A 144179-nucleotide genomic window follows, 5' to 3' on the forward strand; every position below is an offset into this window, starting at 1 on the left:
CAGTCATTGTGCAGTGGCAAATGGCGTCGGATTCATTCTACTTACAACATTTACTAGACATCCAAGAAGATCACATATCTGACACATTTCTTTAGACAATCTGAAGACAACTATAATTAGTTCCTGGAAACCACCACTAATAAATAGCTGATAGGCACACTAAATTACCCAAGTCGTAAGATGATCACGTTGACTGCGTTGATGAGGATAACGTTATTAAGTTAACACAGCTGTCTCACGTCGTAAGTTAAGCAATGACATAACATCACAACTTTGACATACGGTCCTCATGAATCAGCATACAGAGTTTACTCAAATGAGATCGTATGCAAATTGCTATCATTTCAGTAAATTTCCACTTAATTTAATAGTGAAACCACGCGTTTAGCATACTCATAACAAGTTTCTGTGTACATTTGCATGATATTCTTGCCAGTGAAATCCAGCGATTCACACTCGCAGTGCTTGTGCCACACACACAAGGTACTAGGCGCCGTATCAGCCCACCAAGGCATGGCCTGCAGCACTTATAACAGAAAGGCTATAACGAAACGAGAAACTAGCTGAGCTAGGACAGGAATAATACCTTCTACTAATACAGTCAATTCATTGACTCAGTTACAAGTGTTCGAAGGTGAGGATCTTCAAAGAGAAATAATTTGTCGGCTACTAGTATGCAACGTCGCTTGAGCAACATTGAACACAGCAGAAGTATAGGGCGGAGGAACACTCAAGTTGCCACATCGTCTCATTCCTTTACTAGAAATGGGTCTGTCAACATATTACTGCCGTAAGACGTCCAACAATCTCCGCCTTACGCAATGCTCACAAGATATCTCCACATGCAAATTATGCAGTGTATTCGGGTAAGCACTGACGCGTCACAAAACCAAGTCAGTACCGTTCGCCAATCAAACTGCCAGCGCTACATGTACAGAGAGGACACCAGCATTCTTCCGCGCCTACAGCCGCCAACAGACTTGCCCTCCACGGACCTCCTATTTCGATCAGCTATGGCGCCACCGCCGAAGATCAAAGAGACACTAAGGGTCCCTCCAGACGTAGCCAATTAGCAGCGCTGCCAATGGCGGTTTCACTCGCAGCCCCAGCCACTGTACGGAGGCGCTGCTGGCCGTCCGGTGGTCGTCTTCGCCACGAGCGACAATCACAAAATGTTGCCCCGCTCGTGTCTGTGCAGGAAACGTAATGGTAGCGTTCAGACTGCGCCACAGCCACACCACTGTTTCGAACGCTCGACGGCAGCGCAGCAAACGCACGAGTCGGATGTTTTGTACCTAGCGCAATAGCTGCTGAGCCGAGGAAGTGGCTGGTTAGCACTGTCGCACATAATGACGTATGATACGAGAAAACTACGACCAAAAATCAATACAGAAGAGTTTGTCATTGAGATGTCTGCAAAAGAGAAAAACTTGGCCGGTAAGCAACGTAATGTGTATTTCCACCAAATATCAGTAATTCGGGGAATACTGTAGTAGCTAAAATATTTTACACATTCAGTGCATGAAAAGTTGTATTTCAAGCAAGCATTTCAGCTGCTCGTTAATCCTGATTCCCAATTTAAATCTTTTCCAAGCCCGATAATTCATGAAGTAATCATCACATGCTGGCCGGTCGCTGTGGCCGAGCTGTTCTAGGCGCTTCAGTCCGGAACCGCGCTGCTGCTACGGTCTCAGGTTCGAATCCTGCCTCGGGTATGGATGTGAGTGATATCCGTAGGTTAGTTAGGTTTAAGTATTTCTAAGTCTAGGGGACTGATGATCTCATATGTTAAGTCCCATAGTGCTTACAAGGGAACCTCCCCATCGCACCCCCCTCAGATTTAGTTATAAGTTGGCACAGTGGACAGGCCTTGAAGAACTGAACACAGATCAATCGAGAAAACAGGAAGAAGTTGTGTGGAACTACGAGAAAATAAGGAAAATATGCAAACTGAGTAGTCCATGCGCAAGATAGGCAACATCACAGCAGATTGTAAGCTCAAAACCGCCTTGGTCCACTGGATAGCGTGAGCAACTGCGGTACGAGAGGTCTTTGGTTCAAGTCTTCCCTTGAGTGAAACATTTTTGTTTATTTTCGCAAAGTTATGATCTGTCCGTTCGTTCATTGACGTCTCTGTTCACTGTAATAAGTTTAATGTCTGTGTTTTGCGACCGCACCGCAAAACCGTGTGATTAGTAGACGATAGGACGTGCCTCTCCAATGGGAACCTAAAACATTTGATCGGAAGGTCATAGGTCAACCGATTCCTCTGATATATTCTATACGACACTGGTGACGGCATGTGGGTCACATGACAGGTATATGTTGTCGACCCACCTAACTTGCACACTTGGCGAATGGTTAAAAAGATTCTTCTGCCTTGTCCGATTTAGGTTTTCTTGTCGATGTGATAATCACTTCCAAAAAAGTGATGAAAACATAAGAGTGTGTCACATAAACTGCAACAAATGAATGCAACAGTTTCACAGTCGCACAGTTTTCTCTGTGCTCTGTCAAAACATGTTTTTAAAGTTTTCAAATTTTTCCGTGTGTAGACCGTCAAATCCTGCATACGTCCGAGCAAATCTGAACATGTCCTGGAATTTTGGAGAGCGAAGTTGATTATGTTTGAGTGCCTGTTCGTCGACAATTGTCTGAAAATAAAAAATTAAACTTCTCACTCGAGGGAAGATTCGAACCCAGGACCTCTCGCTCCGCAGTTGCTCACACTAACCACAGGACCACGGCGCTCCTACGCTTGCGCTATCCTTGATGTTGCATATCTTGCACATAAACTACTCAGTTTGTATATTTTGCTTATTTTTTTCATAGTTCCACATAACTTGCATGTAGAGAGCTGTTTACTGGCATCTCATTCTCTAGCCCAGCAAAGTAAAGTGAGTCCTCGAAAATTATAACCATCTCTTTCGCTAGCGAAGTTGTGCAGAAGTAACAAGTCTCTATTGTAATTTCTGCCAAATCTTGTTGAACATTTAATGAAATATCCTCCACTTACTGCTCCGTATCTTACGCAAAGCGAGCAGAGCTTGCAGCGGCACTGACGTGCGTTTGGAACGCCACTCATTCTCTGTAGCAGCGCCAAAAGCGTCAGCGGTAACACTGCTTCCGAACCGCTGAGCAGCGCTGCAAAGTGGCGCCGCGTGAAGCCGGTCTTTCAGATGTCCAACTAATCGACGCACTACAGATACTGCATAGTGAGCATCCTTGGTCTAGGTTAGGTTATCCGTGGCCTGGCCTCCAAGCACGTCCCCTGCCCTCTCTGCCCCTGATCTATACCTTAAAAAAAATGACTAGCGTCGCTGCATCTAAAAAGAGTAAACAGGAAACTATTAAAGAAAAAGAGGGGGCAGCGTCTTTAGTACTCAAAACGTCGTCGATCTCGGGTTCTAACGCCGCCACCGCTGAAACTTTGAATAAAAAATATCAGTAGTTGCTACTGAAGACTTCCGTCATATGAAGTCATCCTCATTCTGTAAAAGCCTTCTACAGAGGGCAGAGAAGAGAACAGAGATCCATGGCACTTCCTCGCCTTGGGGCGGGAAACTGCCCCTAAAGGCGGGGGAATCGCAATGATCAGCGGCATGAGGATGCAGAAGGCAATGGAAACCACTAGCTTAAAGATACATAATGTGTATCCACAGAACACGTGGGCTGTAGTTGAAAAATTGTCATGAAGATCTCTATACTGGCCAAAGATTTTGGAATAGTCCCCCATTCGGGTCTCGGGGAGAGCGCTGGCGAGGGGGAGGTGACCACGAGAAAAAGGATCTAATAACGTTCAATGAATCGGGGCGTGGAATATCAGAAGTTTGAACTTGGTAGGGAAACTAGAAAATCTGCGCCGGCCAGAGTGGCCGTGCAGTTCTAGGCGCTGTAGTCTGGAGCCGAGCGATCGCTACGTTCGCAGGTTCGAATCCTGCCTCGGGCATGGATGTGTGTGATGTCCTTTGGTTAGTTAGGTTTAACTAGTTCTAAGTTCTAGGCGACTGATGACCTCAGAAGTTAAGTCGCTTAGTGCTCAGAGCCATTTTTAGAACATCTGCAAACGAAAATGCAAAGACTCGGGTCAGATACAGTGGGGACCAATGAAGTGAAACGGAAAGAAAACAAGGATTTCTGGTCGAATGAATACATCTACATCTACATCTACATTTATACACCGCAAGCCACCCAACAGTGTAAAGCGGAGGGCACTTTACGTGCCACTGTCATTACCTCCCTTTCCTGTTCCAGTCACGTATGGTTCGCGGGAAGAATGACTGCCGGAAAGCCTCCATGCGCGCTCGAATCTCTCTAATTTTATATTCGTGATCTCCTCGGGAGATATAAGTAGGGGGAAGCAACACATTCGATACCTCATCCAGAAACGCACCCTCTCGAAACCTGGACAGCAAGCTACACCGCGATGCAGAGCGCCTCTCTTGCAGAGTCTGCCCCTTGAGTTTGCTAAACATCTCCGTAACGCTATCACGCTTACAAATAACCCTGTGACGAAACGCGCCGCTCTTCTTTGGATCTTCTCTAACTCCTCTGTCAACGCGACCTGGTACGGATCCCACACTGATGAGCAATACTCAAGTATAGGTCGAACGAGTGTTTTGTAAGCCACCTCATTTTTTGATGGACTACATTTTCTAAGGACTCTCAATGCATCTCAACTTGGCACCTGCTTTACCAACAATTAATTTTATAGTATCATTCCACTCCAAATCGTTCCGTACGAATACTCCCAGATATTTTACAGAAGTAACTGCTACCAGTGTTTGTTCCTCTATCATATCATCATACAATAAAGGATCCTTCTTTCTACGTATTTGCAATACATTACATTTGTCTATGTTAAGGGTCAGTTGCCACTCCCTGCACCAAGTGCCAATCCGTTGCAGATCTTCCTGCATTTCTCTGCAATTTTCTTATGCTGCAACTTCTCTGTGTACTACAGCATCATCTGCTATCTACTAGGTCATTTATACATATTGTGAAAAGCAATGGTCCCATAACACTCCCCTGTGGCACGCCAGAAGTTACTTTAACGTTTGTAGACATCTCTCCATTGGGAGCAACATGCTGTGTTCTGTTTGCTAAAAACTCTACAATCCAGCCACACAGCTGGTCTGATATTCCGTACGCTCTTACTTCGTTTATCAGACGAAAGTGCGGAACTGTATCGAACGCCTTCCAGAAGTCAAGGAAAATGGCATCTACCTGGGAGCCTGTATCTAATATTTTCTGGGTCTCATGAACGAATAAAGCAAGTTGGGTCTCACACGATCGCTGTTTCCGGAATCCGTGTTGATTCCTACAGAGTGGATTCTGGGTTTCCGGAAATGACATGATATGCGAGCAAAAACATGTTCTAAAATTATACAACAGATCGATGTCAGAGATATAGGCCTATAGTTTTGCGCATCGCTCGACGACCCTTCTTGCAAATTGGAACTACCTATGCTCTTTTCCAATCATTTGGAACCTTCCGTTCCTCTAGAGACTTGCGGTACACGGCTGTTAGAAGGAGGGCAAGTTATTCCGCGTACTCTGAGTAGAATACAGGGTAATATCAACAGCAGCAGAAAATAATGGCATAACGGAGGTAGGATTCGTCATGAATAGGAAGGTAGGGCAGAGAGAATCTTAGTCTCAACAGACTTACTCTGACTGGGTTCTTCTCATCAGAATCGACAGCAAATCAACACCGACAACAACAGTTCAGATATACATGCCAATATCGCAAGCTGACGTTGAGGAGATAGAGTAGGTATATGGGGATACTGAAGGGTAATTCAGAACAGAAAGGGAGATAAAAATGTAATAATGTTGGGGGAATGCAAAGCGATTGTAGGGGAAGGAGCAGAACAAAGAGTAACGGGAGAATATGGGCTAGGTTCTATGGATGAGAGACGCGGAATATTATGGAGTTCTGCAATACTTTTCTGCATCTACATCTACGTGATTACTCTTCTATTCACAATAAAGTGACTGGCAGAAGATTCAATGAACCACCTTCAAGCTGTCTCTCTACAGTTCCACTCTCGAACGGCGAGCGAGAAAAACGAGCACTAAAATTTTTCTTAGCGAGTCCTGATTTCTCTTATTTTATCGTGATGATAATTTCTCCCTATCTAGGTGAGTGCCAACATGATGGTTTCGCAATCAGTGGAGAAACCTGGTGACTGAAATTTCGTGAACGAAAAACGCCTTTGTTTTAATGATTGCCACTCCAGTTCACTTATCATGTTTGTGGCACTATCTCCCCCATTTCGCGATAATACAAAACTAGCTGCCCTTCTTTGAACTTATTGTCCACAGACTTACGGCCTCTTGTGTCCTCACGCCCCGGGTTTTTGGGCCCATCCAGACTTAGCATAGAGGGACCGAGCGTCCCGCTGTAGAACGGTCGTCCAGGGCCAAACACTCGTCTCAGCTGACTCCTCCGCACTGGATACGGCACACAGCGCCTCGTCCCAGCTCTCTAGGAAAGCGCGGAAACTCCAAACAGGAGTAAACCAAGAGAAAAAAACAGGAACCGTGGCAAACGACACGATTCAACAGGATACTACTCTTAGAGTGACTCCAACACTCGTGGAGTCATCCGATGGGGGTTGAAACAAGGACAGTAGATCGATCAATGTGGCCGATTGCTCGGAACTGCTCTCTGTAGGAGAAGAGATAGTCACGACTCTGATTCTGCGTCAAAGGGATCCGACTGTTCGTTGATAGGTTCGTGGAGGTATGTGGTATTAGATGTACAGATCACGTAACTTGCGTAAATAGAGGGCCGCTGATTTGTGTATGCGGTGATGGCACCCGACAGCGACCCAGACGGGTTCCATAGGATTTACGTCCGGCGAATTTGGTCTCCAAGACATCAATGTGAGTTCACTATAATGCCCCTCAAAACATTGTAGCACATTACTGGCTCAGAGACACGCCGCCCAACTGCTGAAAGATGACATCGCCATCGGGGAAGACATCAAGCATGAAAGGATGTAGGTGGTCCACAGCTGTCAGCGTGTCTTCCGTTACTACCACAGGTCCCATGCTGGCGCAAGAGAATTTTTACTATAGCATAAACTACTCCCACCAGCCTTGCGCGTTTCAAGCCGCCGTTTACCTCAGTGACGGCGTTTGTGGAGACAACCATCGACGCAGTGTAGTAAAAATGTGATCCACCCGAGGAGCCGACACGTGTCCCTTTATCGACGGTCGAATCCCAGGGGTCCCATGCCCACTATAACCGCAAATGACGATATCGTTGGGTCATCATGTGAACACGTCGAGGTTCTATCCCACTTTACAGAGCAGACAAGCCTCCGAAGCCCACGTTCTGTGAAGAGTCATGAGCAACCAACCATCTAGCACCTAATGGTGGTTTTACTGCCGCCGTTCCTCTTTCCGTAGATGCTCACGACAGTAGCACTTGAACATTCGACCAGTTTCCACCTTTTCGAGATACTCATTCACAGACTCTGCGTAATAATAATCCCTTTGTCAAAGTCACTTGTCTCGATCTATTTCCCCATTAACAGCTCATATCTTCACTAGGGTGATCCCCCATATGTGTTTGCTCCGCTTACATACTTTTGTTACAACGTCAAGTGGCACAACGCCACCACACGGCATCCATCGTCGCGTTGGGCAGTGGTCACAATGTTTTGGCTCATCAGTACATATTACTGACACATCAATAGATGTTCCCGCGGCGTACAGTGTTCGTTATGTTTAAGCTTTGGCGCTATAGCCATAACAACGAGTACAGAGGTTCAAATGGCTCTGAGCACTATGGGACTCAACTGCTGTGGTCATCAGTCCCCTGGAACCTAAAACTACTTGAACCTAATTAACCTAAGGACATCACACACATCCATGCCCGAGGCAGGATTCGAACCTGCGACCGTAGCAGTCGCACGGTTCCGGACTGCGCGCCTAGAACCGCGAGACCACCGCGGCCGGCAACGAGTACAGAGGAAATGCTGTACCACACTCACTTATGTAAGCTACGAACAGTGGATGGTAAAGCCCAAAGATGGCCATCTCATCACCAGTCTTACCTACAGTGGACCACTATCACATTCAGGGACTCAACAAACGCACTTACAGTATCAAATGTAGCGTCGGAAACAGGAGGATACAGGGATACAACATGGGCAAGAAATAGAAATAAGAGAAATTGGTTTAATGGAGCTTGGAAAGTTTCCACCTGGAACGGTAAGGGAATTGCTCTTACGGAAGTCGAATTAGCTAAACATCTGTATGAAAAGGAAATAGATTTGCAGCAATTGTAGAAACAATAATAAAACATCTGGAACCAGATATGTAGACGATTACAATATGATTAGAGCAGAGTAAAGCAGGAACTAAGAGCAAGTAAATATGTTACCCTCTACATTCATAGAAAACTGGAAGATAAAATACTGAACTGTGAACATGTAAATGAACGCATTGTACTAGTAAGAATTAAAGGTCTAAGAGAAATCCTGAGAATAATGGCAAAAAAAATGGTTCAAAAGGCTCTAAGCACTATGGGAATTAACATCTCAGGTATTCAGTCCCCTAGACATAAAACTACTTAAACCTAACTAACCTAAGGACATCACACACATCCATGCCCGAGGCAGGATTCGAACCTGCGACTGTAGCAGCAGCGTGGTTCCGGACTGAAGCGCCTAGAATAATGGCAACTTATGTCGCAGAAGAAGGAAAAGCTGACGATTTCAGGGCCTTTTACAAACAATTACAGGTGATCTTAAAAAGGTACGGTAAAAATCAGATTTTACTTATGGAAATTTCAGTACTAGGATCAGAAACATCCCCACACCAAAATTAGTAGGCGTATTTGGAGAATGCAAGTATAATGAAAAGAGAAAAATGCTCAGAGATTTTGCTACCTTCAGTCATTTAAAAATTACCAATAACTTCTTTAGGTGAAAGCCATTCATAAATTCACCTTGTCAGCAAGAGGATGTAGGTCTATTATAGATTATATAATAATAAATGAGAGATTTTCTGGACAGGTTACACATACCAGAGTTTATCGAGGAGTGGACATTGTATCAGATCACTTCTTATTTGTGTCAATAATTGACATCTACTTAAATGTAGAAAACCAAAGAAACCAATGAAGGGTCAAAAGGAAGAACAAGTAGTTAAAGTCTACCTTTTAGACGATAGTAGCATAAGAGATCTCAACCATAAGCAAATAACAAGAACGTTAGCAAATTTAGAAACGGTAGAAGAATTGGGAGAAGAATGGAATAACTTAAAAACAGTCGTATCAAAGATAGCTAATGAGGCTCTGGGGAAGAAAAGGAAATACAGAAAGCGTAGACGAGTAAGGATTTGGACGCTGGAGATGGAAACAGTAATTAAAGAAATACATGATGCTTTCAAGTCCTACATAAATAGCCCCAGCAATGAGAAGCATAATCAATATAAGAAGTTATAGAGATGGGAATTTAACAACAAAGTCAATGAGACAAACAGAGAGGTTGCGACAAGGATGCTGTATTTCTCCAACTATATGTATATAGTTCTTTTAGGAAGTGGCACTAGACCTATGTCTTATTGCAGAGGAACTGATGATCTCGCTGGTTGGTCCCTTCCCAAAAATCAACCAACCTTCTTATAACAGAGAATGAAGATGGTCATCAGGTGGGAGTCTATAATTTGCAGCACACTGCCTCAGATCACAACCTCACATTGTCGGTAGACAAAAAGAAGGTGATGGCATTTCAGGAAAGTCAACCAGTACGATCTAAAATAGCCTTGAATAACAAAATCTTGGGGCAAATAAAACATTTTAAATATCTAGGATGCGACGTCACTTACAAATATAACCGTGACGTGGACTAAAAGTTAAATGCATTTACTTCCGTATGTGAAATTACAGCATAAAGTTTGTAGAATAAGGCTAGCAAAGAAACCCAGCTTTTTCCTTTATCAAACAATAGCAGTGCCAACCCTTACTTATGGAAGTGAAGCATGCTTAACAATGAGACACCAGGCAAGTGGAATATAGGCTCAAGAAATGAGATTTCTAAGAAGAGTGGAAGGATGTACAAGGGAAGATAGAAAGAAATTAGGACTTAAGGAAAGATTAAGGAATATATAACTAAAAATAAAAATAAAGAAAACTAGGACAAACTGGAAAGAACGTGTAATCCTTATGGGTGAACAAAGATTTCCAGTAAAGGCTCTCAATTATAAACATACCGAAAGAGGAGATTTGGGAAGACTATACAAGAGTGGAGTACAGGCAAATCGTAGCTTGAAATTCAGGGTAGTTTCCAGTTTTTGGCCCTCTGGAGTATTTCCTTGATGAAAATACAGTTTGCAAGTTCTTCTGCAATACAGTGAAACGCCGCATATTAGATTCTTGCAAACGACACGTTTTCCTGTGTTCTCCATTACATATTCCCTTCACAAAACGAATAACTGCGAGTTTGAAATTTGTATCAAAACTTTGTTTATGAGAGTCCTCTGATGTTATCATTCATCTTTGAAGACTACATGTTACTCTTAAGTTAGAGAAAATCTGTGCATGCCCTGTCGTGTAAAATAACGGAACTATGAACACTGTAACAGCCACTACCTGAAAAAAAAGTTATCAGTCGAAGGCTGTTAGACTGTCGCCTCAAATAAATTAATTCATATCCAAAGATTAGCCATACTTTTACTTCATTTGGATTACGGAACGAACATACCTAGTGAAGAGAAAATACAGGGTGTATCAAAAAGAAGCATCCGATTTGGCACGTCTATATTTCTGAAACAGATAAATGGATTGAATGAACTTCGTTTTTTATGAACGGGAAATTCAGAAAGTTTTTTTTTTGTTTGTTTTTCATACCTTTCCATAGGCGTTCAATATGCCCCCTGAGATACACGGCATAAGTCAATGCGAATTCAAATTGTTCTCACAACGTTGCGAGCATGTCACGAGTTACAGGTTCTGCAGCTTCTGTTATGCGATGTCTCAGTTCATTCATTGTTGATGGTAATGGAGGCACATAAACAGAGTCTTTTATAAACCCCCACAAGAAATAATCGCATACAGTCAGGTCCGGTGAACCTCGAGGCCAGTAATGTACGGCTCAGTCATTTGGTCCAGTGCGACCGATCCATCTTTCAGTAATTTTTTGATTTAAAAATTATATATGCCAGTGTGGCGGTGCCCCATCCTGTTGATAAATGAAGTCGTTTGGATCCGTCTCGAGCTGTGGGAAAAGGAAGTTCTCAAGCATATCGGCAGTCGGAGTGGCCGAGCGGTTCTAAGTGCTACTGTCTGGGACCGCGCGACCGCTACGGTCGCAGGTCCGAATCCTGTCTGGGGCATAGATGTGTGTGATGTCCTTAGGTTAATTAGCTTTAAGTAGTTCTAAGTTCTAGGGGACTGACAACCTCAGAAGTTAAGTCACATAGTGCTCAGAGCCATTTGAACCAACCAAGCATATCGAGATATGTGCTTCTTGTAACAGTGTACTCAGCAAAGAAAATGGACCACACACTTTTTCCTGTGAAACTGCACAAAACACATCAAATTTTGGCGAGTCCCTCTCATTTTGTGCAATTCTATATGGTTGATCAATACCCCATAGACTCACGATATGACGGTTCACCTTTCGATTTAAATGGAACGTTGCCTCATCACTAAACACAGAGTGTGGAAGAAAACTATCATCCTCCATCTTGCCACGAACGAAATTACGGAACTCCACACGCTGTTATTTTCTCACCTTCATAAAGAGTTTGCAGTAGCTGAATTTTGTATGGTTTCAAATGTAAACGTCGACGCAGCATACGCCAGACGGAGATCGGGAGGATGTTGAGCTGTCGAGCTGCAAGGCGAACGGTTTTCTGTGGACTCCTTGTGAAAGTATGGCGGATGCGTTCGATGTCTGTGTCAGACACTCGGGGACTACCCGGCGTTTTGCCATTACACAAAAAACCTGATTCTCAGAATTGTTAATGCTCTGTGCTGTAGGAGGATCGACACCATACCAAGCACGCAAGTCACGCTGAACAGTTATTACTGACCCGCAGTGCGTAAAACGTAGAACACAAAACGCTTTCTTTTGTCCCGACACAATTTTTACTAGAACTGAAGCGGGCGCACACTGCCGCCATCTAGCGCGAACCACGTAAAACTCGAGAGTTTGCTCTTTCCTACAGTACGTTCCTCACGCACATACCTCAAATAACATAATACGAGTTCCCAGAATGAGATTTTCACTCTCCAGCGGAGTGTGCGCTGATATGAAACTTCCTGGCAGATTAAAACTGTGTGCCGGACCGAGACTCGAACTCGGGACCTTAGCATTTAGCGGGCAAGTGCTCTACCAACTGAGCTACCCAAGCACGACTCACTCCCCGTCCTCACAGCTTTACTTCTGCCAGTACCTCGTCTCCTACCTTCCAAACTTAACAGAAGCTCTCCTGCGAACCTTGCAGAACTAGCACTCCTGAAAGAAAGGATATTGCGGACACATGGCTTAGCCACAGCCTGGGGGTTGTTTCCGGAATGAGATTTTCACTCTGTAGCGGTGTGTGCGCTGATATGAAACTTCCTGGCAGATTAAAACTGTGTGCCGGACCGAGACTCGAACTCGGTACCTTTGCCTTTCACGGGCAAGTGCTCTACCAACTGATCTACCCAAGCACGACCCACGCCCCGTCCTCTCTGCAAGGTCCGCAGGAGAGCTTCTGTTAAGTTTGGAAGGTAGAAGGTGAGGTTCTGGCAGAAGTAAAGCTATGAGGACGGGGCGTGAGTCGTGCTTGGGTAGCTCAGTTGGTAGAGCACTTGCTCGCGAAAGGCAAAGGTCCCGAGTTTGAGTCTCGGTCCGGCACACAGTTTTAATCTGCCAGGAAGTTTCATAATACGAGTTATTTATGTTTTTTTTAATCGGATGATTCTTTTTGATACACCGTGTAAATGTGTATTAGTAGAGTGGCGCAGATAAGCTGCACTCTGATTTTTCGTGGCCATATTTTGGGAAAAAGTGTAGCTGATATTCGAGTCAGTACGAAGTATGCAGCTTTTCTGACAGTGCCGCGTTAGTTCATATATGAAACATAAAAAGTGTTGGACAGTTCCTGTTCAGTTTATATTTGTTCTGCAGATAACAAATAACGCAACCAGTACTTCACATGAATAAGTCATAATTTATATAAACAGTATTGTGGTTTTAAAAGTTCGTGGTGTCGTTTTCATGTGCACCCTGCCGTGTTAACTCGCAAACCGTTTGAGCCGACCCGCCTCTCCTGGGGGCCAGTAGCCCAGTCCCCCTTTGCCCCCTCCGCAGGGAGGCCCGCTTGAGGTATGCCAGCTATGCTTTGATGTCCACCACTCACGTCCCGCTAGCTGAAAGGTCCCGCAGATTCCTCGCACGTCTCACAAAGACCTCTATATCACTCTCACGCTCAAGGGCGTTAGGCGTATTCAGTCAGTTCAAGTCCGTCATTCCTTTGTGAGAGTGTCGCCACTGGAAGACTTCAAGCTGCCGTATGAGCAAAATCTACCTTAATGGTGCTATAAGTGCTTAATGTAAGGAGGGAAAGTCAGTCATCGCATGAGATGCGGAATTACTCCGGAAACTTCACGTACGAGGTCTGACATTAAAGGAACGAGATCGATACTGCAGACGTCTGCACTTACCAGATATCTTCCTTTTGTGGTACTCGCCATCAAAGCAGGTCTCATATAAGTACACACATTTTTGCTTTCCTTCTTCCCAAAGCTGCATGTCCTTTCCACGAGTCCGGCAGAACACGAGAACCGATATGCAGACACATGCACATCCACCGCTACGGTGCTGATCTATTTTGACAAAACTTGTTACGGCATAACTACACAGTTCAATGTTGGAGAACAGTCATACACAAATTCGTCAGTAAGAATGATTCCTTAATAATGTGAACAGTGTTTTTTTCATTTCGCCGCAACACGTATTTCTTCGTAAAAGACACCGTGTTCTTCCATTGCCTTTCATTAGTAAGGTTACAGATCGAATCGGCAAAATTTTGCTGAAACATAAAGTGAAACCGGTATTCAAACCTACCAGAAACATAGGACAAGTACTTCGTTCTGATAAAGATAGAAGGCCACCATTATCATCTAGCGGTGTGTATAAAATTCCGTGTACTTGTGGCAAGGTCTATATTGGTACTACGAAAAGAAGTGTGAATACGAGAGTAAAGGAGCATAAAAGTCTTTGCCGACTGGGAAAAACTGATAAATCGGCCGTTGCGAAACATGCACTTCATTCAGGTGACCATGTAGTTAAGTTTTCTGGAACTACAGTTTTAAGTGCTACCACGAACTATTATCCACGACTGTGTAGGGAGGCTATTGAAATTTATAAACATGAAGATAATTTTAATAGAAAAGAAGAGGCCTTGAAATTAAGCGAGATATGGGCAGTGGCGTTACAGAATCGATAAGTGGTTTTTATCTATGACGGACTATTATCGATAGTCACATTTTATCTGTGACTAGTTTTCTCTCTGCTACTACGTGCAAGCTAGACCACGCCCACTTTCCTCGCTATTTAGGCCGCTCTCCGACGCCCGACTCGTCAGTCGGCAGGACTTAACAGGACCAGCCATACCTCTGAGGATGTCCAACGTAGTATTGGACGAAACGTTAGGAATAGAAGAATTCCATGGACCACGGCCATATAACCCGGAAGAATGATCAACAACAGTACCATCCGGTCGTGAAAGCCTTCATTGTATGATTAGAAAGAGTTTCACAAATTGGACAAGTCAGTAACGCGTTGGTACACCTTTGGTCCGTATGCAAGCAGTAACTCGGCTTGATGTTGATTGGTACACTTGTTGAATGTGCTTCTGAGGGATATCGTGCCAAATTCTGTCCAATTGCACCATTAGATCTTGAAAATTCGAGCTAGTAAGAGGGCCCTGCCCGTGACGCTCCAAACGATCTGAGTTGGAGGGATATATGAGGACGTTGATGGCCACTATCTTGCTGAACTGTAAGTCCAGAATGGCGTGACATGAAGGGCAACATAATGGGGCACAGAATTTAGCTCCTGGTTGTCGGGCCGTATGACGGACAACAATCGGGTTGGTAGCCCTCCACTGTCCAGGGTGTCCCCAGGCAAATCTTCAGCCTGAATCTCACTGACTGTTGTAGAATTATCTTCGGTGATGAGTCCCTTTTCGAACTGAGCTCCGATGACCAGTGAAGACGTGTCTCGAGACGCCCCAGGAAGCTGTGGGCTACCAACTTGACTGTCGCCCACCATACGACCCGACAACAGGAGTGATGGTGTGGGGCGCCATTTCACACCATAGCAGGACCCCTTGGTTGTCATCCCCGGCACCCTAACAGCACAGTGGCAGGTCGATGATATTTTGCGCCTCGTTTGCACACTCGTCTCCTTACGTGACTAACGTATTAGCAGTTCTGCTACTGTCAACATTTGTAGCACCTTTCAAAAGCGTGTCAAATTTTTATGTAACCTGTTGTATTTCTTACTTTTAGACGAATCATTTCAGGAAACATTTGACTGTTTTTTTTTTTTTAATTTTTTAGTGTTTGTATCTGCCGCATTATGACACACTTTCTTTTAATGAAATTATGTGCTGACATTATCTTATCTTTGTTGAGACTTTGCGAAAGGTATCTAGACGCTATATTCCTAGGGGCTGCAGACAACACTATATCCCAGGGCTCTCAAATGCCTCAAAGGACATCCTGGAGAAGTATCAAGTATTGTTCGCGCAAGACCCATTCAGCGACGAAACCATCACCTGCGGCACAGCTTTAATGTCAGCCCTCAGCGAGGCACGCGAGAAGAAGTGGATAGCAACCCTAGAAAGAATGGATATGTCCCACAGCAGCAAAATAGCCTGGAACCTGGTTAAGAAACTGGATGGTGACCCAAGGCTAAGCAAGGCCCCGGCCAACGTAACTCCAAACCAGGTGGCCAACCAACTCCTTCTAAATGGCAAGTTCAACTCCAAACGTCAGAAAACTAAAATCACACGCCTAGTGCCAACGGAAAACACCAACTTCCAGAAACCATTCACCATGAGAGAGTTGAACAATGGCATAAATACCATGAAAATGGGAAATCCGCTGGGTTTCATGATATATGCGTGGAACAGATTAAATACTTCGGCCTTGGCGCCAGGGACTGGATACTTGGACTTTTTAACGTGTGCCGTGAAACCTTTCCAATCCCGAAACTGTGGAGGAAGTCAAAAGTGGTGGCTCTTCTTAGACCCGGGAAGGACCCAGAGTCTCCGAAGAGCTACCGACCCATAACCCTTCTCTGACACCTGTTTAAACTGTATGAAAGATCGATCCTCAACAGAATAGAGAATATCGTTGACTCGAAGCTAATTCCACACCAAGCAGGTTTTAGACCTGGAAAGTCCTGTACCAGTCAAATTCCGGCATTGACGGAACATATCGAGGAAGGGTTTGAGAATAAACTAATCACCGGGCTGGCACTAGTCGACCTAAGTTCCGCCTATGATACAGTAGATCACCGGACACTACTGCATAAAACCTGCGAGACCCTGAAAGACTACCACCTAGTCAAGATAATCGAGTCCCTGCTCCAAAATAGACAGTTGTTCGTAATGCTTGAGAGGAAAAAGAGTCGATGGCGGAATCCGAAAAATGGGCTCGCCCAAGGGAGCGTGTTGGCGCCAATCCTATTCAACATATATACAAATGACTAACCAACTCCAGACAAAACCAAAACTTTTGTATATGCAGACGACCTGGCAATAACAGTTCAAGGCAACAGGTTTGAAGCCATCGAGGAGAAACTAGAAACCGTCCTTTCTACAATGTCAACCTACTACAAAAAGAATTCTCTAAAACCCAATCCCTCCAAAACTCAAGTGAGTGCATTCGATCTGAACTCGAGACAGGCAAATAACAGGCTCAATGTTACCTGGGATGGGACATTACTAGAACACACAGATACTCCCACCTACCTCGGCGTCGTGCTGAACAGAACATTGACATACAAATATCATTGCGAAAAAATACGCAAAAAAGTAGAAGCACGAAATTCCCTAATAAGAAAGCTGTCCAATAGCCAATGGGGTGCCAAACCAACCGTGGTCAGAACTTCAGCCCAAGCTTTGTGCCTCTCAACTGCTGAATATGCCTGCCCGGTATGGTGCAGATCCGCCCACGCAAAAAATGTAGATATTAGCTTGAATGAAACATGCAGGATAGTGACAGGCTGCATGAAACAAACCCCCATAGAAAATCTTCACAGGGCCGCAGGTTTCACAAACCCTGACTCACGTAGGAAAGCCCATGAACATACCGAGAAGCTAAAACAAACCTTTGGTGCCCGTCAATCAATATTTGGCCTAGAGTGTGGCCCCAGCAGACTCAAATCCAGACGCCGTTTCCTAAGTTGCGCCTTAGATGAGCCCCCCATCTAGTATCCACTAAGAGAAGACCCACCAAGCGGCGTTTCTGGTGATTGGAAAACCTGGAGAATGCTTAGCCGCATCAGAACTGGGGTGGCTCCTGTGAAATCTAATCTGATACAAACGGGGTTTGTTGGACGAAAATGACGGCAAACGCGACTGCGGCACTCGACAGGACACGGAACATCTTCCACAATGCCCTGCCTGCCCCCACAGATGCACCCTCGACGATCTATGGCTGGCTAAAGAAGAAGCATTGGACATTGCCCAATACTAGACAAACAAATTGTAGTTTCCGGACACAAAAAAGTAAAAGTAAGTATGTGCTGTACGTTTTGTGAATTTACGAAAAGAGCTTTTTAAGAGGACTTTAACGACGTAACATGTGTGGAACTTATCAAACAATAACAAGGTAACATCGCCACAGTAACTGTCTCACCGTCAGGAGAAGAGGTATGATAAGCCTCTGCCTCATTGTACCAAGTATAAGCAGAAACGTGACTCATCTGCATGTTTGCCTGTATACTTGAAGATTAGCAGTCTGTGATGTGGCGTTGCACCAGTCTAACAACTTGCTCGTGAAACTGTTCAGACGGTCTTCACAATATATATGACAGCTGGAGAAGCACATATGTTTTATTATCTGTATCGCCAATCTGTTAGACCAATGGAAATGTATTCACGAAGGTATTCCGATCTTGCCAACCCCTCATGAACTACATATCCGGACAACATGAACCAAAAATTTCAGAAAACTATACACATCTTCGTCTTGCAAATTTGTGTTAAAAATTCCATGAATGGTCCGTGACCTACTCGTACATCTGATCCAACCCCCCTGATTTATTCTTCGTATGTCACATGAGAGGTTTTCTGCGTAAAATGGACTTTCTGGGTCGGTCTTTTGAAACTTTAAGGTAGATTAAAACAGACGGCTACGACAGTACTACTGTTGTGAACATCATCGTATGAAAGTTATGCAGGTAAAAAGTGCTACAAATTCGTCGACTTGGGCAATTTAAAATTGTCTCGTTCTCCCTTAGCCCTAACAATTTAGTCATCTTTGGCCTAAGGTTTCTTACGTTAAATTAATGCATTTACTGTTCTCTATCCAACCTTGATGTTTATATCCATGGAGTCACCCTAGATAAATGAAGCAGACAAGGTGCAACTTTCACACAAAAGATGAACCGTATGTTACGAAGGGTGCTCCTCAAACCACTACAAAGACCAGAACGTATTTTTAGGTTCCACTGTTTATTAAGATCTCTTATTGCTGTCGGCAATATAAAATAGTGCAAGATGTTTCATATTCTATGAAAAATAGGAATAAGCTATAGGGAAAGACAGGTAATATACGATACGTACAAGTGACAAGAGGAAATAATGAGAGTAGAACACCAAGATCGAATTGCTCGGATTACAAAGGGTATAAGACAGGGATGTGGTCTTTCACCCCTACTGTTTAATTTGTACGTCGAAGAAGCAATGAAGGAAATAAGAGAAATGTTGAAGAGTAAAATTGAAATTCAAGGTGAAAGGATATCAATGATAAGACTGGCTGATGATATCGCTATCGTCAGTGAAAGTGAAGATGAATTACAGGATTTGTTGAATGGAATGAACAGTCTAACGAGTGTAGAACACAGAGTGAGAGTAAGTCGAAGAAAGACGAAAGTAATGAGAAGTAGCAGAAACGAGAACAGCGAGAAAATTGACAACGGAATCGGTGATCACGAAGTAGATGAAGTTAAGGAATTCTACTACCTAGGCAGTAAAATAACCCAAGACGGACGGAGCAAGGAGGACATCAAAAGCAGACTAACACTTGCGAAATGGGCATACCTAACCAAGACAAGTATCAAAAAGAGGCCTTACTTTGAGGAAGAAATTTCTGAAAATGTACGTTCGGAACACAGCATTGTACGGTAGTGAATCATGGACATGGGAAAAACAGAACAGAGGAGAATCGAAGCATTTGAGATATGGTGCTACAGACGAATGTTGAAAATTAAGTGGACCGATAAGGTAAGGAATGAAGACGTTCTCTGCAATATCAGCGTGGAAAGGAATTTATGGGAGATACTGACAAGAAGAAGGGACAGAATGGCAGAACATCTGTTAAGGCATCAGGAAATAACTTCCGTGTTACCAGAGAGAGCTGTAGAGCGTAAAAGCTGTAGGGGAAGAGAGAGATTGAAGTACATCCAGAGGGAGACAGGACGCAGGTAGCAAGTGCTATCTGAGCTGAAGAGGTTAGCACAGGAGAGGAATTAGTGGCGGACTGCATCAAACCTGTCAGAAGACTGATGACTCAAAGGAACAAAATTGTTAGAATCGCGAGCAGAAGTGGAATACTTATTTTCTACATGCAGTCGTCATTAAGGTAAACTTAACGTCATTATCTGTGCCCTAGAAGTGCGTAGGAAGTGGGTGCAGGAAAGTTTCGGATGCATGGCGCTCAGCAGCTTTCATAAAATAAAAAATAATTTCTGTGCAGTATTCAAGGGGTACCGTATTTGACGTAACCAAAACGTCGAGGCGGACAGAGGTTCAGGGCACTCTGTTGCATTTTATATGTCCGAAAGAACAGATACCGGTACCCTAGATACCCTACCGTGTTCAAACTTCTGACATTCCACACACCGACTCGTAGAATTTTTTAGGTTTAAAAAACTACGTGACCAGTAGATGAAATGGATTTAGTACAGGATCAAGCCGTCTATCATTGCTGATTTTTCCGCCTTATAATGGCGTGTGCTCATCGATATGTACCGTCGAGGATGAAGCAGTACGACACTCCAGAATGTATTGGCAGCAGTGTGTTGATACGTTTCCGCCAGCACCAGGACGTTTCTTGAACGTTCGTAAAAGAAGCCAGAGAGGCAATCATTTTGTGATGACATTATAAGGTGAAATAATAGTAAAAGAAATGCCTAAAAGTCTAGTACCATAATAAATGATTCTAGACATGGAAAAACGTGGCATAAGGATCATACAATGAAATGAATACCCCTGGCAGTTGAAAATGTGTGCCCTGACCGGGACTCGAACCCGGGATCTCCCGGTGACATGGCAGACGCTCTATCCATCTGAGCCACCGAACACGCAGAGGATACTGCGACTGCACTATCTCTGGCACGCCTCCTGTGAGACCCACATTCGCAACTTACTGTCCCGCACTATATTCATAGTGCCCCTGCCCATTATACTCATTACTCGCGGCTTTACTGCCGGTTCCCGTAAGCGTTCGGGCACTCTTTGTGAGGGGTGAGCCTTAATTATATATATACCGGCCATGACCTGTGGATAAAATCGGTTTATTACAGGATCAAGCCGTTTATCACTGCATCAGTAAGTTGCGAATGTGGGTCTCACAGGAGGCGTGCCAGAGATAGTGCAGTCGCAGTATGCTCTGTGACTTCGGTGGCTCAGATGGATAGAGCGTCTGCCATGTCAGCAGGAAATACCGGGTTCGAGTCCCGGCCAGGGCACACATTTTCAGCTGTCCCCGTTGACTTACAAAACGCCAGTATGGAGCCAGGGGTACTCATTTCATTGTAAGATCCTTATGCTTCAGATATCCACGTTTTTCAGTAATCCCATGTCTAGAATCATTTATTATGGTACTACACTTTTAGGCATTTCTTTTACTATTATTTCACCTTATAATGTCATCACAATAATGATTGATTTCCTGGCTTCTTTTACGAACGTTCAAGAAACGTCCTGGTGCTGGCGAAAACGTATCAACACACTGCTGCCAATACATTCTGGATTGCGATACTGCTTCATGCTCGACGGTACATATCGATGAGCACACGCCATTATCATAGCAACGTACGGCGTCCTCCTGTTACATCTTTGGTTACCTGCGGTCTTTTTGACGACGACGTCTCTGTGAAAACAGTGTCCCAGAAGGTACCATACAACATATCACATTGAGTATTTTACAATAATTTGAAATCTTCTTTGCTTACATTATTATTATCAACGAACTGATTTACTTATCTGTAAGCTACTTTTCATATAATGTTATACAAATACTTTTACATTCCACTTACAGTTTTGTTCGTTTATTTGAACGCACCTTAAGTACCTCATTACTTATTGACTGAGGGCAGATGTCATGCAACAAAAGCGCGCGTTGTCGAATCTATTTAAACTGTGGTAGGTTAGCCATCAGCATCAGTAAACGATCGTGACTTGACACAGCTGTTTCGTACAACGCCTGCTGCAGCCATATGAGTAGATGATATATTATTTTAGCTCTTGTTGGTCTGTATTATCACGCATACTATTTTCCCTATTTAGTTTGGCACTCTTTACAATTTTACAATGTCTTAGATCTGAAGATAGCCAGCGTAAAGGCCGAAACCAGTCATCATTTTAAGTAAATGCTTATTGCGATCTCGACTGTTTCATTAATTGCTAATGGCCGACAAACTTCATTTCCAGACGCCACAAAACAGGTTTCGTGTAACTCAGAAAGGTTAAATCATTATCAGCTGTTTCACGTGCACTGCCGAACTAAGGTCTCCTCTTCATTTTTCTATTCATTACCTACTGTCATCAATTATACGCATCCATTTCACTACTGAATGTTCTTTAATGTCGCCTACACATCTTCTTCGTCGTATCCGTGTCTTCTAATATTTCTTGGAATCCCACACCGAACTTCCTTGACCCATCTTCAGCCTGTTCCCTTCGCTAAATATCTGACCAACTTACACTTAATTTTCATTGCGGTCGTAATTGCTTCCACTGCCGTCTGTTTCATGATCGATTTTTTTAAAATTTCCATGTTGTTGTTGTGGTCTTCAGTCCTGAGACTGGTTTGATGCAGCTCTCCATGCTACCCTATCCTGTGCAAGCTTCTTCATCTCCCAGTACTTACTGCAACCTACATCCTTCCTAATCTGCTTAGTGTATTCACGCCTTGGTCTCCCTATACGATTTTTACCCTCCACGCTGCCCTCCAATGCTAAATTTGTGATCCCTTGATGCCTCAGAACATGTCCTACTAACCGGTCCCTTCTTTTTGTCAAGTTGTGCCACAAACTCCTCTTCTCCCCAATTCTATTCAATACTTCATCATTAGTTATGTGATCTATGCATCTAATCTTCAGCATTCTTCTGTAGCACCATTCTCTTCTTGTCCAAACTATTTATCGTCCATGTTTCACTTCCATACATGGCTACACTCCATACAAATACTTTCAGAAACGACTTCTGACACTTAAATCTATACTCAATGTTAACAAATTTCTCTTCATAAACGCTTTCCTTGCCATCGCCAGTCTACATTTTATATCTTCTCTACTTCGACCATACCTTTCCTAATAATTCTCAACATGCATCTCTCCACTGTTCACCGAGAAAGCGTCAAATTTTCATTGTTTTACTCTTAAAAATTTCGGTAGTCAGAACTGGTAATACAAATTTATTCTACTTTCTAATCAGCCACATCGGAAACTTGGTTGAAACAAGGTATTTTACCAAAAGCACTGTAGGCATTTTTTTTTACTCTTCGGTTTAAAAACAATTTTCCAACTGGATCATAAAGTATGCTCATTAGAGGCCATTTTCATCTTCAGCGTCCGAGGTAGATACGCTCGTACATGGTCATCGACGACGAAATAACGCACAAAATCGTAACGGTGTGCTGTTTGGAGGGCCTTCGCTCGTGCAAAATGTATCGGAGTAGAGATGGAGCATCTCGCCGGACTCTCGACCATTGGCCATCTCTCGGGCAGGCGAACATGTTGCGCTGTTTCTGCAGATAAGAGCCCTTTACGTTCCAGTTATTGAGAGCGGTGTAGCTCTGCGGTCGCAGTGGAACGGGTAGAGCTGTTAATTCCGCAACGGCCGACCGCACCCTGCTCTCCCATCCCTCTCCAGCCTCCACCTGCCCTACGTACACACACACACACAAACACACACACACACACACACACACACTCATTGCACATACCGCCGCGAGAACTTCTCGCAGACGCGCTCACGCCACAAACGTTCCACCCTTTTACTCGCCCCCTTTCCCTCGGGCTGCATACCGCAGCCGCAACGCCCCTCCTCTTTAAAACGTACCGCCGGACGCGTCGTGCGGAGTAAGGGGTGGGCAGAGGGAGGGGGAATCCTGACCGCTATAAAATATAACGGCCGCTTCGCTAAATCTCCGACGACGCAGAGCGGTTTCAATTACTTAGCGCGTCTCTCGCGGAGGAAATTGGGTATCGAGAAGGCTCTCTGGAGCGGCGGACTCCTACATTGTTCCTACCGCAGCTGAGCAGAGGAGATTCCCAACGGGTTTTTACTACTCATGCAGACCGCCCGGAGACGGTCGTGACGTCATATTCGCGCCTGAATAATGGAGGCGGCAGCTGAGCGCAACCCGATCTTATCGCCCCACATTTGCAGGAACGAGGCGTTATCGCCATCGTTCGGAAAGTTATAAAATTGACTTCTCTCTCTTTCTCTAGAAAACGGGCGGGAGGCAAATAATATAACTGGAGCGAAGGCTCATCCATTCTATGTCTCAAGAACTCCGTTTGTCATTCTTCGTTACATTTTTCCACGGAGATACTTTCGTGAAAGAAAATTGTGGTCGGTGTTACATCGCAGATCCCCCAGAACCATGTCGCAAAAAGTTGAGGGAGAAGCCCCTGCAACTACTCTGCGGGATACCAGGCTACATGGGCGATGGATGCAGTTACGACGTGTCAGTTGCAACTATGTGGTTTCTGTGACGATGACATCACGACAGAACATGGTAGAACAGGCGCACAGGATCAGACATTCGGACAGAGTGATTTCATGAGAACGTAATATTTCGAGGCGCCAGCTTTGAATAAATACTTCGCGCAATTATTGCCGCGTCAGATTTGTCACTCACGAGCTTTCTTCGACTTTCTCCGTACTCACCATCAGGAGACTAGATTCAGTATACCGTTAGGATATTTTGTTGGCCAGTTATATCAAGCAGACGTCACGAAGTCACGGAATTCCATATGTTATCAGACAGTTTTTCAATATCTATGACTGAAGAATATTGTTAGCGACGTTGATTGCGTCAAAATGTGTATGACTAAATTGCTTTCTCTGTTGCCTTTCAGCATCAAGCGACCGTTTCCAGGCACCGCTAGGGGTTTAGCCACCATCACGGTTAAAGTTGTTACACATTCTTATCTCAACAACTTCTTTAATGCCTGAATCCCAGTTGGTAGATGCTTGGGATAATGTTTCCGTTTAATAAAACAGAATGTGCTGTTGAAGAACGCAGACTCTTTAACAAATATACGATTATGTTTGATTGAACGGGAACGTCATGCCATGCACCTACCTTCTAGGATTCTGCCATCGAAGAAGCCATTGAGATCGGTATGTGTAACAACAGCTTTAACCGTGATTGTGGTTCAGTCTTAGTAGTGTATGGAAACAGGAAGTCCCCCACCCACCGCTTCAATTGAAGTTAAGTTATTAAGACTGAATAATATCTAGTTACTTGGATGGGAACTTTTAGGCGAGAGAAGCCGCTTACCCAATATTTTAACGCAAACGTCTCCCTCATTCCCAGGTATACATTTAATTCCTAATTGAATTCATAAATCTATAAAACAATATGATTAGACATTTACAGTTCATAATCTTACAACGCCTGCCTCTCGATGTCGAAGTCAGCACCTGGTAAAATTTCTGTGTCTCTGTAGATTTCCGGCGATCTTGGACTTTGAAAATCCTTTAAATAGTCAATCGTACGCCGTGTGGAAGCCGTCCTGGATGCTATGATGTACTCACTCTGCAGCGTGGGAATAGTGTCCAAGTTGTGCATTAATTTCAATAAAAGTCCAAAAATTAGTCTCTCAAAGTAAAACATAAACAACCGTGGTGCAGGCATTACTGATTTCCCAGGATACGAGGTTCTCTATGAGTTACGACCCACCAAATAATGTTCCGAGTCCCAGAAAAGACAGAAGTTAAAATAACCAAATAATTAAATGTACTTTTTCCATTCATGAAACTATATATTTCCATAAATGATTTTCATAGCTAAATTTCAGGATACATCATCATACGAGATGAAATGTTATGATAATTAATCAAATTCCACTCCATATTCAAAATATCAGCTTACAACTATGCTGCTAATTGCAGTTCCTCTGCAATCATATTCTCCGCAATTCTAAAAGAAAAGTAAGTCCATAGATTGTACGAGTAATGTTCCACATTATATCCGCTGAGCCGTATGCGGCTCGCGTTGGTGCCGTTGGTAGGTTGGCATCGTGAAAAAGGGAAGGTGGCAACTCGTTTCCTTCGTGTGTATACTGGCGCCACTACGTTTGCTACCATTGTCTGTCCGCGAGTGGCAGCAACAGCGTTTATCGATATCTAGTACCGTGGTACTATCTTTGGAAGGACGTCAAATGTTTTCTGGATCAGGTGTGTCGGAAGTTCGGTTGGGATGGAGCAGCAGTGAGGTTCGGCAGCGCGAGAACATGCCAGGACCGCTGGCGGCATGCAGTTATTGCCGAATTGAGGGACTGTAGTTGCATGGGCCACAACCTCGTTGTCCACCGGACCCAGGACGTTTTAGTTGAGTGAACATTAACCCAGTAGTGAAACCTCCACTATTTTCAGATCACGCGGATTTTGTTCATGAATTGCTGCTCGCAGGGTCGCTGAGACGAAGAGCAATGAGTGGAGTCTTTGGAGTTGTCGAAATTAATTAGCCATCCTCCACTTCTTATTATTATTCGTTGAATTCCTTGTGTTTATTCATGAAGTTCAGACAGCGGTATCTTTCTGCCTAGTGGCCGCTAACGCCCCAGTTACGTGCCCTGGAGGTTAGCGTATTTTCGTGGCAGTGTACTTTCATCGCCTGTTTGAACATTACAGGTTACAAATGTAATTTGGAAATTTGTGGTAAGTTCCTATGGGACCAAACCTCTGAGGTCATCGGTCCCTAGGATTACACACTACTTAATCTAACTTCAACTGTCTTACGCTAAGGACAATACATACTCCCATTCTTGAGGAATGACTCGAATCTCTCACAGGGGGAACTGTGCGAATTATAGGAAGGCGCCTCATACGTAATTTGACTCTTTTGATGAACCTGTTTACCATAAAGTGTATGGATGACGCAGACTATAACAATTTTAAAGTTTAGTGTAATGAACATCACTTTACACATATGCATACTCGGCTTTTTTAATTGACATAAATTCTCATACGTGCTGAATTAATAAGTGTTTCTATGCGGGCACATACACAGCTGCTTGTAATGCTTAATTACTTCATGGGAGGTGAAAATAATGACTCACTACAATTATCCAGGATGACTCAATGACTTAAGTCTTTTCGTATCTTTCTTTTTTTTGGGGGGGGGGGGGGGGGGGTCATCAGCCTTTTGACTAGTTTGATGCGGCTTGCCACGAATACCTCTCTTGCGCCAACCTCTTCATCTCAGAGTAGCACTTGCAACCTACGTGCTGTACCTATTCTAATCTCTGGCTTCTACAGCTTTTGCCCTCTACAGTTCCCTCTAGTGGCATGGAAGTCATTCCCTGATGTCTTAGCACATGTCTTATCATTGTGTCCCTTCTCCTTGTCAGTGTTTTCCACATATTCCTTTCCTCTCCAGCTCTGCGCAGAACTTCCTCATTCCTTACCTTATTACTCCACCTAATTTTCATCATTCGCCTGTAGCACCACATTTCATATTCTTCAATTCTCTTCTTTTCCGGTTTTCTCACACTCCATGTTTCACTACCACTATGCTCCAGACGTATATTCTCAGAAATTTCTTCCTCATATTAAGGTCTACGTTTGATACTAGTAGACTTCTCTTCGCCAGAAATGCTCTTTTCGCCAAATCTTTGATGTCCTCCATGCTCCGTCCATCATTAGTCATTTTGACTCCCAGGAAGCAGAATTGCTTTAACTCATCTACTTCGTGACCATCAATCCTGATGCTAAGTTTCTCGCAGTTCTCATTTCTGCTACTTTTCATTACTTTTGCGTTTCTTCTATTTATTCTCAATCCGTATTCTGTATTAATTAGATTGTTCATTCCATTGCATATCATGTAATTCTTCTTCGCTTTCATTCGGAATAGCAATGTTATCAGCAAATCGTATCACTGATGTCCTTTCACCTTCAATTTTAATTCCACTCCTGAAGCTTTCTTTTATTTCCATCACTACTTGTTCGATGTACAGATCGAATAGTAGGGGAGGAAGACTACATCCCCGTCTTACACCCTTTTTAATCCGAGCACTTCGTTTTTGATTTTCCACTCTTATTATTCCTTCTTGGCTCTTGTACATATTGTATATTACCCGTCTCTCCCTACAGCTTACTCGTATTTTTCTCAGAACTTGGAATATCTTGCATCATTTTACATTGTCGAACGCTTTCTCCATGTCGATAAATCCTATGAAGGTTCTTGAATTTTCTTTAGTCTTGCTTCCACTATCAACCGCAACGTCAGAATTTCCTCTCTCGTGCCTGTACCTTTTCTAAAGCCAAACTGATCGTCATCTAGCGTATCCTCAATTTTCTTTTCCATTCTTCTGTATATTATTCTTGTCAGCAACTTTGATGCATGAGCTGTTAACGTGATTGTGCGATAATTCTCGCACCTGTCAGCTCTTGCAGTCTTCCGAATTGTGTTCAAAAACGTTCAAATGTGTGTGAAATCTTATGGGACTTAACCGCTAAGGTCATCAGTCCCTAAGCTTACACACTACTTAACCTAAATTATCCTAAGGACAAACACATACACCCATGCCCGAGGGAGGACTCGAACCTCCGCCGGGAACAGCCGCACAGTCCATGACTGCAGCGCCGAAGCCCGCGCGGCTAATCCCGCGTGGCGGAATTGTGTGGATGATATTTTCCGAAAGTCAGATGGCATATCGCCAGACTCACACAACGTGAATAGTCGTTTAGTTTCCACTTCTACCAATGATTTTAGGAATTCTGATGGAATGTTATCTATCCCTTCTGCCTTATTAGATTTTAAGTCCTCCAAAGCTCTCATAATACTCGATTACCTGTCTCTTCTATATTGACTCTTGTTTCTTCTTCTATCACATTCGACAAATCTTCCCCCTCATACCGGCCTTCAATATACTGTTTCCACCTACCCACTCTCTTCCCTGCATTCAACAGTGGACTTCCCGTTGCACTCTTAATGTTGCTACCCCTGCTTTTGGTGTCACCGAAGGTTGTTTTGACTTTCCTCTATGCTCAATCTGTTCTTCCGCGTCTGTTCTTCCGACAATCATTTCTTTTCCGATTTCTTCACATTTTTCCTGCAGCCCTTTCATCTTAGCTTCCCTGCACTTCCCATTTATTTCACCGATCAACTGAAGTATTTCTTCTGTTACCCGTGGTTTCTTCGCAGTTAACTTCCTTGTAACTGTGTTTTTCTTTCTAACTTTCGTGATTGCCCTTTCTATAGATGTCCAACTGTACTGCCTACTGAGCTATTTCTTACTGCCGTATATGTAGCCTTAGTGAACTTCAAGGGTGTCACCTCATCCCATAGTACTTCCGTAGCCAACTTCTTTGCGTATTGATTCTTCTTGACTAATCTCTTCAACTTCACCCTACTCTTCATCACCACTAGATATGAGACTATATATGTTCCTGGGTACGACTTACAGTCCAGTATCTGATCTAATGTAATCTAACTGAAATCTTCCCGTATCACCTGGTCTTTTCGAAGTATAGCTCCTCCTCTTCTGAATCTTCAACTGAGTATTCGCTATTACTAGCTGAATTTTATTACAGAACTTAATTAGTCTTTCTCTTCTCTCATTGCTTGTCCCAAGCCCTTATTCTCTTTACACTCTTGAATTAATGAGTGCTATCGACAAGGGATGTCAAATTGATTCCATATTTTTAGATTTCCAATGGGCTTTCGACACCGTCCCTCACAAGCTTCTGTAACCAAACTGTGTACCTGTGGAATATCGCCTCAGTTGTGCGACTGGATTCGTGATTTCCTGTCAGAAAGGTCACAGTTAGTAGTAATAGAAGGAAAGTCAACGAGTAAAACATAAGAAATATCCGTCATTCCCCAAGGAAGTATTATAGGCCCTGTATTGTTCCTGATGTATATTGACGACATAGGAGAAGATCTCAGTAGCCGTCTTAGATTGTTTGGAGATGATGCAGTCATTTACCGTCTTGTGAAGTCATCAGATGACCAAACCGAATTGCAAAATGATTTAGATAAGGTATCTGTATGGTGCGAAAAGTGGCAATTGACCCTGAATAAAGCAAAATGAGAAGTTATTCACATGAGTACTAAAAGAAATCCGCTAAATTTCAATTACGCGAAAAGGCACACAAATTTGAAGGCTGTAAATTCAACTAAATACTTAGGGATTACAATTACAAATATCCTAAATTGGAACTATCACAAGGATAATGATGTGGGCAGAGCAAAGCAAAGACTGTGATTCATTGGCAGAACACTTACACGGTGCAACAGGTTTACTAAAGAGGCTGCTTACACCACGCTTGTCCGCCCTATTCTGGAGTATAGCTGTGCGGTGAGGGATCTTATCAGATGGGACTGACGGATGACATCGAAGAAGTACAAAGAAAGGCAGCTCGTTTTGTATTATCGTGAAGTAGGGGATATAGTGCCACAGACATTATACGTGAATTGGAGTGGCAATCATTAAAACAAAGACGTTTTTCCCTGCGACGGTTTCTTCTCATGAAATTTCAGTCATCAGTTTTCTCATCCGATTGCGAAACCATTCTGCTGGCACCCACCTACATAGGGAGAAATGATCATCACGATAAAATAAGAGAAATCAGGGCTCGCACAGAAAATTTAAGTGCTCGTTTTTCCCGCGCGCCGTTCGAGAGTGGAACGGTAGAGATACAGCTTGAAGGTTCTTCATTGAACCCTCTGCCGGGCACTTTATTGTGAATAGCAGAGTAATCACGTAGATGTAGATGTACCCTTTTCTGCTACTCCTTCCCCTACAACTGCTTTCCAGTTCCCCATGACTATCACATTTTCACCTTCCTTTACATACCGTAACACCCTTTCAGTATCCTCATGTACTTTCTCTATCTATTCATCTTCAACCTGCGACGTCGGCATGTATACCTGAACTATCGTTGTCGGTGTTGGTTTACTGTCGATTCTGACAAGAACAACCCTATCACTGAACTGTTCACTCTTATACATTTTCTGTCATACCTCCCTATTCATAACTCCCGTTATACTATTTTCTGCTGCTATTGATGTTACCCCATACTCATATGACCAATCTATCTGTAAAATAAAGGAGTTCAATCTTTACGACCGATGCTGCCGTTTATCCAAAACATGTTGACAATAATACGGTCGTAGTGCACACGGTTCAAAAAGATGGTTCAAATGGCTCTGAGCACTATGGGACTTAACTTCTCAGGTCATCAGTCCCCTAGAACTTAGAACTACTTAAACCTAACTAACCTAATGACAACACACACATCCATGCCCGAGGCTGGATTCGAACCTGCGACCGTAGCGGTCGCGCGGTTCCAGACTGAAGCGCCTAGAACCGATCGGCCACCCCGGCCGGTGCACACGGTTCCCAATGGAATTAGGCATCTGAAAGTTTTCACCTCTTATTCCCCACTCAATTAGGCAAATCGTTTGGATCTTTTAAGCCAAATACCACTGACCTACAAGCTGGTCAAAGTGGTACCAATTTCATTTGTTTGGTAGCGGAGTATCCTTTCTTGCATTTGCCTGGAAGAAAATGGAAACTTCCCAAAAGCCTTGGTCACGATCATTGGACGAGAAATACAGTATATTCAATATTTCTGGGACTATATTGTGCACTTGGTGAGTCATAAATGAGGAAATGTATTACGTCCGTAGTGTTCTCACAGTGAACTAAAAATACTAAATTGTTTTTCCCTCTTTCGTATGTTATTATATGGCAATGCAACTGAATTGTAAAAAGAACTTTTGCCTGTTCTGCGCGGCTGAATAAGTCAGAAGGAAAGAGCGACATGAGTTTAAACAGCATTCTTCTTTGATATGTGGGAAGCTCTTTCCGATTGCAGGTCAAATTTTTTGTGGCTGGAGTCTGAACACACCGCAACTGTCAGCAATGCGTCGTTCAAAAAAAAAAAAAAAATTATACGACTCTTTGTTCTCTATGGTGGCATGAGTTTTGTGCCGCATCTTCTCAGCCCTGGTTAACACAAAACAAGCCTTTGGTGTGTCACGTCACACATGCGCTGATCAGCCAGGAGATTATGACCATCTACATAACTGCCGGTATTTCCACCTTTGGCAAAGCAAACAGCGGCGACGCGTCGTGGCGTGAAAGCAGTGAGGTCTTGGTAGGTCGCTGGAGGCAGCTGGCACCATATTTGCACAAACAAGTCATCTAATTCCCGTAAATCACGGGGAGGGTGACAATGAGCTCTGACGCCACATTCCAGATGTGTTCGATAGGGTTGGGGGGGGGGGGCAGAACACCAAAAGTAACCCCTCACTGTGTACCTCGAACTATTCCATCACACTCTTTGTTTTGTGACACGGCGTATTGTGTTGTTGAAAAATGTCACTGCCGTCAGGAAATATGATCGTCACTGTATGATACTCCTTGTCCCTTACTGTGCACTGCAAGTGCTCCACTGGACCCATGATGCCCACGTGAATGTTCCCCAGAGTATAATGGAGTCACTGCCAGCTTGTCTCTGTCCCGCAGTACAGGTGTCAAGGAGGTGTTTCTCTGGAAGACGGCGGATTCACGCCCTTCCATCGGCATGATGAAGAAGGTATCGGGATTCATATGACCATGCAAAGCTCTGCCACTGTGCCAACGTCCAGTCCCGATGGTCACGTGCTCATTTCAGTCGCAGTTGACGATGTCGCTGTGTTAACATTGGCACATGCATGGCTCTTCGGCTGAAGAGGCCCATTGTCAGGACTGTTCGATGCACTGTGTGCTCCGACACACTTGTACTCCGCTCAGCATCAAAGTCTGGTGTTTAGCTCCGCCACAGCCTGTCCTGTTTTGTCAGTGTGCCATGAGAATGTAGTCCGACTTCCAGTAACAAGGTGTGGTCGCCCTACCCCACGACGTCTGCGTGTGTTTCACGTTCGTTTCGCCACGTTTTGAACACACCACATTCATCGAATACCCGACAAGTGGTGCAGTTCCTGAAATCCTCGTGACGAGTCTCCGGGGCCATTACAATCTGCTCTCTGTCAGATAGATAGTGCGCCTTGGCAATTCCACACACGGACAGCGGGCTCACTGATAGTACATGCATAATGCTTGGTCTGATAGGAGTCATTCCTCGCAAAGTGACGCTCCTATCACCTGAAAATGGCTTGTGAAGGTGTTGAGATTCTTCAGTTTCTCGTTACATGATTCATTTATTTTCATTACTTTTAAATGTTTGTCTGTGGGGAAATTCACAATGAAAGTTCATAACTAATTGTGCGAAACAACATTCTACTCTCGAAGTATTTCTCCTCGTTTATTACCCACCATATAAATTTTTCGTCCACCTCTGTTGGTGTGTGGTCAGCGTACAATATTGCCATGAGGAGGAGCTGGGATCGATTCCTGGTACTGCCAGGAATTTCTCCTTGGCGTGAGAACTGGTTCAGGGTGCATGCAGCGTCTCGATGCCAACTGAGCGGCTACGTGAAAGAGAAGTAGGGACTACACAGTATGGAAAGTCGGCAAAACGGTCGGTGGAGCGTTGCGTTGACCACATGCCACTCTATACCGCTCCTGAGTGGCGCGGCATGGCAGAGTATGTCAGAGAGGCCGGTAGTCAATCCTTGGGCCTTCAAGGCCTGGACGAGGAGCTCGTTGTTATATAATTTTTTTCATTTCTTTCTCAAAGTCAAAGTAGTCCCATACTCGGGGAATGAGTGTATGAGAGCAGGTACAGGAATCCTGCGCCGCCACTCATGGCGAGGTACCACTGGGGGTGGTTTGTCGTTGGCTCCCTCCGACCTGTTTATGAAGTTTCAAGTGGGTATCTGTGTCGTATGGATGACTATGATGAGTGTTTGTACAACGTTGTGCTGCATTTGTGTTTTTGTGGGTGAAGATAAGCGAGAGGGAGAAAACCAGAGCTGGCATATAGCCTACCTACTCCTCTCACAATAGCACCAAAGGGTCACAGACCCTAATATCCGTATTATAGTCTTGTATGACCAAGTAAGCAAGTACAAAATGCGAGATGGGACGAGACACCCCAACTGGTTACGCTACCCTTAACAGTTATTGTCGTCGATCACAGAAGCCATGACCGGATCCTAGGTAATGTCTGAATCCAAAGACGATAAACAGTTCTTTATCCGTGTAAACCTACTACCAGCACGGTCTCCTCAGTCGTAGTGTGTCTGTCTGTAGTCAGGAAGAGTGAGAAATCCAGTGTAGTAAAAACCAAATTCGTAGACACTGAAGAAATGGGACGGTTTTATTTATTTATTTGCACGTATAATTCCGTAGGACCAAATTGAGGAGCAAATCTCCAAGGTCATGGAACGTGTCAGTATATGAAATTAAAACATAAAAGTAATAACAAATAAAATAAAGCTTATGAACCCAAAAAAAAGTCAAGCCGTAAGTTTAAGTAAACGCAATAAGCACTATAACACAAGAATCAGCTTAATTTTTAGAGGAACTCCTCAACATAATTCAACGGGTGACCCTTGAGAAAACTCTTCAGTTTCGATTTCAAACCGCGTGGATTACTGCTAAGATTTTTGAATTCTTGTGGTAGCTTATTGAAAATGGGTACAGCAATATACTTTACACCTTTTTTGACAAGAATTTACGAAATTCCATCCAAATGCAGATCGGATTTCTGCCGAGTATTAACTGTGTGAAAGCTGTTTATTCTTAGGAATAAGCTAATATTGTTAACAAGAAATGACAGTGAGGAATGTATGTATTGAGAGGTCAATGTCAAAATACCCAGACTCGCGAACAGGGGTCGACAAGAGGTTTGTGAACTTACACCACTTATTGCCCGAACCACCCGTTTCTGAGCCAAAAACATCCTTTTAGAATGGGAAGAGTTACCCAAAAATATAATACCATGCGACATAAGCGAATGAAAATAAGCAAAGTAGACTAATTTTCGTGTCGAACGATCAGTCACTTCAGATACCATTTGCATAGTAAAAATGGTAGCATTAAGTCTTTGAACAAGATCCTGTATGTGGGCTTTCCACGACTGTTTACTATCTATCTGAACACCTAGAAACTGTTCTGTTTCACTAATCGTATGGTCATTCTTTGAAATTGAAACGTCGGGTTTTGTTGAATTGTGTGTTAGAAACGGTAAAAACAGAGCATTACTGTGATTTAGCGTTAATTTGTTTTCTACAAACCATGACACAGGTCATGAACTGAGCTATCTGAAACAGAGCCAATATTGCACATAACACCCTTTACTACCAAGCAATTAACCGTAACACTAGAGGGCATATCACTTATAAGGAACAGGAGTGGCCCCAACACTGAGCCCTGGGGCACCCGCCATTTGACTGTATCCTACTCAGACCCCACATCACAACCATTCTGTGAATAGTGAACTTTTGCTATCTGTTGTTAAAGTAAGAGGTGAATCAATTGTGAGCTACTCGCCATATTGCGTAATGGCCGAGCTTCTGCAGCAATATTTTGTGATCAACACAATCAAACGCCTTAGTTAAATCAAAAAATTTGCCTAGTGTTCGGAACATTTTATTTAATCCATCCAGTACTTCACAGGGGATAGAGAATATAGCATTTTCAGTTGTTAAAGGACTTCTAAAGCCGAACTGATAGCAAATTATGTGGCATAAAATGATCAATTATCCTTACATTCACAGTCTTTTCAATAATTTTAGCAAACACTGATGGCATAGATATAGGCCTAAGATTGTCTACATTATCCCTTTCTTCCTTTTTGTAGCGCGGCTTTACTACTGAGTTCTTTAATCGTTCAGGAAACTGACCATTCTCAAAGGAAAAATTGCAAACATGGCTAAGTACAGGGCTACCATGCGCAGTACAGTACTTTAACATTCTTCTAGACACTCCATCATAACCGAGAGAGTCCTTAGCCTTCAGTGATTTAATTATTGACTCAATCTCCTCCTGTCAGTATCACGGAAAAGTATTTCAGACAACAGTCTTGGGAAGGCATTTTTGAAGAGAGCTTTATGATTCCCTGTAGAAACTAAGTTTTTATTTCATTTACCTGCAATGCTCAGAGAGTGATGTTAAATACTGTACATATATCTGACTTATCAGTAACAGACTCACCTTATATCGTCGACCTTGTGCTGCTGACCAGACACTTGCTTCACAACTGATCATATGATTTTAATTTTATCCTGTGAATTAGCTATTCTATTTGCGTACCACACACTCTTTGCCTTCCTAATAACGTTTTTAATAATCTTACAACTGTTTGTAATGGGCTACTGTAGCTTGATTGTGACTACATTTAACATTTTGATATAATTCCCGCTGTGTTCTACATGATAACCTTATCCCACAATTCAGCCACCCAGGCTGCCTTTTACTGTTACTACCCTGTTTAGAACGTCCTGATGGAAAGCAACTCTCAAAGATCATGAAATGTGCTAAGGAAAGCATTATGTTTGCCACTTGTGTCGTCGGCACTATAAACATGCTGCCACTCTTGTTCTTTAACAGGGTTTAAAAATCTCTCTGTTGCCATTGGATTAGCTTTCCTACATAGTTCATAATTATATGTGACAATTGTTCGAGTACAAAAGCATTTAGTGTTAAGATTTGTGCATCATGGGCTGAAACCGCCATTCACACTTTTACTAACTGAATGCTCGTTTAGTAATGAAGAATAAATAAAAATATTGTCTATGGCTGTGCTAGTGTTCCCCTGCATCCTAGTTGGAAAAAAACACGATCTGCATCAGCACATATGAGTTTAGGATATCTACCAGTATCCTTTTTCTTGTACAACCATATACAAAATTAATACTGAAGTCACCACAGACAACTAATTTCTGGTACTTCCTATAAAGTGAACCAAGGACCCTCTCTAGCATGAGCAGAAATGTTCTGAAGCCAGAGTTACGGGACCCACAAACAACAACAATCAGAAGTTTAGTTTTACTAAATTTTACTGCCCCTCCACAACATTCAAATATCTGTTCAGTGCAGTGCCGTGATACGTCTATGAACTCAAACGGAATACTGTTTTTTACGTATGTGGCCACTCCCCCACTCTGCAAGGAACTCCTTGAAAAACAGCCAGCTAATCTATACCCTGGTAAAAGGAGCCTCTGAATTGTCAAATTATTTAAATGATGCTCCGATATACCAATAATGTCAGAGTCAAGAAGTTCACTAACTTTGTCTCTAATACGTCTTATATTTTAATGAAATATGATAATTCCTTGTCTATTTGAATGTCTGACCTCCTCTGAAGGTGGTCCTTAGAAGGATTTCCTTTAAGCAGGTATACCTCTCAGCTGACTTCAGTCTGAAAAAGGTGCAGCTCTAACACCAACTACAACAGGAATTTTTCCATGAGTGATCCCATCACCACCTGCTACACTGTTACCTTTGAGCTTTGCCCGCCTCCCCTTCCCATACCTATTGAAGTGCAGGCCATGCCTAGTGACACCCGATCATTTGATAGCTCAACTGGTACCTACAATGTGACCCATACCCTCCGCCATCAGTGCCTTCTCCGGCCCCATGGTATCACGCCTAACAGCCATATTAAGATGAGGCCAATCATGACGCTGAAACAGTTGCACGAAATGCACGTTAGTGCCACCAGTTCGAGTAGCTATCTTTACCAGGGCACCACCTACATCATATTCCCCATCCTTTATTCCCTGCTCCACCCACAACCACTACCTGACCCTCTTTCGTAAAACTCCTACCTAACTCCCCTATGCTGTCAGTCACCTGAACCAACTCTGCGCTAGGCTTCACAATGCTGATGACCTGGTACTCACTCCCCAACACTTCCTGCAACTACTGGCCTATACCTCTACCGTGCGCACTACCTAACAGCAGAATCTTCTTCTTTCTACGTAAGTTGGAACTTAAATAGTGGCAACACTGCTGTGGACACACTATGCAATGGAATCTACTATTGTCGCTGATAGCACACGTTGTTGACGTACCTACCTTACCTCCGAGCAAATGGACTCGCCCGTCCCACGTCATCGGCGTGTGCGCAATCGAGGGAAACACAGTCACTAGTGAGCGAGCGGTCTAACGTTACGGTGTCACTATGTTTTCAAAACAGGAACAACGGATTTGGATCAGGATTGAATGTGCCAGAGGTCGTACAGCACGACAGTGTCATTAAGGTCATCAAGAGGCGTGCGGGAATCGGCGTTGCCGTACAGAACAGTGGCACGTTGGGCAAAAGCCTTCAAAGAAGGTCGAAGAACTGTGACAGACGTGCATCGGGCAGGTTGTCCTAGCGTCTCTGAAGAAGAAGTGCATGCTGTTCCCGAGTTAGTGGGCAGTGATCGACACCACACGATTCGTGAGCTCGCCCACGATACCGGATTAGCGCATAAGACTGTGCTTCGCATCCTGAAGGAACGCTTGGGCATGCGAAAAATTGCATCACAATGGGTTGCGCATGACTTGACAGAAATGCAAAAATGGATGCGTTACGATGCCGCTCCGACGCACTTGGAGCGCTATGGGCGCGAAGGAGAGGTTTTCTCACGCCGTATCGTAACACTGGATGAGACATGGGCCACATCGTACAAGCCAAAATCGAAACGCCGGTCCAACGAATGGCGTCATTATGGGTCGCCAGAAAGTTGAAAGTGCGTCAGAGTCCCAGTATGATGAAATTTATGGTGATACCATTGTACGACTGTGATGGTGTTATCCTAACGCATTACGTTTCTCCACGGCAGACCGTCAATGGACAGTATTACTGTTCGTTTTTGGAGCATCACCTGCAACCAACTTTCCTGAAGAAGCGGTGACACTTCCTGCGCAGTCACCCATCATTTTGCACGACAGTGCGCGGGCGCATACAGCGCAAGCTGTGGCTGCTCTGTTCGGTCGATAGGACTGGGGAGTACTGTACCATCCACAATACTCCCTGGACTTAACTCCTTGTGACTTTGATTTGATTCCTAAGACGAAGAAACATTCACTCCAGAACTGTCCCAGAGATTCGATAGGCAGTAGACCGCTCCATTCGCACCATCAACAGAACAGCACTACTAACGGTATACTACGCCTTCCACATCGCTGGCAACGGGTTCTACACAACGCTGGTGACTACTTTGAAGGAGAGTAACAGGTGCTAACATGTAACTCTTTCGTATCGGTTGTGAATAAATAGTTGCCACTACTTAAGTTCCAACCCTCTTATTAGACTTTGCAACTGACTTAGGCCTCGCAACTGCTGAGAACTGCTACGTGTTTCCTACACCTACTGCTACAAGAGGCTCCTCTTTACCCAACTCTGACAATTGGTCAAATCTATGTCTAAGAAGCGAACTGTGGAATAAATTTCTGTTGGTTGTAAACGAAAACTGGAAGTCCACTGGGTACTTATCATGCATAATATGCTTTACTTTATTGCTTTTCTAGTTGGGAACGACTCATTTAAAGAAATACAGTTGTAAGAAATCCCACATTGATTCAGTACCCTCAGGGACGAAGGCCATAATGAAAATTGGTATAACACCAAAATGTGTTGCAGTATGGACCATAGATACGAGACTTTTGATACTGTTTCTGATGAAAGTTTCAAAGAACTAAGCCAAAAAATTATAAGTGTACTTTAAGGACAAATCAGCGTTTCAGATATCATACTACATCTCTTTAATACAAGCTGTCATTTCAAGGAACAGATTTATGCAGTTTGAAACATAAAAATGCCTTCTGTTATAACTGAATTATTAATAAAACATCTGCTGCAACAGGTGCCAGGTGTAATGATTCACACAATCAGTTGCATTATTTGACGCTTACAGGACAGTATATGAACACTTATTGATCTCTCGTGAATGTTTTATTTGCAACTAAATTCCCGAATGTAAGGAGGGAGTAATTATTATTTTAAAAAAAAAAGCAAAAGTGAGGATGGCCGTTTGAACTGTTTCACCGGAACGGTACATAATTCTCTTGTACACTTTCCTAGTATTCTTACATACCCGATATATTGAAGTTCCTGCTTTAGTGACGCAGAAGAATTCCACTTACAGGTTACAGGGATGCGCTGTTGAGTTTTCAGAATGAACTGTCGATTTGTGAAGTCGTTTAAAGAGGGGTCAGATGAATTAGAAGGCGAAACAGAACCTTCAGTCTAGTTAGATCATCTTCGGTTTGGCAACAAATCTGCACCGTCAGTGAAGATGACTGCGGGATGAGTTAAATTGCTTCATTAGGATAAAAGGAAAGGTTAGGGCCGGCCGGGTAGGCCGAGCGGTTCTAGGCGCTACAGTCTGGAACGCCGCGACCGCTACGGTCGCAGGTTCAAATCCTGCCTCGGCCATGGATGTGTGTGTTGTCCTTAGGTTAGCTAGGTTTAAGTAGTTCTAAGTTCTAGGGGATTGATGACCTCAGATGTTAAGTCCCATAGTGCTCAGAGCCATTTGAACCATTTTTTTTTTTTTTTTGAAAGATTAGGTTTTTAGTTAACTGGCGTAACTGATGTATGCTAATAAATACGTAGTTTTGATAAGACGTAGAAAGGATTAAAAATCGAATTCAGACTTTTGTCCGTGAGAAGGCTGTAATAAATTTGAACGATAAAACTGCTACTTTCTTTGGGTCGCCATTCCGTGATGGCAATATGCTTAACGTAAATGAAAAGCAGGAAGTTCTTAGCAATGCACGACAACGGTATGCTATTTTAGCAGGTACTATACTTAATCACTGACGTAATCATTTTTGTGTAGTTACTGCATAGTGCCTCGTAAGCAAACGGAAGTATTACAATTCGTATAATATTTTATTAATGTAAAATACATTGTTTCTACTTATATATTCATGTAATTCTATATTATTAATATAGAGCCTTCATGTATAGTGCCATCGTCAACCAGAAAGAGAGATCGATTGAAAGTGTGGAATAACAACAATTTTTTGTTTTCAGATGAAGTATATTCCTATATTTAAATGAACGTAGGTGTTGATGATGCATGAAAAGTGGTGGTGCAGACATGAAAAGGGTCTGCAAGGAATGACCGTTGTTACAAGATATATTGTGATTAATGTATCCCAGTAAAAATTGCTCTAACGAACGATGCTTTAGTAAATCTGGCATGTTATAAATAGATCAGCACAGCCAATTAAATCCAGACTGCGTAGTGACCTACTGCTGATCAGCAGTAGGTATAACTTTTTTTATAGTGAAAATTTACAGCTGTAAATATGTAATGTTCTTCGTGTGTTTTTCTTTATTCCTTATAAGACAGCCATCTCCTCGGTTACATGGGTAGTATTTATTTAACGTGTACGTATTTCCCTATTACCGAAAAGCGGAACAAAGTGTCTGTTTCAAATTGAGTTTTCTTTCTTTTTTCTTTTTTTTCGAAGTTAACTGTGCATGTAAGCTTTCGTGTTAAAATAGCAACAAGAGGTGGGCGGGGGGAGGGGGGGGGGGGACGTTCTGTATGTATAGCGCAGTGAGGCGGGGTGAGACATCAACGGAGTCCGGTCAAGCTCGGTTATTCGCACGGCCGGAATCCGGACAACAAACAGCGTGGCCGAGCAGAATCAAGACAAGAGCGGCTCGGTCTCCCCTTCAGCGGGTAATGTGTAAACGGACAGACTTAGAGCATCTGACGGGCGGACCGCCGTCAACAGTCACATGCCCTCATTTCATGAGACCCTTGAAAGGTTTGGAGTTTAATCGATGACTCCTGCGGATCAGGAACTATACTACGTCGCATCCTCTCCTTCCCTAGGCGGCTAAATAATGTTAGTGAAAATACCACCTCACACCAGGAATCAAACCGACATACCTTCGAGTAGAGCGCCATTTCACGAGTGTGGGTTAGCCCCCTCGGACACGGAAGCAGGTATTTTCTACACTTAGCGTATATTAATTTAGATCTATTTCTCGATCCATAATCAGTTTGAGCTTTCCGAGCAGTTACTCAGTATTCAGCTGTATAAAAACGGATACAAAGTGACATGAAAGTGAACAAGTAGGGTTATGTATTGCGGCTAATTTTTCTGAATCATAAAATTTTATTTTTATTAGCTTCACTTGTATGCATGAATATACATGTAAAGATCTCTGAAATTGTTAGCTCATTTTATTTTAGTTTTTGGTCACATTCATACATATTTTTCCCACTTTACGTACAATGACTATCTAGCAAACCATCAGAAACAGTATGCTTTGCAAACCAAAACGAACAGAACCACGTCATGTGATAGCGTTAACATTTTATTACATATCCCACTTTGTTCTGTGTGAAGTCTAAAAAAAATGGTGTGGTGGTGTGATGTGGCTCTCAACTACGTACCCACTGACTCAGAGTTGAAACAGTAAAGGTTTTGGCTGGTTTCGTTGTCTAGGGGCTGGGATACGTAGTTGCCGCATTACGAGACAAATACTGCTGAGTCTACAGAATACAATATGAATATACACATCAATCGAATGGTCGAAGGCTCCTGTCACTCGACAATTGCGAATGTTGCATGTAAGACAGAAATTTATAAATGAAAGATTGCAATTAAATAAAATCTTTAGATACTATTTTTAATGACTTTAAATGATGAGTACGATAGGAGAAGTACCTTTAAGAATGTTGTTAATTACTGCAAAACACTTATTGGTGTCGATGGTCCAGCAATTAAATAAAATATAAGTTGAATAGTGCATACTCACAAACATATTGAAACACATACGAAATACTGGATTTACATTTAAATCACTTGAAATTAAATAAATATTCCTATGGCTGGACCATAAACACGCTGTAACACACATTATTAAATCCATAAACAAATCAAATAAACATATATCAAAGGAATAGAAACAAAAGCAGGCCAGTAGCCTAATATCTCTGTGCTTTCTAAAACACAGTAAATATTTGACCAATTTCTTCATGAGTAGTATATATCTGATATAAACAAATACATAGACGAATAAATATATTTATAAGCATACTGCTACCCTTTTTTCGCGTAACTGTGGAGTACCTATTGCCTGACGTGATTAATAGTAACTGGCCACTTTGACCACCAATAACTCATGTACTATTCAAGTTACATGCCTGTAATTCATACCAGTTTAGGTTTACACTAATAGATTTCTGAAGACACGTCGATTGACAAAATCGGATGAACCGTTTAGATTTTAGAAATTCGTGACTGGGTCTTAACTGTATAATTTACAGTCAGATACTAAACTTTAAACTAATAAAGATATTGAAAATATGATTACACCATCAGAATCGTCATGCAAATAACGGTAATGTACATGTTTCTTTTTAAGGTATCATGATTCCTCTGGCTGTTATTAATTTCTACATGAGCTGTGAACTGTCTGCTATTATGGTTTCACAAAGTCCGCCGTTTCTGGCACTCCCAGCATACACATCTCCTTCATCGACACAAAGCACAGTCCTCGACACCGCGTCAACATGGAATTCCCACCCACGCGGTCGGCCTGGACCACGTGCTGAGCCGGCCGGTGTGGCCGTGCGGTTCTAGGCGCTACAGTCTGGAACCGCGTGACCGCTGCGGCCGCAGGTTCGAATCCTGCCTCGGGCATGGATGTGTGTGATGTCCATAGGTTATTTAGGTTTAAGTACTTCTAAGTTCTAGGGGACTGATGACCACAGATGTTAAGTCCCATAGTGCTCAGAGCCATTTTTTTAACCACGCGCTGGGGCTGCCTCTCTTGCTCCGGCCAATGTCTAGCACCACGCGGTCGGCCTGCTGAGCCACGCCAACTTCGAACTTCAGGATGGCGCAACTCGTCTGTTACCTCACATAGGGAACAATGTTTGCATTTTCTTACGTATCCCACTTTGCTCTAGGGCACTATGTTTCTCTTAAGTAACGTTCACTTCATTTTTTACATTTTTTGGGGAAAAAGTACTGTGCTGTTTTATACAGCTAAACAATTGAAAGTGGCTTAAAAAGGCGAAATCAGTTATGGAAGGAAGGAAAGGTGTAAATAAATACAGCCTAAGTGGAGAAGTGCCGTATTTTTTAATAAATTTATGTCTGTTGTGCCCCCTGTGAAGAAGAAAGATTTGACGCTGCGAAGAATTCATCAGACATTTAGTGAGCATCGACGATTCGCTCGGCTCTATCAGACCCATTAATCGGCTTTGGGGTAAAAGTTAATCGATGTTGACCAGTCTGCGGTTCGAGGTAGGGACATGGTGCTGAGAATTCGCTTCATACTTCTTTGATCTGTTACAAAAAATGTGATGAAAATTCCACTTGCTAAAGTCTTAGTGAACGGAAGTGTCATGTGTTTAGTCAGATGTAATCACAAATTATCTACATGGACATGCGCTGGTTAGGTCCACAACGATATTCACAATGCAATAGGTGAAGAAAACTGTGGACAAAACTGGACTCGTCTTTTGTGTGAACGCTTAGAACAATAGCGAGTGAGTATCTCGTGCTCTGAATTTCGTGGACCTGGTTTTAGTGCGCTACAGGGAGAGGCATCACTCTTCACGGTTTTCCTCCGCCTTGAACGCAGGATGGGCTAACAAAAGCTTTGGAAGGAAAGTAACATACATTTGCTACGATTCTGAGACACTGGCATTAACAGCGTCACATATTGAATGTAATACGAGGAAAGTTAAATGCACTTCGTGGGCTTTGCTTCCAAAGAGAATATTACGGATCGTGGAAAACATCCTCTGTGCTTCTCTTCCGGCACATACCAATACACATACACTCCACAGGAAATAAAAAGAATTACATTTCAGCAGTACATATCACCTCATGCGCTGCATTATTTCTCAGAGTAATCAAACTGAGTATTATGGGTACTTGTCAATATTGTACACGTGAAACAAGTTCCAACATGGTTCTTTCCTACAATTATTTTTTTCAGTTTCATTTATCTCGTGTCATCATATGTTGTAGGCGTATCGCCAGATTTCTGCGCATTCAGCAGACGACTTACTGCATGTATTGCTGTTTTTATGAATTCTTTCGATTTATTGGAAAGCATGTTAAGCCTGTGGCATGCTGAGCTAGTAAGTAGCAAACGACACGGCAATGATTTGTTGCAGTTTTTATTACATCGTCATGGTTACAATGAACTGTATGTAGCAAGGGGCAGTAAATGCTACGAGGTTATGTATTATTCAGTGAGGTTGTAACAATAGATTACTGCCCCCTGGAAAGTAAATTGTGGAGTCAGAGTGGGGTCACAATGTCGTTTGTCGTGTCTCCGCTAGATGGCAGCAAGCTTCGGATAATTCGCCACTCGGCTTCTGCGTAAATTCTAGTTAAGTACCTGCAGTATTGGATTGAAACAATTTACGATAGAATTTGAATAACAAGTAATGAAAACGTAGCTGGATGATTTCATTGTTCTTCCTAGATGAATGTATTATTCACAAGAGTGTTAATATATTGTCACACCTAATGAGACAGAAATTTTTAGTACTCAAAGACAGAATTTATGGTTAATAATATTTTATAACTGTAATAGAGCCGTTTTAAACATTCTCACATTGGCATCTATCGTGTATTACTTTGTAAATAAATACGTTTCAGAGGGTTTATTGCGTCACGTATTAGAGGTTTATTTCATCCAATGTTATCATGAGAATGAAAAATAGAAACACTGCTTACAAAACACCGCTTGCTAGATATAATTTACGTAATATCATATTCAAAATCCACGCAGAAGATAGAAATTAAAAATGTGTTGCATGTTAATAGATTTCTTAAGACCTGCATTTTACGTTTTTGGATTAATTTTTTCCGAGATAATCATATAATCTGCAGCTTTCTCAGTCTGCCAGCTCAGACACACACTCATATTTCATTCACTGTCATAAGTAAAATAAATCTACGTTGCCCGTCTGCGTATACCAACAGAATCTGTACGCTTTCTGATTTTTGTTTTCACGTTTCCTGTTAACAAGCCAGAACAGGGTGTCCGGTATTAGAACTACGAAGGATTCCCTATCATTTCTTTAGGCGAGACTGGACCCAGTCAATCGCTCATCTCTCATTCAGACACAAACTTACATTCTACAAGATGTTAGTCACCTGTGTTATTTTCACGTTAGTTCTATAAACCAGTGGTACAGTTTTTAAGTGTTTAGAAGACTGGGAATAAGTCTGTTGTAAATGTACAGCTGTTCGTCAAAGTCGATAATATACAGGGTGTTTGTAACCAAACCTACAACCCCGGATGATTTCAAACAGCTCATCGAGAAAGCTTTTCGCTTCGCAGAAGCACTAACTTTGCGTCTTGTCTGTAGGTCGTTCAGAAGGCGCACTGTTTCGTGCACATCTTACTTAAATTAACTTTCTGCCACAAAAACACAAATATGAACATTGCTAGTTATATAGAGCATGTTACATTCCCCGTTAAAACTTGGAACGTTCCTAGCTCCTCTACTAAAGTAGACAGAAGTTCGATTTAAACTGACTTGTCCAGAATAGGTATGAAAAGTAGCCGATGCAGGAAACTTACATCTTTTAAGAAGTTTATCACGGTTGTATGTCCTATCTCAACGTAAGTACCAATATCTGAGCATAATGTAACAATACCGCTCGTCAATATTGACTAATGTTAACAGAAATCTAGCTGAATATTCGGTATGATTTGCGTAAAATAGGAAGTTTACAATCAGCGTGCATTACTTGTTTTGATTTATAGGAACAAGACATAGAATTTTAATACAGAATCCACTAAAAATGTAAGATTTTCTTTGAAAACACTGGAGATGGAAAAAATGACTTAGAAGGAGAGACAGCAGTGGAACACTAAAATGAAAATTAAATGGAAGTGGTTAGGTACGTGAACCAGATATTTAATGATGCAAACTGACACAATTTGACACTGGATAATAACCCTGAAGTTGAAAAAGTCAGGAACTACAAACTCTACCAGGTTACCTTGATCCATGAATTTTATTTCCGGCCCAAAACACAAGATTCGTGTTGTGTGATGGGTGATACGGGACCAGTGCTTGTAATGTGAACCAAATCATCATGCGATAGCACTAAAAACCTGAACTAACAGCTGCTCTCGATGTTTCACTACTTTTCTAATAACTGTCTATCCTACAGCGCACAGTAGCAAGAATTTTTCCTCTCACTATGTGGCGCAAGCAGTTATGTATCTACAATGAGCATATTCTATCTCACTCAGTATTTTTGCAAATATTGAGAATATGTCGAATGAAAATGTTCCCGTTATTCGTTAGTCCAGTGCCTAAAGTCTTGATGTTGCTTGTAGAGTAGTGTCGTTGTTGCTCAGAAAATATGGAAACATTAACGATTTAATTATACGAAACGTGTTAGATATGTGACTTGCTATTTTCGGCCAAAATATTCTTTCATCGACTGAAAGTACTGTCTTTCAATTCTTACAAATCGACTGATTGAAACGAATGATTTTGTTGTTTAGCTCTGCAGATATCTCAATTTTTTTGCATTATGTCTTCAGGTAACTTGTTAAAGACCTCTGCAGCATAAAGTTATAATCCTTAATATCATTAGGTGCTGTCGTTATTTTGGTTATCCGTCCGAAAACTGGCTTGATAGAACTCTGCATGCTACTATATACTGTGAAAGTCACTTAGTCTCCGAGTAACTGCGGCAACATACATACTTCTAAATCTGTTTACTGTATTATTCTCTTGGTCTCCCTTCACGATTTCTAGCCCCAACACTTCTCTCCAACATTAAATGGTGATTCTTGATGTCTCAGAATATGTACTACCAATCGATCCCTTCTCCTAGTCAGGTTGTGCCATAGATTTCTTTGCTCCCTAATTCTGTTAAGTAATTCCACATTATTTACGTGATCTATCCAAGGGGAAACTACAGCCGTAATTTTTCGCGAGGGCATGCAGCTTTACTGTAAGATTAAATGATGATGGCATCCTCTTGCGTAAAATATTCCAGAAGTAAAATAGTCCCCCATTCGGATCTCCGGGCGGGGACTACTCAAGAGGACGTCGTTATCAGGAGAAAGAAAACTGGCGTTCTACGGATCGGAGCGTGGAATGTCAGATCCCTTAATCGGGCAGGTAGGTTAGAAAATTTAAAAAGGGAAATGGATAGGTTAAAGTTAGATATAGTGGGAATTAGTGAAGTTCGGTGGCAGGAGGAACAAGACTTTTGGTGAGGAGAATACAGGGTTATAAATACAAAATCAAATAGGGGTAAGGCAGGAGTAGGTTTAATAATGAATAAAAAAAATAGGATATAGGTAAGCTACTACAAACAGCATAGTGAACGCATTATTGTGGCCAAGATAGACACGAAGCCCACGCCTACTACAGTAGCACAAGTTTATATGCAAACTAGCTCTGCAGATAATGAAGAAATTGATGAAATGTATGATGAGATAAAAGAAATTATTCAGGTAGTAAAGGGAGACGAAAATTTAATAGTCATGGGTGACTGGAATTCAACAGTAGGAAGAGAAGGAAACGTTGTAGGTGAATATGGATTACGACTAAGAAATGAAAGAGGAAGCTGCCTAGTAGAATTTTGCACAGAGCATAACTTAATCATAGGTAACACTTGGTTCAAGAATCATGAAAGAAGGTTGTATACATGGAAGAACATGGAGATACTAGAAGGTATCAGATAGATTATATAATGGTAAGACAGAGATTTAGGAACCAGGTTTTAAATTGTAAGACATTTCCAGGGGCAGATGTCGACTCTGACCACATTCTATTAGTTATGAACTGTTGATTAAAAATTAAGAAACTGCAAAAAGGTGGGAATTTAAGGAGATGGGACCTGGATAAAGTGAAAGAACCAAAGGTTGTACATAGTTTCAGGGAGAGCATAAGGGAACAATTGACAGGAATGGGAGAAACAAATACAGTAGAAGAAGAATGGGTAGCTTTCAGGGATGAAATAGTGAAGGTAGCAGAGGATCAAGTAGGTAAAAAGGCGAGGGCTAGTAGAAATCCTTGGGTAACAGAAGAGATATTGAATTTAATTGTTGAAAGGAGAAAATACAAAAATGCAGTAAATGAAGCAGGCAAAAAGGAATACAAACGTCTCAAAAATGAGATCGACAGGAAGTGCAAAATGGCTAAGCATGGATGGCTACAGGACAAATGTAAGGATGTAGAGGCTTATCTCACGAGGGGTAAGATAGATACTGCCTACAGGAAAATTAAAGAGACCTTCGGAGAAAAGAGAAACACTCGCATGAATATCAAGAGCTCAGATGGAAACCCAGTTCTAAGCAAAGATGGGAAAGCAGAAAGGTGGAAGGATGAAGATGAAATGGGGGATGTGATACTGCGTGAAGAGTTTGACAGAGCACTGAAAGACGTAAGTCGAAACAAGGCCCTGGGAGTAGACAACATTCCATTAGAGCTACTGACAGCCTTGGGAGAGCCAGTCCTGACAAAACTCTACCATCTGGTGAGCTAGATGTATGAGACAGGCGAAATACCCTCAGACTTCAAGAAGAATATAATAATTCCAATCCCAAAGAAAGCAGGTGTTGACAGATGTGAAAATTACCGAACTATCAGTTTAATAAGTCACAGCTGCAAAATACTAACGCGAATTCTTTACAGACGAATGGAAAAACTGGTAGAAGCTGACCTCGGGGAAGATCAGTTTGGATTCCATGGAAATGTTGGAACACGTGAGGCAATACTGACCCTACGACTTATCTTAGAAAATAGACTAAGGAAAGGCCAACCTACGTTCCTAGCATTTGTAGACCTAAAGAAAGCTTTTGACAATATTGATTGGAACACTCTCTTTCAAATTCTGAAGGTGGCAGGGGTAAAATACAGGGAGCGAAAGGCTATTTACAATTTGTACAGAAAGCACATGGCAGTTATAAGAGTCGAGGGACATGAAAGGGAAGCAGTGGTTGGGAAGGGAGTGAGACAGGGTTGTAGCCTCTCCACGATGTTATTCAATCTGTATATTGAGCAAGCAGTAAAAGGAAACAAAAGAGAAGTTTGGAGTAGGCATAAAAATCCATGGAGAAGAAATAAAAACTTTGAGGTTCGCCGATGACATTGTAATTCTGTCAGAGACAGCAAAGGACTTGGAAGAGCAGTTGAACGGCATGGACAGTGTCTTGAAACTAGGGTATAAGATGACCCTCAACAAAAGCAAAACGGGGATAATGGAATGTACTCGAATTAAATCGGATGATGCTGAGGGAATTAGATTAGGAAATGAGACACTTAAAGTGGTAAAGGAGTTTTGCTATTTGAGGAGTAAAATAACTGATGATGGTCGAAGTAGAGAGGATATAAAATGTAGACTGGCAATGGCAAGGAAAGCGTTTCTGAAGAAGAGAAATTTGTTAACATAGAGTATTGATTTAAGTTTCCGGAAATCGTTTCTGAAAGTATTTGTATTGAGTGTGGCCATGTATGGAAGTGAAACATGGACGACAAGTGGTTTAGACAAGAAGAGAATAGAAGCTTTCGAAATGTGGTGCTACAGAAGAATGCTGAAGATTAGATGGGTAGATCACATAACTAATGAGGAGGTATTGAATAGAATTTGGGAGGGAATTTGTGGCACAACTTGGCTGGAAGAAGGGATTGGTTGGTAGGGCATGTTCTGAAGCATCAAGGGATCACCAATTTAGTACTGGAGGGCAGTGTGGAAGGTAGAAATTGTAGAGGGAGACCAAGAGATGAATACACTAAGCAGATTCAGAAGGATGTAGGCTGCAGTAGGTACTTGGAGATGAAGAAGCTTGCACAGGATAGAGTAGCATGGAGAGCTGCATCAAACCAGTCTCAGGACTCAATACCACAACAACAAAAACAACTATCCATCTAATGTTCAGCATTCTTCTGTAGCACCACATATGAAAAGTTCCTATTCTCTTCTTGTCGAAACTTTTTCTCGTCCATTCTTCACTTCCATATATCGTGTGGCGAAACAAGCGCTGTATCATCTGAGATATACAGAGGCGAGCGAGAGTGCCGGGACTTACCCCAGTTCACTGCTACTAGGGCCACGTCATCATCAAGCGCCTGTGCGTAGCATACGAAGTTTTGCGCCAGAATTTAAGGATGAAATTAAAATAAAGTTGCCTTTCCAAAGAGTGTCAACATAGGCTTCAGTATATTAATGTTTAAACTGTTAACTCTCACTGTTATCAGACGAATATGTTTCCCTAAATACATTATTTTAAATAAAAAACAAGTGGCGCTAAATAATAAAGCTGTAAATCCAAAAATCACTCAGAATGTGCAAATATATGTCGAAGTCAAAGATTACAAGTTTTAACTTGATCAGTACAATATTTTGGTCTCAGAATCCAAGTTTTTACTAAAAATTGAAGGCACTAAATATTAGGCTTAGAAAGATGAAAGTTGGCGTGAAGCGTCAGTTTGATATAAAAACATTAACTATGTAATTTTCTTGAAACTAAATTTGGAAGAAAAAGCTCCATTTGTAATAGATTAAGTATCAGTTCATTTATATTAATGACAGAAAGTTCTAATTACAGTACCTGATGAAAACCGTTAAACAACAGAGCTGTAACAAGTTTCAAGACTTTGATGCAAATACCAATCAGTACAAATTCTCTTAAAGATGTAGTTCAGAGGTCATATTCTACTCTCAGTTCCATCCTAAAAATTTTAGACGACAATGCAGGCGAGCTAAAACTTTTTCTGTGATTAATACCAACTTAGCTCTATTGACATAAAAATTACGAGGAATCTAGATTGGTTCATGACATCTACATCTACATGTACACCCATACTCCGCAAGCCACCTGACGGTGTGTGGCGGTGGGTACTTTGTGTACCTCTATAGGTTCTCCCTTCTATTCCAGTCTCGTATTGTTCGTGGAAAGAAGGATTGTCGGTATGCCTCTGTGTGGGCTCTCATCTCTGGTCTCTTCGCGAGATATATGTAGAACGGAGCAATATACTGCTTGGCTCGTCGGTGAAGGTATGTTCTCGAAACTTCAACAAAAGCCCGTACCGAGCTACTGAGCGTCTCTCCTGCAGAATCTTCCACTGAAGTTTATCTATCATCTCCGTAACGCTTTCGCGATTACTAAATGATCCTGTAACGAAGCGCGCTGCTCTCCGCTGGATCTTCTCTATCTCTTCTATCAACCCTATCTGGTACGGATCCCACACTGCTGAACAGTATTCAAGCAGTGGGTGAACAAATGTACTGTAACCTACTTCCCTTGTTTTCGGATTGCATTTTCTTAGAATTCTTCCAATGAATCTCAGTATGGCATCTGTTTTACCGACGATCAACTTTATATGATCATTCCATTTTAAATCACTCCTAATGGCTACTCCCAAATAATTTATAGAATTAACTGCTTCCAGTTGCTGACCTGCTATTTTGTAGCTAAATGATAAAGGATCTTTCTTTCTGTGTATTCACAGCACATTACACTTGTCGAGATTCAATTGCCATTCCCTGGTACCATGCGTCAATTCGTTGCAGATCCTCCTGCATTTCAGTACAGTTTTCCATTGTTACAACCTCTCTATATATTACAGTATCATCCGCAAAAAGCCTCAGTGAACTTCCGATGTTATCCACAAGGTCATTTATGTATATTGTGAATAGCAACGGTCCTACGACACTCCCCTGCAGCACACCTGAAATCACTCTTACCTCGGAAGACTTCTCTCCATTGAGAATGACATGCTGCATTCTGCTATCTAGGAACTCTTCAATCCAATCACACAATAGGTCTGATAGTTCACATGCTCTTACTTTGTTCATTAAACGACTGTCGGGAACTGTATCGAACGCCTTGTGGAAGTCAAGAAACACGGCATCTACCTGGGAACCCGTGCCTGTGGCCCTCTGAGTCTCGATCTCGTGGATGAATAGTGCTATAAAATAATACGTGCTGGAGAAAGTGGCCAAATGGTTCAAATGGCTCTGAGCACTATGGGACTTAACTTCTGAGGTCATCAATCCCCTAGAACTTAGAACTACTTAAACCTAACTAACCTAAGGACATCAGACACATCTATGCCAGAGGCAGGATTCGAACCTGCGATCGTAGCGGTCGCGCGGCTCTGGACTGTAGCGCCCAGAACCGCTCGGCCACTCCGGCCGGCGAAAGTGGCCACTTAGAGGCTGCTATCAGGCATAGAGCTGATGACGGTAAGTGTTCCCTTCGGCCGTTCGTTGCGTCCATTTGTAAATACGACGTGGGCTTCCGACCGTCTGGACTGGAGCTCAGAGACGGTGCACCGCGCTGAACGCGACGCTGAAGCGAAGGGTGTGACGGATCGCCGATCGGCAGAGCTTGCTTTATTGACGGTCCCATCCGGCCCCCCAGCCGAGATGGACCGGCTGTGTGACCCAGAAGTCGGGGTGGCTGATTTCCCGGGACTAGAAGACGAGCGCAGAGTGGTGGATCACCACCCAGCGGAGCTTGCCTCTGCGTACGACGGACCGACCAGTGAAGAACCAGGGAGAGGAAGGAAGGAAGGGAGATGAGATGGCGTTATACGGCCAATGCCTCGGCAGAGGCCGCAAGTAGCGGCGGAAGTCGCCGCCCGGTTATACCGGCGGATACGGCCTGTCCGCTACATACGACGTCTCGCTCCGCGAAGACGACGGATGATGAAAACGCAAAAGTACGAGACAGCGTTGATGGATGGTGTAGCTGTTACGCGACTTCGACCTCGGTCGAGAAAGTTAGTTGCGGGGGGAGTCGCCGGCCGCAACCTACAGCAACCCGTTCCCAGGAAGAGAACAAGAAGAGGCAGAAGAGCACCATTGCTATCGCAGGAGGCATGCCCTCCTACGCAATAACGCGCGCACTCGACGTGGGCGGACCAAAGAAAGCCACCGCCAAGATCAAGGCACCCGAAAGGGTGACATCGCCCACTGAAGACCCAGTCTCCTGACCTGAAATCGGGTCACGAAAGCGGATAAAAGACGTCTTCGCGGACACCGTTCAACGGACGGCCCAGTTCATGCTGGGGAACGACGGAGAGGAAGCAGAAGACGCGGAGAATATGGAGGTGGACAGAAGTCGCACTAGGAAGCGCCCGGCGGAAACGAGTCCGGAAAACTACCGGTAACGTGCGACTACCGCCGCTCCCACCACCGCACCGACGCTGCAAACACGAAGAAAGGCGTCGTCGAAAGGATGCAAAGCCCCTAAGACGACCATTGACGCGAATGGGTTTCAAATACCCAGACACAAGAAGATTGGAAGAGCTGTAGGGACGGTCACTGCTGCATGCATGGTCGTTAAAAACCGGTTTGCTCAGCTCGAAGGGAAGGAGACAACAGACCAGCAACGGAGAAGCAAGGAGTCATGGTCACCATCCATCATGGTGAAATGGCCGGGCTCTTTTAAAGAAGAAGAACAGACGATCCTCGCGTTCGTCAAGAACAACTGTACAACGAAGAAAGAGAGTTACGATATGTACAGAATCGTGACGCGAACCGCGGAAGACTACAAAATCGTTACTGACCTCATTGACAGCCGTGGTCTAAACTGGTTCACACACTCGTCGGAACCTACAAAGACGCTCAAAGTAATCTTCCGCCGCCTGCCCTGCTGAACGAAGCGAGAAAGAGCGTAAAGAGAGCAATGAGAGAAGCATTCAACGAATTCGAACATAAAACATTGGCAAACAATCTAAACAAGAACCCTAAAAAGTTTTGGTCATATGTAAAATCGGTAAGCGGATCTAAATCCCCCATTCAGTCACTCGTTGACCACGATGGCACCGAAACAGAGGACGACCGAAGAAAGGCAGAAATACTGAATTCAGTGTTCCGAAACTGTTTCACTACGGAAAATCGTAACACGGTCCCTGACTTCAGCCGTCGCACGGACGCCAAAATGGAAAATATTGAAATAAACGATATCGGAATTGAAAAACAACTACTATCACTTAGTAGCGGAAAAGCATCCGGACCAGACGAGATACCCTTAAGATTCTACAGTGATTATGCTAAAGAACTTGCCCCCTTTCTATCAGCAATTTATCGTAGATCGCTGGAAGAACGTAAAGTACCTAGCGACTGGAAGAAAGCGCAGGTCGTTCCCATTTTCAAGAAGGGTCATAAATCAGATGCGAATAATTATAGGCCTATTTCGCTTACGTCAATCTGTTGTAGAATAATGGAACATGTTTTGTGTTCTCGTATTATGACGTTCTTAGATAATACAAATCTCCTTCATCATAACCAACATGGATTCCGCAAACAGAGATCATGTGAAACTCAGCTCGCCCTATTTGCCCAAGAAATTCACAGTGCCGTAGACACTGGCGAGCAGATTGATGCCGTATTCCTGGACTTCAGGAAGGCATTTGATACGGTTCCGCACTTACGTTTAGTGAAAAAAATACGAGCTTACGGAATATCGGACCAGGTTTGTGATTGGATTCAGGATTTCCTAGAAGAAAGAACACAACATGTCATTCTTAACGGTTCAAAATCTGCAGATGTAGAGGTAATTTCGGGAGTACCGCAGGGAAGCGTGATAGGACCTTTATTGTTTACAATATACATAAATGACTTAGTTGACAACATCGGTAGCTCCGTGAGGCTATTTGCAGATGACACGGTTGTCTACAAGAAAGTAGCAACATCAGAAGACTCGTACGTACTCCAGGAGGACCTGCAGAGGATTAATGCATGGTTCGACAGCTGGCAGCTTTCCCTAAACGTAGATAAATGTAATATAATGCGCATACATAGGGGCAGAAATCCATTCCAGTACGATTATGCCATAGGTGGTAAATCATTGGAAGCGGTAACGACCGTAAAATACTTAGGAGTTACTATTCGGAGCGATCTGAAGTGGAATGATCACATAAAACAAATAGTGGGAAAAGCAGGCGCCAGGTTGAGATTCATAGGAAGAATTCTAAGAAAATGTGACTCATCGACGAAAGAAGTAGCTTACAAAACGCTTGTTCGTCCGATTCTTGAGTATTGCTCATCAGTATGGGACCCTTACCAGGTTGGATTAATAGAAGAGATAGACATGATCCAGCGAAAAGCAGCGCGATTCGTCATGGGGACATTTAGTCAGCGCGAGAGCGTTACGGAGATGCTGAACAAGCTCCAGTGGCGGACACTTCAAGAAAGGCGTTACGCAATACGGAGAGGTTTATTATCGAAATTACGAGAGAGCACATTCCGGGAAGAGATGGGCAACATATTACTACCGCCCACATATATCTCGCGTAATGATCACAACGAAAAGATCCGAGAAATTAGAGCAAATACGGAGACTTACAAGCAGTCGTTCTTCCCACGCACAATTCGTGAATGGAACAGGTAAGGGGGGATCAGATAGTGGTACAATAAGTACCCTCCGCCACACACCGTAAGGTGGCTCGCGGAGTATAGATGTAGATGTAGATGTAGATTGACGCGAATGGGTTTCAAATACCCAGACACAAGAAGATTGGAAGAGCTGTAGGGACGGTCACTGCTGCATGCATGGTCGTTAAAAACCGGTTTGCTGAGCTCGAAGGGAAGGAGACAACAGACCAGCAACGGAGAAGCAAGGAGTCATGGTCACCATCCATCATGGTGAAATGGCCGGGCTCTTTTAAAGAAGAAGAACAGACGATCCTCGCGTTCGTCAAGAACAACTGTACAACGAAGAAAGAGAGTTACGATATGTACAGAATCGTGACGCGAACCGCGGAAGACTACAAAATCGTTACTGACCTCATTGACAGCCGTGGTCTAAACTGGTTCACACACTCGTTGGAACCTACAAAGACGCTCAAAGTAATCTTCCGCCGCCTGCCCTTCGGTATGGGCCCCCAGTGCCTCAAGGTGCTTCTTGAGGCCAAGGGGTACACCATAAGGACAGTACCCCCCGCATGAAGTCACCGAAATACGACGCAGACACATCGCTCTTCCAGGTCATACTGGATGACACACCGGAGCATAAGAAGATCTTTCAAGAAACGAGAGTGGGAAGTGTCAGCGGGGTCACAGTTGAAACACTGAGGCGGTGGAGAGGCCCGCTTGATCGAGAAGATACCCACGTGTTTCAAATTCAATTAAGAACACGTTGCCAGCTTCCGCGACTGCAAAGCCTTCAAAAAAGCACCTGCAAAAGGGCGGCAGGCACTAGCGAGGAGAGTTCAGCCGGGTAGAAACTACGCTGCAGCAGCATCAGCGGCGACCGCGGTAATGGCTGCATGGGAAACGCCTGCAAGACCGGTACAGCAACACGCCGAGCAGGTGCGGCAGGCGGAGCGGCCTAGCCGCGCAGCGGTAGGCGTTCCCCGACCGCCACGAGAGGAGCACGAGACACTGGGCAGGGCCGGCCGGATGCGTAGACGCGGAGGAGGGAGGCCGCCACCTCCTCCTGCCCCACCACCTCCGACCACTGTAGCCACCGAGACCGCAGAACTACGAAAGATGCTGCGGGAGTTGAAACCGCTGCTATTCCAACTACCGCAAATGATCGTGTCTGCACTGATTGCGGCCAACCAGGCCAGCAGCACAAGAGAAGCCAACAACACCCATATGCCTAATCACATCATAGCTCTCACCTTCTGCGTATGGAATGCAAGCAGCGTAACGCAGCCGGAGGGCGAATTTAGGCAGTTTTTACGCGACGAGACCGTGGATGTGTGCCTCGTGAGTGAGACATTGCTAAAGCCCGGCGTAAACGCGAGGGCACCTAGCTATAGGTGCTACCGCGACGATAGACCAACAGCAGGCGGCGTTACTGCGGCCTACGTAAGAAGAACGCTGCGACACCACCAAATCCAGAAACCAGAGCTGACGCAACTTGAAACAACAGGCGTCGTAGTCAGCACTTCAATGGGTTAAGTGACCTTCATCGCCGCGCACCGGAAGCCTAGAGAACTCCTACGACAACAGGACTGCGAGACGCTGTTGGCAATGCGCGGCAACATCTTTATCGGCGGCGACTTCAACGCGAAGCACCCGGAGTGGAACTCCAGGGTCACCAAAAACAGAGGCAGGAGGCTTCTTAAGGTGGCCACAGACAATGACGCGATAGTGCTGGAGCCACACGTTCCTACACACTATTCCAAGAGAGGCCGCCCGGATCTCCTGGATATCGCGATCATCAAAGGGGTGACCCACGGAGGGGGGCTCTGAGCACTATGGGACTCAACTGCTGAGGCCATTAGTCCCCTAGAACTTAGAACTAGTTAAACCTAACTAACCTAAGGACATCACAAACATCCATGCCCGAGGCAGTATTCGAACTTGCGACCGTAGCGGTCTTGCGGTTCCAGACTGCAGCGCCTTTAACCGCACGGCCACTTCGGCCGGCTGGGTGACCCACGACGCAGTCGCAACGACACATGTGGCCCTGTTCTCAGATCACCTGCCAATGATCTTCGATATAAGCACGGACGGGGCCGCACAACCTGAATAACGCAAGACCTACTTCAACACCGACTGTGAACGCTTCCGGGTGCACCTGTCAGAGACGCTGGCCGAGATGCCGGATCCTGATGTTGATGTCGTGAACGCCACACTTGCAACGTTCACACATCTCGCGACCAGCGCGGCACAGACGTCAGAAGCCGCAGGATTTCTCCCGCCAGCTACCGCCGGGCATCTTGCAGATGATTCGGGAGAAGAACCAGCTGGTCCGAGAGTGGCAGGCGGCGACGAAAAATCGGATCAACCGAATGCGCCGCGCCATACAGTACGCGGCCGCGGAACACGGGAACAGCGACTGGGCTGGGAGAATAGCGACCCTGAACATCGCACACGGCACTGCTTGGCAAGCAACCAAGCTGTTCCTTCGCAGAAGGCAACGAGTCCCGCCGCTAAACATCTGACAGCATGCAGTGGCCGAGCCTGACGCCAAAGCAGGGGCCAACTTCACGCTAGTTGAAGAAGTAGATAACGACCATATCCAAATGGTGGAAGATACGCTCCGTGTATACCTTGTGGCAAAAGACCCTGAGGACTTCATCGAACCCACAACGGAAGAAGAGGTTCAACGGCAGCTACTGCACGTGGACCCGCGCAAAGCTGGTGTGTGCGGTAACGTCGGGGGCGCAATCCCGAAGGAGGTCCCCCCAGGTGCTGTGAAACTACTCACGAAGATGTTCAACGCCATCCTTAGGACAGGCCACTACCTCTCCACCTGGAAACATGCGGAGGTGGTGGCGAACCCTAAGGCTGGCTGGCAAAGACAACAGGCCGGCGCAAAATTACCGCCATATCAGCCTGCTACCTACAGTCTCAAAGGTATTTCAGCGAATCAATGGCAGGAGACTGCGCCGTCACGTCGGAGAAGATGGCCTGCTTCCCGACGAGCAGTTCGGCTTCAGGAGGGAGCACGGGACAACACATCAACTGCTGCGACTAGTGGAGCAGGCGATGGGGACGCTGGAGAAGAGAGAGTACCTTCGGGCAGTACTTCTAGACGTCTCCAGCGTCTTCGACAGCGTGTGGCACGACGGACAAGTCTACAAGTTACTAGTACAGGGAGTTTAAGTGTCACACGCGCACCTCATCCACTCCTACCTGGCGGGACGTACTTTCCATGTGAAGCTAGAAGATGGGACCTCAGCAGCACGGGAAATATCCGCCGGAGTCCCACAGGGCTCAGTATTAAGGCCCCTCTTGTGCACCCTATTCACAGCGGACATGTCGCGAACGCAACTAGTGCAGGCAGGGCTGTATTTCGATGATACAACCCTGTACCCAAGAGCATCAACCCACATCTGATGCGAGGAAGACTACAAATAGCCTGCAACAAGCTGGGAGCTTGGGCCACCAAATGGCAGCTCAAGTTCAATGGAGCGAAGAGCAAGGCTGTGATCTTCACGAGGAAATGTGTACCTGAAGCTCTGCCACCAATCCTCATCATTGGAGACACCCATCCCATGGACGAACACCGGCCGCTATCTGGAAGTCACACTGGATCGGCGCCTTACATGGAAGACGCACATCACCGAAATACATGATAAGGCGCTTGGCACAGAATGCGCCTCCTCTACCCGTGCCTCAATCCCACGACCACACTGTCTCCACATTGCGGAAAGACGCTACATCTGGCACTTATCAGGCCTGTGCTGGAACTCGCCGCCGTGGTGTGGGGGAATGCCGCGGAGACTCATATCAGCAGTCTCCAGAAGATCCAGAACGGGTGCCTGAGACTGGCACTACATCTTCCGCGTGACTTCAGCACGGCCGAACAACATCGGCCAACGGGCGTGCCGATGCTGAAGGACTCGGTGAGACTCTTCTATGCCGACACGAGAAGATCTACGAATCCTCTCATCAGGAAGCTGGGAAACCAGATTCACTGGCGAGAGACAACGATATGACCGGACTTGCTACGAGAGTAGCAACACTGCTCAGGCAGCAAGAGGAAGGAAAAGGGTGTCAAACCAGAAGAAATAAACCAAGACGCGATGAACTGAAAATCAACCAGAGGAAGACGAAGGAAAAACATCTAGACCTGCTAAGCCTTCAACCTAACGAAGCTGCAGCTTCGAGATGACACAAACCAAACAAGTGAGACATCACTTCGCACCCACCTATCAATCGATCAGTGTCAAACGCCGGCTTATGCTTTGCCGCGGATGACGTCACAGCCAGGCTGCAACTAAACGCATTTTTTCGGTACAAATAGGTTGTGAACTCGATAGGAGCGAGGTTAGATTTCACAGAAGTAACTTTGAGTGCCGCCCGTAATGTTAACAAAACCGCGTGGCAAGTGTTGGCATTATTTCCACATTGGTGGCGAGCAGTTAACTTTGATTATCAGAAGTCAGGGCAAAAGACCATTTAATGGGAACTTACCGTAAAGGTCGCCTCTGAACAGTTCATAGTGCTGTTTATGATAGACACACTATTATTACTATTATTATGAGGAATATTACTACGTTGTGCTTTCGAAATTTGCTTAGATATAACTGTTTCAGTTAGAACTCAAAAGTTTTATTTATAATTGTAGTTCCTGATCGCGCTCAGTAAACAGAGAGTACAAACATTTCTTTCGGTGAAAAAAAGAAGAATGTGGACTTGCAGGCTGGAAATTATGGTCGGTATGTTCTCCATCGCTTTCTGGCTGATCACAAAACTAGTTTTCAGGCTCTCGTAAAGACGTCGCCCCCCGCCCCACAGTGGCTTCACTCCATACAAGTATTACAGAAGAGACTTCCTGACACTTAAATCTATTCTTGATGTCAACAAATATCCCATCTGCAGAAACGCTTTTCTTGCCATTGCCATTAAATCCTCTCTGCTTCGGCCATCATCAGTTATTTTGCTGTCCAAACAGTAAAACTCATCTACTACGCCTCGTTTCATGATCTAATTCCCTGAGCATAATCTAATTTGATTCGACTACGTTCCGTCTTATTATGGTTTGTTGATGTTCATCTTATATCCCCCTTTTAAGACTCTGTCCATTCCGTTCAACGGCTCTTCCAAGTCCTTTGTTGTCTCTGAGAGAATTACAGTGTCATTAGCAAATCTCAAAAGTTTTTATTTCTTCTCTGTGGTATTTAATTCTTTCTCCAAATTTTTCTTTTGTTTCCTTTACTGCTTGTTCAGTGTAGCTACTGAATAACATGGGGGTAGGCTAAAATCCTCTCTCGTTCCTTTCTAAACTACTGCTTCCCTTTCATGCAACTCGACTCTTACAACTGTCGTCTGGTTTCTGTACAGGCTTTTCGCTCCCCATATTCTACCCCTCCTACTCTCGTAATTTCAAATAGTGTTCCACTAAACATTGTCAAAAGCTTTCTCTAGGTCTACAGATACTATAAATGTATGTTTGCCATCCCTTAACCTATATTCTATTGAGACTAAAGCTATGACAAAAAGTCAAGATTTAATCTCCTTTTGAATGCATAGTGGTTTTGAATAAGAGACAGGTTACTTGATTAGGTGTCTTATTTCCATTGTCCTGCAGTTTGAGCCACCAGCTGTAGCTGTACATCTTTACTCTCAGCCACCTTCAGTTTTAGCAACCATCATCACCGATGAAAAGCTGCACATCGATGTCAAAAATACATCAAATTCGAACGGGACACAGCTGTATGCCCAGCACAGACTTGCTATCCACAATTACATTTAATACACCATGAACCACAAAAGTACAGTAGTGTATGCTAGACGACTATGAACTGTTAACAGGAAACCAGCGACGTCTAAACCGACAACACAAACAGAGCATGTCGAAATCAGTTCGCCTGTCTGGTCACTTCCACCTTAATGTAGCATACAGACTGACGTGATCAGATAGCTCACCGTCACACATAAATCAAGCGGTCATGACCATCTCGACTAATCCGGATTTGATGTCATCTGAGCCGTGTTTAACTACACGAACATAATCGTTCTAGTACCATTACGAAACTCAATCAGTACAGAGTAAACGCACTGGAATTAAATTTTACATTTTCAATAACCTTTAAGACGTATTTTCTGCATGTGCAGTAATCTGCTTTTCGTATTATTTCTATGGCGTCATTGCCCCCCTCGGTTAATTATTTATGACGCCAAAGAGTAAAAGCATGTAACACACTAGACTGTTACCCGTGGCTCCAACTCTACACAACGAAAAATAATTTTCAATGCAAAAATGCCTGAGTTTCTTCGTTAGCTTATTTACGTGTTGCCTCCATTTTAATTTATTATTCAGCTGGACACCGAACAATCTTTCAAGTAGTGGACGTGATCGAATAAGTCTGCTGATACAAAGAAAAAGAAGAACAAACGGGCTTCCTTTCTTATCACGAATTCTCATGAGGATTGCTAAGACAAATACTAGGATTTCATTACAGAGACCTCGAATTAAAGTGGCCAGAGTACACCAGTTTCTTACGTCCATCGAAAAAGTATTAAAGAAAATAATTTTATCTCTAGACACGAGTGTTTCATGTAGTTAATACGTACATGAATTTATTATTTGTGTTTGACCTGATGAAGAATTTTAATTCATGTAATTCATTTTATACTGTTAATAAATTTAATGATTGACATAATTGCTTTTATTGCCTTTTCAGTGTGGTAAGTTATGAACTATCATAATCACTATTCATTTTTTTACAAAAAAAGAAATTTCATCCAAAGTCTGGAACGTTGCTGCTTACTGATTCTGATTCGCCAGGTTGTGCTTTTAGTTCCTTCAGGCTACCGCTCACTATGTTAACCGGACACTAGACATGAAGCACCAACTGCGCCCTAAGGTTAATCTGGGAGGAAGGTTGGGTCAGTCGGCTGTTATACGGTGGCCATGTCAACACGCAAGCTGAAAGGTTCTTTTTATTTACACGTTACTACCTGATTGAAGCATGCTTAGAACAATTTCATGAAATGTGATTACCTTTGTTATGCAATGTTGGAGAATGTCAATGTTAAAATGTTTTACAGGCATGGTCAGTCATTGGGCTATGGAGACCGTAACCAACGAAAATTTTAAATATAAATATGTTTCACTAGTAGCGTGAATAGTGCTAAAGACCAGTAACGCCAGTTCATTTTTGTGGAACTGAAGCCGTTACCATCATAACAAAATGTTTTCTTTTTCCTTACGTAAGTAGACTTACGTTGTAACGGCATGCAGACGAATATTGGTGTTTTTTTGACGTAACGACATTCCTATTGATATTGTTATACTCTTTTCCGCATCAGTAAAAACGATGAATATATATCATTTTGTGGTAGCTAATTTAGAATACAATGCACAGAATGAACATCAGCAATATTTCTCTGCATTAATGCATACCTTGACTCCTTCCATGTCCTGGAATGGTATCACAGAACATTATAATAAATACAAGATTAAAAGAATAAAAGATTTAATCAAGTAATGACAATAATCTCCAATGTGTGTTTTCAAAAATTTAAAAAACTATGTTTTTTTTAAAGAAGAAAAGGGCACTTTCACTGGAGGAATATATTTCTGGTTTAATTTGAAACTTATCCTGCCAAACGATAATAGTTGTTTCTGGAAACATTTTGACGTGACTGATTGATGGTTGTTGTTGCTGTGGTCTTTAGTTCGAAGATTGATTTCATGCAGCTCTCCTCGTGGTTTTCAGTCCGAAGACTGACGCTATATCAGCTTTACACGCTAAGCTATCCTGCCCAAGCCTCTTCATCTCTGTATAACTACTGCAACGTATAGCCATTTCAATGTACGTAACTTGTTATCAAGCTTTGATCTCTCTTTGCACGTTTCACCCCCTCCCCTACTTCGCTCCGTTACCAAAATGAAAGCTGAAGAACCTTAGCGCCTCAGGATTAGTTCTGCGTCCTTCTTTTAGTCAAGGTGTGCTATAAATTTCTTTTCTTCCTAGTGCAGTTCAGTACCTCTTCATTAGTTTCTCTAGTATTCAACATTATGTAGCTTCGCATTCCATAATCTTTTATTCTCTTCCTGTCTGCACTGTTTATTGTCCACGTTTCACTTCCGTACATTGATACAAAAGGCGTTCAAAATGCTTTGCACAGCCGTCTCTAATTTTTTTTTATTTTTTGCAGGAGGAGAATGAAATTTTTTGTGAACATACTTGGAACATTTAGCTACAAGTTGGTATAGAAAAGTAGTTTCTTTTATTTACAGGTGAGCCATAATTGACCATGAAGTAGATGTCAGGTTGCGACAACGGTCATTGATGGAGTTCCTCTTCAAGACCGGCGATGATTCTACCACATCGATTCACAGGAAGTTGTTCCCTGTTTATGGGGAGGACACAGTGGATCGCAGCAGTATCCAGTGGTGGTTGCAGAGGTTTAAAGAAGGTGATTTCTCTCTACTGGACAATCCACGATGCGGTAGACCATAGCCGGCAGTGAGTAATGTGAATAATGAGACCATTGATCAAATCATCCAAATTGACAGATGTGTGATGACACGACAGCTTGCTGAAATGACTCGTTTGTCATCGGGTTGTGTGGCATCACTGATACAGTCACTAGGGTTCAGAAAAATCTGTGTACGTTGGGCGCCTAGATTATTGACAAGAGAAATGAAAACGATGAGGAAGAATGTGTGAAAGTCTCATGAAGACCTTTACTGAAGAGTGGAAACAGTGTTCTGAAGGCGTCTTTATCCAGGGTGAAACATGGTTGTTTTTGTCCGAACCTGTGAACAAAACCCAATCCATGGAGTGGCGTCATCCAGGTTCCCCTCGGAAGAAGAAACCAAGACTTTCACGAACAGCAGGCCTAGAGGTGATGTCCTCCTTCTTCTGGGATCAGTGTGGTGTCATTTTCATTGACTTTTTGGAACCTGGCTCCACAATTAACCGGGACTGTCACTGTTTGTCATTGGAAAGCTGCGACGTTCCATCAAGACCAACAGACCACATCTTCACGGTCAGCTCCTCAGACTACACCATGACAATGCCAAACATCATAAAGCCCTTACGACGCAGGAGAAAATCAGGAAAATGGGTTGGAAAATTGTTCCTCATCCGCCCTACAATCCGGACTTGCCTCCGTCTGATTTTTACCTCTTTGGTCGCCTGAAGGCCCACCTGCGCGGTAAAACATTTGATAGTGAGAAAGACCGTGTTGCCTGTGTCAAGCGATGGTGTAAAAGTCAATCCCCAGAATTTTACCAAAGTGCATTTACATCATGGAAATAACGTTAGGCCAGATGCATCACAGCTGATGGGGGCTACGTTGAGTAGTCTCAATATATAGCTAAATGTTCCAAGTATGTTCACAAAAAATTTCATTCTCCTGTTGTAAAAATAAAAAAAATTAGAGACGACTGTGCAAAACTTTTTGAACGCCCTTCGTACATTCTGGATATATACCTCCAGCAAAGATTTACTAAGATTTGACGAAATTTCTCTTTTTCAGAGACGAATTTCTTGGTATTGCCAATATTCCTTTTGATATTCCATCTAGTTCGGCAATCATCAGTTACTTTTCTGCCCAGGAAAAAGGTCACTTACTACATAATTTAATTCCTTTAGCATCGCCTGATTTAATTCTACTATATGCTATTGTCCTTATTTTGTTGGCGTTCATCACACAACCTCTTTTCAAGAATCTTCCTATTCCTTTCAACTGGTCTTCCAAGTCTTCTGCCGTTCCTCACAAAATTACAGTTTCATCGGCAAATGTCAAAGTTTCTATTTCCTGTACCCTAACTTCAATTCTCTTTCCTAATTTCTCCTTTGTTTCCTTTGTTGTTGCTCAATATACAGGCTGAACAACATGAGGGATACACTACAAACATATCTCACTCCCATCTCGGTTACTGCCTCTCTATACTGCGCATGAAATGTATTCGCAGTTGCGCATATGGATACCCCTCAGCCCTATAATGGAATAAGGACAACGAAAATTTGTACTGGACCGCAGGTCGAACGTGGATTTCCTGCTTTACTCGAGCGGTCGCTCTAACCGCTTTGGCTTCCTGCGTACACTCACGGCTAGACCCAGACTTCGGTATGTGTTCGATCCCACCTCACAGCCTGTTCTCTTACACACATTATGTACTTCCCCTACAGGGCAAGACATTTTAATTCAAACTCGATACCTGATATCAGTGTCCGCCCCTGGTAGCTGAGTGGTCAGCGCGACGGAATGTCATGCCTAACAGCCTGGGTTCGATTCCCGCCTGGGTCGCCGAAGTGGCGTCAACTCGGAAGGCTTGCACCAGGCGAACTGTCTACCTGACGAGAGGCCCTAGCCACAGGGCTTTATTATTATTGCCTGATATCAGTGGACAAATATGATATTGCGTTGAATAACGATGAATTGTTGTATCGGACATGCCTGAAAGTTGGGGTCTGGTCACGAGTCGTCCAGAGGTAGCCAAAGAGGTTAAAGTAATTGATCGTAAAGCGGAAAACCCGTGTTCGAGTCATGATCTGGCCGTGAAAACTGCTTTCCTCATACAAGGACAAAAGTACACCAATTATTCACCACTGTTGTCAATGATCGCTGAAACACTTGAGGACACAGTGTTTTGTGGAGAACGAAGCTGTTGTATCGCTCAGTGCCCTGGAGAGAGCATTCATTCATGTCGCACACCTAAACAGACGAACACACACGCAGCGACTGCACTGGCAGGAAGCACCCGAAGTAATTTTACTGCCACCCCGCCCACCCATGCACCTCCTCACCCCACACTCCCAGCGGCTGCAGAGGGGCATTAATAACGCCACAACAGCCTAGTCTGGGGTGAGCTGCACCTCGTCTTCACCGCACGCTGCCCACCAGCAGACAGTATTCGGTTACCTCGCCGTGGATTAACGACCCTGCTTCCCTCCACAGCGGCTGTGTATTATTCTAATGACTTCTGCACAGCGCTCCTTACACGTCTACATAAATAGCCAACTCTGAGACTGGCCATTACCCGAGAAAACTGGAGCTTCTAGCTCCAGGTTACCTAATAATTTACTTTATTACACACTTTGGTGTCGTGTAGATCATACGTATGATATAACAGCATTAATTTTGCAAGAGCTCATCCTATTTGTGTTTCAAAGGAACCTCGTTAGTCATGCACGAGAACTCCAGGGCCACGTAACACAAGGCTAGACAACTCCTCCTCCAGAGACTATATCATGCAAATACGTGCCTTTTCTAACGAACTACTGGAAATATCGTTATCATGTGTATAACATAAAGCATTTGCGTTATTCACTTTTTGTTTACACGAAAAGGCAGTAACTAATACGGATCATCAGTGAGAAGGTAGACCTACACTCAAAAACAATAACTAATCCTGATCATCAGTGAGAAGGTAGACATACGATAAAAAAAGGAGGGAAACATCCGAATGGGGTGGAAATCGGTAGATGTGATGGACATGTACAGACAAACAAATTATTGCAATTTCAGAAAACTGCATGATTTATTCAAGAGAAAGAGCTTCATAAACTGAGAAAGTCACTAACACGTTGATCTACCTCTGGCCCTTATACAAGCTGTCATTCGGGTTGGCATTAATTGATAGGGATGTCCTCTGGAGGGATATCGTGCCGAATTCTGTTCAACTGAGTCATTAGATCGTCAAAATCCAAAACTGGTTGGAAGGCCCTGCCCATAATTCTCCAAGTATTCTCAACTGTGGAGAGATCTGATGACCTAGCAGGCCAAGATTTTGTTCGGTATGCCCGAAGACAAGAAGTAGGAACTCTTGCCATGTACGGGCGTTATCCTGCTGAAATATATGGCCAGGATGGCTTGCCATGAAGAACCACCAACAGGATCATAGAATATCGTCTACGAACCGCTGTGCAGTAATGGCGCCGCAGATGACAACCAAATGGGTCCTGTTGTGAAGGGAAATGGCATCTCAGACCATCACTCCTGGTTGTCAGGCAGTATGGCGGTATCCTACTGCTTTCTTGGACGTCACGAGACCTATCTTCGCAGATCATCGGCTCTCAATTCGAAGCGGGTTTCATCACTGAAGACAATTCTGCTCCAGGCCGAGGACGTGTCCGTAGTCGCTCTGGACAATGGCGGGGTACCAACCTCAGTGTGACTTGCCATACGTCCCGACAACCAGAGTAATGTCCTGGCGTGCCACATTGTTTTCATAACAGGACTCCGTTGGATGCCCTTCGCGGCAACCTTGCAGCGCAGCGGTAAGTCGAGGAAATTCTACACCTCGTTTTGTTGCTCTTCACGCCAAAATATCTTGGGCCTACATTTCAGCAAGATAATGGCCGCCCACAAATGACGAGCGTTTATGCTGCTTATCTTTGAGCTTGTTGAATCGTACCATGGTCAATGCCGTCTCCGGATCTGGCATAAATTGAGAATGTTGGGAGCATTATTAGCACAGCTCTCCAACCAGCTCGTGATTTTTACGATCTAACGCGCCGGTTAGTCAGAATGTGCTGCGATATTCATCAGGAGCACATCCAGCAACTCTAACAGCCAATACCAAGCCGAATACCTGCTTGCATAAGGGTCAGGGTGGGATTTACTCAATCTGTAAACAAGTCATCTAATTTTTCTGCAATCATTCCTTTATTTGTACACGTACGGCACATATAACCATTTCCGTCGTATTCGGATAATTTCCTCGTGGTGCGTCTCTTCTTTTTTTTCCCCTTACATTGACTTAACAAACCAATATCATAACTTATTGTCCTCTCACAACCACCAATCATCATGATCATCTACAATTAAACTTCTCGCACCGTAAGATAATTTCACTTAAATTACTTGATTTGTATAAATTCCCTGAAACATCAATTTATGGATATGGACTGCATGCATTATCCCGTTTACGTACACGTTTCTTAATTCACTTTATGTAATAAATAATATACCAAACATTGCGCCCTTTGAAATAAAACTGAAACTGTAACTAACTCTCTTCTCTTTTTTTTTTTTTTTTTTGCGTTATCAGCCTTGTGACTGGTTTGATGCGGCTCTCCACGAATTCCTCTCCTGTGACAACCTCTTCACCTCAGAATAGCACTTGCAATCCAAGTCCTCAATTATTTGGTGGATGTATTCCAATCTCTGTCTTCCTCTAGGCTTTTTGCCCTCTACAGTTCCCTCCAATACTATGGAAGTCATTCCCTCATGTCTTAACAGATGGCCTATCATCCTGTTCCTTCTCCTTATCAGTGTCTTCCACATTTTCCTTTACTCTCCGATTCTGCGCAGAACCTCCTCACTCCTTACCTTATCACTCCTCCTAATTTTCAACATTTATCTGTAGCACCACATCTAAAATGTTTCGATCCTCTCCGTTCCGGTTTTCCAACAGTCTATGTTTCACTACCATACAATGCTGTACCCCAGACGTACGTTATTAGAAATTTCTTCCTCAAATTCAGGCCTGTGTTTGATGCTAGTCGATTTCTCTTGCCCAGGAATGCCCTTTTTGACATTGCTAGTCTGCTTTTGATATCCTCCTTGCTCCGTCATTGGTTATTTTACTCCGTAGGTAGCAGAATTCCTTAACTTCATCTACTTCCTGACCATCAATCCTAATGTTAAGTTTCTCGCTGTTCTCATTTCTGCAGCATCTCATTATTTTCGTCTTTCTTCGATTTATTCTCAGTCCATATTCTGTACTCATTAAAATGTTCATTACGTTCAACAGATCACGTAATTTTTCTTTACTTTCACTCAGGATAGCGATGTCATCAGCGAATCGTATCATTAATATCCTTTCCCCATGAATTTTAATTCCACTCCTGAACCTTTCTTTTATTTCCATCATTGCTTCTTCAACGTACAGATTGAATGTAGGGGGGAAAGACTACAAACCTGTCTTACACCCTTTATAATCCGAGCACTTCGTTCTTGGTCGTCCATTCCTATTATTCCCTCTTGGCTCTTGTACATATTGTATATTACCCGTCTCTCCCTATTGCTTACCCCCATTTTTCTCTGAAGTTTTGAACATCTTGGGCCATTTTACATTGTCGAAGGCTGTTTCAAAAATGGTTCAAATGGCTCTGAGCACTATGGGACTTAACTGCTACGGTCATCAGTCCCCTAGAACTTAGAACTACTTAAACCTAACTAACCTAAGGACAGCACACAACACCCAGCCATCACGAGGCAGAGAAAATCCCTGACCCCGCCGGGAATCGAACCCGGGAACCCGGGCGTGGGAAGCGAGAACGCTACCGCACGACCACGAGATGCGGGCGAAGGCTGTTTCCAGGTCGATAAATACTATAAACGTGTCTTCAGTTTTCTGTATTCTTGCATCCATTATCAACTGCCACGTCAGAATTGCCTGTCTCGAACCTTTACCTTTTCTAAAGGCAAACTGTTCGTCATCTAGCAGCACATCCTCAATTTTCTTTTCCATTATTCTGTATATTATTCTTGTCAGCAACTTGAATGCATGAGCTGTTAATCTGATTGTGCCATAATTCTCGCACTTTTCAGCTCTTGCACTCTTCGGAATTGTGTGGATGATATGTTTCCGGTAGTCAGATGGTGTGTCGCCAGACTCATACATTCTACTAACCAACGTGAATAGTCGTTTTTTTGCCACTCACCCTATGATTTTAGAAATTCTGATGAAGTGTTACCTATCCCTTCTGCCTTATTTGATTTTAAGTCGTCCAAAGCTCTTTTAAATTCTGATTCTAATACTGGGTCCCCTATCTCTTCTAAATCGACTCCTGTTTCCTCTTCTATCACATCATACAAATCTTCCCTCTCATAGAGGCTTTGTATGTATTCTTTCCACCTATCCGCTCTCTCCTCTGCATTTAGGGGCGGTAATCCGTTGCAATCTTAATGTTACCACACATGATTTTAATGTCACCGAAGCTTGTTTTGACTTCCCTGTACGCTTAGTCTGCCTTTCCGACAATCATTTCTTTTTCGATTTCTTCACATTTTTCATGCAGCCATTTCATCTTAGTTTCCCTACACTTCCTATTTATTTCATTCCTCAGCGAGTTGTATTCCTGTATTCTTGTGTTTCCCGGAACCTTTTTGTACTTCCTCCTTTCATCGATAAAATGAAGTATTTCTTCTGTTCCCCCTGGTTTCTTCGCAGTTACCTCCTTTGTACCTATGTTTTTCTTTCCAACTTCTATGATCGCCCTTTTTAGAGATGTCCATTCCTCTTCAATTGTACTGCCTACTGGGCTATTTGTTATTGCTGTATCTATAGCCTTAGAGAACTTCAGACATTCCATAGTACTTCTGTGTCCCACTTCTTTGCGCATTGATTCTTCCTGACTAATGTCTTAAACTTCAGCTTACTCTTCATCACTACTATATTGTGATCTGAGTCTATGTTCCTGGGTACGCCTTACTATCCAGTATCTGATTTTTTAATCTCTGTCTGGCCATGATGTTCTAACTGAAATCTTCCCGTATCACCCGGCCTTCTCCAAGTATACCTCCTCCTCTTGTGATTCTTGAACAGAGTATTCGCTATTACTAGCTGAAACTTGTTACAGAATTCAATTAGTCTTTCTCCTCTCTCATTCCTTGTCCCAAGCCCATATTGTAAAAATTACGAAAGATGAACTCACATCACACATTCGGAAACTTGAGAAAATCAGCAAAACCTTTATGTAGAAATTCGAAAGGATTTAGAAATGACCAATTATTACGAGGTCAGAGGTCAGGTTACGAAGCCTTGAAACTGAAGAAAATAATTTAAAAACTACACAACAGATCTACAAAGAAGAGCTACTTGCAAAAATAAATACCACTGCACCGAGAGCAGTAGTCTCGAAACACACAGAATGTCACCACCACCTTAAAATCGTTCTTGAAACGATTAGTGAACAGGCAGACGCATTAAAACTGCACTTTGACGAACAAAAAGAACACTATGAACTTTAACAAATAACGTTGAAGGTTTGACCACAAAGAGGAAAACTTTTTTGTCTGTAAAATCCGACAATGCCTCTGGTGTTACACATCCTGCACCATTCTCAGACACAAAAGAATAGAGGCACTTCAGAATTTTAAAGAAATCAGGTTAAAGTCAGTCAAAAACAGAAAACAGACATGAAAAACATGCGAGAATAGTTGGCACGTATCGAACGCAAACTAAATAATAAAGACGAGACCAGTGTCATGCGTTCACACTCTCACCCACGATCTGGTACTTGTGATGAAACTAACTATTTTTGACGTCTTTGCGACTTTTGCTGGGAACAATTCGTTTCACCAAGTCACAATAGTAATCCAGCTGTCAAGCGCAATAGAGAACATTCCGGTTCTCACCAAAACGACGGTTTCGATTTCAAACATTTTCACACAGTCAACTTCTTGTACAAATATTCACTAAGACACACGACAATGAACAGACCGCGCGATATTGTACTGAGCATCAGAGCAAAAAAATTGTGAAAAGAAACGACAATCTGAATTCCGAGCATTTTCTTACGTTTAGAGATAGGTAGGGGATCTATAATTCTTTTTTGGACACGCCGATTGGCGAGTGATGCTTCCCCGAGCGGGCTGACCACAGTTTGTCAGTTCTTAGTACACTCTTCTTCTCCTCTTCTTTTCAGTCGATAAGTACAAGGAATATTCTTCTGCTGGCCTACTGTAAATAGGTTGCAAGTAATTTTAGTGACTTGTCAGCTATGATTAAGAATGTGTCATATTGGCTACAGAGTATATTCCAATACTGACAAATTGAAAACTTTGATTACACGCATTTCGTTACAGTGACAAAGTTTGACCCAGTTAAAAAACTGTTAAAATGAAAAATTCCTTCCATTTTATAAATATTTGATCCCGTTAGAAAAAGTTGTAACGAAAACCAAGAGACATTTCATTGAAGTTCGATCGCGGCACCTACGTAACAATACGTGACTGGAATGTACTACAGAACAATGACTTGCAATTCCGGCAGTAGATAGGGTCACATCAAACAGAATATATCGTTGCTACAGCACTAAACATCGTTCACTTCAAGAAATATCAAGAAATCGTCCTAATCATCTTAAGCACAACATTAAACTACTCACTCTCCACAAAAACTATGAATTGTAGTTTCGGTAAAGTTCTTTTCTCAGTACGAAATTTTTGGAAGAGAAACACAGCTTGGCGAAACAACTGTACAAGTTTGAATACTATCATATTTACATACAGCAATAGCAGTCATGAGCGATAAAATGAAAAACTTAGTACCAGCTCTGATGAGATATACAGGTTGTTGGGATTACAGTTGTGTTGTCCAAATGGAAAGTCCGGTCTGCAATTAGCAGTGGTATTGATGAATTACAAATATATGAAGGATTTTCTAGCACTTGAAGGAATAATTACAGGCTGCTAAAGGTAAGATTGTGTTGCCTGAAGGAAATTATCAGTGTCCGAGTAATATATAATTTAGTGGAGATTTTATTTTCATGATCACTTATGCACTAATGTTTGCTCAGCAATGTTATTGTGAAGTGTGTCTGTGGAGTGTTCCTCATGTAAGGACTGATTCATGAAACAGAGTAGGGAGTATTTAGTATTGATTACTTACGATATATGAAAATACTATGAGATATTAGAATATTGTGATGATGATTTAGTAGGGATAAATATGTTGAAGGTAAAAATAATAATTGATGATGATTATGAGAATAATGCTGATAATATGACAGGAAGATGTAGTGACTAGGAATTATGATGTATTACTTGGAATGAGTAGGTAATGGTTAGGGCATATCAGGGACCCTGTTTTTTCTCGAGTTATCAGCCGAGTGGCGTCGTCGTCTTGTCGCAACGTTTCAATGGATTCCGTATCCGTCATCTTCGCCTGACGATCCTGTTTGCGTTGAAGTTCATTTGTTCTTTGCATGGACATATTTCATTAGTTTATATGTAGTAAAAGAAAGGTGATGAACAGTTACATTTTTAGTAGCACAACAGAAATCTGAAATGGTAACATCAATATATTAAAAGGCAGCACCATCATTTTTATGTGAAGATTTTTGGGTCTTCAGACATACATTTCTGGCATGTTTATGTTCTTTATTATGTTTTGTGATCTTTTTGTTTTATTTGCTGCATATGGCATATGAGAGCATTCTCCTATTGAAGTATGTCCTTCTTTGTTTTATAACAAACTATACATATATTTGTCTTCAGGTCAGATTATATATTAAAATGAATTTGGCTGCCATGTATACATTTCCGATTTATGAGACATAGTTGTACGTGGGAAACATCGTTGAATGACAAGTTTTCATGACGACAACAGGCAGACGTGGAAAAAAATGAGAAGACCATTAATCAAAATATAGATGAATTTTGTGTGAAACCAGTATTTTGGTTGATTTGTGGGAGAGAGATCTAGCAAAGAGTGTTTTAATGAACAATTTTCTACTAATCCATAATGTTTATTTTTTTTGTATTTTGCCACTTAGTAACAAATTTTCTTGCCAAGGCTTAGTTTAGTGTTGTGAAATGTTTATTATTTTGTTGCATAATATGACCATTGCATAACATGGCATTTGCCTCTTGTGAACTCATCCGTACAAAAATATTTGTGCACCGACGAATGTTCTAACACTGAGTTCTTATTGTCATTTTGTGTTGACACTGGTATCTTGCGGCTTTCTGATATACTTCGCTTTGTCTAGGAGTAGCGTCTCCGTCCTCGGTCCCAGGCTCGAAAGCCGCCACCGCTTAAAGTTTGATTAATAATCAGCTTTGGCGGCCGAAGACTTCCCGCTTAAGAAGTCAGCCTCATTCTGCCAACGGCCTTCTCAAAGAGGGAGGACGAGCGGACAGTGGTTCATGGCACCATTGTTCTTGGGGTGGGAAACTGCCTCTAAGGCGGAAGAATCAGGCGTGATCGACGGAAAAGGACGAAGAAGTCAATGGAAAGCACTGCGCTAAATACACATAAAGTGTATCCATAAGACATGTAGCCTGTAATTGAAAAAGTGTCATGATGATCTCTCCGATTGGCAAAAGATTCCAGAATAGTCCCCCATTCCTATCTCCAGGAGGGACTTCCAAGGGGGAGCTGACCATGAGGAAAACCATGAGAAACCAAAGAAAAGATACTACTAGTCGTGGTGTGGAATATCAGAAGCGTCAACGTGGTAGCAAAGCTAGAAAATCTGAAAAGGGAAATGCAACGGCTCAGTCTAGATTCGAGTATAGCATGGGTCAGTGAAGTGAAATGGAAAGAAGACGAAGTTTTCTGGTCATATGAGTATAGGGTGATTTCAACGGCAAAGAAAATTGGTATAACTTGAGTAGGATTCCTTTTGAACAGGAAGATAGGGTAGAGTGTGTGTTACTGTGAACAGTTCATTGATAGGGTTGTTGTTATCAGAACCGACAGCAGACCAACACTAACAACGATAGTTCAGGTACACATGCCAACGTCGCAAGGTCAAGCTGAAGAGACAGAGAATGTATATGAGAATAATGGAAAGCTAATAAAGTAGGTAAAGAGAGATGAAAATCTTAAAGTCATGGGGGATGCAGTCGTAGGGGAAGAATTAGAAGAAGAGGTTACTGCAGAATATGGGCTTGGGACAAGAAATGAGAGAGGAGAAAGACTAATTGAATTCTATAATAAATTTCACCTAGTAATAGAGAAAACTCTGTTCAAGAATTACAAGAGGCGAAGGCATACTTGAAGAGGCAGAGTGATACGGGAACACTTCCGCTAGAACACATCACGGCCAAACAGAGATTAAAATATCAGATACTGGATTGTAAGTCGTACTCAGGAGCAAATGTAGACTGAGATCACAATGTAGTAGTGATGAAGAGTAGGCTGAAGTTTAAGACATTAGTCAAGAAGAATCAATACACAAAGAAGTGTGATACGGAAGTACTAAGAAATGATGAGATATGCTTGAAGTTCTCTAAGGCTCTAGCTACAGAAATACGGAATACCTCAATAGGCAGTACAGTTGAAGAGGAATAGACATCTCCGAAAAGAGCAATCACAGAAGTAGGAAGGAAAAACAAAGGTACGAAGAGGTAACTGCGAAGAAAGCATGGGTATTAGAAGAAATACTTGAGTTTATTGGTGAAAGAAGAAAGTACAAACTGTTCACTGAAATTCAGAAATACAAATCGCTGAGGAATGAAGTGAATAGCAAGTGCAGGAATGGCTACATGGCTACATGAAAACTGAAGAAATAAAAAACAACGATAGTCGGAAGGACTGACTCATCGTGTAGGAAAGTCAAAACAACCTACGGTGACTTAAAAGAAATGGTGGTAAAATTAAAATTGAAACGGGAATTCCACTGTTAAATGCAGAGTGTAGTGCAGATAAGTGGAAAGAATACATTGAAGGCGTGTATGAGGAGAAAGATTTGTCTGATGTGATAGAAGAAGAAACAGGAGTCAGTATAAAAGAGATAGGGAATCCAGTAATAGAACCAGAACGTAAGAGAGCTTTGAAGGACTTAAGATAAAATAAGGCAGACGGGATAGACAACACTCCATCAGAATTTCTAAAATGGTGGCAACAAAACTACTATTGAAGTTGGTGTGTAGAAAGTATGAATTTGGCGATATACCATCTGACTTTCGGAAAAATATCATCCACATAATTTCGAAGAGTGCAAGAGCCGACAAGTGATAAAATTGTTGCACAAGCAGCTTAACAGCTCATGCATCAAAGTTGCTTAAAATAATAATACACAGAAGAACGGAAAAGAAAATTGAGGGTGTGTTAGATGACGATCAGTTTTTCTTTAGGAAAGGTAAAGGCATCAGAGAGGCAATCCTGACGTTGCAGTTGAAAATGGAAACAAGACTAAAGAAAAATGAAGACACTTTCATAGGCTTTGTCGGCCTGGAAAAAGCGTTTGACAATGTAAAATGGTGCAAGATTTTCGAAATTCTGAGAAAAACAGGGTTAAGCTGTAGAGAGAGAGACGAGTAATATACAATATTTACAAGAGACAAGAGGGAGTAATAAAAGTGGGCGATTAAGAACGAAGTGCTCGAATTAAGAAGGGTGTAAGACAGGGATGTAGTCTTTCCTCCCCCCCCCCCCCCCCCCACTCATTGTTCAATCTGTACATCTAAGAAGCCGTGATGGAATTGTAAGAAAGATTCAGGAGTGGAGTCAAAATTCAAAGTGAAAAGATATGAATGATACGATTCGCTAATGACATTGCTATCCTGAGTGAAAGTGAAGAAGTATTGCATGATCTGCAAAATGGAATGAACAGTCCAATGAATATAGAAAATGGATTGAGAGTCAATCGAAGAAAGACCAAAGTAATGAGATGTAGCAGAAATGAGACCGTAGAGAATCAGGATTGATAGTCGTGAAGTAGGCAGCAAAATAACCAGCGACGGACGGTGCGGAGGACATCAATCGTAGCACTGGCAAAAAGGACATTCCTGGCCAAAAGGAGTCTACTAGTATCAAACATAGGCCTTAATCTGAGGAAGAAATTTCTGAGAACGTACGTTTGGAGCACAGCATTATATGGTGGTGAAACACAGACTGTGGGAAAACCGGAACAGAAGAGATTCGAAGCATTTAAGAGGTGGTCCATAGAGAAGAATGTTAAAAATAAGGTGGACTGATAAGGTGAGGAATGAGGAGATCCTGTGCCGAATCGGAGAGGAAAGGAGTATGTTGAAAACACTGATAGGAATGTTGTGACCTGTGCGTATAAAACTGGTTCCAAATACCTTTTGAAACATACCAAAGGCTTCAAAATCCATACCACGTAGAATCCCTGCCGTATTGCGTTCCAAAGCTGTTACAACATGTGTTCAACACATGATCATGATGTTTCGGCTCATTCGTCCGTAAAGCTGGCATACTGTTACTTCCTTAAGGCTTTGGGAAGGAGTGAAGTATACAAGTTCACTTGTAATTGTGGCAATTCTATACAGTCCAATCTCGAAGGGCTATGTCCACCAGCTTGAAGAAACACCATCGAAGCTGAAGACTTATAAAAGGAGACTCACGTTTTTTGCAGATCACTTTGCTTAAAGGAGATCACAGCTACAGTCTGTGACATAATATATTATGTAACATCCCCAAAAGAAAGAAGATGAGCTATTTTAAAGAAATTCAAATTAATAAACATATGACCACTTGTCCAAGTTTAGTACTGAACAATCAAACGCAGTTCCCTTGCTCTCCACCTCTAACTATAGATAGTGTTAATGTCTAGGGGTAGCGTCTTTGACTACTAATCAAAACATCCTAGGTACCTGATTAGAATACAGTCATTGTTTCAATTCTGAATAAAAATCAACAGCAATGGTGATAGAAGATTTCTGGAATATATAGTTATCTTGCTCCGCCAACGGCGTTGTCAAAGAGAGCAGAGGTGTGGACGCAGGTTCAGAACACTTTCTTGCCCTTAGGTCTAGAAACGGCCCTGAAAAGGCGAAAGAATCAGCAATGATAAACGGAATAAGGATGCAGAAGGCAACGGAAACCACTGCATTAAAAATTCATAATTTGTGTCTTCAGGATATGTGGCCTGTAATTGAAAAGTGCCACGACAATCTCTCCATTGGAAAAGATTCACGATTAGTTCACATTGAGATCTCCTGAAGGGGATTACCAAGTGGGAGATGACAATGAGAAAAAAATGGACTAAGCAATGACGGGATAGCATACGAGTCGAAACATGGACTGTCAGAAGCTTTAACGTAGCAAGAAAGCTAGAAAATCGGAAAAGGAAAATGTAAAGACTCAATCTAGATGTAGTAGGGATCTATGAAGTGAAATGGAAAGGAAATAAGGATTTCTGGTCAGATGAATACCAACAGCAGCAAAAAATGGTACAACGCGAGTTGGACTGTTTATGAGTAGGACAGTAGAGCAGAGAGTGAGCTACTGTTAACAGTACAGTGATAGGATCCTTCTCATCAGATTCGATAGCAAACCAATGCCGACAGCGATAGCTCAGCTGTACATACCAAGGGGGTAGAGAAATTATAAGACGATGTTTAACGGGTCAGTCACTAAGTACAAGGAGAAGAGAGTGTAATAGTAATGGGGGATTGGAATGTGGTTTTAGGAATAGAAGGAGGGTTACAGAGACAACACGATTGGCAGTAGGAATGGGAGACGAGCAAGACTAATCGAGTTCTGCAATAAATTTCAAACAGTAATAGAGTCTATTTAAGAATCACATTACAAGGAGATATACTTAGAAAAGTCCCAGGGAACGGGAAAGTCCCATCTGGATTACATCACCATCAGACAGAGATCAGAAATCAGATACTGGATTGAAAGGCTTATATAGGTGCAAGTAAACACTCACATCACAAATTAAAAATGATGAAGAGTAGACTGAAGTTTAAGGGAATCATTCAAAAAAATCAGTGTAGAAGGAAGTGGGATACTGAAGTACTGAGGAATGACGAGTTGCATTACAAGTTCACTAAGGATTTGGATTCTGTGATAAGTAACACCTGAGTAGGCGGTTCAGTTGAAGAGGAGTGGAAGTCTCTAAAAAGGCCAGTCACAGATATTGGCCAGTCAGACATAGGTATGAGGAAGGTAACTGCGAAGAAGCCTTGGCTAACAGATGAAACACTTCAGTTGATCGACGAAGGATGGTAGTATAAAAGTGTTCAGGGAAAAAATAGGAATAAGGCAATATAAAATCTCGAGGAATGAGTTACTCGTAAATAGGAAGAGCATGGCAGCTGAGGTTGAATGCCTGCAGGAATGATGTGAAGAAATGGGAAAGGAAATGATCGTCGAGAGGACTGACTCAGCATACTCAGCATACTCCACTCCATCTTTCCATCTCCTCTTGCCCCTCTCTTCGTCCATTTCCTCCACCCCCTCTCTGATTACATTCTCCTACCCCTGCCCTCTGACCATATCCTCTTCCCTCTGTCCCTTACCATCTGTATGTCTCCTTCTTCCTTTTCCATCTGACTACTACCCCTCTACACCTTCCACCTGCCTCATTCATTCCTTTTCTTCCATCTGTCTGTCCACTTCCCCCTCTCCTTCACACTGTCCAGCCAATCCTCTATCCACTACCTGTCCCCAACCAAGCTTATCGGCACATGTAGCCCCAGCAATACAGTTCAATAAAGCAGCCTGTTGGTACTCCCTCAACACAATTGTCATGCTGGGTGGGCTGCAAACCAGGGGTTTGACGATCATTTACTTGCTGGTTCAAAATGGTTCAAATAGCTCTGAGCACTGTGGGACTAAACATCTGAGGTCATCAGTCCCCTAGAACATAGAACTATTTAAACCCAACTAACCTAAGGACATGACACACAACCCTTTAGTGATGCTATTAAGTTGATTTGTAAGGAGCAGCCAATTCCTATTATATCTAATTTTTTATTATTTTTCTCCTGTTTTTAATTTAATGATTTCTTTGGCTGTTTGAGTAATTTTCCCTTACTTAACTTATATATGTTCTTTTTCTTATGGGTTTTTGTTTTTTTATGTTGCACTAGATTAGGTGTTTATACCGTTATAATCGCTGGTCTGTCTGCGATTGTAACTATCACGCGGTTCCAGACTGAAGCGCCTAGAACCGCTCGGTCACAGAGGCTGGCAAATTTACTTGCCCGTGACATACAGGCCACCGTGCAAAGAAGACCAAAAACCTGGTAAATCCTAATCCAACCTAACATTCTTGACGTGCAGACAAGCCTATATGTAGCAACCCAGAAAATCTTTTCCTGTGCCTGACACATAGGCACACTTGCAAAGCAGGTTCATTTTGCAGGTCAGTATTGTTCCACACAATATGCCTGTTGTGCAGACAGCCTATAGGCCAGGGACTGTATCTCAAATCCTATCAGAGCTAGCATATAAACACCAATGTTCTGGTACTCGTGAGACCTGCTGTTTCTATACCAAATTTGACTGAAATCGATACAGGGATTTGGGAGGAGATCCCAGACATGTGCACATACACACACTCAGCTTTATGTAGGTAACTGATATATTTTCAATATTGCTTCTTTGATGTACATATTGAATAGTAGGAGAGAAAGACTACATCCTATTCTAATCCTGGCACTTCGTTCTTGGTGTCCTTATTGTTCCCTCTTCATCCCATCCTCTTTCCCTTTAGAGAACAACTATTGTTCTCAGAGTTTTGAACATCTTTTACCATTTTGTATGGACGAACTCTTTTGAACAATTTTGAACATCGATAAATCTTGTGAACTTTTGTTTATTTCTCTTAACTTTCGCTTTCATTATCAAACACAACCCCAGATGTGATTGTCTGGTGCCTCTATTTTTTCTAATGCCGAGCTGATCGTCGTCAGCCAGTTCCTGAACTTTGTTTTTTTTCCTTGTGTATATTATTCGAACAAGAAGGCACGAGCTGTTGTCCTGATTGTGCAATATTTCTCCCACTTACCTGCCCCTGTTGTCTTTGGGCTTGCTTGGACGATGTATTTCCAAAAGGCTGATGGTGTCAGACCACATATCGAACTGTCTAAAGTCCTCTGCCCATCAGTACTAGGATTATTTTTGTGTCAGTTATCCTTCTTTCAACACTCTCAGTGATTTGTTAACGTGAAAAATGCCTAGTTGCCCTGTGGTTTACAGTCCGCTTTAAACTGTAGGCCCTGTACAATGGGCTGAGTTTCAAATTCTGGAGAAAGGCAAGAGTGTTCTGCCTCTAACAAAGTGCTGCAATGGTGAAACCAAGCTCCAGGTTGAGACAAGACTTGTTTTTACTAATGAAACTTGGATCGATTGTGTACGCAGTTTATGTAATAAAATGTGACAGATATGTAATGAAACTAAGTGGCCTTTTGTTCAGCTAGTTGACACAGTGGGTATTGGAACGGCCTACTACGAACACACAGTCGACAAATAACCCTGACACTGGACTAAGGGGCTACTAACATATGACGCCGTAACGTCCAACACACAAATAATATTATGCCTCACTTAAACCTTTTGCTTAACCACTTAAGGTACTATATATCCCGAATTTTCTAGTGGACCCTCGCCATGGCAATGTTTCTCAGTGACGTCGCTAATAATAATAACTGTTGTTACTTTTTCGTGTTCTGAGCTGTCAATTTTTCGGACCAATATTGAGATAAGCCAAAGGTTTCAGAGTTGCTTAGCCATATGTCGTCTAAGAAGCAACGTTCAGGACAATTTCGGCATTTAGAAGATGTTCCATATTTTGTATTTCTCCACAGTCGCACTTACTATCATCAGGTTCTATTAAGGCCCCATTTCATCAGATTGATTTTTATACACTCCTGGAAATTGAAATAAGAACACCGTGAATTCATTGTCCCAGGAAGGGGAAACTTTATTGACACATTCGTGGGGTCAGATACATCACATGATCACACTGACGGAACCACAGGCACATAGACACAGGCAACAGAGCATGCACAATGTCGGCACTAGTACAGTGTATATCCACCTTTCGCAGCAATGCAGGCTGCTATTCTCCCATGGAGACGATCGTAGAGATGCTGGATGTAGTCCTGTGGAACGGCTTGCCATGCCATTTCCACCTGGAGCCTCAGTTGGACCAGCGTTCGTGCTGGACGTGCAGACCGCGAGAGACGACGCTTCATCCAGTCCCAAACATGCTCAATGGGGGACAGATCCGGAGATCTTGCTGGCCAGGGTAGTTGACTTACACCTTCTAGAGCACGTTGGGTGGCACGGGATACATGCGGACGTGCATTGTCCTGTTGGAACAGCAAGTTCCCTTGCCGGTCTAGGAATGGTAGAACGATGGGTTCGATGACGGTTTGGATGTACCGTGCACTATTCAGTGTCCCCTCGACGATCACCAGTGGTGTACGGCCAGTGTAGGAGATCGCTCCCCACACCATGATGCCGGGTGTTGGCCCTGTGTGCCTCGGTCGTATGCAGTCCTGATTGTGGCGCTCACCTGCACGGTGCCAAACACGCATACGACCATCATTGGCACCAAGGCAGAAGCGACTCTCATCGCTGAAGACGACACGTCTCCATTCGTCCCTCCATTCACGCCTGTCGCGACACCACTGGAGGCGGGCTGCACGATGTTGGGGCGTGAGCGGAAGACGGCCTAACGGTGTGCGGGTCCGTAGCCCAGCTTCATGGAGACGGTTGCGAATGGTCCTCGCCGATACCCCAGGAGCAACAGTGTCCCTAATTTGCTGGGAAGTGGCGGTGCGGTCCCCTACGGCACTGCGTAGGATCCTACGGTCTTGGCGTGCATCCGTGCGTCGCTGCGGTCCGGTCCCAGGTCGACGGGCACGTGCACCTTCCGCCGACCACTGGCGACAACATCGATGTACTGTGGAGACCTCACGCCCCACGTGTTGAGCAATTCGGCGGTACGTCCACCCGGCCTCCCGCATGCCCACTACACGACCTCGCTCAAAGTCCGTCAACTGCACATACGGTTCACGTCCACGCTGTCGCGGCATGCTACCAGTGTTAAAGACTGCGATGGAGCTCCGTATGCCACGGCAAACTGGCTGACACTGACGGCGGCGGTGCACAAATGCTGCGCAGCTAGCGCCATTCGACGGCCAACACCGCGGTTCCTGGTGTGTCCGCTGTGCCGTGCGTGTGATCATTGCTTGTACAGCCCTCTCGCAGTGTCCGGAGCAAGTATGGTGGGTCTGACACACCGGTGTCAATGTGTTCTTTTTTCCATTTCCAGGAGTGTAGGTTCTACATCAGTGCTGATACGGTTTAACGTTTTTCATGACTTGCAGTTTAACTCACTTTGTGGATGTTCTGAAGCAGGGTACCCAATATACAAAGATTAATTTCTGCAAACTTATTAGGTAACAGTAAAGGTGGTACTGCTTCATGTACTTTTGCATAGCTGATAAAACGGAACCCTGCCTGGAAGTAACGAAGCATCGAGCTGCAGCACTGATGGTATCGACTAGTATTAAGCAAGCACGCTCTAGCATACGAACTGCTCTAATACAACTGTACCTCTCGTATCCAAACACCATAGGACATTTGACAAATGTTTCACGGAGCTGTAATCTGGTTGTGTGTCCATCCAGTGCTTATTTCTAGTAAAATTGCAGATAGTTTAGCCTCACTTCCACTCCAGGACGATGACAATCTAAAGCAGAGGCACCCAAGAATTTGGCTCCTGTACCGTAGCTCTGTCACCTGGTTGCACACACCCCCACTGCCAATCCATGCTGTCTGAGCGTGAGTAGCAGGAAGAGTTGGAAGCTGCAAACGTGCCATATTTAGATGGCTATATAATCTCACTCCATACGACTTGGTTTCACATTTCTCAACAACAAAGATCACAAACAACAAACTTTCAGTATTATTTAATTATTTCTGGGCCGCTGAAAACATAATAAAATTTTTATAACTATGGGCATATGAAGAGACGCAGACAATTTCACAGATTGTCTCACTCATCGTGATTTATTCAGCTTAATTACCTAAATAAGATCCTTCACACACACACATATGTTGATAGCAATATTTTAGTATTATTGCAACCTTATTATGAAAGCTCTGCCTGTGGTAAACAGTGCAGGCTTCCTAGAAGTTTTAACGTACATAAAAGAATTTTTGTTTGAAACAGGAATTACACTGCAGATCAATCAGCTCCATCTGCACATGCGCAGGGATGCTTTCAAGTGAAACAGCAAATGGTCTCGCAAACATCTCAAAAATGTATGTGAGATCGGAAGTGTCCTCAAAACTATCCTTGCAATTCTTTCAAGGCCACAACAAATTCTTCTAACCTTTCGTTTTCCTTTACATTAGTGAGATTAGAGAACTGTACTGTGTTTTCTATCAGAATTTGTCCCTTCTAAATTATGATTTTCTTTTTAAATGCATCCACATCAAATCATAAAAGAGTTGCTCACCTTGCACTGTCTTACTGTACGACAGCGTTTTTTAAATCGAAAAATCGTTCCAGGCATACCCTGTGACTTAACTAACGTACTTTGCAGTCATATACAGTCTCCATACTCTTTGATCATTTCCACTGAAAACTGTTGCAAATGATAGTTGAAAAATGCATGTTACTATCCGTACACCGAACTCCTTCATGTGCTCCACGCCTGCAAATTTAGCACAAACTGCTTCTTGATGTACAGAATAACGAATTCTGTCTGTTGATCGTTGTAATTTTTTGCTCTTTCATTGTCACCAAAACATTTAAATTCTATCTGCGTGGTGTTGTAATGTCGCTTCACAGCAAATTTTAAGCACCAGTCGATTATGCGTCTGTATATAGACACTCAGAACTCTCATCCTTCTGTCATACAAATTATTTTTAGAAGCTTGTGTTGATACATAGCTAGCGTGCATCTTTTTCTGTAATAGCCACTGTATTGTGAAGTTCCTTTATACCACAAACAAATTACGAAGGGCCAACAGCGCTGACACTACGAAGTCTGCCAACCTGAAGAAGTCGTGTCAGCTGAAAAATGGCGCACTGCAGCGCTGAATGATATGTCGCATAGTATCGAGTACTTCTGAGGAGAAACGAGCTAAACCGAGGCACGCACATCACACATGTTGCCCACACGCAGCTTGGCATGCCGTGGCCGGGCACGGTCTAAAGGCTAACGACTGACGGCTGGCACGCTCACTACCCCCTGCAGAGACTACCCTCCAGCTTTTCCTTCTCTAATAACACTTTTTAACTACTGAGCTCCATGTGCGAATCAACGCTGTCATTCATACATAAATCACACTTACAATATTCATTACTAAAAAATAATGAAAAAGTACATACATTTATAAACAGACGATACCTATACAGTAACAGTTACATTCATGGCACGAAGTATTCGTGTTGTAAACTTTACTTGTTACAAGGCCAGAACTAATCTACAGTGGTTTGAGATGCTTGTTAGTAAAGTTACACTGATACATTGGCCACCGACTTCGCCTGATCTGACGCCACTGGAACATACGAAGAGCTTATTTCAATAGTGGTACAAGTCCATTTTTGTTCATTCTGAGATACAGAGCCCTAAAGTTAAAAGAGCGCTGAAAAATCTGCAGTTGAGATACCAGAAATATTCTAGTATTTATACTTGAATATTTCTGGTCTCTCGACTGCAGATTTTTCAGCGCTCTTTTAACTTTAGGACTCTGTACCACAGAATGAACAAAAATGGACTTGTACCACTATTGAAATAAGCCCTTCATATGTGGGACGCTGTCGGCTTCTAGATCCACATCGACAAACCACCAATCTGTAATTCAGGGGTACTGCGTGACCTATGCATAGACATTTGGTACCATATACCTCAGTAATCCTGACAAAGACATGTTGAATGCATGTCAGGCTAATTGCTGCGGTATTGCCTTCCCAAGTTCGACCAACATGCTATGAAGGAGGTGTCCGTAACATTTTGGCTCACCGGTGTATGGGTGCAACAATCAGCTGTTTGACCACGTCAACCCTACTTCTTGTGACTTACGTTGCTTTCTGCCATGTACACCATGTGCTTTCCATACACTCTGCTTTCTTCATCGATTTTTAGTGACTAATGACCTAAGCATTCTTCGGCCGTATGACAAACCTATCATTATTTTATAACTGCAGTGTAAGATCGGATATGTTCAGTACCCTGACTGTACTTATGCACAACACCATGACTCCGAAGGCTGTGTTCTGCCCACTTGTCTTATATAAGGTGCCTAGGAAAGTCGCTTCCTTGGACCGGTAGACAACAATTCAAGCAGATCGTATTAATGGAGATTATTACAAAAGAAAGTGATTACAGTACTTTGTGAGATACAGACGTGTCGCAAAGAAGGGACGACAGACAATCATAAGCAAGCTCTCCAGCATATATCATTCGTAATACAAGTGAACCAATACAGTTTCTACTGCTGTAGCATTTGTATGTCGGCTCGACTTCAACTCGGGCCGCGGCTAGGCGGCGCTGCGCTTATATTCTCTTCGGGTAGAGGCCGCTCCTGTCTCGGTGTCATTTTAGAGAAGGGTCCGTCAGCGTAATGTTGGCCGTCGTCGTGTCAAAGCCCTCTCTGCTGTAACGTTCCCGGCCGGCCTGCTGGTGCTTGAAGTTACGCCGGAATCTTTCGCCCTCCCCCCCCCCCCCCCCCCTCCAAAGCGACGGACCGTCGTCTTGTAAGGAGAGCGACAACGGTGGGGGAAGCAGGAATGTGGACGCTGCGCTGTGGACTGGAAGCAGTGGCTGCAGGGGGCGTCGGCTTCCGGTAGTACTCTTCCATCCAGCCTTCGCTGTGGCGGCGGAAAATCCCCCGGGAAACGACCAGAAGCGTACACGTCGCTACGGTGTGGGCCGACCCACCGCCATAGGTATGGTGAGAGGAGGCGGAGGAGGTAATGGCTCCGTCTCCATGTGGTCGTCCCGCAGTGTCGTGATGACACCCTCTGGCGGCTGCTGAGGCCGCGCTGTCCTTGGGATCCGTAAATCTGAGGGAAGAGACAGAGAAAGATCACCGTGCACAAAGTTGATTGTGATGTCGGTGCGGCAATCCGTCCGGACCTGAAATGAGATACATGCAAGCGCCAAGTCGATGGATAATCTCGCCTCGCGCTCACCGTCTGCTGCCACTAAAAATCCTGTAAAACGTAATATCATGCGGTGTGAAGTGATACTTGCGGCCTTCCTTCGGCTCCAAGTGCCGAGGAGGGTGGATCAGGTGAAGCAGTGTCCGATGGCGGCGGCGGTGAAGCAATTCCGCCGGCGATGAGCCATCTCGTGGATGCGAACGATAGGAGGCGAGAAACAGTTGCAAAGCTTGATTCCTGGTGTGTGCTATGAGAAGTTTGGCCATCTGCTGCTTGAAGGTTCTGACAAAACGTTCCGCTTCGTCGTTTGACTGTGGATGGAATGGTGCACTAGTTAGATGTTAAGTTTGGAGGGTAGGAGACGAGGTACTGGCGGAATTAAAGCTGTGAGGACAGGGCGTGAGTCGTGCTTGGGTAGCTCAATCGGTAGAGCACTTTCCCGCGAAAGGCAAAGGTCCCGAGTTCGAGTCTCGGTCCGGCACACAGTTTTAATCTGCCAGTAAGTTTCATATCAGCGCACACTCCGCTGTAGAGTGAATATTTCATTCTAGTTAGATGTTGTATGCCATTGCGTTCACAGAACGTTTCGAATTCATTTGACGTGAACTGAGGGCCGTTGTCCGACACTACCACCTAGGGCAAACCTTCGAGGCAAAAAATAGAGGACAACACCTGAATTGTGCTACGTCGTGACGCTGTCGAGTTCATTGGCACGGCAAAAGGAAACTTGCTATAGGAATCCACCACAATCAACCAACGAGTGTTCCAAAAAGGTCCCGCAAAGTCTAGGTGCACACGTTGCCATGGTGATTGCGACTTAGGCCTAACAGAGAATGTTTGTGGTGCAGCAGACTGATCTTCCACACAGGCGTGGCACTGTGGCGTCATCTTTCCAATTTGGGTGTCCATACCCTGCCAAGTACAGTGTCGACGCGATAGCTGCTTCGTACGAACAATCCCCCACTTTCCTTGGTGAAGTAACTGCAACACTTCTTTTTGCAAAGCTTTAGGGATCAACAGCGTGACTGTCCATTCTCATTTTGAACCAGAATCACGCCTTTCTGTATAGCGAGGCTACGCCGACGTGGAAAGTATCGACGCACTACAGAGTACTTTATGCTATGCAGGGAATGACGCCAAGATGTGCGACTGTATTTTAGCAAAATGTTCAAATCTTAATCAGTATCCGGGGCCTGTGCAATTTTCTTATAGTTCAGAGGAAAAGATTGAAGCAGTTCAGAATCCTAAGCATCGATGTGACAACAAGATGCAGCAGTAGCGTCAAAGTCTGTATCAGTGTGAATCGGAAGACGTAAAAGTGCGTCCGCATTACCATGTTTAGCCATCTGACGACGCACAATCTCGTACTGGTATTGAGACAACAACAAAGCCCATCTTTGCAGTTTTTGGGCAGTTCGTACAGAAATCGACTTCGCCGGGTAAAACAAGGACTGCAATGTCTTGTGATCCTTTACTAGGTAGAATTTTCTTCGATACAAATACTGGTGGAATTTTGTGACACCATACACAATAGCCAATGCCTCTTTCTCTATTTTTGGATAGTTACACTGATCTTTGGACAATACTTTTGATGCGAAACCAATAGGTCTGTCTTTATCACCAATTCTGGGCGAAAGCACTGCACCTATTCAGTAAGAGGAAGCGTCAACTTGCAAGACAACTGGTTTGTCAGGATCAAAGTGAACTAAGCAGCGATCACTGAGCAATCCATCTTTCAGTTTTTGAAAAGCTACTTGGCACTCGTCTGTCCAAACAATCGGGACTTTCTTGCGACATAAGCGATGCATTGGAGCTGCGGTTTTTGCAGCATTCGGTATGAACCGAATGTAATGTAAAACTGACTGCAATTCTGTGACATTGCGAGGAACTGGTAAATCTCGTATGGCTAACAAATGCGACTGAAGAGGATGTACACCTTGGTTGTTCATGATATGACCAAGATACTGCAAGTCAGGTTTAAAAAAATAACACTTGCCCTATCTAAACTTGAGTCCTGCATCAGACAATACACGAAACAAAGCACGCAAATTTGCAGTGTGCTCTTCAGGTGTACAACCTACTATGACGATATCAACAAAATAGTATAAACAGTTTGGCACTTGAGCAGTCAGCTGTTCCATATACCGTTGGAAAATGGCGGGCGCAGGATCGCTGCCAAAAGGCAAACTCTAATATTTGAACAAGCCCAAATGAGTATTCACTACATACAATTTTTGAGATTCTTCAATGAGCAGTATTGGAAGATATGCGTCGCGCAAATCTCTTTTGAAAAGTAGTGACCAGCGCTTGATCTGTCCATGAGATCCTCTGGGCATAGCAGTGGATAAGTATCAGTCACAGTTTGTGGTTCGCCCATAGACTTAAAGTCAACACAGAGACGAATGTGACCTGAGTGTTTGGGGATCAAAACCAGTGGACTTGCCCATTTACTAGCTTGTATGGCCTTTGTCCCATAGTGCAAAGGGAACAGTTCTCGCCCGGGCAAAATTTCGGTAGAGCATCGTCATTCATGGTAATATGTGCAACAAAATTATTAGCCTTGCCTAAACCTTCAGAAAGAAATTGAGGGAATTCTTTCAGCAAACTAGCTACACAGTCTTCTGGATGGAATGCAGACACTGACAACACATTGTCCTGAATGTTAAACCTAAACAAATGAAATGAATTAATATCAAATATGTTCTCATGATTGCGTGATTGTAGCACCATAAAAGTGACTGTTTGCGTATGCGAGCGATAGGTGGCAGGCAAGGTGCATTTTCCGAGAATGGAAATGTCTTGTCCATTATTAGCCGTCAGGTGTGTGCTAGTTTTAGACACGTGTTGGGAGCCCAAAAGTTCATGTTGTTGTTGTGGTCTTCACTCCTGAGACTGGTTTGATGCAGCTCTCCATGCTACTCTATCTATGGCGGGCGCAGGATCACTGCAAAAAGGCAAACGCAAATATTTGAACAAGCCCAAATGAGTATTCACTACATACAATTTTTGAGATTCTTCAATGAGCAGTATTGGAAGATATGCGTCGCGCAAGCTTCTTCATCTCCCAGTACCTGCTGCACCCTACATCCTTCTGAATCGGTTTAGTGTATTCATCTCTTGGTCTCCCTCTACGATTTTTACCCTCCACGCTGCCCTCCAATCCCTGATGCCTCAGAATATGCCCCACCAACCGATCCCTTCTCCTAAGGTTGCACCACAAATTTCTCTTCTCTCCAATCCTATTCAATACCTCCTCATCAGTTATGTGATCTACCCATCTAATCTTCAGCATTCTTCTGTAGCACCACATGTCGAAAGCCTCTATTCTCTTCTTGTCTAAACTAGTTATCGTCCACGTTTCACATCTATACATGAGTACACTCCATACAAATCCTTTCAGAAACGACTTCCTGACTCTTAAATCTATACTCGATGTTAACAAATTTATGTTCTTCAGAAACGCTTTCCTTGCCATTGCCAGTCTACATTTTATATCCTCTCTACTTCGACCATCATCAGTTCTTTTGCTCCCCAAATAGCAAAACTCATTTACTACTTTAAGCCTCTCATTTCCTAATCTAATTTCCGCAGCATCACACGATTTACATAGACTACATTCCATTATCCTCGTTTTGCTTTTGTTGGTGTTCATCTTATATCCTTCTTTCAAGAGACTGTCCATTCCGTTCAACTGCTCTTCCAGGTCCTTTGCTGTCTCTGACAGAATTACAATGTCATCGGCGAACCTCAAAGTTTTTATTTCTTCTCCATGGATTTTAATTCCTACTACGAATTTTTCTTTTGTTTCCTTTACTGCTTGCTCAGTATACAGAATGAATAACATCGGGGATAGGCTACAGCCATGTCTCACTCCCATCCCAACCACTGCTTCCCTTTCATGTCCCTCAGCTAACTGCCATCTGGTTTCTGTAGAAATTATAAAAAGCCTATCGCTCCCTGTATTTTAACCCTGCCACCTTCAGAATTTGAAAGAGAGTATTCCAGTCAACATTGTCAAAAGCTTTCTCTAAGTCTACAAATGCGAGAAACGTAGGTTTGCCTTTCCTTACTCTATTTTCTAAGTTACGTCGTAGGGTCAGTATTGCCTCACGTGTTCCAACATTTCTATGGAATCCAAACTGATCTTCCCCGAGGTCGGCTTCTACCAGTTTTTCCATTTGTCTGTAAAGAATTCGTGGTAGTATTTTGCAGCCGTGGCATATTAAACTGACAGTTCGGTAATTTTCACATCTGTCAATACCTACTTTGTTTGGGATTGGAATTATTATATTCTTCTTGAAGCCTGAGGGTATTTTGGCTGTCTCATACATCTAGCTCACCAGATGGTAGAGTTTTGTCAGGACTGGCTCTCCCAAGACTGTCAGTAGTTCTAATGGAATGTTGTCTACTCCTGGGGCCTTGTTTCGACTTAGGTCTTTCAGTGCTCTGTCAAACTCTTCACGCAGTATCATATCTCCTATTTCATCTTTATCTACATTCTCTTCCATTTCTATAATATTGTTCTCAAGAACATCGCCCTTGTATAGACCTTCTATATACTGCTTCCACCATTCTGCTTTCCCTTCTCTGCTTATAACTGGGTTTTCATCTGAGCTCTTGATATTCATGCAAGTGGTTCTCTTTTCTCCAAAGGTCTCTTTAATTTTCCTCTAGGCAGTATCTATCTTACCTCTAGTGACATGCGCTTCTACATCCTTACATTTGTCCTTTAGCCATCCCTGCTTAGCCATTTTGCACTTCCTGTCGATCTCATTTTTGAGGCGTTTGTATTCCATTCTGCCTGCTTCATTTGTTGCATTTTTATATTTTCTCCTTTCAGCAATTAAATTCAGTATCTCCTATTATATAGGGCAAACCGGACGTGCTTTCACCATCAGATATAAAGAACATCTTTTGGGAAAGAACGGCACCAGTCCCCTAAATTCATCCTTTGCCGATCATCTCTTAATTACTGGACGCGCGCCTTAAGCCATAGGGGATAACAATATTCTGCATACCGAAAAGAAGGGGCGTAGATTAGATGTCTTAGAGGAATAGGAGATTTTCAAACATCTCACTCGTCATGATGGCTTCATTTCAACGAACAGCTGCAGCTGCGAAATAAAAACTTTTTTGACTGTATAAAGCCATTGTTTGATCTTTGATTCAGATTTCCTCATGCAGTTTACCGAAATGTTGTTTTCCTGTCACATTTTTGCTGTTTTCTTGTATGTCCTAACGTTTTTACGTTACAAAATGTATCTCAATTTAAAGCAGATAAATATGTAACTTCATCCTGTTATTATTAATGCTTACGTTATGCCTGAATCAGCTGCATCACAATTTCATGTGTCTAATTTTGAATGTACAGTAGCCTAGTTGTTTCTGGGGCTACTATATGGCGCTCGTAGCAATACCATGTTTACTTGCCCACACTTTCTAAAGTGGGCACCTCAGTCTTGTTGCAGCCCTTAGCGGCTCGCCGTCTCACAGGTGTTCATGACGTCGCCTTTCCGGCTTAGATCTTTTTTAATATGTGACTTGTAAGTACTGCATCTTTTCGAGTCAGTACAAACTTTAATTTTATTAATGTACTATATACCTAATGTTTTAGTACATTTTGTCTAATTCTGAAGACGACGCTCATAGTAGGGTCGAAACCAGGTCAATTTTGACTAAATACTTGTGACCGAGGGCTTATTTGTTACAATATAATATATCTTCTGTTACCCAAGAATTTCTACTAGCCCTCGTCTTTTTACCTACTTGATCCTGTGCTACCTTCACTATTTCATCTCTCAAAGCTATCCATTCTTCTTCTACTGTATTTCATTCCCCCATTCTTGTCAGTCGTTCCCTAATGCTCTCCCTGAAGCTCTCTACAACCTCCGGTTCTTTCAGTTTGTCCTGGTACCATCTCCTCAAATTCCCACCTTTTTGCAGTTTCTTCAGTTTTAATCTACAGTTCATAAACAATAGATTGTGGTCAGAGTCCACATCTGCCCTTGGAAATGTCTTACAGATTAAAACCTGGTTCCTGAATCTCTGTCTTACCATTATATAATCTATCTGAGACCTTCCAGTATCTCCAGGCTTCTTCCATGTATACAACCTTCTTTTATGATTCTTGAACCAAGTGTTAGCTATGATTAAGTTATGCTCTCTGCAAAATTCTACGAGGCGGCTTCCTGTTTCTTTCCTTAATCCCATTCCATTTCAGCAAAGTAACAGAGGCACCTCTGTCCAACTGAGATTTCACACGTTTTGCACAAGGAAGCAAATGAACAAACGGTTTGTTGAATTGGCGAAGCACTGAAGAAACTGTTCGCTTGCTAGGTTTGCCAATGCCTGTTGCAGGCTCTGAATGCACTTCCTTAATTCCATGGGCCTTATGACTAGATTTTTGTGAGTGGGCAGATTTCCTATGTGTGTTCCATTTATAACATGTGGATTGTACATATCCTTTCTTGCCACAAGCGCAACACTGTGCTTGTCAGGAGGGCCAGTCTTGGCGTTTGCGCCATGAATAACGCCTAGGGCAAACTTAATTCTTTTCGCCTGTGTAGCAGCATGTTCAGCGAGCTGCTTACGCGGCGTGGAGAATTCTTTATGCGGCGTGGCACGCGCTAGCTGTTGCTAAATGGTTCAAAAATGGTTCAAATGGCTCTGAGCACTATGGGACTTAACTTCTGAGGCCATCAGCCTCCTAGAACTTACAACTACTTGAACCTGACTAACCTAAGGAGATCACACACATTCACGCCCGTGGCAGGATTCGAACCTGCGACCGTAGAGGTCGCGCGGTTGCAGACTGTAGCGGCTAGAACCGCTCAGCCACTCCGGCCGGCTGGCTGTTGCTTAAAGGGCCGGTCGCTAGCAAGGTACGACTCAACCCAACAAATTGCTGGCTGCTCAAATGTGTCAGCCAACAGGGCACCTGAATTGTACTGATCTAGTATTTGAACGACGTGCTGAAGTGATGGATTAGACTGTTTCAAAATCTGCTCTCTGCGTTTGACATGGATTACATTATACACGATCGCATCACGCAACATAACATCTGAATATAAAGCACCAGGGGTGGCCGAGTGGTTCTAAGCGCTACAGTCTGGAACCGCGTGACCGCTACGGTTGCAGGTTCGAATCCTGCCTCGGGCATGGATGTGTGTGATGTCCTTAGGTTAGTTAGGTTTAAGTAGTTCTAAGTTCTAGGGGACTGATTGTTGTAGTTGGCAGAAGAGGAGGTCGAAATGCACGCGTTTTAGCTCACGCAGGCTGGCGTGAAGAGGGGAGAACTATACTGACGTGAGGTCTGGAACATGACAAGGAATGAGAATTCAGAAAGCGGACGTAATTAGTTTCATACTTAACTTTAATCCATTAACGATGAACGTCTCTCTTAACGGTACATGATTCACAATATTGTCTGTTCAGAATTCATTCTAATTACTGAATATGGCGCCTTGATAGGTCGTAGCAAATGACGTAGCTGAAGGCTATGCTAAACTGTCGTCTCTGTAAATGAGAGCGTAAGTAGTCAGTGAACCATCTTTAGCAAAGTCGGCTGTACAACTGGAGTGAGTGCTAGGAAGTCTCTCTAGACCTGCCGTGTGGCGGCGCTCGGTCTGCAATCACTGATAGTGGCGAAACGAGGGTCCGACGTATACCAACGGACCGAGGCCGATTTAAAGGCTACCACCTATCAAGTGTGGTGTCTGGCGGTGACACCACACTGATGACCTCAGAAGTTAAGTCCCATAGGGCTCAGAGCCATTTGAATCATTTTTATAAAGCACCAGAAGCACACTTGAATTTGCATTTCCTCGTCGTACCCTGAAAATGTTACCCACTCGCGATAAGTTTGTTCTGGCCGTTTTTTGCAGTTAAAGAACATGTACTTAGCTCCTACCATATTTACTTGTTTGTGATAGTAGTCAGCGAATCCACAACCTGATCATACTAAATGTTACCCACTCGCGATAAGTTTGTTCTGACCGTTTTTTGCAGTTAAAGAACTGGTACTTAGCTGTTACCACATTCACTTGTTTGTCATAGTAGTTAGCGAATCCACAACCTGATCATACGGAAGTTCACTCGAAGTGGCGTTAGGAAAAAGTTTTTGAATGAGGCGGAACACTGCACTTCCTGCCGTGGACAATCAATAAGGCAATTTCAATGTGCGTGGTTCGTTGTGAGCAAGTACGTGGGCTTGAAACAGTTGCAACCACTGGAGCCATTCTTCTTCTTGTTCACGAAACTGGCGAAAAGACGGTGTAGCACTTGGATCTACGGTAGGTGCTTGGTTTGTTGGGCGCACAACGATGGCCAGTAGCTGGTGCACCGTGTTTAGCAGTGTAGATATTTCCTGGGTCTGGAACTGAAACATCTGCTTTAGCTGCATTGCATCTAACGCTTGCAGCTAAGGCGCCTGAGCAAGGGGTGGGATAGGTGGCGTTGGCATGGTGGGAGAGACAGATGCTATAAACAGACAAGGTAAGCAAGAAAAATAGGCCGGCCGCGGTGGTCTATCGGTTCTAGGCGCTCAGTCAGGAACCGCGCGACTGCTACGGTCGCAGGTTCGAATCCTGCCTCGGGCATGGATGTGTGTGATGTCCTTAGGTTAGTTAGGTTTAAGTAGTTCTAAGTTCTAGGGGACTTATCAACACAGATGTTGAGTCCCATAGTGCTCAGAACCATTTGAACCATTTGAACCAAGAAAAATAAGTACAGAAGCAAAGAAAACTTCTGCAACGCCCACCTGACAACACTGATTAGCAAAAACACGTTAAGAGACTGTTATAACAAGTAAACTCCCCTACAAAAAAATGACAAGAGAGAATTAAGGCGCCAGCAAAACAATAGTCCACGAAAATTCAAAACAGGGAATCAGTGGTGGCTGTCGGCTCATGGTTCGTGGTACACATCATCGCCAGTGTCGTGCTCTACCCACTCGTCCAATACAGGGTGAATAGGAAAGCTGCTTTCACGGATCGCGAGACAACAATTCAAGCAGATCGTATTACTGAAGTTTATTGTAAAAGGAAATGATTACAATACTTAACTTACTTAACTTTGTGGGATATAGACGTGTCGCAAGCAAGGGGCTATAGACAAACATAAGCAGCTCTTTAGTACATACAGTTCGTAATTGAAGTGAACCAATACAGTTTCTAAGTCACTACTGTAGCGTTCGTAGGTCGGCTCGACTTCAACTTGGGCTGCGGCTAGGCGGAACACTAAATATTTATGCATCCTTTTCTCCACTCCAGCTGTATGACTAACCAGTAACTTACATTTTATACCAAACGACTTTACGTTCAAGTGGAGACTCGAGCTTCATCTGTTATCATTGACAGAATTTCCATCTCGGCGTATCCCAGATGTTTCCTCTGGCCAACAATGAATCAGGATCTCATCACATTTTCAACAGCACGTGCTCTTTCCTTAACCAGAGGTGTTTCTGTTTCCTAAGACCACTTCGTCTGCAAATCTTACCATAATATTTCCCTCTCTTCCAATCCATCTCGAAAATGACTCCTTTTGTACTGTTGTAATACGTTTCTGCCAGCTATCATTGCTCGAACTGGACAAGAGTACATTGAGGTATTGCTTGGCACAATGTTTTATTTTGAAATACATTTCCGTTATATGTCTTCCAGTGGACAAGCAAGAAAGAGGTATTACTTAACGCACTATAAATACGACTGAAATTGGGGCCAGAGTCTCTCGCCGTATGCAATGTTCAAATAACTTACCCAAATACTGCCGGGTGACAACGCCGACAACCGCCGATATTTCGACAGGAGCACACTCTGCCATTTTCAAAGCAAACCTACAGCAAGTAAGCGCTGTGCAAGCGGATGTAAAATCTCGGCTTCCAGAAAGACTCCGGAAACATAACACTCACAATAACTGTAAACACTAGCACCATCACAAAGCGAGGATGACCGACGTCACAAGTTATCGACAGCGAAATTAGTAACCAATGGGTAATGAGCTGTGACTGGCTCGTGCTATGCTTTGCATTAAACCTTGGTTGCTATTCTGTGATTAGTCTCTCGCGGTTATCACCATTATGCTGTTATCCCCTCTCTCTGGCAGCAGCAGCATGTATCCATATTCGCACCCTTGTACTATCTTTGGCCTCGCGCATTTAGTTTCCGGCTGTGCCGTGTGCGGGCAGTTGGTCGGTTGGCGTGGAGCAGCGAGGAAGTATGTAGCGCGTGTCTGACCGGCGCCGCTGGCAGCGTCCACGCGCGGTAGGAGTTGAGGTGCTGTTCCCATTGCTACGAGGTCCGTGGCTCACCGATCCCGGACACGAAAATTGAGTCCTTAATTAATCTACTATCCAGCCCCAACTGTTCTCATTGTGTCGTTCGAATTTTCGTTGTGGGCTGTTGGGACATTCCCGCGAGCAACAACGTGTGTTTGCAAGTTGGCGAAATTCTAGCGGCCCTCCTGTGGAGTTTAACTTACCTTGATTATTTTGGAATTGAAGTGCACCAGAGGAATCTTCTGCCTTGTAGCCGTTAACGTTCCGGTTACCTGCCCTGACCGTTGACGTAAATTCAGGCAGTGTATTTTCCTCGTCGTGTTGTGGCTGTCCAGCACGGCGTGTAGTTTGACAGTCGAATGTGTAATTCGTTGTGGGCGCCGATACCTTCTCCGTTGTTCCACAGAACTCTATGTTGTGTGCTGTTCGGGTGGAGCGGAAGTTATGCTGTCGCTTGGTCTGCTGACTGTGTGTCGGTTGGGTTGCCGTCGGATTGAGAATTGTTGGGTCGACTGCCTGTCTCACCTAAGCGAGCGTTAGTGTTTGAATTCCAGGGTAACCCTTGGAAACTTCTGAGCGCCATTTGATGTGCTGCCTTTTTTTTATTTGTCCTTGTTGTTTGTTTATGTATGGCTTCTAGCCGATTTCAAATTAAAGTTGTTTTGCCCTTAAGGCGTGAGAATGTTTGGGCCTTCAGCCTAATTTACAGATTTGTTTTAAGATGAGACCTTCTGCCTTTTAAAATTCAAATTCTTGTCTTTGAATCTTAAGTGATTGGCCTTCAGCCGGTTTTAAATTAAAGTTGTTTTTCCCTTGATGCATGAGATTGAATGGCTCATTTAGCCGGGAATTAAGTTCTGAAATTAATATTTGGCTTGCTTTGTTTTTAATGTTTTCTTTACTCTTTTAATGTTTGTCAAATGAACAAAGTTGTATGTTCGAGTGCAACTGACAGCCACTCATTTTGGCACCTTTCCACAAATTAAACTGTCTGTCCTGTCCTGCGGGTATAGCAGGGGATCTCAGGCAAGGTAATGTAAACTCTATCTCTCTGTTTTTTGACAAGAGAGAGAGCAGGATTCCATGCAGACTTTAAACAAAAACCACCGTTCTCTTTATAAGGTTACTTGGTAATTCAATGTCAACAACTTCCTTAATAACACCATCCCAAAAGCTATAAGTGCATGCCACCATCTTCGTATTGTTGCACTACGTCGACATGGAGTTGGAGAGACGCTGATGAGATTGGCGAACGAACCTGCAAATAAACACGGCGACTTTCAATGGGCTCAGAACACACAACAAGAAATCTGCCACATCTATTTACCAACATATTACTACACGACAAAACACACACAAGGCGAGTTTAGATTCAATGGACATTTCAATGCGCCATGCTAATCTTGTCTATAAAAGCATAATATACCAAAAAAATAATAATATAATGCGAGCATGGAACACCGACCAGCTAATCCTAAGAAAAACCGAAATTTTTTAAGCCATCATTAAATGAAGCCGAAACAACATCCAACTGTCGACAAGCGTAACTGAATAACAGCTAGGCTAGTTAGTTTCTTGATGCTATTGGCGGTATGAGAATTGATATGATGCACAACGTTATCCAACTTGTGCAACAATATTTTGATCACGACGTCTCAGCAAACACGACAACGCACGTTTCAGTCTTAGTCTACTACGGCGAAGTTTATCTATCCTCCGCAAGCCACAATACATTTCCTCCCCGTAGAGGTAAGCAATGGTTAACAAAATTAGCAAGTAACCTTATAAATAGAGACGGTGGTTTCTGTTTAAATTCTACGTGGAATCCTGCTCTCTTTACGATGCCTCACTCGTCGATTACTAATTTCACTAACTTCTAATGCCGATCATTATGGGATTGTGGTGGCGCTAGTGTTTACAGTGTGTGGGTGATATCCTGCCGAAGTTTCTCTGAAAACCGAGGCTTTAGATTCACTTTCACAGAGCTTACTTGCTGCAGTTTTGCCTTGAAAATGGCATGGTGTGCTTCTGCTGAAATATTGGCGGTTGTCGACGACTTCATCCGTCTGTCTTCCCTCAGTTATTTGGAAACTACTGAAATTCATTAATTCATATTTATATATTCATTAAATCTGTCATTAATATTTTTATTTTTATTGTTTTCTTATGTACCGCTCATTTACTATGCATATTTTACTGTACTTGGTAAGGATATGTGGTGATATGCTATAAACTTGCCAGGTGGTACAAATGCATAAATAAAAGGAAAGTAACTTTTGATGCAATTCAAAAATAATTTATGACATTTTTTAACCGAACCACATAAAAATATTTCGACATTTTAATAATTACTATTTCATTACCTTTTTTTCCTATTCAATCTAGATTTCTTAAACGTCCTTGGAGTCACTGCATTCTAGCCGCAATCTTAGGCACAGACATAAGACCATTTCTTTTTCGTCTTGCATACATTGCATGCTATTTTCCTTCGTTGCACATTTTCCTACGTGACACAGACATACAAATGCACACTAACTTCATTTACACACAAGCGGACTCGCACATGGACAATGATTCATTTATTATGAGGAGTAAATATCGGAATATTTCCACACGAGGATTACAAACAGCGATGGCAACCACGCCGGCAGATATTCCTGTAAATTGCCACTGAGTGTCTCTAATGAAATGCTAATCCTATACGCTTTGCCGCTTTGCGATAAACGCGGTCATGTTTCGTAGCAATGTGGTACGATATTTCATACTGATCAATAGCGTTCAACGTGCTGCTCGCGCCACAGTTACATCCCTCCACAGCAGTCTGGGCGGTAAGCCACGTAGTCTTTCGTGAGTAAGGACGGAGGGACTGTACGAAACACACTAATTGTCGTGAAAATTTTATTACGCAGAATGAACCGTTCGAATACATTAAAAATTTGGAGACCTCGAAGACCTGAGTACGTTATAAAGGGGTAAAATGATCTATGAACGGGAAATATGTTTGCCGTACAGCAACATTTCCGTTCCTACAAATTATGCTGCTACGACAGAGATGTAGGGATGAAATTAATCGGTGAAAGTGGATGGTATGCGAAGACGTGCAGAGTCGACTTTATGTAATGTGACACTGTAAGATTATTCGCTAATAAACTTGTCATCTTCTGAAAACTATAGTCGATGAAAAACGTAAGTAAACGCAGGAAGAGAGGGACAAATTTTGTGTACGGTGTAACGAACGGCAACTTTCTCTCAATTTGGATAAATGCAAAAAATGTCCATTACAACGAGAAAGAATGTGTTAATTCTCGGATACAAGACAAGTTGTGAACCTCTGCTGGACGCCATCTCATTTAAATATTTAGCGATATGAAATGGGACGATCAAGTGAAAACTGTGATCTTGTTTGAAGAGTTCCCGGAAAGTTCGGTGGCGCTATAAAGGAAATCTGTTATAAGACAGTAGTTCGAAATATTTCATAGTACTGCCGCCACGACTGGAGTCTTTATGAAGTAGATAACAGATATCGAATTAATTCAGGAACGCACTACTAGGATCGCAGAAAGTCGGGATAGCCCATACGCGAATGTAAGACAGATACTCTGGCGACTTAAATGAAAATCCTTTGAAGAGAGACGACATAGATCTCGCGAAACCAAGCTGGCTAGATTTCAGGAACCTACTTTCGAGGAGCACTGTGCAACAGATCTGATGGCACTATGGTATACCTTGTGCAGTGACCAGAAGAATACGATAGAAGAGGATAGCACGTGTACACAAACATATATCATTAGGCAACATAAAGTATCACTTTTTTCAAAACCACATATTGTCTCCGACAGCAGTGCAGAAGTTTGACATTCGGTTCAAAGGTGCCTACAACCTTCCCCTGTATCACCGCAAAAGTGTAGCATCCTCCAACGTCAATCTCGAGGTCGACGACGTTTCAGACAGTAAGGTGTCGAAGTATGTGAAAAAAAGACCAAACCTCAGAAATTCATGTAACAGGCAGCCCCTGTTGTCTACTAGCAGGCGTCTAGGGCTGCATAGATTGTCTAGGTACAGGTAGATTTTTAAAACTGTCAATAAAGGTGTTTCCAAACTGGGAGGTCTTAGAGGGACCTTTTGCTGATCCACATACCAGCCCTCCCCCCCTCCCCTCCTCCCCCCTCCCCACCTCCCCCCTCCCCCTCTCCCCCCCCCCCCACCAGATCCCGCCACAGGAAGCCGAGAAACAAGAGGGCTGAAAATGCGTAATAATCCTTTGTTGCTTTGGATCACCTTCGGATATTGTCGAATGGTTTTCCTTGGTCCTCAGTGATTCTATCTGTTACACGAGAGCAAAAACTGCTGTCGCATTGCATTCCAAAGGGGTGCCATCACGTTCAACGTGACTGCAGCCCTATAATGTCCTCAGAGAGAAACGTCCGAGGGTGTCATCAGCATCAAAGATAGTCAAGGACTTCACCCTGTTGCTCATCGCACTAAGTGAGATGTGTGACTTAGGGAAAGCAGGAAAAGCTGTGGACGGGGCCTAATCGAGTACCGTTGGTTGCACAGTAAACACATACACTTTATTTAAGGAAATAATTTTTTTAAAACAATCATTTAAAAAAACACTGACTGCAACACAAGCTACATTGACGGCTGAAAGCCTTATTAAGAGAGAAGTCAAAATTATTTGTCGGCTGAAGGCCACAAGTAATACTTCAGAACAATTAGCGAGTGAAGGCCTGGATTACAAGTGAGGATGACAACTACAAGTTGAAAAATACCGAAATAATTTTTAAAACAATCATAAAAAATTGACTGTAACACAAGCTACACTGACGGCTGATGGCCTTATTAAGAAGAATTCAAATTACTTGTCAGCTGAAGGCCACAAGCAGTAGGAATAATTCAAACAAAATATATTTAAACCATCGACACAATCAGACCAAATAAAAAACGGAGTGATCCACAGACGGTGCTCCAAGGATCGGCCTGAAAAAAGGCCCTACAGCTGCGTAAGCGATGAGACAGGCAGCCAAGAGTTATGCTCACCTAACAGGATGGCAACTCAAACTAGGGACAGTTTAAACGCCGATCAATCCTCTTATCATATCCACCTAACGTGTAATAACCAGTACAACGATGGAATAAAGTGAGGGCGAAGTGACAGACAACACTGCATCTTCATAATCCGGTGTTTAAAACATCTAAAGGCAGAAGGAACCACTACAACCAAGGTAGACAAAAGAAACCACATTCCACACTGCAATCAAGGAGGCTGTCGAACTACATGTCATGTCGGACAGCATCGGCAAGACGAGGAAAAGTACACAGCTGCAAAAATATGCTAACCTCCAGGGCAGGTAACTGGGGCGTTAGCGGCCACTAGGCAGTAAAATACCGCTGGTTGCTTTTCGCCAAATAATAACACAAAATTAAAAACTAATAACAGGCAGCAGAAGACGGCTGATAGATTCCGCCAACTCGACACGCTCCACTTGCTGCTGTTCGTCTCACGGCGACCCTCGAGCAGCAACGCACGAACAAACGGCGTGATCACCAAAATGGAGGTTTCACTACTGGATTAATGATCACTCAACGTGCTGGGTCCGGTGGACAACGAGGTTCAGGCCCTCGTAACTACAGCCCCTTGATCTGGAAATGCCTGCGTGCCACCAGCGGTCCCTGCATGTCCCCGCACTGCCGGATCTCTCTGTTGCTCCGTCCCAACCGAAATTACACTACACCCGACCCAGAAAACACTTCACGTCCTTCCAAAGATAGTACAGGTACTAGATATCGATATACGCTGCTGCTGCCACTAGTTGATAGACAATGCTAGCAAACGTAGTCGCGCCAGTAAACAGAAGAAGAAAACGAGACGCCACCATCCCTATTACACGATGCCTACCTACCAACGGCATCAACGCGAGCCGCACACGGCTCACTCAGAGCTGTTGTTTTCGACCGCGAAATGTGCCGAAACCAGCGCCCTTAGGAACGGGGTAGTTTCAGTGATGCTCTTGATGTAATCATCTGTCGCCTTTTCATGTCGACTCTGACCAGCGGTGTGTCTGAAATGTTTTCCTCGCCTACCCATAAGAAAACTACGTAATTTCAATGCTGGGCGTCGTGGTTCTGACCTCTTTCGAAAAGGCCTCAGTAGAAGGGGTGTGCGACCGAACCGCCGAATCTTTCCATCAGTAAATGGGGTATGTTCTCAACTGACTCGGTTGTTTTAACCCCTCCACTGACAGAATGACCCGCTTCCTACTTCCGTATGTATAAAGCCAATACGGACTTGTAGCTGTCACGCCTTTGCGCTTACTGCTACGTATTTTAACCGTAAATAGCTCAGCCCTAATGGTAAGAGTTAGTAGTGAATTCTGGCGTTATTAATCTTTGAAGACAGCACAGCTGCCACAAGCTCAGCTCACTTTTACTCCACTCCTACCCTCGCCATTGCACCACATTAATTAGGTGCTACATGGACCTTGCTAAATTCACTTGCGTATACATTTTTGACCGTTACTCGCCAGTATTTACCTAATGATTAGTACACTCCTAACCGGACTATTTCCCAAAGAGCTGTGATGATTGAACGGGTTCGATCCACGGCCTACAGTGCCCTACAGTTCACACGGTAACACTGCCTACCTGACCCACATAACTTGGTAGTGAGCTTATGTATCCAATCACCACTGCTAGCAGCAGTGGGTAATCCTATCAGCACGACGAGAGCAGCAGACTTACCGTCGAATCCTCCTGAAAATACTTATAACTACGGTCGCCAGCTGTGAAGGAGCAAAAGAATAAATCAGTTTTTTGGCTCGTTTCAAAGTGAAATGGCTTGAGTTGAATTTAAACTTAATTCTGAATATTACTATTTCTGATCATTCTAGGTGATTCTACAAAGCAAATACTCTCTCAATTTCTGTGAGTTGGCTTGGTAATTACCACCAAGACAACTTATGCAACTTAGGTTAACAAAATTCTATCCTTCAACTTATTTAATGATTTTGGATATTACTCTTTGGACAATTGATATAGAATTAGTTAAGTGACTTTACTTGAAAGGTTACTCAGAAAAATTTAAGTAACTATAAATAGGCGACTCATTCTGGTGTGACCATTGCTCTTTTCAACATTCTTATACGCTAAAGTATTCTACAACCAAAAGAATTGTAAATGAAAGAGGCGATGGTGGCCTCAGTCTGATTTCACTACACTATGTTTCAGGTTACTACACTTTACAATGAACAACATGCGTCGTAATTTTACTCATTACTATATTCTGTCTTCAGCACTTGCACAAAAGAAAACTGGTATTCTCCTTTTACATGTATACAAAGTTCGACTTAACAATTGCAAGCAGTCTTGCCTTGGGTAGACGTGTCGGTGCTGGTGGTGATATGCATGTGGCTAACGCAGCTCTTCACGACTCATGCCCTCAATGGCGGCTGGAACTACGAGCTGTAGCACTCGTATAAGCTACTGCACGTCCGCCATAAAATCTGGGCGCAGGAACTCTTACAATCAGCCCCAGTGGCATAGAGACGGCTTCGACAACCATTCGTCACGTTCTACTCCACAAACGGCGACGATATTCTCCTCTTCGCTGTTGCACAATCACTTTTGCGTGAGCACAGTTACGCACGTCCGGTCACGTCAACACTCCCCAGGCCATTCCATTGTTCAGTCCCTGTGTCTCCAGCTACCTCTAGCTACGCTCGTATCACCAAGAGTGGGGGCGTTCCCCTACCACCTTTCCACCGAAATCATTTAGTATTTAAGAATATTTATATTTATTACCCTGGAGTTCATACCAGTCATAATAATTTACTACTAGCGCTTTATAACATTAAATCATACAGTAATAACTTATAATTACCAAGAAAAAGAATACATTTGACTCCGAGAGCTTAGTGCATTGTCTGACAGGCAGCGCTAATTCCCAGTTTCGCCAATAGATGGCATCAGGGTGCACTCCCTGGCAGTCTCACACCAGCGCGCCCGTTTCCGACGCGCGGGCTCCAAATTACTGTCAGCCCACCATCATTTCAGTTCCGTTACAGGTGGAATGTTGATAAGAGAGGATGTGACGACCTTCCCACCGTGAGTCATTCCACGGTGACACTGGGCAGTAATGTGGTGAAATTTGGCGCCAATGTGACTCCATTAAGGTACCGTCTTTAACCCACGTTACACGATACATTGGCTTCTGAGGTTTTGCCTTTTTTTCCCATGTGTCGATAGCTTGCTGTGTGAGACATCGTCGAGCTCGAGAGTGAGTTTACAGGGTGGCACGCTTTTGTATCACTACAGAGAAAGCTTTTAGGGACCTTTGAGCCAAATTTCATACTTCTGCGTCGCAATGGGAGAGTATTACTGATTTCTAAACGGTGATCCTTTAATTGTGTTGCACAGTGTAGGTGTATATATAGGGTGTCCCAGGCGGATGGCCAACATTCAGGGCTATGGCACGAACACTCATTTGACGGAAAAAAATTTTAAATGGACATACGCCGTATTCCGAAAGATTTCCTTGTTAGGACACGTTTAACGTACGTTGTTTTTGGGCTAGTGGTGCACGTACTTATCTTACCAACCCAATATTTTGGCGTTTCACTCTAGACCAACACATCTCTTTGCTCGGGATGAATTTCCTGCCATTATACTAGCTCACTGAGCGGGCAGTTATCCGTGCGTGTTGTGAGCGAAAGTGGTGCGGGGGATCGACAGTGTATCAGAGAGAAGAATCAGTTAACTGTTTTTGTGCACGCGCTAGCTGAAATGAAACACATCCACACTAATGAAGAATATGCAGATATGGTGTACGTTTACGGCTTCAGCGATGGTAGCGCTTCCGTTGCTGTTGAAGAATACTGTCGGCGCTTTCCGACCCCTCAAACTCCTGATTCTAGAGTGTTTACGAGAGTTTACACAACAGTGCGAAAAATAAGTACTCTTCCATGTTCGCATATTTCTTCTGAACTCGTAGTTCAACAACCTGTGCGTTAACAGCAACATGTTGATCAATTAGTGCAGCATAGTCCTAGTACCAGCGCACGGTACTGCACGTGTCAAAGTCCCACGAACACGTGTATGGCGAACATTACATGCGGAAACGTGTACCCATTTCACATACAATGTGTCCACAATCTTCACATTGGCTATAATACCAAGCGACCAGAATTTTTCCACTGGCAAATGACAGTGGCCGTCGGCTTAATAGTGTTCACTGATGAAACCACGTTCACTTGGAATGGAGTCAACAACACACGTGATAATCAGCGATGGTCGCGGGATATTCCGCACGCTACAGCGGAAAGTAATTTCTGCTTTTCTACCATTGTTTGGTGGTGCAGAATCGGTAACATGTTGATAGGTTGTCATTTTACAAGACCTAATGACGAGACGGAATCACTTACATTTTTTGGAGAAATCGGTTGTTGAGCACCTTGAGGACGTTCCTTTAGCCACGTGGACTGCAATGCACTTCCAGCATGACAGAACACCCCCACATATTACCAGACGTGTGAGGGAGCATCTTAACCACACTCACCTTAATCACTGGGCTGATCGTGGTAGTACAGTTAACTGGGCGCCATGATCGCCAGTCTTAAATTATTTGATTTTTGTTTATAGGCTTGTATACCCCAAAAACGAAAGGTCACTTCATGAACGCTGCTGTCCTCATTAGGGTGGAAGCACTCAGACAAGCAGTGCATGTTGTCCCAATAGTGCACAAATGCATTCAGCTTGACGGTGGGATATTTTAACATTTACTTTAACTGTATTTATTTATTTTATTTATTTATTTATTGTTCCGTGGGACCACATTTAGGAGAAGTCTCCATGGTCATGGAACGAGTCAATACATGAAATTATAACACGATTGTAGAAAGAGATAAAATGAAATATAAGAAACATATTCAGGCGACAAGTCGTTAGTTTAAATAAAGAAAATCAAGAATGTAACACTGGAATTTGCTTAATTTTTTAGCTCTTCCAGGAGCTCCTCAACAGAATAGAAGGAGTGAGCCATGAGGAAACTCTTCAGTTCAGACTTAAAAGTGTTTGGGCTACTGCTAAGATTTTTGAGTTCTTGTGGTAGCTTATTGAAAATGGATGCAGCAGAATACTACACTCCTTTCTGCACAAGAGTCAAGGAAGTGCATTCCACACGCAGATTTGATTTCTGCCTAGTATTAACTGAGTGAAAGCTGCTAACTCTTGGGAATAAGCTAATATTGCTAACAACAAACGACATTAAAGAAAATACATACTGTGAGGGCAATGTCAAAATTCCCAGACTATTGAATAGGGGTCGACAAGAGGTTTTCGAACTTACACCATACATAGCTCGAACAGCCCGTTTTTGAGCCCAAAATACCCTTTTTGAATCAGAAGAATTACCCCAAAAAATAATACCATATGACATAAGCGTATGAAAATATGCGAAGTATACTACTTTTCGTGTTGAAATGTCACTTATTTCAGATACTGTTCTAATGGTAAATAAAGCGGCATTTAGTTTCTGAACAAGATCCTGAACATGGGCTTTCCACAACAGCTTACTATCTATCCGTACGCCTAGGAACTTGAACTGTTCCGTCTCGCTTATAACATGCCCATTCTGTCTGATTAAAATGTCAGTTCTTGTTGAATTGTGGGTTAGAAACTGTAAAAACTGAGTCTTACTGTGATTTAGCATCAGATTATTTTCCACAAGCCACGAACTTATATCATGAACTACATTATTTGATAATGTTTCAATATTACACACAAGATCCTTCACTACCAAGGTGGTGTCATCAGCAAACAGAAATATTTTTGAATCACCTGTAATACTAGAAGGCATATCATTTACAGAAATAAGAAACAGCAGTGGCCCCAGCACCGACCCTTGGGGAACGCCCCATTTAACAGTGCCCCATTGGGACTGAACATCATTACCACTCTCAATATTGCGGAGGATTACCTTTTGCTTTCTGTTCTTAAAGTAGGAGGCGAACCAGTTGTAAGCTACTCCCCTTACTCCATAATGTTCCAACTTCTGCAGTAATATTTTGTGGTCAACACAGTCAAAAGCCTTCGTTAAATCAAAGAAAACACCTAACGTTCGCAACCTTTTATTTAATCCATCCAAAACCTCACAGAGAAAAGAGACTATAGCATTTTCAGTTGTTAAGCCATTTCTAAAACCAAACTGTACATTTGACAGCAAATTATGTGAATTTAAATGCTGCAGTAACCTTGTATATACAACCCTCTCGATAACTTTAGCAAACACCGATGGCATAGAAATAGGTCTATAATTGTCAACATTATCCCTGTCTCCCTTTTTATAAAGTGGCTTCACTACCGAGTACTTTAATCGGTCAGGAAACCGACCACTCCTAAAGGAAAAGTTACAGATATGGCTAAGTACTGAGCTAACATACGTGGAACAATACTTCAGTATTCTGCTAGATACCCCGTCATATCCATGAGAGTTCTTGGTCTTTAGTGATTTAATTATTAACTCAATCTCCCTCTTGTCAGTATCATGGAGGAGCATTTCAGGTAACAGTCTCGGAACACTTTTCTCTAAGAGCGCTATATGATTCCCTGTTGGGACTAGGTTTCTATTTAGTTCACCTGCTATATTCAGAAAGTGATTATTAAATACTGTACATATATGTGACTTATCAGTAACACGGACATCCCCACTACGCACTGATTCTATATTCTCGACCTGTCTCTGCAGACCAGCCACTTCCTTTACGACTGACCATATGGTTTTAATTTTATCCTGAGACTTAGCTATTCTATCTGCATACCACATACTTTTTGCCTTCCTAATAACTTTTTTAAGCACCTTACAATACTGTTTGTAATGGGCTGCTGCATTTAGATTTTGACTGTTTCTAACGTTTTGATATAATTGCCACTTTGTTCTACAAGATATTCTTATCCCTTTAGTCAGCCACCCAGGCTGCCTGTTTGTGCTAGTACCCTGTTTTGAACGTTCTAACGGAAAGCAACTTTCAAAGAGCACGAGAAAAGTCTTGAGGAAAGCATTATATTTATCGTCTACTGTATCAGCACTATAAACATCTTGCCACTCTTGTTCCTTGATAAGGTTTACAAAAGTCTGTACAGCAACTGGATCAGCTTTCCTAAAAAGTTGGTAACTATATTTAACATGTGTTGCAGCACAAAAATCTTTTAGACTTAAAATTTGTGCATCATGATCTGAAAGGCCATTCACCTTTTTGCTAACAGAATGCCCTTCTAATAATGACGAATGAACAAAAATATTGTCTATGGTTGTTCTACTGTTCCCTTGCACTCTCGTTGGAAAGAATACGGTTTGCATAAGATTATATGAATTAAGGGGGTCTACCAGCATCCTTTTCCTTGCACAGTCTTAATGTGCGTACGATGACGCTTAGAGGCGAATGAATTAAAAATACGTATTTTCCAGCTGATAATTTGTAAAGCGCATATTGCAATGTTTACTTGATACTGTACTTGAGTAAACATGTCAGTGTGTTGTATTATACAGAAAATAAATAACTATGCACATTAGGTATATTCTACCTCGGAAAGAATTCGGATTAGGGCATATGCCCATATGAAGTTTTTTACTTCAAATGATAGTTCCTGTCATATGCCTGAATACTGACCATCCGTCCTGAGACACCCTGTACAGTCATTTTTCTTTGTTCAGTACTCGATGTGAATGCCATAGGACAGAAATTCGTTGTCATTAGTGATAAACACCCTCCACCACGCACCACACAGTGGCTTGCAATTTACATACGATAAAGCAACAATTTTTTTCTTCTCCGTCGACTGACAGCGTTGTTTCGTCAGTGAAACGCCCTAATGTCGCTGTTATTTTGAAGAGAAGAATGGAAGGAAGATACGTATGTAACATCCCATCGTCATCGAGGTCATTAGAGACGGAACGCAGGCTCGAAATGTTGTAAGGATGAGGCAGGAAATCGGCCGTGCCCTTTCAAAGGAATCATGCTGGCATTTGCCTGAAGGTGTTTAGAGAAGTAACGGGAAACCTAAATCTGGATGGCCGGAGGCGGATTTTGACCGTCGTGCTCCCGAATGCGAGTCCAGTGTTTTTGTTTTGCGTTACCTATGTTTTTCAGTGAATGGTTCTATTGGTACTGATTTCAGTGCATTTCATTTTGAGTTCCCCATTGTCCATATGCACTAAGGAAGAAATGAGGATGGTGGTTCGTTTTTTGTACTCTGAACGGACTGCAGCTGCAGAGATTACTCGCATAATGCAGCTGCAGTGTGGTGATGGCTGTCTTGACAAACGAAAATTTTGCGAACGAGTAAATTGTTTTAAAAATTAGACGTGTGCGTGTTTGCGACGAAGAGCGGTCGGGTAAAGCATCCATTTCGAAAAGGTAAACGAACATAGTGACATTTGAGGGAATGATTTGTTAAGATCGTCGTGTCAGAATTGATGATCCTGCGGAACAATTAAGCGTTTGTCTGGGTTCGTCATGTGCAATTGCCCACGAATCCCTAAAGTTTTCGAACGTTTGGTATCATAGCAAGTGACAAACACAAATAGGAACGTTTGGCAATGTCGTAATCACATTTAAATATCTCCGAGGGTCAAGGAGAACATATTTTTAGTTCCATAGTAACCGGTAATAAGACGTGGGTCTATTGCTACGAACCATGGAGTAAATGACAAGGCAACAGTCTTCAAAAACAGCGAGAAACTTTAAAAGCCAATCTTTAGTAGGAAAGATGATGGCATCCCATATGTTGCTACGGTTGTTTCGAGTACGCGTGGAAGTTTGGTTGGGAAGCTCTTACACGTCCAGACTGCAGTCACGATTTCTCCCCATATGATTTCCATATTTGTGGATCACTGGAAAAAGACATTCGTGGCCGTCGATTTGCTTCGGGCGGAGAGGTGCGCGTATTGGTGCAAGCATGGTTCCGTAGAAAACTGCAATCGTTTTCCCATTAAGGCCTTGAACGACCTGTCTCACAGTGTAATAAATGTGTTAATACGTATGGCGATTACAGTTGAAATAACAAACAGTTTACTTACTTTTTTTCGTCGGTTTCGTTTCCCTTTGACTGCCCCTTCAACATCCTCATGATAATGCTGTGGTCAACCGACATGTCCGCCCCGATGGCTGAGTGGTCAGCGCGCCGGTCCGTCACGCCAAGGGGCCCGGGTTCGATTCCCGGCTGGGTCGGAGACATTCTCCGCTCAGGGACCGGATGTTGTGTTGTCCTCACTATCATTTCATCATCATCAGTGCAAGGTAACGGGAAACTACCACGGCAATCAGTTCCCTAGACGCTCATGCGGCGGACCTCTCTGACGAGGCTTCCCCCATGACAAGACCTGCCGTAATGCAGAACACAAAGTTGTTGTGTTAGTAGTTATTCGATCTATTCATCCAATTTTCAAGATTCATCTGCAGCACCCGTACCAGAAACTTATACTGGCTTTTTGTCTGAACCACTTGTTGTTGTTGTTGTTGTTCTAGTCTTCATTCCCGAGACTGGTTTGATGCAGCTCTCCATGCTACTCTATCCTGTGCAAGCTTCATCATCTCCCAGTACCTACTGCAACCTACATCCTTCTGAATCTGAATAGTGTATTCATCTCTTGGTCTTCCTCTACGATTTTTACCCTCCACGTTGCCCTCCAATACTAATTGGTGATCCCTTGATGCCTCAGAACCACTTATCACCCAAATATTGCTTCTACACAAAGCAACAATCCTTACAAATACCATTAGAAAAGACTTCGTAACATTTAAATTTATATTCGATTTTTAATCATTTTTTCTCAGTAATGATATGCTTGTATTGTCAGTTTATTTTATGTTCTTCGTAGTTCTATCATCGTTAGTTATCATGCTGCTCAAACAGCAAAATTCATCTACTAGTTTTAATGTCTCATTTCCTATTCTGATTCTATCAGTATCATCGCCTTTAATTCGACTACATTCCGTTACCCTTGTTTTACTTTTGTTAATGTACATTTTATAATGTATTTTCAAGACACTATTCACTCTGTTCAACTGATGTTCTAAGACCTTTGCTATCTCTGAGAGACTATAAAGTCATCGACAAACCGCAATGTTCTTGTTTCTTCTGCCTGAATTTTAAATTTCTCCTTGATTTCCTTTATTTATTGCTCAACGAGCAGCTGGCCTACCTGATATTTCTTGCAACAATGTGGAATAGTTTTTTTATGCCTGGCTCTCCAAAGGACCTCAATAATTTTGAGAGAGTATTGTCTACTGCAGCCTACTCATAGGCTTTGTAAAAGATTTTGATGATGTTCATAGAGGAGATGTTGAGAACAATGGAAAATGGAAGCTATCTATTGAACTTGATATGCCGTCTAAGGAACCTATACAACGTTTCCAGATTTAAATGTTAAATTAACGCAGCCTGTATTGATGAAGGGGACGGACAAGGATACAGTGTACCAAGCACAGTTTTTAACAAGTGTCAAGACGATACAACACAGGAATGGAAATCCTAGTTTCTTTTTCCTACTCTGATACATCAAGCCATTATTTTACCCTGTAACTTATATGCAGACGATTCCATACTTTCTGGCCGAAAAATATGATCACCCGCAAAAGTAATTTATTTTTTGATCAGAATATATAAAGAGTACAGCCTAGAGATACGAACAAGATTAAAAACCATTGCTTTTAAGGGAAAAGACCCTAAAATGTAAATTAATTTTCGCTTCCTTGGCGTTCAGTATCTTCACTTTCATGGGTTTATACCGTAGTATTTTACCCTGTCCCTGGCTGGGCAGTGATTCTACAATTTTCAGTGCGATGGGGTCTGCAGAAGCGATGATTTTTTTGAATGATTCTTGTTGAATAAATAGCAGTATTAGTTATGTTACACAGTAGCCAAGGTAGCCCCTGTGGGCCAGCAACACATCTAACACGACACAGGACCGAGGTTGCCTATGTCCAAAGGCGTAAGCAATGGTAAACACCGGCTGTTTTGCAAACAGACATTCCGCGTACTACTTCCTGCAGAGAGAGTTCGAGATGGCCTGCAGAACGTATTAATACATCAACATCTGATAGGCTGACCAATACTATTTAAAGGCTAGAACCAACACCGGGCGTCAGTTCACGCCGAATACAGACATAAGGACGTCTCCATGGAGGACTACGTCTTTGCCATCGGAATAGGACTTGGAATTAAGTGTATATGTGTTACGACGGTCTCTTGTGGCAAACTTAGAAGTTATCTTTTGTTGCCTCTAGTAGGAAATTCTTACTGGCTTTGTGATGGTGACTTTTTGTTTTTATTCAGTCATTTCCATGTAGAATCACGTAAATAAAACTTGTGTTGTAAGAACTTTCAAATTGTCAGTTACAACACAAGTGGCGACGAGTTTGTGCCTGCGTATGTCTTCATCATGCCAGAAATAGTGCTTCAAGAGCTGATCCAAAGTGTGCACGACTTACTACAAGGTTTTCACCAGTTTTGCCAGAAATCTCAGGATAAACAGGAACGTTTCTTTACGGAACTCTTGAAAAACCAACCAGTTCCGCCGCCCCCGCCGTTTCCTGCTTTCAACGAGGATACTGAACACTGGGAAACATACTAGAAGCGGCTCCTGCAGCATTTTCGCATCCACCAGGTTGTTCAGGAGGCTGCTCGTCGTTCCTAGAATCAGTCCAAAGTGTATGTTCTCTTGGCGAAAGTACAACCTCGACCTCCGGATTCTTTGACTTTCTTCCAGATTTTTGAGGTTGTCGTGGCTTACTACCAATGACGGTTCCACATGTTGGCTGCCAACGTCGAATTCTAGCAGTGTCGCAAGAACGCAGGCCAATCCTATCGCCAGTGGGCAGCGGAAATACAAGGTCTCAGCCGGAAGTGACAGTTCGCCACACAGGTCTCCAAAGAATCCTAAGCGGACGAGATGGTCCACGACCACCTCCTCCAGGCCGCCCCTGACGCAAATTTCCGACGCGACGCCCTCAGTCTCGACGATCCTACCCTGGACCAGATCATTCATCTGGCACTCAAGTACGAAGTCTCTACGGTGGCCGCCACACGTTTGGAATCCGGGGCGGAAGTGGCATCCCTCAGAGCCTGTCGCATCGCTGGCGGAGGTCGAAGACGTTGCCGCCATACATCCAGATGACTGGCGCTGGACGCCAGAATCAGCAGAGAATCGGCAGGGCAGCCACTCTGTCCGGGACTTTGCACCCTCAGCCTGCACCAGGGATCTGGCGCGGACCATCGCTGCACAGAGGCCCCAGCACCTTCCCCAGCGCCGCCAGCCCCTCCGGCTGCCGTCCTACCCAGGATGCTTTCAGGACCATGCACGGAAAGACTGCCCTGACAGGTGGGCGTATTGTACAGTGTGTACCCGTAACAGAGATGTCAGTTGAGTCTACCGCTCTCGGCAGCCGTCTCCTCCTCCTCCTCTGGCAAATGACCGTCAGGGGCCGCTACCCATGGACGTCAACGAGGTGCAGTCTTCGGGATCTTCCAAGCTGATTATCGACGTTCAGGTCAACGGCCGGCTGCTGCAGATTCAGGTGGATACTGGAGCAGCGGTCTCACTGATCAACTATTCCTCTTATGTGAAGGTTGGACCGCCCCCTCTGGCTCCAACACCTAGGCACCTCCTTACTTATAATAAGCAATCGATCGCTCTCTTGGGTCAGTTCACGGCTTCCATCCTGTATAAATCGGTTCGTCGGGAAGTTACCTTACTTGTGGTCAACAATGCAGCCACTGCAGACCTCTTTGGGTTGGATGCCTTCTGTGCCTTTGGCTTCACCATCGACGATAATGCTCATCTGGTGTCCTCCCAGGTTGCGTTTCTGGCAGTCAATACCTTGTGCATGGAATTCCAGGTCCTGTTCTCGCCAGGCGTCAGCTGTGCTCAAGATTTTCCGGTGTCACTCCAGCTGAAACCGTCTGCCTGACCGAAGTACTTCCGGGCTCGGCAGGTTCCTCTCGCCCTCCAGCATCCTCTTAAACAGGAACTGGACCGTCTCACCATGGAGGAAGTCGTCACTCTGGTCTGTTACAGTTTGTGGGCCACACCCTTGGTCGTCCTCAAGAGACCAGATGGGTGTCTTCGGGTTTGTGGTGACTTCAAGGCTACGCTCAACCCTCAGCTATAGGCAGGAGACTATCCCCTTCCCTGTCTCAAGGACCTGTTCTCCAAGCTCGCTGGGGGATACTTTTTTTCGAAGATCGACCTTGCTGAGACTTACCTCCAAATACCTTTTCATGAGCCTTCTACTCACTTGGCCATTGTCAACACACCGTTTGGGCTGTTCCGTTTGAACCGCCTCATGTGTGTCATTACTAGTGCACCAGCCATCTTTCAACGTTACTTGGAACAGCTTTCGCGGGATATACCCGGTTGTATCAACTACCTTGATGACATTGTCATCACCAGCCATACTGCGGATGAACATCTCAGTAATCTGTGATAATTGTTCCAGCGCCTGTTGACTGCAGGCGTAAAATTCACCCTTGCTAAATGCTCCTTTTTTTAACCTGCTATCTCCTACCTGGGTCACATCATTTCCAAAAATGGCAAGTCTCCTACCTCCTCCCATGTCACTACCATAGAGGCCCTTCCTCTTCCAAGTGACGTCCACCAATTCTGGTCCTTCGTGGTAAAATTGCGTACTGTCGCAAGTTCATTCCCTCTGCCACTCACATTGCGGCGCCCCTCCATCACCTATGGCGAAAGAACATGCCGTTTCATTAGTCCCCAGCTTGTGAATCGGCTTTCCAAACCTTAAAGAGGAGATTGCACTCTGCTGAGTGTTTCATGCCATATGACCCCTCTCTTCCTCTCCTTTTGGCTACAGACCCCTCAGACTATGGTGTTGGAGCTGTCCTTTCGTACCGTCTATCCAATGGATCAGAATGCCCAGTGGCATACATATCTAAATCGCTTACTGAGCCCCAATGTAAATCTTCTCAAATTAAGAAGGAGGGCCTAGCCATCGCGTTTGCCTGTACTAAATTCCTCCCATACCTTTACAGTAGGTCTTTCCACTTAATCACTGACCATAAACCCCTCATTGCCTTATTTTCTCCGTGACCTCAGTTACCCACAAGGACTTCCCACCGCCTGCAGCGATGGGCACTATTCCTTTTAAGTTTTAGGTACACCATCCATTTCCGGCCCACCTCCCAGCATGCCAACGCCGAGGTCTTGGCTTGCCTCCAGACAGGATTCGGCTCTCAGTTCATCGGACCTCCTAATTTTTCGGATCCATGGCGACATACGGGATGCGTTGGCTGCATTTCCAGTCACAGCTGAGAGGGTGACCACAGCTGGTGCGCTGCTATGTTCTCCGCAGCTGGCTGACGCTTCCTCTGCCTTGCACTCAGGCTGCCCTCCGATTTTTCTTCTCCATCCATCAACCGGTGACCATCAACAGGCTGCTCCTCCATGCAGAACATGATACCAATCCATGAGAGTCATTGTACCAACTTCCCTGTGGTCCCAGATACTCGATGTCCTACATCAAGGTCACTGTGGTATTGCCTGGACGAATACCCTCTCTTACCAGGATGGCCGAGCAATTCTAGGCACTACAGTCTGGAACTGCGTGACTGCTATGGTTGCAGGTTCCAATCCTGCTTCAGGCATGGATGTGTGTTATGTTGTTAGGTTAGTTAGGTTTAAGTAGTTCTAAGTTCTAGGGGATTGATGACCTCAGAAGTTAAGCCCCATAGTGCTCAGATCCATTTTTTTTAAAACCATCACACATCGCCATGTCTTCTGGGTCGGCATGATGGAAGGCGTGGAGTTCATGATCCAGGGTTGTCATCAGTGTACCGAGGCCCTTCCCACTCCACGCCAGTCCTTCCAATCCTGAAAAGCCGTTTCCCTCCCATGGGAATGCATCCATGTGGATTATGTTGGACCCTTCCTCAGCGCTTACCAGTTGCTCGTCACAGATGCCTACTCCCACTTCCCTTTCATAGTCCAATGTTCCTCTGTCACCACGGTGACTCCTATCACGGCCCTCTTCAAAATATTTTCCATTCAAGGCCTTCCTGTCACCTTGGTCACTGATAACGGCCCGCAGTTTTTCAGTCAAGATTTCGCCAAATTCTGCCACAATAATGGTATCCACCATGTCTTTACCCCGCCTTTTCATCCACAATCCAATGGCGGGGCGGAGCGCCTTGTTTGCACATTTAAAACTCAGATGCAGAAGTACACAGAGGTCTGTTCTCTGGAAGACGCTAGTACGTTATTTCTGAGCTCCTATAGGACCACGCTGGTGGGTGACAAGAGTCCAGCCGAACTGCTCCATGGTCGCCAGCCTCGGACCCTGTTCCATCTCCTCCTGCCACAGATGGCACCTCGCGCCCTGCCCAGTGCTTCCAGATATTCATCCGGCTCCACAGTGTGGGTGCCCTGTTTCGGGTCCCGGCCCCAATGGCTGCCGGGGGTCGTTCTCGGGCTCCCTGGTCGAGAACTGTTCGACGTCCGCCTGGACGACAGGGTGGTTTCATGACACTGCAACCAACTCTGTCCTTCTCTCCTCGACCAGCCGCATCCCCAAACGCCGGCTTCTCTCTCTCTCTCCTGTTACAGGCCCCTTCCTTGAGGCCTATGTTGCTGCCCTCTCCTCAGTTAGTGGGGGATCTTCCAGGAAATGGCCAACAGTCTCCTCCAGCCCTAGGGCAACGCTGGAACCTTCCCCGGGATTCACTTCCTGGCCCCTCTTCAGCGCCGCCCCAGTTGGACGACACGGACGTTCCCATGCCGCTTGCCCAGACCACTGTCGCCTCACAACGGCCACCGATTCGACGTTCCCTACGCATTCCGCTGAAGGCGTCGCCCTACCCACCGGCGGTCGGTTTCCACCACCTCCTTCAGGACGACTTAGCTGCCGATCGGTCTACAGCACCAGGTTACATTGGTGCTCTGTCCCCCTCGGTCGCCCGTGCCGCTCCAGCTCTTCCAAGAGGGAAGGTGTGTTACGCCATCGCCAATGTTGCCCCTGCGGGCTGGCAACACATCTAACACGACACCGGAACGAGGTTGCCTACGCCCAAAGGCGTAAGCAATGGTAAACATCAGCTCTTTTGGAAACAGACATTCCACGTACTACTTCCTGCAGAGGGAGTTCGAGATGGCCTGCAGAAAGTATTACTACACCAACATCTGATAGGCTGACCAATACTATTTAAAGGCTAGAACCAGCACCGGACGTCAGTTCACGCCGAATAGCGACATCAAGGACGTCTCCATGGAGGACTACGTCTTCGCCATCGGAATAGGAATTAAGTGTATGTGTATTTTCTAGAATATGACATTAGATATAACGTTGACAGAGATAAAAAGAGCAACACTCAAAATTCTCTAACACTTGTTGATCTATCAATAGTTACGTATAAGCGAAAAAATCTAAAGAGACGAATTTGAAATTTTATAAGACCACAGCTGTTTTTATTTTGTCTTATGGAGGCGATAGGTCACATATGAACAAAAATTAGAAAAAATGAGATTTCTTAGAGCAGCAAAAGGTGCAGAAGATGAGACAGAAATATGAATAATGACATTAGGATAAAATGAACATCCATAAATTGGGAAATAAAATCCAAATATATTCCCATTACAATCAAATAATCCGGACAATTTTCAGCGATATCTACGAATATAGAATCATCAAAAGTCATTGCCCTTTCTCAGGGCTATTGTAGCACACAATGTCTCTCATTAATAATGCCACTATTTTCGGATGATTATTCTTCCATTGTCACAGCTGTTAACAATGACAGGGTATCGTATGCAAACATAAAGTACACCAGATAAAAAACTAGTGACGTCCTAGAAACATCATACTTACAGCGCGCAACACCGTTTCTAATTTTTTTAACAGTCTCACATCGGCGAGGAATGCCGTCCACAAGTTTCTTCAAAAAAACCATACCCATTTGAACCCAAGCTCTGGTGATTAGATCCTGCAGAGCTGCCAGGTTGATGGAGTGCTGGTTGCTGCGTTTCAGCCATTGTTCCAAACGGCGCCAAATATTTTCCATGCGGTTAAGGCAGAGTGTTTTACTGTGCCATTCTTCGAGGTGCATTAGGAAGCCTGAGTTATGATCGAAAGAGGAACCTATGCTTGCGGCCCTGTAAACATGTCTCTTGTCCACAGCATTCTAACTACTGAGGGGTGCTTAATCGAATTGGAGAAAAAAGAAATTTGTGGCACAGGTTGACTATACAAGGAATCGATTGACAAGACACACCCTTAGGCATCAAGCAACATCAAGAAATCGTCGATATGGTAGTGGTAGAAAATGTGAGAGGTAAAAATTATATACAGAGACCAAGCACGAAGTACAATAAGCAGATTCAAATGGATATAGACTGTAGTAGTATTGCAGAGATGAAGCTTACACAAGATAAACTAGCGTGGACCGCTGCATCAAACCGGTATTTGGACTGAAGACCCCAACAACAGCTTGAATACTAAATAGTAAGAAATGCTGTTTTTGAAGTCTATTTGTTCTATACTTGCAAGGCAGTCACATTTACTTTTCAGCCTATGATTCAATCTTTTAACTTAAATATCCTTGCTGCATACAGCAAGCTAATCAATGTATAACTGTCTTTCGAAACTGTGAGCTAATGCCACTGATTTTGGCGCTTTGGTAGACTGTCTTTCATATGTACAGTTTGTTAATGTTACTCACTGTAAAGCATCATTCAAAAAATATATAAACCATTTATAACAGTCCTGAATGCCTCTGGAACAAATTCTCAAATTTTGATACATTTGAGAAACCACATTTATTAAAAACTGGAAATAAAAGCAAATAAAGGTATGAAATTTTTGAGTTTTATATGTCCAGTGCCTTACCACTTTCAAACCCAGGCTCGCTATCATTTCAGGGATAAAGCTACATATCAAACAGACAGAATATAAACAATTTTTGGTATTGAAAAACTAGAAACCCGCCTCGACTGCGAAAAAAGCACCTAGTGTTTACCTAGGGTTCGGCGTAGATGACTACACCTTCTTCAGAACAATACAACCCACAAGTGCCTAAGAAGACCTTTGTCAATGATTAAAAGAACATCATAGCTATACATTTATAAACGAAAAAAGGGGAACACAAACAGTAGATATGTACAAAGTCTAAACCGTTACTTAACTTAATGGTGTAACCTCCATCTCACACCGGCCTATGTTCGATGGGCCATGACCCCCCATAAACTGCAGCTAGACTTTGTACATATGTACTGTTTGTGTTCCCCTTTTTTCGTTTATAAATGTATAGCTATGGTGTTCTTTGAATCATTGACAAAGGTCTTAGGCACTTGTGGGTTTTATTGTTCTGAAGAAGGTGTAGTTATCTACGCCGAAACCTAGGTAAACACTAGGTGCTTTTTTCGCAGTCGAGGCGGGTTTCTAGTTTTTCAATATATTAACCAACGATTGCTGACGCGCTGCAATGTTGAAGGTTCTTATAAACAATTTTGTCTTTCATCAGAGCATTTTCTAATTATGTTGCGCTTTGTGTAGAACAAAGATAATCTGGTGATAACACATAAAGCCTACAGCTACAGCATGTGTACGATGTGCTATCCAGCATGTTGTAAGGTTGATGTTTTTCCCTTCACTCGTTCCTCATGTTCTGGCGGTGAAACGTACGAGGTTTTTGATCTTCATCACATACACATCTCCCCACAGTTAGAAATCAAATGGACTTCAACCTGGGGAATGTGGTGACCAACCCGCCAAACCTCTGCGACCTAATCATTTTCTGCCAAACTGGACGTCCAGGTATGGCCGACAGCTGGCCTGTTATGAGGCAGAGCACAATAGTGGTGGAAGAAAGTTAGAAATATTCCGTCTTCTGACAACAGCAATGGCAGTATAACTTCGCCTAACAACTGCAGACAGCAAACTATTTTCAGTTGACGTCATGTGCAGTTTACGTCATGTATAGGGAAGTGTCGGCGGTATTGGATAGCGTCTAGTCCATTTGAGGGTCTGAAATGAAGAGAAGACTTTTAAGAGTGGCCAGTCCAACACCCTCAATTTTCTAGAGGAAAGCAGGTTCAAGTCCAGCCACACTCGTCTGAAACTTACTGATTTATTTACCCGTACAGCTTACATCAGAGGTTCAATTCCCAAGTCCAGAAGGTGGCAGTTTACTCTCAGAGTTCCAGTCACAGCTATAAACAATGGAGTATGGATCGCAGTGGTGCGTCCTTGCTAGGTGGGTGAGGTCATCCAGAGAGCACACTCCGGCCCCTGACGTTTGGCTGGTGGAGCCATGCAACAGTAGCTGCTAAGTGTGATAGCTGAAATGATCCCAGTTTAACCCTCGACCCACCGGAGTTCATTCTGGAGCATACAGATGATGGTTCCATAGGACGACTGTGGTTGAAGGCTGCGTCAGTGGATGGTGATAGAACGACTGTGCTTCTGTGGGCTACACGGCAGTAGCTCAGTTCTCAGTGATCGCCGACTCCATACGTTTCGTCGTCTGAATGGCCAGCACTTAACCAGGGTCAGACTTGCAGACACAGAGATGCCCAAGGCCTCATGTAGCTCCGGCATCATGCAGAACCGTCCTGAATTTCTGAAACACCGCTGATTGCCGACCGGGTGGACATACCTACATGCCAAGGTCAGTCACGCTGGCGAAAAGCTGCGGCAGCTGATTGCTGCAACAAGCATAGCTGCAGCAATGCAGTCATAAGTCGAGAATGAATCCAGATATGCTCAAACGAATAGCATCGTTGTTTTTCTCATGTAATTCTCCATGTCTCCATTTGAAAATTGTGAGTTGTATCGAAGTTGGGAGCTGCCATAATGGCCACCATTTTCGTAACATAGCTTCACAGATTTTTACTGTCTCATACTATTTCACTTTAATTTCCACCTAATTTTGTTTCAGAAGAGTGATCCCGCACTCATGTACCAGCCTTTACTTTAAAAGTTCATAATTTATTCTATTTATGGCTGCCGCCTTACTGTGTTTAAAGGCTTTTATGGCGTCAATCAGTTCCTCCATACCGCAACAGACAAATATCTGACAGTTGAAGTGCAGAAGGAGAAGAACAAGAAGAAGGGAAGTTATTAGATAATGAGGAGACGTAGCTCGCCCGCCGGTAACAATGGCGGCCTCTCGCCGCCCGCCCGGAGGGATTTCGACGGCGTTCCGGTGCGCTGCCGCCTTCCTTCCTATCCTCCTTCCTTCCTTCCTTCCGGAACAGGCGGAGCCACCGCCGGACAATCCAGGGCGGCAGGTAGGGCCGGTGGCGGCGGCGGCGACGGACCGGCTCCTGAATATTCATGCGCCTGCCTACGGCCGCGTGTTCCTGCGGCCCCTGTCCACACTCTCTCGTTGCTGCCGCCGCCCCAGGTAAGTTCAAACACACCGCCCGGGGAAATTCTTCCGTCACCGACCGTAAATTGTATTCCGCTTACATAGCCTCCTATTAATTGGCACAGTTGCCGAGGGCCCTGCGGCTTTTCCTTTAATTACGTAAACTGTTTTCCACGAATGAATGTCACATAGCGTCCCAGGGTCCAAATTATGAGCAGGTTATCAGGGCTGCAGCATGGGAACTTACATCACGAATAGGCACACACCGATAAAATTTAAAATTAAAAAAATTAAATCTAGATTTTAATACTGTGTTGTAATAGCAAAAGAAATTATTCTGTATCATCCTACTCGGGTGAGAGCTACATAAAGTCTACATCCACTTCTCAAATCTCGTTCTCCCTCACGTCAAGTTCGCAGCGGCATTCGGCCAAACGCTTCGTGCTGCAGTTGACTAAACGGTGATGATTTCTAAAGGAAGGTCAAGGAAAGTTTCGCAGTTAAAAAAGAGCTGGATTTTGCTAACAGCCAATATCTTTTATACCTCAGTTCATTCTAACAAGGACACGACAGAGGTGTTTTCTGTCATCGAGATTGCTCTAACAATGCAGCGATCACTTACGATCGCAAACGTCCAAAAAGACAATTTTTAAAACGTCATTTAAAATGGCAAGCGTAACATTTTGTCTTCGCTCATTATTGCAAGTGATATTTTAAGACGACTAAGTATAAGGATACTTTAGGTATTTTCATTAGTATGAAGCTTAAGGCTAAACAAAGGAGGAGATTAGTGTTTAACGTCCCGTCGACAACGAGGTCATTAGAGACGGAGCGCAAGCTCGGATTAGGGAAGGATGGGGAAGGAAATCGGCCGTGCCCTTTCAAAGGAACCATCCCGGCATTTGCCTGAAGCGATTTAGGGAAATCACGGAAAACCGAAATCAGGATGGCTGGAGACGGGATTGAACCGTCGTCCTCCCGAATGTGAGTCCAGTGTGCTAACCACTGCGCCACCTCTCTCGGTAAGGCTAAACAAATTAGCCATTAAGATTATTTAAAACTTTAACTGGAAGGCTGTTTACTTGGTACTTCCTAAGGTACTGCAGTTGGATTAAATGCGGGCGAAATTTGCTTCGTTGATAAATTCAAAGCCGGCCGCTGTGGCCGAGCGGTTCTAGGCGCTTTAGTCCGGAACCGCGCTGCTGCTACGGTCGCAGGTCCGAATCCTGCCTCGGGCATAGAATGTGTGATGTTCTTAGGTTAGTTAGGTTTAAGTAGTCCTAAGTTTAGGGGACTGATGACCTCAGATGTTAAGTCCCATACTGCTTAGCGCCATTGAACCATTTTTGATAAATTCAATTCGTTATCTGTCATTTTCCTGACAAACTGTTATGTTTTCCTGCTGTATGCACACACGACTCGCTAACCTGATGTCGAGCACTTCCAGCAGACAAATGGCACAGTGTCGAACGTTCGGGCTGTTCCTTCCTGATACCTAATACACAGCATTTCTATTCACACACCTACCTGCGTTACCAACGTCCGTACTATGCTCGTTATATAGTCTGCCGCGTTTCTATTTGCTGCAGAATTTTTTATTTCTTTGAACCAAACATGTTATGTCTTTTTACGCAGTGCATCATCAATGTTCTATAACACAAATCAAACTATTTAGTTACACATATTTTGCTAGGATATATATACTGACTCTCGACATCTCATTTAAATTACCGATTTATTTACAAATATATGGTTGTCTTTTTATACACGTACATTTCTTTAGGTACTAGATCCACACACTATATATTTCCAGTTGCTAGGTCACATTTAGACACGTTAATGTATATAACCTATGCTATTACATACTGCATGCGGTCACCCTTACATGCTGTGTTGTTGACTCAGGGTTCATGGGAACTGTAGAGGAAAAAATCGGGTGTTGGTGTGAAGATGAAGGGAGGATGGTTGGTGGGGACATAATGTGTGTGTGTGTGTGTGTGTGTGTGTGTGTGTGTGTGTGGTTTCATGGTACGTTATGAATTTATTGAGATGAATGGACTTCTGCTGTAGCTTCTTTTGTCATTTAGCACACTTTTATTTGTGGTCTCCTGTATGAAATATTCTTCCTATTGAGTGAGCGTTCACTTTCTTATTTTTCATGGCACAAGATCGCTACACCTGTTTGTATCGCAATGTGGTGGTGATTTTCTTTTATTAGATGTTCTGCATATGTGCAGCGGGTACAGTCACTCTTCAGTGGTCCTGTTCTTTGTACCTGACATTAAAATTTCTCATGTCATCACAATATATTTCGTGTTGCAGCTGTTAAATCTTAATTCATATATATATATATATATATATATATATATATATATATATATATATATATATATGTGTGTGTGTGTGTGTGTGTGTGTGTGTGTGTGTGTCAATTGCAAGGAGCATATATGGACTCTAAATATGCACAATCTAGTAAAAGAAAATTACTGTCTCACTGGAATACAGACATGGCCATCTTGTACCATAACAAAAGGAAAAGGAATGCTCAGTCTACAGAAAGAATATTTCATACAGAAGGCCATAAATGAAACTATACTAAAAGACAAAACAGCTGTAGCAGAAGTTCAACGTTCTCTACAATTCATAATTGTGTCTACAGTTTCCACGAATCCTCAGTCAGCCTAAAGCACATAAGCATAACCATGGACATTGTGCAGTTCGGTGGGCTGTGTACAGTTAAAATTTTAAATGTGGTCTATCAATTAGAAACATGTACTAGCTGCATCTAGTGTTTATTAGAAGACTACATTAATACATGGACAGAATTAAAATTGAATGTAGTTGTAAAAATCATAACCACATATTTGTAATGAGTAGTGCAATGAGCTGCCGAGAATCAATACAGGTCTCCCAGCAAAATATGTGTAATTAAATAATATTCTTTATACTACAGACCACTGATGATGCCTTGAATGAATAGGCGAAATATGTTTTGTAAAACAAATAAAACATTCAGTTTCAAAAGGTGGAATTTTTCTTATCTGTATGACAAAGTATAACAGACGTAGTAATGAGGAAGTGTCCGCAAATAGTAAAACACACATCAAAAACAGTTTTGCATCACCCCGGTTCCCAGAACTCCTGAAGATAGACGCTGACTATGGATATTGTATCACAGACACAATATTCTGTTTTGAGTCTGAATTTTAAGTCAATGGCTTTCAGCCGTTTTTAAATTTAAGTGGTTGTGGCCCTAAGGTGTAAGATAGTGTGCCCTATTCAGCCGATGACTAGGTTCAAAAATTTTTGCTGTATTGCATGCACAACTAAATAAAGTTATATGTGTTTGAGTGTAACTGACGGCCCCCTTTTGGCCCCTTTCCACAATTCCAGCTGTTCTGTCCTGCAGACTTAAGCAGGGCGTTTCAGAGAGTCAAAGTCCATTTCGTATTATGTTTTTACTTGGTTTTTATTTGTTTTCTGACAACTCCAGCAAATGGATGAGTATGTGATCCCGGGCTCAATGCCAGTGTTGTGTTATGTAATTAATCACATTGTGTTTCAGTGAATGGTACACTATGATACATTTCTGAATAGGTCTTTAGGAGAGGAAATGAATTACCGAATAAAAAATACAGGGCAGGGTGCCATTAAAAAAAGTCATACCGCTGTTCATATCTTTGTAAAGAAAAAACAAAGCTACAACGAAGGCAATTATGCTGATTGATGCCCCCTGACGGCTAAAGAACATTTGCTTGAAACATTTTGTAATTTGATTCTGGACAAACAGTTATTTAGGTCGGTCAAGATAGATGGGACACCCTGTATACAATCACTATCTGGCAACATTGCGCAGAAGGCGGCTTATCGCATTTAGAGACAAATTGTTTAGTCAAAGTGCATCCACAAGAACCAAACAGTTTAACCAACACGCATGCAGATTAAAAGTAAGCACAAGAAATGATCAGCCGAAAGCTCTTAGTTAAATGGAAGTCACTGTTATTCATTTATAGTTGTGCAAGGGATGCTATTTTAAAAGAAATGTAAAAGCAAAATAATTTTGCTGAAATGCGATATTATTCGAAATGTGGAGAAGCTAACTTACAGCGATGAGAAATTACGTTATGGAATAAAAAAGAAATACCGAAGCTGGCGAAATGCCAAGTTTCAGTGAGCTGAATGTTAAATGTCTTACATAAAAAAGAGCAAATAGTAAAACTTGTATTTAAACTGCAAGGACATTCGAAGTCCAGTCACCATAGTCTCCTTCGACTTGTTGGTGACATCTGAAAATTTACAGTGAACTACCTGACTCTCAGCCTTTCACGAGCTTATCCGCTCTAGCAACATCAGATTAAATGTGGCTGTTTGGCCGACCACCAAAATCCTCAAAAGCAATAGTAATTACAGGTCAGACAACAGTGACCAAAACTACAACTGATAAAACACACAGAAGAGCCGCACAAAACAGCCTCCAGAAATGTGGAATACACAAACAGCTAGAAATTCTTGAGACCTATGTGTTTCTTTACATAGTTTCCTAGTCAACCAAAATTGCCTTCCACAGTTCTTGCTGGGTGCAGGCCGAATGCCGATCAGAAAAGAAGAGAGTGCAAACACCCTGAACGGCAGATAACATCTTGCCATGTCCGTGAGAGAAGAAAACTGGCTGAATGTAGGGCACACTTGGTTGCATAGTTTCTTCATACGATAACTGAAGGGAAGAACAGGACACATGTTGATTGGATGGTGCCCAAAACAGTAGACATAGTGGGAGACTGGGTGCCATTTTCTGATAAAAGCAAAAATAGGTTTTCTAACATTGGTCTGGGCTATCGCCAAACAGTTAGAATACCGTTTAACTTGAAAAATCTGAAACTGACTAGCGATTAAATAAGGTTTATGGAAGAGAGAGCCCAAGTTTTGTTTCATAGTATCCCACTGGGAACGGGAAAAACAAAATTCTGGTTGGGAGACAAGTGTTTCTGGCAACTTCTCCAAGGAGAACTCCGAGGAGAGCAATTTTGGACACAGAATTTGGATTCAGCATGAGAAACATCGATTTCAACTTCTGAAACTTGGATGTCGACTTAGAAGAGGCTGCCCCCGATTTGAAGAAAGGGAGCTTCGTTCTGGAGATTCTGGCTTTGGCTCTCGTTTCTCCAGAAGGTGGATTACGGTCCACTATCTCCTGATGAAGAATTATGGTAAAATCATGCTGCCAAGGTGAACGGGGGTCGAGAGTGGTGAGAAAGATTTTGGCACGTTTCTCTGTGAAGTCAATGGAACTTTGTTTCGAAACTGCGCTATATCCTCAGTGACTCATTCTTGTATCAGGCACTTTAGGGTTCCTTCATGCGATTTCTTTTATTCCACAGTAGACTGATGAAATCATGCCACATGTGGAAATTCGTATTTGATTTACCTCAGTGAACTTCAGATTAATTGCCAGATCCTTTTATCTGCCCTATCCCACAGACTTTGTTGTTCAGTGGTTGTGCTTAACTGACTTTATTGTAAGGCTTCCGTGTTGTAATTTTCTTTTATCTCTCTCGGTTTGGACAAAATACTGATCCCTTTTTTTTCTTTTTTTTTTTTTTTTTTTTTTCATAACGACATATTACGGTCTAAGTAATCCTGTCTTTAATTTCAGTAGCTAGATGAAGCACGTAGCTGCCATTATTACTTTTAATTTCCGCAAGGACCCCAGTTGACAGTAATGCTTTAGATGAAGTGAGAGGCAATGTTAGTAGAGAAGTGGACGCAGTAGTGTCATATGGATTGGAGGATATTGCAGAAATGAATGTCACCTCTCCAAGTAATTGTCAATTACGCTCTCATATCAGGGTCTCACACTGTTTACAATTAGCCGTAGCACAGTGGTGTCTTGCAATATTCTGTTGACAGTTACTTAGATTTCAAAATGGAACGTGTTACTGGCAGGCAATTCTACGCATTGTTTTAAAAAGAGCTATTTTGCAACTCTTAATTTTTTTACCTTTAGCTTTTCCTTAACCCCGAGTCAGATGGGTCACTATCCTTAGCAGAAGAAGGTGGGCTTCTTCTGTACGGTTCTCTTAATTTAAAATATGGATCCTGACAAATAACTAGCAACTGATCTACCAAAGTACCGATATCGCAAAAGTAGTAAAATTTTGACAGGAACCTAGTGTGTAACTATTTACGTATAAGAAAAATCTTAATGTATCTCTATTTGTGAAGATATCACCTTCAATAACACATTCCATCTCACTACTTTCAATACGATATTTTGTAATCTGTATAGCCTTATCTGCTGTTCTCTTATGTATCAGTCAGGTGTCAAATATAATACGTTTGACCCTTTTTTGCTACTAATTTATCCAACTGTAGTCGAATAGCAGCCTGGTTTTCGCTGTCTTTTGATTGTGAAATGTAGCGAGGTAGAATCGACCCATTTGCTACAAGCCCACACTTTAAATATTTTTCTTCCTGTTCTCTGTTTCATATAAAATACAAGAGCTGTTAATATGTGAAATCGTCAAATTCTCCCCTAAATTATTTTCTTTGTTCAAAAGTTTATTATCTAGCACCGTGAATATGGGCATCTTTGTAAAACTTTTAGCACTTTTCGTAACGAAACCTAATACAAATGTATACTGTCACTATTAATATCCACGTACGGTAAACTGGGGTGACTTTTGCCACATTTTAATGTTTTATCCAAAACACTTCTTTCTACTTAAATATTAGTGAAAAACTTTGAAGCTATAGATAAGATGAATACATGCTCATCCAACAGAAGTATTATTTATGTCCTGAAATAAAAATTTTTACCGTAAATAAGGTCATAAACTTGGCACAAAGTCACCTCATGGGTGCCACTGATTTCTTCTTGGTATTTTCAATTCTAAACATTGGGTAGCCTAATGACACCAACCTTCAGTGTATTTTTGTGACAATAAAATGTAAGAAGATCGAAAATGTTTATATTTTATTACATAATTAACATATTATTCCAATTTTTACTTTACCTGTTACTGGTCCTATACGTTTTTTTTTTAATTCAGGGATAAAGAAGAGTCCTCTTTTGACTTTTTCTCTGGGGTATTAATTTTTTCAAGAATGTCTGCATATGAATAAAAGATTTCATCTCTCTTTTTTGGCCATTTCCAAAACAAATTACTTTTTTGAAAAACTTTCACACGAGCAGAGTCAGTTTCGGTTTTTGTAATTTGCCCAGGAAACAGCTCTCCCTCATACTGCACAATCACATAGTCCCCTGTAAACAGAGTTTTAGAAGACATTACAGATAGTGCAATATTACTAAAGAATTCATGCAAGATGCAGACTCTGTTGTAAGGGTTGTTTCCGTTTCACAGTCTACAGACATGCCACTACTGCTATCCTGGTACATAATGTTTTATTCTTCACTGCTATCACTTGAACAGTCTGTTTTTGATGGTCTCTTATTTTTATTTTTACCCATTTTGCTAGGTGTTGAAGCCTCTGGCGTGGGTGACAATGACTTTTTGTCACAACCTCGCTTAGCCTCGACCAATTCTTCATATGAAATACTTTTACCGGGGGGAACATTGAGGTGTTTCCATCTTTTTGTAGTTGGTGTTACTACATCACATCTCCTGTTCTGCAAATGTTCTTTAAAACTCTCTTCTACCAAGCGTCGAATGTTACCAACCTTTGGTTGGAAGGTAAACGAGACAGCACAACATTTCTGTCTAGTGGAAACATGCCAGCCTTCCTAAAACCACTTTTTAAACTGTTGCATCCAGACTCCTCAATCTTTTGCATTGGCTTCTACAAAAGAGAATTTAGTATAGTACCGTATCTGGATCCTCTTTTTGTATCTTTCCACTCATCTAAAATTTGTCTCCACTGGCGTTATAGTGGTCTAAAGAAAGCAACATCTAGAGGTTGAAGAAGGTGTGTGGAGTTTGGACGCAGAGCAATGAAAGCAATGTTATTCTCTCTGCACAACCTTAAGATCTCTGTGTTTAAATGGAAGCTCAAGTTGTCACCAATTACAATTTTTGTGAATCTTCCTGGCAGATTAAAACTGTGTGCCGGACCGAGACTCGAACTCGGGACCTCTGCTGCAAACTGAAAGTCTCATTCTGGAAACATCCCCCAGGCTGTGGCTAAGCCATGTCTCCGCAATATCCTGTCTTTCAGGAGTGCTAGTTCTGCAAGGTTCGCAGGAGAGCTTCTGTAAAGTTTGGAAGGTAGGAGACGAGGTGCTGGCAGAAGTAAAGCTGTGAGGACGGGCCGTGAGTCGTGCTTGGGTAGCTCAGATGGTAGCCGGCACGGTAGCTCAGCGTGTTCAGTCGGAGGGTTAGCTACCCTCTGTAACGAAAAACTGAGTGAATAGGTCAACGAAGAACCTAAACGGCTGTCGTCAGACACCCGTCCCGAAAAAATTCAACGAACAATATAGAACAAAATGAGATCACTCAAAAAAAATAATTAAAGATGGTAGAGCACTTGCCCGCGAAAGGCATAGATCCTGAGTTCAAGTCTCAATCCGGCACACCGTTTTAATCTGCCAGGAAGTTTCATATCAGCGCACACTCCGCAGCAGAGTGAAAATCTCATTCTAAATTTTTTTTACCATCCTGTATTTTTTACAACTGGCAGCAACAGATGAGAAAACCAACCCTCAAAACATTCATAATCGAACCACCCAGATTTTGTCCTGTTATATCGGGCTTGGGAAGGGCCATTTTCTGTCCAGGTGCTCCATAGCTTATCTAAATTGTAAACAATGTATGGAGGTGCTAGTGTCCCTTCAGTATTACCACACATCATTAGATACGTACATGCCTTAGATGTGTTGCAAATCCTTACTGGATATTTGGCACCACGTAACTCTTTTGGTCCCTCGATTATCTACCAAGTTCGTTTCATCGTAATTCCATACATGTGATGGAGGAATGCCTTCTAGCTGCCTTGACAAGTGATCAAAATATTCATTGACTATCACTTCATCAACAGCTGCTCTAGCCCTAGTGATTTTTTGGGCAAACCTGCTACTTATTTTGTCACTGTGGCGTGCCAGAAAAGACTTAGCCCATTCTCTGTCTGGCAAGTTATTTTGAAAACATAGCACTCTGCGTCCACCTCTGTCAAGATATGCTTTTACAGTAAATCCTAAATCGAGCAATGAAAGTGGGAAACCAAAATCACACATCGTCACAGCATGTGCAGCAAATATGTCTTCCTCTTCTTTACTAAGCACAGTTTGTCCAGTAGTCTGTGCATTATGTTTCCCATGTAACTTGTTCATGAGGGTATTTCGATGAATACCGTATTTATTTGCTGCTGCACGAACTAAAATTTTCTTATCACGAATTTCTGTAAGCGCATTCTCCAACATATCATCAGTGTAGTTAGCATAGGGACGACAACCAGCGGCTTTTTTGTATGTTCGAGACATTTTCTGCAACAGAATCGTATACAGAAAATCAGTCTTATGAATACCGGTGCAGTATGTAATAGAAAAATCACCCAAAGCCTTCGTGGAAACGTGGCACAGTCACCCCCAAATCTGTCAATATTTAATAAATCTCGCTAATGTGCAAAAACCATCAGCGACAAAACAATCATACTGTGGCAGCAGACTAATGAATAATGTAGAAAAACAATATACTAACCTCAGTTAGCTGAAACTCTTCCTTCTGTAAGACACAATACAAATTTTTCGACAAACACGCTGACACTGCAAAACACTCAAGACAGTTGAGACGATCAGGCGGGAATGTCAAAAGCACGACGTAAATGACGAATACACCAGCAGATGGCATCACTATCCACCTATGTTCAGAGTACATCAGCGCTTCTGGTGGGAACACCCGGAACTGCTAGGACACATTTGTTCGAAAGAAAGTGCGGGTCGTACAGTCACCTGCGCGGCACAAAGTCACCCCGTTTTGCGGTGTATGGAAATTTTTATGTGCAATGTGATATTCAGAGTATGGAATATTAATTCTCAGGACAACATCGTTACATGATGTCTAAGACAGAGAAAGAAGAGCAAATTTCATATGACCAAAAGCCGGCCTCATCTAGTGTTTCTTTACAATACACAGTTATACATTTGTTACAAATCTGCTCATAGAGTTTTGATTTATCAGTGCACAGAGAAACGACGGTTTCCAATTTGTTGAGATTTATTTCTCAAATTTTCGTGAAATGCTAATAATTATAGGCCTGTCCTCACTGAAACAAAATGAGAATGGAAACAAGCTAAACTACATCAATCAGTGTAATTAAACAATACTTTTACATGCTTATACATGCATCGGTTCAGTACAACTGTGTGAGAAGAAAATCGGGTCACAATACTTACTTTTGACACAATATTCTCGAAGCTAGTTAATTAGTTCAAACTGTTAGAAATGGGTCAAATGGCTCTGAGCACTATGGGACTTAACTTCTGAGGTCATCAGTCCCCTAGAACTTAGAACTATTTAAACCTAACCAACCTAAGGACATCACACACATCCATGCCCGAGGCAGGATTCGAACCTGTGAGCGTAGTGGTAGCGCGGTTCCAGACTGTAGCGCCTAGAACCGCTCGGCCACTACAGCCGGCAACTGTTAGACGCTTACTTGTTAGTTCAATGGTGTGAGAAAAAACAAATTCGTGATACATTTAACACAGTACTTTGAAAAAATGTGTGTTGTATTTAGAAACAAAGCTATAGTAAAAATTAAGCTTTGTCTTGTTAATAGACCATTTAGAGATGTTCCTAGTTTCTTTAATGAGTCTTATTTTCTAGGGCTTCGATTGTCACACCTATTTCTGCAGGTATGTGTGCTGTTACAAAGTTACTCCTATCAAGCTACGGAAACAACTTTTTTCGCCTTCCAGTGGCTGCAACCAAGAGCAGGGACGCACTGGTTAGCACACTGGACTCACAGCCGCGAGGATGACGGTTCAAATAACTGTCCTGCCATCCTGGTTTACGTTTTCCGTGATTCCTCTAAATCACTCCAGGCAGATGCGGTGATAGGATTCCCTCCCAATCCCTGAAACAATCCGAGCTTGCCCTCCGTCTATAATGAGTTCCTTCCTTCCTTTGTTCCTTACCATGAGTGAATATTTATGAAATTTAACGATTACGCAGAATGGTCTACATATTTAGATCAATTTATCTTCAGTTAGTCGGCTCTTCAAATTTATTAGCTGTAGCAGAAAGTTTCCAAGAAATATAGAAACACGTTTTTCAGCCTGCAAACAAAATGTGAAACTCTGACCGTGCATGTTGTATGAAATTCATTTACAAAACTACGTCAAGACACATGGTGCTGGGAAATTCCCGTTGCAAACTTCAAGGACTTGTAGAGGGGAGTGAGTATACAATATTTTTAACAGGAACCTATGTCCGAAAAGGTACCGTTTCCGTGCTACAGCCGTTTAAAAACATATTTGGTAGGTAGTTCTTCAACAGGATAGTCACGGTTCGGAGTCGTTACGTCGGACTGGCTGATATCATTTGAGATCTGTCCTACCTCTGTGGCCTGGTTCGAACCTCATTCGCGTGTCTATGTTAGAGGTGGTATGGAGAATTGGAGGCGGTATGAATGTAGTTGTTAGTCATCCATAATATACTAGACGCTGCTGGGAGCAACATCCACTGCACGCACAGTTGTTCGTGTGGTCGTTGACGGGCTCTATTCCAGATGCTCTGCAGCCTCTTCCAATTCGGGTGTACGGCATCTCCTTGGAGCACCACCGTCACGTCTGCTTTCTCAATCCTTTGCATAATTGTGGCGAAAACGGTGTGCGGTGGAGTCGGACGAACTTGATAAAGGCGACGAGCAGCTTTTCCATTACCGTAAGCTTCGCCGTTCGGAAGGATCATGTAGGTGTATTCTGCAAACATGTACTCAACCATGTTGTTCTAACACTCACATACACGTGAATGCGGCTCGAACAAGGTAAGAAGGGTAGAAAAGACGTCAAACGACATAAGCCAATCCGAGGCAGCCATCGCTCCACCATGACTACACTGTGCAAACCTATCTAGCAAATACGTATTCAAGCGCCTGTGGCACGGAAACGGTACGTTTCCGGACATGGGTTGCTGTTTAAAATATTATTTACTCACTTCCCTCTACAAGTCCTACAAGTTTGTAACGGAAGTTTCCAAACACCCTGTATTTATCAATTTTCGAATGAACTTTGAAAAGAAGAAAACTACGGAAGAGCGCAATTGGCAGGCAAATAAGCTTACAACGGGTTTGTTGTGGCCCGCCACAACTTCCTCATTTGACTTAACTTTCAACATCCCGCTTAAATACACCTCGACGCTGCAATTCTCTTCTTTCCAGATTGTCACACAGCGCATGACACTTCCACACAACGCTGTGCTCCAGAAGGATATCTCAGAAATTTATTCCTCACATTAAGACCAGTGTTTTGATACTAGCAGACTTCCATTACCGAGAGGTGCTCCTTCTGCCTGTGCCAGCCTGCTTTCATGCCCCCTGTGCTTTGTTAGTCATGTGCTACTTCGCCACAAATATAGCTGAATTCCTTCGCTTACTTTATTATGTATTCCCCACTTTTGATGTTAAGTTTATCACTAATGTCATTGTACCACTCCTTACTTGTATAATTTTTTTGGTTTCGTAATTCCAAATTATTCACCGAATGCGAATTTCATGGCATCAGCGGCAGTGGGTATACAGATGTATTACCCAATTGTGACATATAAACATTTGTGCCAGACCGGGATGCGAATCCGGATCTCCTGCCTAAGATGAGTGGTCGCCTTAACCATTACGCCACTCCGTGCACGCTCCCCGGCACCATCTAGACATCCATACGCCACTATCGACTTCCTTATTTGGTAGTCTTGTATACGTCTCCCACTGAGGGAGATTGAATACCACAAGGAATTGAGACCGTTTATATCGTCGTATACTTTGTCTCGACTTGTGATACTAACAAGTGATATAATGATTAGTAGCAGTAATATTGGAATAATCTAATAGAGCTGCTGATCGGAAGATGTAAGTTCCTTTGGTTTACTCTCAATCCGCACTAGACTGTTCACTCCTTTCAATTTCTGGTTGTTGCAGCCATTATTACGTTGTTGTAAACGGAAGCATCTTACGTGTTACGGCAGTCAGCTGACACCATACGAAAATACTGGTCGGGTTTTGAGACGAGGAAGGTTGCCACGTGTAGGTTAGCACTCTGCACGAAAGTTTGGTGAGCTCCTGCTCGTATCAGGATCAGCTGAGAATGGTAAACACTGATTAACTGCTTGCGCGCTGAAACCTTTATTTTATAGCGATCCTATTACATTCGCACTTTTTTGTATCCCCCTAAAGTCGAAACTTTAAAACTGTAATTATATATTGAAAACGTTTGCTGGGTGATTGGATAATGATGACAAATGGGGACAAACCCTTTTATTAATTTTTTTTTGCAGAATCTGTTTTATTTTAAGAAAGCCTGAGCCGCCATTTCGACGAAGACTCTAAGGATTGCAGCACCTGGACGGCAGATGTGTAAGCGACGCAGACGAGAACAACGAACTAGACAACACAGACTCCACAGATGCTACCATCCATGTCAAGAGGAGATTGCAAAGAAAACTGTTATACACTACAGCCTTTGGTCAGTATTCGTTACCGACTGACACTGATTTTATTCCAGAATGAAATTTTCACTCTGCAGCGGAATGCGCGCTGCTATGAAACTTCCTGGCAGATTAAAACTGTGTGTCTGTCCGAGACTCGGGATCTTTGCCTTTTCCCGACAAGTGCTCAGCCGTCTGAGCTACTCAAGCACGACTCACAACCCGTCCTCGCAGCTTTCATATCAGCGCACACTCGGCTGCAAGGTGAAAATTTCATTCTGGAAACATATCCCACGCTGTGGCAAAGCCATGTTTCCGCAGTATACTTTCTTCCAGGAGTGCTAGTTCCGCAAGTTTCGCAGGAGATCTTCTGTGGAGTTTGGAAGGTAGGAGACGAGGTACTGGCGGAAATAAAGCTATGAGGAGGGGTCGTGAGTCGTGCTTGGATAGCTCAGATGGTAGAATTTTTGCCTACGAAAGGCAAAGTTCCTGTTTTCGAGTCTCAGTCCCACACACAGTTTTAATCTGCCAAAAAGTTTCATTGAATTTTATTTTCCGAATTGACAGAATATGAGCGATTGTGATATCACTTATTTTCAACTAATCACAATGGATTGCTGTTTTCTTCTTATTTACTGATTGCTACGTGAAATGGTGAGACTTATTTACTCCTAAAATTGACGTACGTAAAGTCATTTTATTCGTGAGTAACTTACTTGTAATACAACAAATAGGCGAAAATTTATAAGATGTTATTTTAATAGATAACCTTATGTTGGCTGCATAGTAGAAATAGGCCTACAGTGCAAATAAAAGAAATAATATTCATAGCAGCGTAACTGGCTGTATAAATATATTATGTCCTTGAAAAACCAAAAATACTTTAAATCTTTCAGAATACCTGAACTGATGGTGGGGAAACATTTGAATAAAACACAATCATTCAGTAAAATATCAGAACCGCTAGATACTTTAAGTCTTTTTATTAATGAAACGAAATGTCAAAGATCAATTAGCAAACGGATAAAAAGTCTCTATTCAGTCACCTTATTAGTATGTACATATTAAAAAGACATGACTACAGTTTAAGTAAAATAAGTAAAGATATGAATGACCCGAATCACCTCGAGTATTGTCGGTTAGTCACGAACAATGGCAGAGGAAGAAATCCGCACATACAGAGTGTCGTGGTGTGCATGCCTTGCCGCCAACACTATGGTTGCGTGTTGTCACGGGTCTGCAACCAGTGCAGACCAGTCAGTTATAACGAAAGTTATTTGTTCCTCATTGCACATGAAAAGTATTCTCGTAACATACAGTCTGTAACGGACACAAATGCAGATATTTTCCTTTCCTGTTTCACTCGCGAATAGAATGAGAGAGAAACGACTGTCTGTATAGCTCCATATGAGCCCTAACTTCTCGTATCTCCTAACTTCTCGTATCTCCTCTCCGTGGTCCTTACACGCAACGTATGTTGGCGGCAGTAGAGTCGTTTGGCACTCAAGTTCAAATGCCGGTTCTCTAAATTTTCTCAACAGTATTTCTCGAAAAGAATGTAGCCTTCCCTCCAAGGATTCCCATTTGAGTTCCCGAAGCACCTCCGTAATAATTACGTGTTGTTCGAAACTACCGGTAATGAATCTAACCCGCATCTGAATTGCTTCGATGTCTTCCTTCAATCCGACCTGGCACGGATACCAAAACCCTCAAGTAGTACTCAAGAACAGGTCGCACCAGCGTCCTATATGCAGTCTCCTTTACAGGTAAACCACTGTTTCCTGAAGTTCTTTCGATAAACTGAAGTCAAACCATTCGCCTTCTCTGCCATAGTTCTCACCTGCTCGTTCCATCTCACTTCGCATTGTAACGTTATGCCCAGATATTTAAACGGCTTTGCTGTGTCAAGCAGGACACTAGTAATACTGTATCCGAACATTACAGGTTTGATCTTCGTACTCACACCCATTAACTTATACACTCCTGGAAATGGAAAAAAGAACACATTGACACCGGTGTGTCAGACCCACCATACTTGCTCCGGACACTGCGAGAGGGCTGTACAAGCAATGATCACACGCACGGCACAGCGGACACACCAGGAACCGTGGTGTTGGCCGTCGAATGGCGCTAGCTGCGCAGCATTTGTGCACCGCCGCCGTCAGTGTCAGCCAGTTTGCCGTGGCATACGGAGCTCCATCGCAGTCTTTAACACTGGTAGCATGCCGCGACAGCGTGGACGTGAACCGTATGTGCAGTTGACGGACTTTGAGCGAGGGCGTATAGTGGGCATGCGGGAGGCCGGGTGGACGTACCGCCGAATTGCTCAACACGTGGGGCGTGAGGTCTCCACAGTACATCGATGTTGTCGCCAGTGGTCGGCGGAAGGTGCACGTGCCCGTCGACCTGGGACCGGACCGCAGCGACGCACGGATGCACGCCAAGACCATAGGATCCTACGCAGTGCCGTAGGGGACCGCACCGCCACTTCCCAGCAAATTAGGGACACTGTTGCTCCTGGGGTATCGGTGAGGACCATTCGCAACCGTCTCCATGAAGCTGGGCTACGGTCCCGCACACCGTTAGGCCGTCTTCCGCTTACGCCCCAACATCGTGCAGCCCGCCTCCAGTGGTGTCGCGACAGGCGTGAATGGAGGCACGAATGGAGACGTGTCGTCTTCAGCGAAGAGAGTCGCTTCTGCCTTGGTGCCAATGATGGTCGTATGCGTGTTTGGCGCCGTGCAGGTGAGCGCCACAATCAGGACTGCATACGACCGAGGCACACAGGGCCAACACCCGGCATCATGGTGTGGGGAGCGATCTCCTACACTGGCCGTACACCACTGGTGATCGTCGAGGGGACACTGAATAGTGCACGGTACATCCAAACCGTCATCGAACCCATCGTTCTACCATTCCTAGACCGGCAAGGGAACTTGCTGTTCCAACAGGACAATGCACGTCCGCATGTATCCCGTGCCACCCAACGTGCCCTAGAAGGTGTAAGTCAACTACCCTGGCCAGAAAGATCTCCGGATCTGTCCCCCATTGAGCATGTTTGGGACTGGATGAAGCGTCGTCTCACGCGGTCTGCACGTCCAGCACGAACGCTGGTCCAACTGAGGCGCCAGGTGGAAATGGCATGGCAAGCCGTTCCACAGGACTACATCCAGCATCTCTACGATCGTCTCCATGGGAGAATAGCAGCCTGCATTGCTGCGAAAGGTGGATATACACTGTACTAGTGCCGACATTGTGCATGCTCTGTTGCCTGTGTCTATGTGCCTGTGGTTCTGTCAGTGTGATCATGTGATGTATCTGACCCCAGGAATGTGTCAATAAAGTTTCCCCTTCCTGGGACAGTGAATTTGCAGTGTTCTTATTTCAATTTCCAGGAGTGTATATTTCCACATTTAGGGCTAGCTGCAACTCATCACGCCAACTGGAAATTTTGTCTACGTCGTCTTGTATCTTCCTCTAGTCACTCAACTTCAACACCTTATACTACATCACGGTATCATCAACAAAGAAGCGCAGATCGCTGCCCAGCCTGTATACAGGGAACAACAGCGGTCCTGGCACACTTCCATGGCTCACCCCTGACGATACCCTTGTCTCCGATGATTACTCGCTGTGGAGGATAACATACTGGCTCTTATTATTTAAGAAATCTTCGAGACACTCACATTTCTGTGAACTTATTCGATATGCTCGTACCTACGTTTACAGCTTGCAATGGGCCATCGTGTCAAATGCTTTCCGTAAATCTAGAAATATGGAATCTGCCGGTTACTCTTCATCCATAGTTCTCAGTATATCGCGTGAGAAAACGGTAAGCTGAGTTTCGCACGAGCCATGCTTTCGAAAAACATGCTGATTCGTGCACATAAGTATCTCAGTCTCAAGAATGTTTATTATATTCGAACTGAAAATAAGTTCAATTGTGCAGCAAACAGAAGTTAAGGATATTATCCTGTAATTTTGCAGGTCCGTTCTTTTACCTTTCTTACTCTTATATCCTGGAATCACCTGCGCTTTTTTCCAGTCGCTTGGAACTTAGCGCTGGGAAAGAGATTCACGATAAACGCAAGCCAGCTAAAGGGCCAATGACGTAGAGTTGTTTTTGTAGTCTTCAGTTCAAAGAATGGTCTGACGCAGGTCTCCATGCTAATCTATCCTGTGCAAGCCTCTTCATCTCCAAACAACTACTGCAACCTAAATCCCTCTGAATCTGCTTGGTGTATTCATCTCTTTGACTCCCTCTAGGATTTTTACCCTCAACGCAACCCGCCAGTATTACAATGGCAATTCCTCATCCTCAGAATGTGTCCTACCAACCGATCCATTCTTCTATTCAAGTTGTGCCACAAATTCCCCTCTTCCCAATTCTGTCCAGTACCTCCTCATTAGTTATGTGATCTATCCATCTAATCTTCAGCATCCTTCTGTAGCACCATATTTCGAAAGCTTCCAGTATCTTCTTATCTAAACTATTTATCGTCCATGTTTCACTTCCATATATGACTACGCTCCATAGAAATACTTTCAGAAAAGACTTCCTGACACTTAAATCTATACTCGCCGTTAGCAAATTTCTCTTCTTCAGAAACGCTTTCGTTGCCATAGGCAGTCTACGTTTTATATCCTCCCTACTTCGACAGTCATCAGTTATTTTGCTTCCCAAATAGCAAAACTCATTTACTGCTTTAAGTGTCTCATTTCCTAATCTAATTTCTCAGCATCACCTGGTTTAATTCGACGTCATTGCATTATCCTCGTTTTTCTTTTGATGATGTTCATCTTATATCCTCCTCTCAAGACACTGTCCATTCCGTTCAGCATCTCTTCCAAGTCCTTCGCGGTCTCTAACAGAATTACAATGTCGTCGGCAAAACTCAAAGTTTTTATTTCTTCTCCATGGATTTTAATTCCTACTCCAAATTTTTCTTTTGTTTCCTTTACTGCTTGATCAATATACAAATTGAATAACATCGCAGATAGGCTGCAAACTTGTCCCACTCCCTTCTCAACCATTGCTTCCCTTTCGTGCCCCTCAACTTTTATAACTGCCATCTGGTTTCTGTACAAATTGTAAATAGCCTTTTGCTCCCTGGATTTTACCCCTGATACATTCAGAACTTGACAGAGAGTATTCCAGTCAACACTGTCAAAATCTTTCCCTAAGTCTACAAATGCTAGAAACGTAGGTTTGCCATCCCTTAACCTATCTTCTCAGGTAAGTCGTAGGGTCAGTATTGCCCCACGTGTTCCAACTTTTCTACGGAATCCAAACTGATCTTCCCCAAGCTCGGCTTCTACAAGTTTTTCCATTCGTCTGTAAAGAATTCGTATTGGTATTTTGAATCCGTGAGTTATTAAAGTGATACTTCGGTAATTTTCACACCTGTCAGCACTTGCTTCTTTTGGATTGGAAGCATTACATTCTTCTTGAAGCATTGGGGTATTTCGCCTGCCCCATACATCATGCTCACCAGATGGAAGAGTTTTCTCACGACTGGCTCTCCCAAGGCTATCAGCAGTTCTAATAGAATGTTGTCTACTCCCACGGCCTTGTTTCGACTTTGGTCTTTCACTGCTCTGTCAAATTCTTCACGCAGTATCATATCTCTCATTTCATCTTCATCTACATCCTCTTCCATTTACATAATATTACCTTCAAGAACATCGCCCTAGACTCTCTACATATTCCTTCCACCTTTCTGCTTTCCTTCTTTGCTACCATTATATAATCTATCTGAAACCTTCCAGTGTTTCCAGATTTATTCCACGTATACAACCTTCTTCCATGATTCCTAAACCGTTAGCTATGATTAAGTTATGCTCTGTGCAAAATTCTACCAGGCGGCTTCGTCTTTCATTCCTTACCCCCATTTCATATTCCCCCACTACTCTTCCTTCTCTTCCTTTTCCTAATATCGAATTCCAGTCAGCCATGAATATTAAATTTTCGTCTCCCTTCACTATATGAATAATTTCTTTTATCGTATCATACATTTCTTCAATTTCTTCATCATCTGCGGAGCTAATTGGCATATAAACATGTACTACTGTGGTAGGCGTGCGCTTTGTATCTGTCTTTGGTACAATAATGCGTCTGCTATGTTATTCGTAGTAGCTTATCCGCGTTCCTACTTTTTATTCATTATTAAAATCACTGCTGCATTACTCTTATTTGATCTTGTGCTTATAACCCTGTATTCACCTGACCAGATGTCTTGTTCCTCCTGCCACCGAGCTTCAGTAATTCCCACTATATCTAACTTAACTTACCCACTTCCCTTTTTAAATTTTCTAAACTACCTGCACGATTAAGGGATCTGACATTCCACGCTCCAATCCGTGGAACGCTAGTTTTATTTCTCCTGATAACGACGTCCTCTTTTGTGGGGGACTATTTTGGAATATTTTACCCAAGAGGACACCATCATCATTTAACCATACTGTAAAGCTGCATACCCTCGTGAAAAATTACAGCTGTAGTTTCCCTTGCTTTCAGCCGTTCGCAGCACTAGCAGAGCAAGGCCATTTTGGTTAGTGTTACAAGGCCAGATCAGTCAACCATCCCGACTGTTGCCCCTGCAACTACTGAAAAGGCTGCTGCCCCTCTTCAGAAACCACACGCTTGTCTGACCTCTCAACAGATGCCCCACCCGTTGTGGGTGCACCTGCGGTACGCCTATCTGCATCGCTGAGGCGCACAAGCCTCCCCAACAACGGCAAGGTCCATGCCTCATGGGAAAATGGGGGGGGGGGGGGGGGGGAAGCGTAGAGTACTCTTTGTGAAATCGAACTGGGATTCCATGATGACATGGGTATTTGCTTTCAAACCATTCAGCTGATTCTCTTCGCCAGATATACTTATTACTATGTCGTTCGTATGGGAGCCTGTACGATGGAAAAATGACGATATGTTTGTACGATTATCCTGTGTGAATGATTTTTTTAACTTGAACTTTAAAATGTCAGCTTTCGTTTTGCTATCTTCAACTGCCACGCCAGACTAGTCAACAAGGGACTGCATGGAAGCCTTAGACCCACTTAGCGATTTTACAAACGACTGTTCTCTGCCAGATCCTTTGCTAAGGTGTGACGGAGGTATAGATCTTTTCACAGACTCACGAATCTTTACTAACCATCGCTTGTCGTCATTTATGCGTTGTATGTACGTCATTTACAGACTAATAATTATGGTTATTACAAGCCGCATGATTTTAGTTTGGGTAGTACCTCCAAGTACATGTGACAAGAGCACTGCTGGGCAGTAGGTCAGTTTCTGAAGTGCTAATGCGTGGACGCAAAATGGTAATCTATACTGACAAAGTATCGTTCACTTCGCCGCCGAGTTACGGCCATGCAGAAATAGCAGGTTGTAATATTTGTGACGTCTTTGTGGGAAGGCCGTCTGATGCAAAGAAAAAACGACCAACACACAGACTTGTGTAGGTATCAAGATCCCACACAAAAGAATATATGA

The sequence above is a fragment of the Schistocerca serialis genome, chromosome 5 (genome assembly GCF_023864345.2).
Source record: "Schistocerca serialis cubense isolate TAMUIC-IGC-003099 chromosome 5, iqSchSeri2.2, whole genome shotgun sequence".
NCBI classification, from domain to species: domain Eukaryota; kingdom Metazoa; phylum Arthropoda; class Insecta; order Orthoptera; family Acrididae; genus Schistocerca; species Schistocerca serialis.